Source organism: Mustelus asterias, unplaced genomic scaffold (genome assembly GCF_964213995.1).
Source record: "Mustelus asterias unplaced genomic scaffold, sMusAst1.hap1.1 HAP1_SCAFFOLD_435, whole genome shotgun sequence".
In the NCBI taxonomy this organism is placed as follows: Eukaryota; Metazoa; Chordata; class Chondrichthyes; order Carcharhiniformes; family Triakidae; genus Mustelus; species Mustelus asterias.
In genome coordinates, this window is record NW_027590390.1 from 157596 (window position 1) to 276151 (window position 118556).

The 118556-nt window shown below is 46.7% G+C and overlaps 2 protein-coding genes across 3 annotated transcripts; one reads left to right on the forward strand and one right to left on the reverse strand.

Moving 5' to 3' along the window:
* Positions 1-15338: 15338 nt before the first annotated feature.
* On the forward strand, positions 15339-27522 carry LOC144486734 (SWI/SNF-related matrix-associated actin-dependent regulator of chromatin subfamily A member 5-like). Its single transcript, XM_078204762.1, has 6 exons — positions 15339-15436; positions 20801-20911; positions 22060-22286; positions 24028-24149; positions 24421-24573; positions 27370-27522. Exons 1-6 carry the CDS (start codon positions 15339-15341, stop codon positions 27520-27522), a joined length of 864 nt encoding a protein of 287 aa, XP_078060888.1.
* Positions 27523-44401: 16879 nt separating this feature from the next.
* On the reverse strand, positions 44402-117842 carry LOC144486733 (NACHT, LRR and PYD domains-containing protein 3-like). Of its 2 annotated transcripts, XM_078204760.1 has the most exons (12): positions 117726-117842; positions 109397-109480; positions 94180-94346; positions 91825-91996; positions 91656-91721; positions 87879-89664; positions 83172-83258; positions 76577-76747; positions 66842-67012; positions 61567-61737; positions 56146-56313; positions 44402-46326 (listed from the first exon to the last, which is right to left on the reverse strand). In XM_078204760.1, the coding sequence occupies exons 2-12, from the start codon at positions 109446-109448 to the stop codon at positions 46239-46241; spliced, it is 3099 nt and encodes a 1032-aa protein (XP_078060886.1). In that variant the 5' UTR covers positions 109449-109480; positions 117726-117842; the 3' UTR covers positions 44402-46238. The 2 variants fall into 2 exon arrangements, with proteins under 2 accessions (XP_078060886.1, XP_078060887.1); XM_078204761.1 differs by lacking the exon at positions 66842-67012.
* Between the last annotated feature and the right edge of the window lie 714 nt (positions 117843-118556).

The following is a 118556-nucleotide window of genomic DNA, read 5'->3' on the forward strand; positions in this document are numbered from 1 at the left end:
AAGGTGACGTCACAGGTGGAGAAGGTGGTGAAGAAGGCATATGGCATGCTTGCCTTTATAGGACGGGGCATAGAGTATAAAAGTTGGGGTCTGATGTTGTAGATGTATAGAACGTTGGTTCGGCCGCATTTGGAATACTGCGTCCAGTTCTGGTTGCCACACTACCAGAAGGACGTGGAGGCTTTGGAGAGAGTACAGAGGAGGTTTACCAGGATGTTGCCTGGTATGGAGGGGCTTGTGTATGAGGAGAGATTGGGGAAACTGGGGTTGTTCTCCTTGGAAAGACGGAGGATGAGGGGAGACTTAATAGAGGTGTATAAAATTATGAAAGGCATAGATAGGGTGAACGGTGGGAAGCTTTTCCCCGGGTCGGTGGTGACGTTCACGAGGGGTCATAGGTTCAAGGTGAAGAGGGGGAGGTTTAACACAGATATCAGAAGGACATATTTCACACAGAGGGTCGTGGGGGCCTGGAATGTGTTGCCGGGCAAGGTGGTGGAGGCGGACACACTGGGAACGTTTAAGACTTATCTAGACAGCTATATGAACGGAGTGGGAATGGAGGGATACAAAAGAGTGGTCTAGTTTGGACCAGGGAGCGGCGCGGGCTAATTGTTCCTGGTTTCTAGTTTCAAGGCTTCATTCTATGATCATCTTGCTGGTGCCAGTACAGAGTGAGACTGCGGATAGTTGGGAACCTGTCTCGGGGGCAGGGAATTCATATGGTGTTCGTGGAAGTGGAAATGACTAGGGTTGGGAAGCATTTTCCGATCGGGGCCATTGTGATCTCCTGGACTCGTTTCGATCACCTCAGGGGGTCGGAGAGGAATTTCCCAGATTTCTTTTCCCCATATTGGCCCTGGGGTTTTTCACTCTGGGTTTTCGCCTCTCCCTGGAGATCACATGGTCTGGAATGGGGGGGTGGGGGTAAGTTAATAGGTTGTAATGAACAAAGCATCGTAGCTGTGAGGGACAGCTCGGTGGATAGGATATTGGTATGTAGATAGGCTGGAAAATTGGGCGGGGATCCTGGATTCAGGATTCAATCCTGGACCGGGGAGCGGCGCGGGCTTGGAGGGCCGAAGGGCCTGTTCCTGTGCTGTATTGTTCTTTGTTCTTTGAAATAACCATTTAGGAGTATTGACAGCAGAGAGACCTGGGCGTATATATCCACCGATCAATGAAAGTGGTAACACAGGTGGATAAGGTAGTCAAGAAGGCAGACGGCAAGCTCGCCTTCATCGGTCGGGCATTGAGTTTACAAATTGGCAGGTCATGCTGCAGCTGCACAGAAACTTAGTTCGGTCACATTTAAAATATTGATGTAGAATTCTGGTTGCCACACCACAGAAGGGTGTGGATGCTGTGGAGAGGGTACAGAAGAGGTTTACCTGAATGTTGGCTGCTCTGGATGGTATTAGCTATGAGGAGAGATTGGATGAACTCGGTTTGTTTTCACTGGAACAACGGAGGTTGAGGGGCGACCTGATAGAGGTTTACAAGATTATGAGTGGCATGGATAGAGTGGAGAGTCAGATGCCCTTTCTGAGGGTAGAGAAGGCAAGTACTAGAGGACATAGGTTTAAGGTGCATGGGGAAACGTTTAGAGGAGGTGTGCGAGACAAGCTTTTTACACAGAGGGTGGTGAATGTCTGGAATGCACTGCCCGGGCAGGTGATGGGAGCAGGTACGATAGCGGCATTTTAAGGGCATCTGGATGAATAGATGAATAGGATGGGAATGGAAGGATCCGGGCTCTGTAATTACATACGGCTTTAGTTTAGACAGGCATCATGATCGGCGCTGCTTGGTGGGCTGAAGGGTCTGTTCCTGTGCTGTACTGTTCATTGTTCTTTCTTTGTTCTTTGTGTTTGCGCGTGGGAGATCACAGAATCAAACAGAACCTTCCCTTCCTGACCTGCTCCTGCCCTGTTATCTCCTTCACATCCAAAGGGTGTCTCCAATAAAAAGCTTTTGTTTTTAAATCTGGGAAATCACAGAGAGACAACACTGTATCCACATCTTGTTCAGTGAGAAAATATCAAAATCACAGACCATTAACAGTTGTATTGAGACAGGACAAACACCAAAATATAGTCTGTTTGGAATGCTACAATATTGTTTCACTCAGCGCACTCCATGCCTTCACAGAATCCCAACAGTGCAGAAAGAGGCCATTCAGCCCATAGAGTCCACACCAACTACACTCCCACCCAGACCCTATTCCCAAAAACCCACACATTTCCCCTGCTAATCCCCCTGACACTAGGGTCAACTTAGCACGGCCAATCAACCTAACCTGCACATCTTTGGACTGTGGGATGAAGCCGCAGCAGCCAGAGGAACCCTTAATGCTGCAAAATGATGTTGCAATATCTATTCTTATCACCTTGACAACATTTCACTGGGCCAAAATTCTCAACAATTTCTAAATCTTTCCACAAAGCAATCTCTCAGTTTCAGCATGTGTTTCCTTGTTTGTTTCTCCCTGGTTTGTGTGGATTCTCTAATAGATTCCTCGTCCTTATCCTCCCCATGTGCAGTTGTCCACACCCCATGTCCCTGTCCTGCTCCCAAACGCAGCATCCCATTGCAATAAGGCAGGTGATACAGGAGCGTTTCAGTGAGTGCAGAAGGTGAGTTCTGATTCTGACCCAGCTGTGTGGGTTTGCTGGGTTAACCCCACCATCCAGTGACATTTTAAACAGCGCGTTTATTGTTAGAAATCTAAGTGTTAATCAGTCACTGTCTGTTTCGCTGCCACCATGTGTGTGCGTGTGTGTGTCTGTGTGTGTGTGTGTTTTTTCTATATGTGTGTGTCTGTGTGTGTGTGATTTCTGTATGTGTGTGTGTGCGTGTGTGTGTCTCTGTCCAAGTTTATATGTGTGAGGTTCTGTGTTCGCAGTGCCAATTTTCCAGAATGTCACTCCATGATGTAATTGGCCATGAATTCTCAAACTTCCTGTGGCCCATTGTAAATCCACAATCATTTTTCAAATTGGCGAATCTTTCTCTGTGTGTCTGTCTCCATTAGACACTTGGTCAATTTTTCCGTCTCTGTCTCTCCCACATTGCCACTCTCTCAATGCAGAGCTCCCGCTCTCTCACACACAGACTAAAATCTCTCTGATACACGCACCCTCTCACAAACACATTTTCTCACACTATCTCACACAGTCACACACTGAGTCCGGAAATCTTAAGCTCTCACACTCACAGACAGATACACATTCATACACACATGCATGCAGTCTCACAGTAACAAACTCTGACACACACTCATACATCTCACACTCAATTGCAGTTTAAAAGGGTGAGAGTGGATCTTATATCAATGATAAATTTCTAACAGGATTAGACAGGGTTGATTCCGAAAGAATGTTCCCGATGGTGGGGGATTCCAGAACTAGGGGTCAGAGTTCGAGGATAAGGGGTAAACCTTTCAGAACTGAGGTGAGGAGAAATTTCTTCACCCAGAGGGTGATGAATGTGTGGAATTCACGACCACCAACTCTCTGACACATACCCTCACGCATAGGCTCACTCGCACACGCTCACATACACAATCTCACTGAGAATCTCTCTCTCACACACACACACACACACACACACACACACACACAAGAGAACACGCAAACATACACACAATCAAAGAACAAAGAACAGTGCAGCACAGGAACAGGCCGGCGCTCCAAGCCTGCGCTGATCATGTTTACCTATCTAGACCAACCGCTTATATCCCTCTATTCCCCGCTTGTTCTTATGCCTCTCAAGATAAGTCTTAAATGTGTCTGAAGTAACTGCCTCACTTGGCAGTGCGTTCCAGGCCCCCACCACCCTCTGTGTAAAAAGCTTCCCCTGCAGATCCTAACTGAACATTTCCCCCCTTATCTTGAACTTATGTCCCCTTGTAATTGTCATTTCCGTCTTGGGAAAAAGCTTCCAACTCTTCACCTTATCTATACCCCTCATCATTTTATAAACTTCTATCCGGTGGCCCCTCAGCCTCCGCCTTTCCAGGGAGAACAATCCCAGTTTATTCAATCTCCCCTCATAGCTAATACCAGGCAACATCCTGGTAAACCTGTTCTGTACCCTTTCCAAAGCCTCCACATCCTTCTGGTAGTGCGGTGACCAGAATTGGACGCACTATTCCAAATGTGGCCAAACCAATGTTTTATATAACTAACATAATTTGCCACATGTTATACTCGTTGCCCTGCCTGATGAAGACAAGCATTCCACACGCTTTCTTCACAACCTTCTCCACCTGTGCTGCCACTTTTATAAATCTGTTGACCTGTCCTCCCAGATCGCTCTGTGTGTCTGTGCTCCTGACGGTTCTGCCATTTATTTTACAGCTCCCACCTGAATTAGATCGACCAAAATGCATCACCTCGCAGTTATCTGGATTAAATTCCATCTGCCATTTCTCTGCCCAATTTTCCAGCCTATCAATATCTTGTTGTATTTCCTGACAATCTTCATCACATGTAAACAGATCTGTGTGTGTGTGTACACTCTCACACGAATACACATTATCATATAGTCACTGACACACACACACACACACAGGAAACGCACACACATGATCTTTCACACATATGCTGACAGAAAAACAGAAAACCATGAACACAAATGCACACACTAACAGACACACAGAACATTCTGCATGCACGCACACACACACACATACACACACACCGACACACACACAGACACACACACAGACACACACACACACACACACACACAGACACACACACTCACACGCACACATAGACACACAGACACACACACTCACACACACACACACACTCACACACGCACACACTCACACACACTCACACGCACACACACACACACACTCACACGCGCACACACACACTCACACGCGCACACACACACTCACACACACGCACACACACTCACACACACACACTCACACGCACACACACTCACACACACACACTCACATGCGCACACACTCACACGCACACACACACTCACACGCACACACACTCACACACACACTCACACACACACACTCACACACACTCACACACACTCACACACACTCACACACACTCACACGCACACACACACACACACACTCACACACACTCACACGCACACACACACACTCACTCACACACACTCACACACACACACACACACTCACACGCGCACACACTCACACGCGCACACACACACTCACACGCACACACACACGCACACACACACACTCACACGCACACACACTCACACGCGCACACACTCACACGCACACACACTCACACACACACACACACACTCACACACTCACACACTCACATACACTCACACACACACACACACACTCACACTCACACGCACACACTCACACACACGCACACACTCACACACACTCACACACACGCACACACACACTCACACGCGCACACACTCACGCGCACACACACACTCACACACACACGCACAGACACACACTCACACGCACACACACACACACGCACACACATGCTTAGCTCTCCCATGATTATTTACGTCCTCCCTAATTTCAAGCACGAGGATGACCTCAGTGAACAGCCGGTCTCTGTAATAAGATGCCCAGTGTTATGAATAAAATTGATGCCCGGAGTAAACATCAAAACATAAGAACATAAGAACTATGAGCAGGAGTCGGCCATCTGGCCCCTCGAGCCTGCTCCGCCATTCAATAAGATCATGGCTGATCTTCTTGTGGACTCAGCTCCACTTACCCGCCCGCTCACCATAACCCTTAATTCCTTCACTGTTCAAAAATCTATCTATCCTAGCCTTAAAAACATTCAATGAGGGAGCCTCAACTGGGCAGGGAATTCCACAGATTCACAACACTTTGTGTGAAGAAGTTCCTCCTCAGCTCAGTCCTAACTCTGCTCCCCCTTATTTTGAGGACATTCCCTCTACAACAACAGACCAAGTGTCAATTCCTAATTTTAGGAGCTAACACACAGACATGTTCAAATCCCCATTCTCTGTCCACTCCACACTGTCAGACCCAGAAACAACATTGTGCCTGTTTGATGACAGTTATCTGATTAACTATTATAAACACTGCAACACAAATGATCCAAACTGACTGAGTGTTTCCTGATGACGGCCGCATGGAAGGTAGAAAATGAAGAGATTCGCCGCTGTCAGGAGGATAGAATCAGTCTGGTGAAATGGAGCAACAATCTCACCCACTCTCTCAATCTCTCACTCACTCTCTCAATCTCTCACCCACTCTCTCAATCTCTCACCCACTCTCTCAATCTCTCACTCACTCTCTCAATCTCTCACTCACTCTCTCAATCTCTCACCCACTCTCTCAATCTCTCACCCACTCTCTCAATCTCTCACCCACTCTCTCAATCTCTCACCCACTCTCTCAATCTCTCACCCACTTTCTCAATCTCTCACCCACTCTTTCAATCTCTCACCCACTCTCTCAATCTCTCACCCACTCTCTCAATCTCTCACTCACTCTCTCAATCTCTCACCCACTCTCTCAATCTCTCACCCACTCTCTCAATCTCTCACCCACTCTCTCAATCTCTCACCCACTCTCTCAATCTCTCACCCACTCTCTCAATCTCTCACCCACTCTCTCAATCTCTCACCCACTCTCTCAATCTCACACCCACTCTCTCAATCTCTCACCCACTCTCTCAATCTCTCACTCACTCTCTCAATCTCTCACTCACTCTCTCAATCTCTCACCCACTCTCTCAATCTCTCACTCACTCTCTCAATCTCTCACTCACTCTCTCAATCTCTCACCCACTCTCTCAATCTCTCACTCACTCTCTCAATCTCTCACTCACTCTCTCAATCTCTCACTCACTCTCTCAATCTCTCACTCAATCTCTCACTCACTCTCTCACTCACTCTCTCAATCTCTCACTCACTCTCTCAATCTCTCACCCACTCTCTCAATCTCACACTCACTCGCTCAATCTCTCACCCACTCTCTCAATCTCTCACTCACTCTCTCAATCTCTCACTCACTCTCTCAATCTCTCACCCACTCTCTCAATCTCTCACTCACTCTCTCAAAATCTCTCCCTCACACACTCTTCTTTCCCCTGTTGCTCATTTTGCAACAGAAAAACATTTCAATAAAACCTGAGCACCACACAAGCCCCTAAAATACTTGCAGCAGGTCCCTACAACACAGGGAGTGGAGAGAGAATGGGAATGTGTTCCTGATCTCACTGGGGATTGTATATTGATTCTGTCTCTCTTCCAAACTATCCTCAAGTATCTTAACACTTAATTACTTTCAATTCAATTAAAACTGACCAGCATATTCTCCCCGGTTCCATTCTGTTAACCTCCCCGCGACCTCCCCCGCGTTCAATAAACTCGGCGCATCTGTCAATCCCTCGCCCCAATTCTCACTCCGTCGCTGAGTTTCTCCATTCCTCACAACTCTTCATACTCAGTCATCACCAAACTCCCTCCCTCACCCTGTCCCTCCATCCTTCACTCCACACCTCACTATCACTCCCTCTCTCACCCCGTCTGTCCCTCCCTCACCCCGTCTCCCCATCCTTCACTCCACACGTCACTATCACTCCCTCTCACCCCGGCTGTCCCTCCCTCACCCCGTCCCTCCATCCCTCACTCCACATCTCACTATCTCTCCCTCCCACACCCCGTCCCTCCATCCCTCACTCCACATCTCACTATCTCTCCCTCCCTCACCCCGTCTGTCCCTCCCTCACCCCGTCCCTCCATCCTTCACTCCACATCTCACTTCCTCTCCCTCCATCACCCCGTCTGTCCCTCCCTCACCCCGTCCCTCCATCCTTCACTCCACATCTCACTATCTCTCCCTCCCTCACCCCGTCTGTCCCTCCCTCACCCCGTCCCTCCATCCTTCACTCCACATCTCACAATCTCTCCCTCCCTCACCCCGTCTGTCCCTCCTTCACCCCGTCCCTCCATCCTTCACTCCACATCTCACTATCTCTCCCTCCCTCAGCACGTCTCTCCCTCCTTCACCCCGTCCCTCCATCCTTCATTCCACATCTCACTATCTCTCCCTCCCTCACCCCGTCTGACCCTCCCTCACCCCGTCCCTCCATCCTTCACTCCACATCTCACTATCTCTCCCTCTCTCACCCCGTCCCGCCAACCTTCACTCCACATCTCACTATCTCTCCCTCCCTCACCCCGTCCCTCCATCCTTCACTCCACACCTCACTATCTCTCCCTCCCTCACCCCGGCTGTCCCTCCCTCACCCCGTCCCTCCATCCCTCACTCCACATCTCACTATTTCTCCCTCCCTCACCCCGTCCCTCCATCTCTCACTCCACATCTCACTATCTCTCCCTCCCTCACCCCGTCTGTCCCTCCCTCACCCCGTCCCCCCATCCTTCACTCCACATCTCACTTCCTCTCCCTCCTTCACCCCGTCTGTCCCTCCCTCACCCCGTCCCTCCATCCTTCACTCCACATCTCACTATCTCTCCCTCCCTCACCCCGTCTGTCCCTCCCTCACCCCGTCCCTCCATCCTTCACTCCACATCTCACTTTCTCTCCCTCCCTCACCCCGACCTCGTCTGTCCCTCCCTCACCCCGTCCCTCCATCCTTCACTCCACATCTCACTATCTCTCCCTCCCTCACCCCGTCTGTCCATCCCTCACCCCGTCCCTCCATCCTTCACTCCACATCTCACCTTCTCTCCCTCCCTCACCCCGTCCCTCCATCCTTCACTCCACATCTCACTATCCCTCCCTCCCTCACCCCCTCCCTCCATCCTTCACTCCACAGCTCACTATCTCTCCCTCCCTCACCCCGTCTGTCCCTCCTTCACCCCGTCCCTCCATCCTTCACTCCACATCTCACTATCTCTCCCTCCCTCACCCCGTCTGTCCCTCCCTCACCCCGTCCCTCCATCCTTCACTCCACATCTCACTATCTCTCCCTCCCTCACCCCGTCTGTCCCTCCTTCACCCCGTCCCTCCATCCTTCACTCCACATCTCACTATCTCTCCCTCCCTCACCCCGTCTCTCCCTCCTTCACCCCGTCCCTCCATCCTTCACTCCAAATCTCACTATCTCTCCCTCCCTCACCCCGTCTGTCCCTCCCTCACCCCGTCCCTCCATCCTTCACTCCACATCTCACTATCTCTCCCTCTCTCACCCCGTCCCGCCATCCTTCACTCCACATCTCACTATCTCTCCCTCCCTCACCCCGTCCCTCCATCCTTCACTCCACACCTCACTATCTCTCCCTCCCTCACCCCGTCTGTCCCTCCCTCACCCCGTCCCTCCATCCTTCACTCCACATCGCACTATCTTTCCCTCCCTCACCCCGTCTGTCCCTCCCTCACCCCGTCCCTCCATCCCTCACTCCACATCTCACTATCTCTCCCTCCCTCACCCCGTCTGTCCCTCCCTCACCCCGTCCCTCCATCCTTCACTCCACATCTCACTATCTCTCCCTCCCTCACCCCGTCTGTCCCTCCTTCACCCCGTCCCTCCATCCTTCACTCCACATCTCACTATCTCTCCCTCCCTCACCCCGTCTGTCCCTCCCTCACCCCGTCCCTCCATCCTTCACTCCACATCTCACTATCTCTCCCTCCCTCACCCCGTCCCTCCATCCTTCACTCCACATCTCACTATCTCTCCCTCCCTCACCCCGTCTGTCCCTCCTTCACCCCGTCCCTCCATCCTTCACTCCACATCTCACTATCTCTCCCTCCCTCACCCCGTCTGTCCCTCCCTCACCCCGTCCCTCCATCCTTCACTCCACATCTCACTATCTCTCCCTCCCTCACCCCGTCCCTCCATCCTTCACTCCACATCTCACTATCTCTCCCTCCCTCACCCCGTCTGTTCCTCCTTCACCCCGTCCCTCCATCCTTCACTCCACATCTCACTATCTCTCCCTCCCTCACCCCGTCTCTCCCTCCCTCACCCCGTCTCCCCATCCTTCACTCCACATCCCACTATCTCTCCCTCTCTCACTATCTCTCCCTCCCTCACCCAATCTTTCCCTCCTTCGCCCTGTCATTCCCTCCCACATCCTGTCTCTCGTCCCTCACCTGGTCCCTCTCTCCCTCATCCTTTCATTCTCCACCTAGAAAATAGAACATAGAACATTACAGCGCAGTACAGGCCCTTCGGCCCTCGATGTTCCGCCGACCTGTGAAACCAATCTAAAGCTCATCTAAACTGCACTGTTCCAAGATCACCCATATGTTTATCCAATGGCCATTTAAATGCCCTTAATGTTGACGAGTCCACTACTGCTGCAGGCAGGGCATTCCACGCCCTGACTGCTCTCTGAGTAAAGAACCTACCTCTAACATCTGTCCTATATCTCTCACCCCTCAATTTAAAGCTATGTCCCCTCGTGTTCGCCATCACCATCCGAGGAAAAAGGCTCTCACTATCCACCCTATCCTCTGGTCATCTTGTATGCCTCTATTAAGTCACCTCTTAACCTTCTTCTCTCTAACGAAAACAACCTCAAGTCCCTCAGCCTTTCCTCATAAGACCTTCCCACCATACCAGGCAACATCCTAGTAAATCTTCTCTGCACTTTTTCCAATGCTTCCAAATCCTTCCTATAATGCGGTGACCAGAACTGTACGCAATACTCCAAATGCGGCCTCACCAGAGTTTGTACAGCTGCAACATGATCTCCTGGCTCAGAAACTCAATCCCTCCACCAATAAAAGCTCACACTCCGTACGCCGTCTTAACAACCCTATCAACCTGGGTGCCAACTTTCAGGGATCTATGCACATGGACACCCAGATCCCTCTGTTCATCCACACTACCAAGTATCTTACCATTAGCCCCGTACTCTGTAATCCTGTTACTCCTTCCAAAGTGAATCACCTCACACTTTTCCGCATTGAACTCCATTTGCCACCTCAGCCCAGCTCTGCAGCTTATCTATGTCCCTCTGTAACCTGCAACAACCTTCCGCACTGTCCACATCTCCACTGACTTTAGTGTCATCCGCAAATTTACTGACCCATCATTCTACGCCCTCATCCAAGTCATTTATAAAAATGACAAACAGCAGTGGCCCCAAAACAGATCCTTGCGGTACACCACTAGTAACTGAACTCCAGGATGAATATTTCCCATCAACCACCACCCTCTGTCTTCTTACAGCTAGCCAATTCCTGATCCAAACCGGTAAATCACCCTCAATCCCATGCCTCCGTATCTTCTGCAATGGCTTACCGTGGGGAACCTTATCAAACGCTTTACTGAAATCCATTTACACCACATCAACTGCTTTACCCTCATCCACCTCTTTGGTCACCTTCTCAAAGAACTCAATAAGGTTTGTGTAATCTAACAATTAATCCAGTTCCCCTGGATTCCTGCTCTGTAACATGTCACTTCGTACTCCGACAATTAATCCAGTTCCCCTGGATTACTGCTCTGTAACATATCACTGTGTAATCTAACAATTACACCAGTTCCCTTGGATTCCTGCTCTGTAACATATCACTGTGTAATCTAACAATTAATCCAGTTCCCCTGGATTACTGCTCTGTAACATATCACTGTGTAATCTAACAATTACTCCAGTTCCCCTGGATTCCTGCTCTGTAACATATCACTGTGTAATCTAACAATTAATCCAGTTCCCCTGGATTCCTGCTCTGTAACATATCAATGTGTAATCCAACAATTAATCCAGTTCCCCTGGATTACTGCTCTGTAACATATCACTGTGTCATCCTACAATTAATCCAGTTCCCCTGGATTCCTGCTCTGTAACATATCACTGTGTAATCTAACAATTAATCCAGTTCCCCTGGATTCCTGCTCTGTAACATGTCACTGTGTAATCTAAGAATTAATCCAGTTCCCCTGGATTCCTGCTCTGTAACATATCACTGTGTAATCTAACAATTAATCCCGTTCCCCTGGATTCCTGCTCTGTAACATATCACTGTGTAATCTAACAATTAATCCAGTTCCCCTGGATTCCTGCTCTGTAACATATCACTGTGTAATCCAACAATTAATCCAGTTCCCCTGGATTCCTGCTCTGTAACATATCACTGTGAAATCCAACAATTAATCCAGTTCTCCTGGATTACTGCTCTGTAACATATCACTGTGTAATCCAACAATTAATCCAGTTCCCCTGGATTCCTGCTCTGTTACATATCACTGTGTAATCTAACAATTACTCCAGTTCCCCTGGATTCCTGCTCTGTCACATTTCACTGTGTAATCTAACAATTAATCCAGTTCCCCTGGATTCCTGCTCTGTAACATATCACTGTGTAATCTAACAATTAATCCAGTTCCCCTGGATTCCTGCTCTGTAACATATCACTGTGTAATCTAACAATTAATCCAGTTCCCCTGTATTCCTGCTCTGTAACATATCACTGTGTAATCTAACAATTAATCCAGTTCCCCTGGATTCCTGCTCTGTAACATATCACTGTGTAATCTAACACTAATCCAGTTCCCCTGGATTCCTGCTCTGTAACATATCACTGTCTAATCTAACAATTAATCCAGTTCCCCTGGATTCCTGCTCTGTAACATATCACTGTGTAATCTAACAATTAATCCAGTTCCCCTGGATTTCTGCTCTGTAACATATCACTGTGTAATCCAACAATTAATCCAGTTCCCCTTGATTCCTGCTCTGTAACATATCACTGTGTAATCTAACAATTAATCCAGTTCCCCTGGATTCCTGCTCTGTAACATATCACTGTGTAATCCAACAATTAATCCTGTTCCCCTGGATTTCTGTCTCCTCTCACATCCTGCTGCTATCCTCACTGTTTACCAAGTTTCAACTCCCAGCCTTTGATCCTCCACATCCTTATTGTTCATCTCATTCCAACAATCTGTCCATGTCCTCTCAGTTACCCCTCTCACTGTCTCCATCTCCTGGTGTCTCTGTCTAACTGCACCCAGTTACCCCCCTCACTGTCTCCATCTCCTGGTGTCTCTGTCTAACTGCACCCAGTTACTCCCCTCACTGTCTCCATCTCCTGGTGTCCCTGTCTAACTGCACCCAGTTACCCCCTCACTGTCTCCATCTCCTGGTGTCTCTGTCTAACTGCACTCAGTTACCCCCCTCACTGTCTCCATCTCCTGGTGTCTCTGTCTAACTGCACTCAGTTAGAATACTCACTGTCTCCATCTCCTGGTGTCTCTCTCTAACTGCACTCAGTTAGAATACTCACTGTCTCCATCTCCTGGTGTCTCTGTCTAACTGCACTCAGTTAGAATACTCACTGTCTCCATCTCCTGGTGTCTCTGTCTAACTGCACTCAGTTACCCCCCTCACTGTCTCCATCTCCTGGTGTCTCTGTCTGACTGCACTCAGTTAGAATACTCACTGTCTCCATCTCCTGGTGTCTCTGTCTAACTGCACTCAGTTAGAATACTCACTGTCTCCATCTCCTGGTGTCTCTGTCTAACTGCACTCAGTTACCCCCCTCACTGTCTCCATCTCCTGGTGTCTCTGCCTAACTGCACTCAGTTACCCCCCTCACTGTCTCCATCTCCTGGTGTCTCTGTCTAACTGCACTCAGTTACCCCCCTCACTGTCTCCATCTCCTGGTGTCTCTGTCTGACTGCACTCAGTTAGAATACTCACTGTCTCCATCTCCTGGTGTCTCTGTCTAACTGCACTCAGTTACCCCCCTCACTGTCTCCATCTCCTGGTGTCTCTGTCTGACTGCACTCAGTTAGAATACTCACTGTCTCCATCTCCTGGTGTCTCTGTCTAACTGCACTCAGTTACCCCCCTCACTGTCTCCATCTCCTGGTGTCTCTGTCTGACTGCACCCAGTTACCCCCTCACTGTCTCCATCTCCTGGTGTCTCTGTCTAACTGCACCCAGTTACCCCCCTCACTGTCTCCATCTCCTGGTGTCTCTGTCTAACTGCACCCAGTTACCCCCCTCACTGTCTCCATCTCCTGGTGTCTCTGTCTGACTGCACTCAGTTAGAATACTCACTGTCTCCATCTCCTGGTGTCTCTGTCTAACTGCACTCAGTTACCCCCCTCACTGTCTCCATCTCCTGGTGTCTCTGTCTAACTGCACTCAGTTACCCCCCTCACTGTCTCCATCTCCTGGTGTCTCTGTCTGACTGGACTCAGTTAGAATACTCACTGTCTCCATTGGAGAAATGACAGACACGAATAAACACCTAAAAGATCAGCGAACTTTTAACTGCAGTCTGAATCTACAGTTGTGCCAGCAGTATGATTCAAACTTGTACCCAGTTTGTCCAGTCATGTTTTTTAATCTGCTAAATTTACAGCTCTCTGAAATAGTGAGAGAATTTAAAACAACAAATGGATTATTGCTCACGGGTTCACCACTTCAGAACAACCTGCACGAACTCTGGGCTCTGCTCAACTTCCTCCTCCTGGATGTCTTCAATTCGTCTGCAGTAAGTAATGAGAAAAGCAGCTTGACAGTGACTGCACCGTTTGTCTAAGGTTCAATTACAGTGTTTCAACCTATTTATTTTCGGAAGGCATGAGAGAATGCTGCAAAGTTGTGTCTTTTTCATTTTTGAAGCTAGTGTCAGGGGAAGCTGTCCAACTTGCTGGAGGGTGTTGTGTGACACCATTGTTCCTTGCATTGGGAGCAGCCAGGGAGCTAAATGGCCGCAGTCTGTGTATTAATTTGTCCACCTGCCCACATTTTGTGAGCACTATATTCACCATATGTGTGCCGATGCAGAGTCCAATTGGTGATGTCTGCTCCTCGAACCCTTCAAACTGCTGTTGACCATTCCTGATGCTCAGTGTCACATCTGCCTTACACTGCGAAGCGGATTTAACATGCTTGATGTTTCCTTGAGCAAAACTGTCACCTTGTGTCACAATTCTAAACTTACATTAAAAGCTTGCTGGGGTGAGAGCTTACTTTATCCATATCTATCTCAATCCACAAATTAGCTATCAGAAGTATTTTAGTATTTCTTTTTTTTTTGTTAAAGTAAGAAAAGCTATGTTTCTAACTGAATGCCTAGCTGCCCATTCTTCCTGTGTGGGTGTCCTGTAGCTTGTTACAGAGATGGGAGTAGGTGGTCCAAGGGAAAAAATGATTTTTTTCCATGTTAAATTGCTCACATGCCGAACAGCTGAAACTGATTTGCAATTGTTATGAGCAGCTGGGCATGTGTTTTATGAAATCATTTGTGAACGATCTAATTTGGATGCTACCTTTTTAAATTGCCATTCTTGTTCTTCTAGTGATAAACAATGTAATAATTGAAACCATTGGATGAGGCGTTGATGGAAGTAACACAATATGCTAAAGCGTTTGGGCTTGGCATGACGAGAGCCGCTTGTTGTTCTTTGCAGGACTTTGATTCTTGGTTTGACACAAACAACTGCTTCGGGGACCAGAAGCTCATTGAGCGATTGCACATGGGAAGCTTCTTATCTTATCTGTATTCTGATGCTGGGACGTCATTAAAATGCAAAGTTATTTCGGGCCCATCGTCCTCAGAAATATTATTCACAAAGTTGTATATTTGTGTGATGAAGTGATGTGCCTTGAGAGTGTTTGGGGCTAATTTGAAGAAACAGCAAGGTTTCTTTTCTTCATTTACTGGGTGTGGATGTCGTTGACTAGACCAGCATTTATTGGCCATCCCAAGTTGCCCTTCAGAAGGTAGTGGTGAGCTGCCTTCTTGAACCACTGCAGTGCCTGAAGTTCCAGGTACATCCACAGTGCTGTTAGGGAAGGAGTTCCAGGTTTTTGGATCCAATGACGGTGAACAAGCAGCAATGTTTCCAAAGTCAGGATGAGGAGTGACTTGGAGGGAAACCTCCAGGTGGTGGTGTCCCCAGGTACCTGCTGTTCTTGTCCTTCTAGGTGGCAGTGGCTGAGAGTTTGGAAGGTGCAGCCTAAGGAACGCTGGTGAATTCCTGCAGTGCATCTTGTAGATGGTACACACGGCTGTCACTGTTCATCGGTGGTGGAGGGAGTGAATGTTTGTGGAAGGGGCAGCAATCAAGTGGGCTGCTTTGTCCTGGATGGTGTTGAACTTCATGACTGTTGTTGGAGCTGCACTCATCCAGGCAAATGGAGAGTATCCATCACACCCCTGACTTATGCTTTGTATCTGGTGGAGAAGCTTTGGGGAGTAAGGAGGCGAGTTACTCACGGCAGGATTCCTGGCCTTTGACTTGCCCTGGTAGATTTAGAACTGTTAATTCATTGATTAAAAATGTGATGGCAAAAACTGAGGGTCTATATTCTACTAACTGTTTATCCCGAGCAGTGTTAAATGTTGAGTTACTGCGTGTGAATGACAAATTAATTTGACTTTTATGAAGTGATAAAGAACATAAGAACATAAGAAATAGGAGCAGGAGTAGGCCATCTAGCCCCTCGAGCCTGCCCCACCATTCAATAAGATCATGGCTGATCTGAAGTGGATCAGTTCCACTTACCCACCTGATCCCCATAACCCCTAATTCCCTTACCGATCAGGAATCCATCTATCCGTGATTTAAACATATTCAACGAGGTAGCCTCCACCACTTCAGTGGGCAGAGAATTCCAGAGATTCACCACCCTCTGAGAGAAGAAGTTCCTCCTCAACTCTGTCCGAAACTGACCCCCCCTTTATTTTGAGACTGTGCCCTCTCGTTCGAGCTTCCTTTCGAAGTGGAAAGATTCTCTCCACCTCTACCCTATCCAGCCCCTTCATTATCTTATAGGTCTCTGTAACATACCCCCTCAGCCTTCTAAATTCCAACTAGTACAAACCCAATCTGCTCAGTCTCACCTCATAATCAACACCCCTCATCTTTGGTATCAACCTGCTGAACCTTCTCTGCACTCCCTCCAAGGCCAATATATCCTTCCGCAAATAAGGGGACCAATACTGCACACAGTATTCCAGCTGCGGCCTCACCAATGCCCTGTACAGATGCAGGAAGAGATCTCTGCTTTTATATTCTATCCCCTTGCGGTATAGGCCAACATCCCATTTGCCTTCTTGATCACCTGTTGCACCTGCAGACTGGGTTTTTGCGTCTCATGCACAAGGACCACCAGGTCCCTTTGCACAGTAGCATGTTGCAATTTTTTTCCATTTGGATAATAATCCAATTTGCTATTATTTCCTCCAAAGTGAATAACCTCGCATTTGTCAACATTATACTCCATCTGCCAGATCCTCGCCCACTAACTCAGCCTGTCCAAATCTCTCTGCAGACCTTCCAAGCCCTCCACACGATACACTTTTCCACTTATCTTTGTGTCGCCAGCAAACTTTGTTACCCTACACTCAGTCCAGTCCTCCAGATCGTCTATATAAATGGTAAATAGTTGAGGTCCCAGTACCGATCCCTGCGGTACGCCACTAGTTACCATCCGCCAACCAGAAAAGCACCCATTTATTCCGACTCTCTGCTTCCTGTCGGATAGCCAATCCCCAATCCACGCTAACACCCTATCCCCAACTCCGTGTGACCCAATCTTCTTCAGCAACCTTTTGTGAGGCACCTTATCAAACACCTTTTGGAAATCCAAGAACACCGCATCCACCGGTTCCCCTCCGTCAACCGCACCAGTCACATCTTCATAAAAATCCAACAAGTTCGTCAAGCACGACTTTCCCCTCATGAATCCATGCTGCGTCTGCTTAATCGAACCATTCTTATCCAGATGGCCTGCTATTTCTTCTTTAATGATGGATTCCAGCATTTTCTAGTTCCACCACTTCTTGCAGACATGACTTACCTGCGATCCACTGGAATTAAGTGGTGGCTCTATTCGTGTAACGAGAATGGTTTCCACCCAGTCCAGCTGCATCCCACTTAGAATGGATTAGAAATGTTAAAGGGCACAAAGCTCAATGAACATTTAACAGGTGTTCTTGCATTCAGTAAATAGTGCCTGAAGTAAACATGGCATTTAAGGTGCTGGAATAGGCAACTTAGAAATTGATGACACGAATAGATAATTATTGCCTTTCACTCGATGTAGGCAACTACCACAGGTGTTTTTAATTAGGGTGGGCATTTTAGCCAGATCTGAATAATTTGAATCACTTCAGATATTACATAATATGGTGAAGGGGGAGAGATTTCTTCCGCTTCATTTACTCTCAATTATTTTTTCTGTGGCCATATATTGAACTCCTCAGTTGACCTTGGTAACAAGGCCCATTCAGCATCCCCACGGGCTGTTCCAATTGCTGATCCCGACCTTGATAAGAGCATTTCAATTGATGCTGGATCTCGAGTAGAACTGCTTCCTGATCAGGAAGACTTGCTAAATTAAAGTGTTTTAATCACATTTTGGGAAGTGCAGGGTAAGGGAAATAGAATAATTTTTATTTGCTGAAATGTCTATCCACTATTTGAGAAGCTGAAATGGGTTGGGGGAGAGGAGGAATGGTAGGTTACAATTACTCGGATTTATCTCCTCTTCTGTTCACACTACAAGCTCCATTTCCTAACCATTCACTCCAAACCTCTGTCTGCTTCCTGTCTGTCTGAGGCTTCACCAAACTCTTTGCAATTGTGATATCCTAATTGAGCCTGAACTACATTTCCAACCCCATATTCTCAATATTACCAATACCACCACCATAATATCGCCCGCCCTTGTTCAAACCCTTAATTAGCACGAGGTTTTCCTAAACAGCCTCCCACCTTGCACCACGTGGAAGATTCGATTCATCAGAACTGCTGCTGACATGAACCAAGTTCTGTCCACTGCTCCATTTGTGCATCGCTGATGGTCAACCTTCAGCTGTTTAGCCCAAAGCACTGGAATTCTTTCCCTAAATCTCTCTGCCTCTCGAGCTCATCCTTATTTAAGACACTGCTTTAAAAACTCCTTGGTCACCTCTCAATGGTTTTTTGGGAGCTTGGTGTCAAATTTGTCTGATAATTGCCCCTGTGATGATCCTGTAGACATCTTCTTATCATAGAATCCCTACAGTGCAGAAGGAGGCCATTTGGCCCATCAAGTCTGCACCAACCCCACATATTTACCCCGCCAATCCCACTGACACCAAAGGTTTATTTAGCATAGCCAATCAACCTAACCGCACATCTTTGGAGTGTGGGAGGAAACCGGAGCAGACACGGGGAGAATGCGCAAACTCCACACAGAGAGTGACCCGAGGCCAGAATTGAACCTGGGTCCCTGGCGCTGTGAGACAGGAGTGCCAACCACTGTGCCACCATGCCACCTATGTTAAAGGTGTTGTAGAAATGTACATTGTTGAGGAATGAGGAAAGTGAATTGAAGGTTACTATCCCCTTAATCCCACTTAGTTACCGCACTAACCTACACATCTTGGGACACCTAAGGGGAAATTTAGCATGGCCAATCCACCTAACCTGCACATCAGACTGAGAGGGTAAACTGGAGCACCGAAAGGAAACCCACGCAGACACGGAGAGAACATGTAAACTCCCCAAAAACATTCACCCAAGGCCAGAATTGAAGCCGGGTCCCTGGTCTGTGAAGCAGTAGTGCTAACCACAGCCACCATACCGCCCTGATCTAGTATTGTGCAATGAGGCAGGGTTAATTGGTAATCTCGCAGTAAAAGATCAACAGGCAAATATTCATATCACAATTGAATTCCATATGAATGTCTGCAAGTGGCATATTTCCACAATCATAAACAAGAATCTTGTCCCTATCTAATTGGCTTTAAGTTTGAGAGGAGAGCCTGCTAAGGTTGATAGTGAACAGTGAAAATGTTGAATTCTTTCTTTAATTGTTTATCAATGAAATTGGGAAATAAAAACTCTGCAAGAAACATCCATCTGTGGCTTATTGAGAGCATTAACGATTGTGTTAGGTTAAGAGAAGAGGCTTATCATATGACAAGGAATAGTAACAAGCTTGAGGATTGGGAGTGTTTTAGAAACCAGCAAAAGGCCACAGAAGATTGATTAAAAATGGAACATGAGGGTAAACTAAAAGAGCTTTTACAAGTATATACAAAAGAAGGTCACCTAGTTACAGGAAGGATGTAAATAAGGTTGAAAGAGTGCAGAGAAGGTTCACAAGGATGTTGCCGGGACTTGAGAAGCTGAGTTACAGTGAGAGATTGAATAGGTTGGGACTTTATTCCCTGGAGCGTAGAAGATTGAGGGGAGATTTGATAGAGGTGTATAAGATTTTGATGGGTATAGATAGAGTGAATGCAAGCAGGCTTTTTCCACTGAGGCTAGGGGAGAAAAAAACCAGAGGGCATGGGTTAAGGGTGAAAGAAGAAAAGTTTAAAGGGAATATTAGGGGGGGCTTCTTCACGCAGAGGGTGGTGGGAGTGTGGAATGAGCTGCCGGATAAAGTGGTAAATGCCACTTTTAACATTTAAGAAAAACTTGGACGGGTTGATAGATGAGAGGGGTGTGGAGGGATATGGTCCAAGTGCAGGTCAGTGGGACTAGGCAAAAAATGGTTTGGCACAGACAAGAAGGGCCAAAAGGCCTGTTTCTGAGCTGTAATTTTCTATGGTTCTATGGTTACTGTATTTTCTCAGAAAGGGTTGAATTCCAAGGTCTGATCTGTTCTGTTGCAGAATAAAGCTGTTGACAATCTAATCTGAAGTTGTAGGTGTTTTCATCAAGTGAACATTCAGCCCACACCTGTAGATGTGCTTCAACCCATGGCTTGTTCAGCTGTTTTTGTTGAACCTGTGCTTCAGTCCACAGAGCTGTTCAGTGCAGCTTTTGTAACATTGCATTATTTTGCTTGACCTTCTTGGGCATCATCAGTGTGTAAAAAGCATGTATTCTCACCTGAATTAGGTATTGAGACCCTTCCTCCTCCCACATATTAAAGCTGAGGTAGAAAAGAGCCTGCCGCCAAAAAAGGAAGTCAAAATGTATGTGGGCCTGAGCAAAATGCAACGGGAATGGTGAGTGCACAACTTGTGAATCTTAATGTGTTGCATTGTGAAGTACGGCATCATCTTGCAACAACTCATTGAAATTGTGCTGCACTTCAATCAACAATTAGAGCATTTGTAGAACGAAGGGAATAGATTCACCAGTGTAAGCGAGTGTGATTTTACCCAATGCATCAATAATAGGCTGACTCCCTACTATTGACCATCTTGCTTCCGTCTGATCTGTAAGATTTTTGTGTTTGGAATTCTAACTTCCCTCAATCATTTCCATTATTTTTGCCCGAAACAGAAGATCATCATTGAATTCAGACTGGACGATTGCCATTCAAGTCTGATTATTACAGTGCTTTCAAACTACTTTGCTCTCAGCTTTGGGCTTTCTTCTTTCAAACCCCAATGCAGCCCATTATTGATACCCACCTGATCAGGTACTAGTGAGGTGTCCCCTCCAAACTTATTAACCATGTCTATCATGGTTGGTCAAGTAGAACGCTGCAAAGCCCTTCAAAATGAGACTGCACCCGATGTAACACAATGTCATTGCCTCACGGTGATGCCAGGATCGCTGCCATAAATATAAAATAGTCACTCATAAATCAAACAGGAATTTAGGAGAAGATTCAAAAAAGAAAGTGGCAGAGTGGTTAGTGTGGAACTCACTACCACAAGGAGAGGCATGACATTGATGCATTTTAGAGAAGTTTGTTAAACATAGAATGGAAAAAGAAATCGAAGGTGTGAGGAGACTCTTATCATGAACACTGATCTGGAATTGTTGATCTAAGTGGCCTGTTTCTGCGTTACAAATACTTAATCCCAGAGTACTTCATATTGCTCGCATCCAAATGACATGGAAAGGAATATTCCCATCCCTTCAAACCCTGGCCACCTGGGATGAATTGTGCTTTATATCAAAGAACAAAATGTTGAGTGTGTATTTGTCGTATGATATGGGTTTCTATATGTGAGGCTTAGATGGAGCACCCTGTTCCCTGGTAGGTGAGAGGGGTTGGAATGTGGATCCTAGACTTTGTCCGAGGCACCTAGAGAACAAAGCATTCATTTTAGGTTGTAATTGCTTTCTGTTGAGCTCCATTAAAAAAATGAATTTATCTCCAAGTTGGTGTGATGAGCTTTAATTCTGGCCTTGCTGACAGGTACACCAGGATATTAATGAAGGATATTGACATCCTGAACTCCTCAGGGAAAATGGACAAAATGCGTCTATTGAATAGACTGATGCAACTGCGCAAGTGCTGCAACCACCCCTATCTGTTTGACGGAGCTGAACCTGGCCCACCTTACACCACTGACACTCACCTGGTAGTTAACAGTGGCAAAATGGTGGTACTGGACAAACTGCTGCCGAAAGTGAAGGAGCAAGGTCAGCCGCAGGCCTGGTCAAGGCTTTTGTTTCCCTTTCTGTCTTTCAATCTTTCTATAGGAAGGAGACATGGAGTGATTTGATAGTTTCGTGGATACTTGAGTAGCTCGGACGGGGTGGGGTGTGGCCAACATAAGGCATAAGGCCCAAATTAACGATTGCCAGGCCGTAAAGGGAAATTAATTGAAAATATTCCAAAATGTGTTATAAATTAATATGCAATAAACTCTGGAATCAGCAATGGTTTTAGTTATAGTAGGACAGGCAAATAAGCTTACTGAGATATCCTTGAGGAGATAACCAAACTAAAACACAATGTAAATTAGGTTTTTAGAATATGTTCAACAAATCTGTGATTAGAGAGTAAATATAGTAATAAAGTTCACGCTTTGTGAAATAGATGACATTGTCTCAATGGATTAAGAATTAGCTTAATGTTAAAGTTCCTATTTTGGGAGGATGTAGGTTTGGATTCAGATTCGATTGGAAATTCAAAGAGCACGCCAGTCACTCGAACTCGAATCCATGACCAAATTAGTTGAGACTCTGGAGACCAGGAGGAATTGAACAAAAACTACTGTGTAGTCCGATCCATATATAAGGACATCTGGTGGAGTGGAAAATCAAACATCCTGGTGTATAGATTGGCTGTAAACAACCGCCTGCATGGTTATTTGTGCATTTCCGAGTCCGATGTCAGACTTTGTCATGCTCTGGAGCAGTACTGTACCTGTGCTGCAGACTGATCAAAAGTGGAACAGGATTTTTAATAAATGAAAGGGGTTTGTGATGTTTATCCTTCGTAAGCATGCAAGGATTTCCACGAAAATGTCTGCAAAAGAATTTGAAAATGATGACTGATGACTCCATGGCAGCACTTGACCTGTGCAGCAAGGTACAGCAGATTGCATGCTGTGATGTTTTGGGTTACAAATCAGCACAGGTTTTAATGAGTTAAAAACTGCTGAAAATACTCAACTAATCTGGTAGCATCAGCGAAGGGTCAACTCTGACTCTTCAGAACTCCCCTCTCCACAGATGCTGCCTGACCTGCTGAGTATTTCCAGAACTTTGCTTCCATCTATTTAGCTTTTATTTCACAAGTTTTAGTGACTGTTTAAAACAATAGTGTGTCTTGATCTGAAATCGCATCCTGTTTTAGTCATTCTGGCCTGCCACACGCCATCCACTGGGGCTGGGGGCTCCCAAAAACTGGCCGATTTACCATCAAATATTCTTCATGAAGAGAGTTGGATCACAGGCCTCTGTAATGCTTGATGCGCCCCATCCTCCTTCCGAAGGAATAGTTACAGGAGCCAAATATTTTGAAATTACGGGCTAACGTGTTTTAGCAGAAGGTGAATGGAATAATTACATGGTTTGGGATTGCAGCTATTTTTTGATTAGGGTTTAATTTTTGCTGCCCAATCTGCAGCACCGTCTCGAATCCACCTGGAATATAAAACCTTTGAAATCATCCCCATCAATCAAGGCAGCTGGGTCACATGGACAGTTCACATTGTATGAATTATAAAATTGGAGTTGGTTATGTGTGTTCATTTATGCCTCCTGTACTATAACTAGTTTACTCGATTACTCTGCATCCTGCATGTTACCACTGGAATTTGGTTTCCATTATCCACATCAGTAGATGTAGGTTTTTGAAGCATTTGCGTATCTGCGCTGTGTTCTTGGCTACCGATCAACCGATCACCCTGATGAATGATCTTCTTTTCCACAGGTTCTCCGGTGTTGATCTTCAGCCAAATGACCAGGGTGCTGGATATCTTGGAAGATTATTGTATGTGGAGAAACTACGAGGATTGTAGACTGGATGGACAGACACCGCATGAGGAGAGACAAGTATGTTTCTTGCCCTGTGCTTTCAAAACTGAGTTTGTTTGAGGAAAGTTCCAACCTCTTAAATTGATCTGAGGCTCTATTATCTAAGTAAGAATTCTAGACTTAAGGTTACAAAACTGACTCAAGGTTTTCAAACAAGAAATATGAATATTCAATTTGAATCTAGCATCTATTTGTATTTTTAAAAATGAAACTTTCCAACAATTAGTAAAAAGACTGGTCCCAATCGCTTGTTCAATTCTGGCTTAACTTTTCTCTCTCATCCCTCCAGGATTCTATTTCTGCTTTCAATAGTCCTGGGAGCTCAAAGTTTATCTTCATGTTAAGCACACGCGCTGGGGGTCTTGGTATAAATCTAGCCACGGCAGATGTAGTAATCCTATACGACTCAGACTTGAACCCTCAGGTAGACCTCCAAGCTGTGGTAAGTTACTGAGCGATTAGGTATTTGTGTTCTGAAAGCCACGTACTGTTGAAAAATAACTATTGTAGCTGGTTTTAACATCCAAGTGCACTGATCAAGCGACATTTGGTATTTTACTGCCACTGATACCCCCTCAAATCTTCCGTGTGTTGCTCCCATGGTTTCTTTAAAACTCCACTCGACTAAACTGGTGGAAATATTTCAGCAAAGGCCTTCAGTTTGCTTCTCTTTATTTGAATGGAGCGTGCGGTTGTTTTCAGAATTGGCGTGGGATGATTTCAGCTGACTGGGCATCTTGTTCCTCACCAATTAACTTCCAAATCCAATTGAGAGTTTGGAAATGAAATCCATTTTAAGTTTCAGTAATGCTGAGGTGTCACTGTCAGGAACTGCCTTCCGTGATTCAGTTTCACACAAAACAACTGATGCACGGATTTTAATAAGTGCTTCGTGATTGCCTCGTGCACCAAGGGCTTATGAATTCAAATCTCACTCATTTGCGAAGTTTGAATTAAAGTTTATAGTGAGCAGCAAAAGGGAGCAGTGCTCCCCAATTGTTCAGCTGCTTCACTAATATGCTTCAGGGAAGAGCATCTGTCAGTACTTGACTCCAATCCACAAACACAGTGGTGATTCTAATTCCCTCCAGTGTGAAGTGGCAAGTTTCTCAATTGCTTCATTGATCCACCAGCCAGTTACTGGATTGCAACCAATGCATCTGAGAAATAATTAAATAGGTCCAGGTGCTTCCTTTGTTTTCTCTGCCCTCAGTGGGCAGAGAATTCCAGAGATTCACCACCCTCTGAGAGAAGAAGTTCCTCCTCAACTCTGTCCTAAACTGACCCCCCTTTATTTTGAGGCTGTGCTGTCTAGTTCTAGATTCCTTTCCAAGTGGAAAGAATCTCTCCACCTCTACCCTATCCAGCCCCTTCATTATCTTATAGGTCTCTATAACATCCCCCCTCAGCCTTCTAAATTCCAACGAGTACAAACCCAATCTGTTCAGTCTCTCATCATAATCAACACCCCTCATCTTTGGTATCAACCTGGTGAACCTTCTCTGCACTCCCTCCAAGGCCAATATATCCTTCCACAATTAAGGGGACCAATACTGCACACAGTATTCCAGCTGCGGCCTCACCAATGTCCTGCACAGATGCAGCAAGACATCTCTGCTTTTATATTCCATCCCCGTTGCGATATAGGCCAACATCCCATTTGCCTTCTTGATCACCTGTTGCACCTGCAGACTGGGTTTTTGCGTCTCATGCACAAGGACCCCCAGGTCCCTTTGCAAAGTATCATGTTGCAATCTTTTTCCATTTGGATAATAATCCAATTTGCTATTATTTCCTCCAAAGTGAATAACCTTGCATTTGTCCACCTTCAGTCCCGTTAGTCTACCAAGCACTGACTCCCTGGTAACATTAATTGTATTGAGTACCTCTCCTCCTACCAACCCTCTATCGTTACTATTCGGTAAACTATTTGTGTCTTCCACCGTGAAGACCGACACAAAAAACTATTTAAAGTTTCAGCCATTTCCTCATTTCCCACTATTAAATCCCCCCTCTCGTCCTCCAAGGGTCCAACATTCACTCGAGCCACTCTATTCCTTTTTATATATTTGTAAATGCTTTTACTGTCTTTTTTTTTATATTTAGAGCTAGCCTAGCTTCATAACCTATCTTTCCTTTCTTTATTGCTTTCTTAGTCGTTCTTTGTTCTTTCTTAAAGTTTTCCCAGTATATTTCCTCAGTATATTTCGGTGCTTTGAGGTATTAACTTTAAATGGCAGCGTTGAACCTTTGGGGTCCCATGAGAAGTGTTAATCATTCCCAGCCTTCACTCCAGAATTTTATCTTGCATTCTTTTCTCTGACTGAGTTATGGCACGGATGTTAAAACTTTGTGTTGGGGATTGTGAATACATTGGATACTCCCTCACTAACCTGTTCTTTTTCAAATACCGCAGAACATTTTAAAATGAAACTTCAATATTTTCACAGGTAACTTCTCTAATCGTCAATGATTTTAAAATGAATTATCATTACAATACATTAGGACCTACCACCTGGAACTGTGCAATCTGGCATATGTATTCCTGACTTTTGATGAAATGTTCCTAAAAAATGAACATTAAACCCTCTGCAATCTTCCACAGTGTGTGAACAGCCAGTTAAAGTACGCTGTGCAACAAAGTGGGCTCAATAGTTTCCACTATCGCCCTTGTGTGTCTATTTATTAACATGTGAACCCGTCTCTTGCATTACTACAAGTTTAATGCCCTCCATACCAGGATTTTGCCTGGTATGGAGGGCATTAGCTATGAGGAAAGGTTAGAGAAACTTGGTTTGTTCTCACTGGAACGACGGAGGTTGAGAGCGACCTGATAGAAGTCTACAATATTATGAGGGGCATGGACAGAAGGGATAGTCAGAAGCTTTTTCCCAGGGTGGAAGAATCAATTATTAGGGGGCATAGGTTTAAGGTGTGAGGGACAAGGTTTAAAGGAGATGTATGAGGCAAGTTTTTTACACAGAGGGTGGTGGGTGCCTGGAACTCGCTGCCAGGGAAGGTAGTGGAAGCAGATATGGTCGTGAGTTTTAAGGGGCATCTAGACAAATCCATGAATAGGATGGGAATAGAGGGATATGATCCCCGGAAGGGTAGGGGGTTTTAGTTCAGTCGGGGCAGCATGGTCAGTGCAGGCTTGGAGGGGCCGAAGGGCCTGTTCCTGTGCTGTAATTTTCTTTGTTCTTTACAATTTCTTAACATCGAGACTGAATTCTTTCAGGAAGGTTCAGTCGATCAGAATCTCAATGAGCTGGGGAAAGATGAAATGCTGCAGATGATTCGTCACGGTGCTTCCCACGTCTTTGCTTCTAAAGAGAGTGACATTACAGACGAAGATATTGATGCTATATTAGAGAGGGGTGAAAAAAGGTAAAACTAACATCAGGAACGGGAGTGCCCCTTGCTCTGCGATTCCAATCCTGCAACTTCATGGCTCCCCTGTTCAATACTCTTCTTACAATGCTGCTGCAATATTTTCATCGATCAATAAGCCTCACTTAATCTGCATCTCAGAAAGTTCTGCAAACTGAGTATCAAAAGATAATTGCATTAAATGCATTGTACTGTCATGGTTTTGTTCAGTCTCTTTTACTTCATACCATTGTCATTGTGCCAAGAGGAGATGATTAAACAATTGGATTCAACCCTTAATTTCAGCTTTGGAATTGTTTGTGTTTCCAGCAAAATGTTTTTGTTTAAAGCCTTTATTGTGGGTTTTGACAAAACGATTGAAATGCGTTCATCTGTCTTGGTGAAGTTAGCGCCATTGACTCAATCTTGCTATGCTCATGTAAAGTGTTTAGCTGGCAGCTAATACCCAAGTACAAATGTATATTCTGAAATGGTTGTCATCGGCTTCACACATCAATATCTTTGGTGCTAAACAAATAATGTTGGTGTTTAAATACATTGCATCACTGGAACTAGTTTTCGATGCAATAGGAATTACACTATCTAAAAGCTAAACTAAAGTCCCATTATTTGAAATCTCCTTGGTTTTAAATACGATGCTATTGCAACTTCTGAAGGCCTGTGGAATATGAACAATTACTTGGAGTCATAGATGTTTACAGCATGGCAACAGGCCCTTCGGCCCAACTTGTCCATGCTGCCCTTTCTTTTTTAAAACCCCTAAGCTAATCCCAATTGCCCGCATTTGGCCCATATCCCTCTAAACCCATCGTACCCATGGAACTGTCTAGTATTTGTGCGGAACACAAGTCGAGACAAAACTTTGTCATAGAAGCATGGAAGGTAAGACAGGAGGAGTCCATTTGGCCCTTCGAGCCTGCTCCGCCATTCATTGTGATTATGGCTGATTGTCCAACTCCATAGCCTTAATCCTGCTTTCTCCCCATAACCTTTTTATCCCATTCGTCCCAAGTGCTAGATCGAGTCACCTCTTGAATGCATTCAATGTTTTGGCATCAACACCTTCCCGCGGTAATGAATTCCACAGGGCTCACCATGCTTTGGCTGAAGAAATGTCTCCTGGTTTCGTCCTAAATGGTCTACCCCAAATCCTCAGACTGTGACCCCTAGTTCTGACACTCCCACCATCAGGAACATCCTCCCTGCATCCGCCCTGTCTAGTCCTGTTCGAATTTTATAAGTCTCTATGAGATCCCCCCCTCATTCATCTGACCTCCAGTGAAAACAATCCTAACCTGGTCAATCTCTCCTCATACGTCAGTCCATTTTACCCACTGCACTAAGCTTTGATCTCAGTGAGAAGTCCCACAACACCAGGTTAAAGTCCAACAGGTTTATTTGGTATCACGAGCTTTCGGAGCGCTGCTCCTTCCTCAGGTGAGTCACCTGATTAAGGAGCATGATAGCCATGATGTGGAGATGCCGGCGTTGGACCGGGGCGGGAATGGTAAGAAGTCTCACAACGCCAGGTTAATATTAATCAGGTGATGAAGGAGCAGTGCTCCGAAAGCTCATGATTCCAAATAAACCTGTTGGACTTTAACCTGGTGCTGTGAGACTTCTTACTGGATAGTATAGTGTCATCTCTTAAAGAAATCAGTTGCCGTTTTAGTTGAATTTTGAAGTTGCCAAAGTGGAACAAGGTGTGTGGCCCCAGAAAGTTCAGTTCTAAAATATAACCTGCCACCGCACGGTGGCACAGTGGTTAGCACTGCTGCCTCACAGCGCCAGGGACCCAGGTTCGATTCCCGGCTTGGGTTACTGTCTATACGGAGTCTCCCTGTGTCTGTGTGAGTTTCCTCCAGGTGCTCTGGTTTCCTCCTACAGTCTGAAAGATGTGCTGGTTAGGGTGCATTGGCCGTGCTAAATTCTCCCTCAGTGTAACCCGAACAGGTGCCGGAGTGTGGCGACGAGGGGATTTTCACAGTAACTTCATTGCAGTGTTAATGTGAGCCTACTGATGATACTAATAAATAAACTTTAAAACTTGACAAAAAGTGAACGCTAACGTTTTACTCAAACTCTGATTAACTATTTTTTAAAACTGCTGATTAATTTTATTTCTTTCGAATGGGAGATCATGGCCAACTCTGAGGTAATGCATTTTCTTCCAGTCAGCTGCAACATTCTTGGCTCGAGGTTCGATGATTATCATAGAAACTCGACAGTGCAGAAGGAGGCCATTCAGCCCATCGAGTCTGCACTGACAGCAATCCCACCCCAGGCCCTATCCCCACAACCCCACACATTTACCCCGCTAATCCCTCTAACCTACACATCCCTGGACACTTTGGGCAATTTAGCATAGCCCATCAACCTGACCCCCACATCTTTGGAGTGTGGGAGGAAACCGGAGCACCCGGAGGAAACCCATGCAGACACGGGGAGAACGCGCAGACTCCACACAGACGGCCACCCAAACCGGGAATCAAACCCGGATCACTGGAGCTGTGAGGCAGCAGTGCTAACCACTGTGCCACCGTGCTGCTCCTATTGATTCAATTCCAAAGTCATACAAAAGGATAATATATAAGCAAGTTTTCTTTTCTTTTAAACTTATATGTACAAGAGGAGGGATGTTAGTACTTGGGAAATAAGCTGGGCAGTTGTTGCTGTGCCCAGAACTTCCTTTTCAACATTATAATAAGGCATATGTACAGCAAAGCTCTCTCCAATCTGCCTTAAATTAATATCATCCTTCCATTCTCATCCCATGTTCAGTGGCGTGATTAGTTTCCACTTTCAAAACATCTATTATTGTGGACTTCCCAAATAAGATTACAATTTGATGAATGCATTTAGAGACAGTATTCTTGGTGTCATGCCCATTGAAAGTTGATTGGAAACTCAATCAGTTAATTTAGGATTCTCAACGCCCATCAACGGTGATAGATTTTCATCCCATAATCTGGGCTTCAGAAATTAAAGGTCAATGTATTAACAAATGGGACCGCACAATCTCCTTTCCTCTCTAACTTCATCCATTCCCAAACCAGAGCAGTATCTGATCAGATAATGAAACCTTGAGCTGAAATATCAAAGAGCATTTTCAACAACTTACTTCTAGATGATGAAAAATTGAAGGTAGAAGTTCAGGACCATGAATATGGGTTCGAGGCTCTCCGATAACAAATTCTATTCCAGGACCATAACTCACAGCGCAGGGAGAGGCCATTCGTCCAATTGTAGCCATGCTAGCTCTTTGCTAAATCTAATTCCACTTCCCCTGCATTCTCCATTAAGCCTGCACCTTCCTCTGCTTCAAATATTTATCTCATTTTCCTTCAAAGAATGCAGCGATCTCTACCTGAACGGTTCTAGAACATAGAACATAGAACAGTACAGCACAGAACAGGCCCTTCGGCCCACGATGTTGTGCCGAGCTTTATCTGAAACCAAGATCAAGCTATCCCACTCCCTATCATCCTGGTGTGCTCCATGTGCCTATCCAATAACTGCTTAAATGTTCCTCAAGTGTCTGACTCCACTATCACTGCAGGCAGTCCATTCCACACCCCAACCACTCTCTGCGTAAAGAACCTACCTCTGATATCATAAGACCATAAGACCATAAGACATAGGAGCGGAAGTAAGGCCATTCGGCCCATCGAGTCCACTCCACCATTCAATCATGGTTGATTTCAACTCCATTTACCCGCTCTCTCCCCATAGCCCTTAATTCCTCGAGAAATCAAGAATTTATCAATTTCTGTCTTGAAGACGCTCAACGTCTCGGCCTCCACAGCCCTCTGTGGCAATGAATTCCACAGACCCACCACTCTCTGGCTGAAGAAATTTCTCCTCATCTCTGTTCTAAAGTGACTCCCTTTTATTCTAAGGCTGTGCCCCCGCGTCCTAGTCTCCCCTGTTAATGGAAACAACTTCCCTACGTCCATCCTATCTAAGCCGTTCATTATCTTGTAAGTTTCTATCAGATCTCCCCTCAACCTCCTAAACTCCAATGAATATAATCCCACGATCCTCAGACGTTCATCGTATGTCAGGCCTACCATTCCTGGGATCATCCGTGTGAATCTCCGCTGGACCCGCTCCAGTGCCAGTATGTCCTTCCTGAGGTGTGGGGCCCAAAATTGCTCACAGTACTCCAAATGGGGCCTAACCAGTGCTTTATAAAGCCTCAGAAGTACATCCCTGCTTTTGTATTCCAAGCCTCTTGAGATAAATGACAACATTACATTTGCTTTCTTAATTACGGACTCAACCTGCAAGTTTACCTTTAGAGAATCCTGGACTAGGACTCCCAAGTCCCTTTGCACTTTAGCATTATGAATTTTGTCACCGTTTAGAATATCCTTCCTGTATCTCCCACCATGAACCCTATAGTTATGCCCCTTTGTAATAGCTCCATCCACCCCAGGAAATAGTCTTTGAACGTTCACTCTATCTATCCCCTTCATCATTTTATAAACCTCTATTAAGTCTCCCCTCAGCCTACTCCGCTCCGGAGAGAAGAGCCCTAGCTCCCTCAACCTTTCCTCATAAGACCTACCCTGCAAACCAAGCAGCATCCTGGTAAATCTCCTCTGCACTCTTTCCAGCGCTTCTACATCCTTCTTATAGTGAGGTGACCAGAACTGCACACAATATTCCAAATGTGGTCTCACCAAGGTCCTGTACAGTTGCATCATAACCCCACGGCTCTTAAACTCCAACCCCCTGTTAATAAAAGCTAACACACTATAGGCCTTCTTCACAGCTCTATCCACTTGAGTGGCAACCTTTAGAGATCTGTGGATATGAACCCCAAGATCTCTCTGTTCCTCCACAGTCTTCAGAACCCTACCTTTGACCCTGTAATCCACATTTAAATTAGTCCTACCAAAAGGAATCACCTCACATTTATCAGGGTTAAACTCCATTTGCCATTTTTCAGCCCAGCTTTGCATCCTATCTATATCTCTTTGCAGCCTACAACAGCCCTCCACCTCATCCACTACTCCACCAATCTTGGTGTCATCAGCAAATTTACTGATCCACCCTTCAGCCCCCTCCTCTAAGTCATTAATATAAATCACAAAGAGCAGAGGACCAAGCACTGATCCCTGCGGCACTCCGCTAGCAACCTGCCTCCAATCCGAAAATTTTCCATCGACCATCACCCTCTGTCTTCGATCAGACAGCCAGTTACCTATCCAATCGGCCAACTTTCCCTCTATCCCACACCTCCTCACTTTCATCATAGGCCGACCATGGGGGACCTTATCAAACGCCTTACTAAAATCCATGTATATGACATCAACTGCCCTACCTTCATCAACACACTTAGTTACCTCCTCAAAAAATTCGATCAAATTTGTGAGGCACGACTTTCCCTTCATGAATCCGTGCTGACTATCCCGGATTAATCCGCATCTTTCTAAATGGTCGTAAATCCCATCTCTAAGGACCTTTTCCATGAATTTACCAACCACCGAAGTAAGACTAACCGGTCTATAATTACCAGGGTCATTTCTATTCCCTTTCTTAAACAGAGGAACAACATTCGCCATTCTCCAGTCCTCTGGCACCATCCCCGTGGACAGCGAGGACCCAAAGATCAAAGCCAAAGGCTCTGCAATCTCATCCCTTGCCTCCCAAAGAATCCTCGGATACATTTCATCAGGCCCAGGGGACTTATCGACCTTCAGTTTATTCAAAACTGCCAGGACATCCTCCCTCCGAACATCTATTTCCTCCAGCCTATTAGCCTGTAACACCTTCTCTTCCTCAAAAACATGGCCCCTCTCCTTGGTGAACACTGAAGAAAAGTATTCATTCATCACCTCGCCTATCTCTACTGACTCCATACACAAGTTCCCACTACTGTTCTTGACAGGCCCTAACCTCACCCTGGTCATTCTTTTATTCCTCACATAAGAGTAAAAAGCCTTGGGGTTTTCCTTGATCCGACCCGCCAAGGACTTCTCGTGTCCCCTCCTAGCTCTCCTAAGCCCCTTTTTCAGCTCATTCCTTGCTAACTTGTAACCCTTAATCCAGCCATCTGAACCTTGTTTCCTCATCCCTCCATAAGCTTCCCTCTTCCTTTTCACAAGACATTACAGCTCTTTCGTGAACCATGGTTCCCTCACTCGGCCATTTCCTCCCTGCCTGACAGGGACATACCTATCAAGGAAACCCAGTATTTGTTCCTTGAAAAAGTTCCACTTTTAATTAGTTCCTTTCTCTGACAGTTTCTGTTCCCAACAGGGTGCTGGGGAGAGGAGGGTTACTGAGTGACAGTCTCAGGGAGCTGGATTAACATCAGTACATAGGCAGTCAGTAACACAGGGTGCTGGGGGAGATAGGGGTTACTGAGTGACAGTGTGAGGGTGCTGGATTAACATCAGTACAGATACAGTCAGTAACACAGGGTGCTGGGGGAGAGGGGTTACTGAGTGACAGTGTGAGGGAGCTGGATTAACATCAGTACAGATACAGTCAGTAACACAGGGTGCTGGGGGAGAGGGGTTACTGAGTGACAGTGTGAGGGAGCTGGATTAACATCAGTACAGATACAGTCAGTAACACAGGGTGCTGGGGGAGAGGGGTTACTGAGTGACAGTGTGAGGGTGCTGGATTAACATCAGTACAGATACAGTCAGTAACACAGGGTGCTGGGGGAGAGGGGTTACTGAGTGACAGTGTGAGGGAGCTGGATTAACATCAGTACAGATACAGTCAGTAACACAGGGTGCAGGGGGAGAGAGGGGTTACTGAGTGACAGTGTGAAGGTGCTCGATTAACATCAGTACAGATACAGTAAGTATCACAGGGTGCTGGGGGAGAGGGGTTACTGAGTGACAGTGTGAGGGTGCTGGATTAACATCAGTACAGATACAGTCAGTAACACAGGGTGCTGGGGGAGAGGGGTTACTGAGTTACAGTGTGAGGGAGCTGGATTAACATCAGTACAGATACAGTCAGTAACACAGGGTGCTGGGGGAGAGGGGTTACTGAGTGACAGTGTGAGGGAGCTGGATTAACATCAGTACAGATACAGTCAGTAACACAGGGTGCAGGGGGAGAGAGGGGTTACTGAGTGACAGTGTGAAGGTGCTCGATTAACATCAGTACAGATACAGTATCACAGGGTGCTGGGGGAGAGGGGTTACTGAGTGACAGTGTGAGGGAGCTGGATTAACATCAGTACAGATACAGTCAGTAACACAGGGTGCTGGGGGAGAGGGGTTACTGAGTGACAGTGTGAGGGAGCTGGATTAACATCAGTACAGATACAGTCAGTAACACAGGGTGCTGGGGGAGAGGGGTTACTGAGTTACAGTGTGAGGGAGCTGGATTAACATCAGTACAGATACAGTCAGTAACACAGGGTGCTGAGGGAGAGGGGTTACTGAGTGACAGTGTGAGGGAGCTGGATTAACATCAGTACAGACACAGTCAGTAACACAGGGTGCTGGGGGAGAGGGGTTACTGAGTGACAGTGTGAGGGAGCTGGATTAACATCAGTACAGATACAGTCAGTAACACAGGGTGCTGGGGGGAGAGGGGTTACTGAGTGACAGTGTGAGGGAGCTGGATTAACATCAGTACAGACACAGTCAGTAACACAGGGTGCTGGGGGAGAGGCGTTACTGAATTACAGTGTGAGGGAGCTGGATTAACATCAGTACAGACACAGTCAGTAACACAGGGTGCTGGGGGGAGAGGGGTTACTGAGTGACAGTGTGAGGGAGCTGGATTAACATCAGTACAGACACAGTCAGTAACACAGGGTGCTGGGGGAGAGGGGTTACTGAGTTACAGTGTGAGGGAGCACTCATCTGCAGCTCCTCCAAAACCGTGTTAGGGAACTGGAGCTGGAGTTGGATGAATTTAGGATCATTAGGGACGCAGAGATGGCCATAGACAGAAGCGTTAGGAATACAGTTACTCCGAGGAATGAAAACAGATGGGTGACGGTGAGAGGGGCTGGGAGGAAGCAGTCCGTGCAGGGATCCCCGGTGGTCGTTCCCCTTAGCAACAAGTATTCCGCTTTGGATACGGTTGAGGGGGATGACATACCAGTGGTGAGCCGCAGTGAGAGGATCTCCAGCACTGTGTCCGTCTCTGTGGCTCGGGAAAAACAGCACCCGAGCTGTCTTCAGCAAAAACAAGTGTAGCTGCATGAGAAAGAACATCTTTTTTTTTAAACGCACCCCGGCTGGGATCTGGAAGTTGGAGCCTGTGGTTATTTCGTTTGTCATTTTGCTCTCATGAGCTGTATTTCCGTTATTCTTGCAAACCCAATAGTTCATCTGAGACTCTACAGTGGAGATTAACTCTTTCATATCTCACATAGATCTCTGAAGATGGGAGGACAGATAGAATCATAGAATTGTACATCTCAGAAGGAGGCCATTTGCCCAATAGTGTCTGCACCAGGTCTGGAAAGAGCTACCCAGCTAGTCCCATTCCCCAGCCCTATCTCTGTAACCCTCTCAATCCATCACTTTCAAACATGTATCCAGCTCTCTTTTGAAACCACCTGTGGAATTCGTCTCCACCCAATTCCCAGGCAGCCCATTGCAAATCCCAGCAACTCTCCGAGTAAAGAGGTTTCTCCTCATCTCACTCCCAGCTCTCTTGCTGACCATCTTGAAATTGTGACCCCCCTCGTCACTGACAAATCACAGAATGGGAACACAATATCCTTCTTCACCCTGTCAACATTGTTCATCATTCTGAACACCTCAATACGGTCACCTCTTAACCTTCTCTTCTCCAAGGAGAAGAAGCCCAATTTCTCCAATCTTTCCTTGTATCTAAAATTCCTCATTCTTGTGTCATTCTAGTGAATCTACTTTGCACTCTCTCTCTCTGTCTCGGGCTTTAACATCCTCCCTTAAATGAGGTGCCCAGAACTGACCACAATATTCCCCATGTGGTCTGACGAATCAATTGCACAGGTGTGGTGTCACTTCCTTGCTTTTATATTCTCTGCCTCTATTCATAAACCCCAGGATCCTATCAGCCTTCTTAACAACTGTTTCATCTTGCCTGGCTACCTTCAGAGAATGAAGCACTTGAGCCCCTCAAAGTTGTACCATTGTGGTTGGTTTGTCTCCCCATGTTTCTTCCACCAAAATCCATTCCCTCACATTTCACGGCATTGAAATTCACCTTCCAGGTGTCTGCCCATTTGGCCAACTGGTCCATGTCCCTCTGAAGTCAAAGAGTCATAGAGGTTTACAGCATGGAAACAGGCCCTTCGGCCCAACTTCTCCATGTCGTCCAGTTTTTAACCACTAAAGTCATCCCAATTGCCCGCATTTGTCCCATTTCCCTCCACACCCATCTTATCCATGGAACTGTCGAAACGCTTTTTAAAAGGCAAAATTGTATCTGCCTCTGGCAGCTCGTTCCAGACTCTCACCACCCTCTGTGTGAACAAAATGCACCCGTGGACCATTTTGTCTCTCTCCATTCTCAGTTCATACATTAACAGTCACAGTCAGAGCATCGAATCAGTGTAACTGTCTTGGTGTGGCAGCAGTTGGATGAACAAGTGAATCCATTCCCCCACACACACCGCAGCTTAATGAATCTCTCTATTGTGAACTCACTGGTGTCTCAGTAGGTTGGATACACCGCTCAGCATCTTCCTCACAATTCACTCTTCTCTCTACCTTAGCATCATCTGCAAATTTAGAGATTGGGCCCTCAACACCCAGCTCTCAGTTGTTTATATAAGTCAGAAAAAGCAAGGGACCCAACGCTGATCCCTGGGGAACACCACTTTCAACTCGTCTCCAGTCTGAGAAGTGCCGATCTCTACACACACTCTGTTTCCTATTTCTTGGTAAGGAGTCTAACAACACCAGGTTAAAGTCCAACAGGTTTATTTGGTCGCAAACGCCACGAGCTTTCGGAGCGCTGCTCCTTCGTCATGTGAGTGGGAGATCTGCTCATAAACAGCAAACCGGGCATATAAAGACACAAACTCAATTGACAGAATAATGAATAATGATTGGAATGCGAGTCTTTATAGCTAATTAAGTCTTAAAAGTACAGACAATGTGAGTGGAGAGAGCATTAGCACAGGTTAAAGAGATGTGTATTGTCTCCAGACAGGACAGCCAGTGAGACTTTGCAAGTCCAGGCAAGTTGTGGAAGTTACAGATAGTGTGACATGAACCCAAGATCCCGGTTGATGCCGTCCTCATGTGTGCAGATCCTGGTTATCAGTCTCTGCTCAGCGACTCTGCGCTGTCGTGTGTTGTGAAGGCCGCCTTTGAGAATGCTTACCTGAAGATCAGAGGCTGAATGCCCGTGACCGCTGAAGTGCTCCCCAACAGGAAGAGAACAGTCTTGCCTGGTGATTGTCGAGCGGTGTTCATTCATCTGTTGTCGTAGCGTCTGCATGGTCCTGTCACTTAGCCAACTTCTAATCCATGCTGCCAAGGATCCATCCATCCAAAGCATTTCTCATTGGCTCATTTGCATGTCAGTGGAGAGGTGAAAAAGACGTGTGGAACACTTCCCTTGATCAATGGTGCAATAGATTTCAAAAGCAGGGAAGCCATGTTGGAGTAGTATAGAACTTGTGTTAGGCCACAGCTAGAGAACTATGTGTAGTTTGGATCGCCACAGTATAGGAAGGGTGTGATTGCACTGGAGGGGGTGCAGAGAACATTCACCAGGATAGGTCTGAGCGTGAGTGTTACAGCTATGAAGAGAACTATCGACAGCACGGTGGCACAGTGGTTGGCACAGCTGCCTCACAGCACCAGGGACCCAGGTTCGATTCCCGGCTTGGGTCACTGTCTGTGTGGAGTCTCCCTGTTCTCCCCGTGTCTGCGTGGGTTTCCTCCGGGTGCTCCGGTTTCCTCTCACAGTCTGAAAGACGTGCTGGTTAGGTGCATTGACCATGCTAAATTCACCCTCCCTACCCGATTTTTACAGATGAACCATAGGAAGCATTCTTTCTGTTTTTATCACAGCTTGCTGTGGCTCCTGCTCTGCCCAAGACTGCAAGAAATTTAAAGGTCATGAATGTAGCCCAGTCCATCACGGAAACCAGCCTCCTGTCCATTGACTCTGTCTACGCTTTCCGCTGCCTCAGACAAGCAGCCAGCATAATCAAGGATCCCATGAACCCTGGACATTCTCTCTTCCACCTTCTTCCACCGGGAAATAAATACAAAAGTCTGAGTTCACATGCCAACCTACTCAAGAACATCTTCTTCCCTGCTGCTGTCAGACTTTTGAATGGACCGATCTCGCACTAAGTTGATCTTTCTCAACACCCCAGCTATGACTATACCATTATATTCTGCACTCTCTCCTTTCTTTCTCTATGAACGGTATGCTTTGCCTGTATACGATGCAAGAAACAATACTTTTCACTGTATGCTAATACATGTGACAATAATAAATCAAATCAAATCAAAACAGGTGCCAGAGTATGGCGACTCGGGGATTTTCGCATTAACTTCATTGCAGTGTTAATGCAAGCTTACCAATAAATAAAACTTCAAAACCAGAGGCTGGTTAGGCTTGGGTTGTTTTTGTTGGAGCAGAGAAGACTGAGGGGCGACCTGATGGAGGTGGACAAGATGATGAGATTGATGGACAGAGTGGATAAGGAGCTGCTGCTGCCCTGAGCTGAAGAGCATCACAAAGGGACATGGGTTCAAGGTGAGGGGCAGGAGGTTTAGGGGGGGAATGTGAGGATGAACATTTTACCCAGAGAGTGGTGACGGTCTGGAATGCGCTGCCTGGGACGGTGGGAGAGACGGGTTGTCCCACATCCTTTAAAAAGTAGCTGGATAAGCACTTGGCACATCATCACATTCAGGGCTATGGGCCAAGTGCTGCTAAACGAGGTGAGGTAGGTATGTTAAGTTTTTCTCATATATCGGTTCAGACTCGATGGGTTGAAGTGTCTCTTCTGCACTGAATGAATCTGTGATTTTGTGATGAAGAAATGATTTTAATGTAGTGACTGCTGGTATCCGGAATGTTCTGCCTGAGCCAGAGGTGGAAGAAGATTCCATCAAGAGGAAATTGAATGGGAAGCCAAAGGGAAAATATTGACAGGGTTACGGGGAGAGAGTGGAGGAATAGGAATAGTGAAACTGCTCTTGCAGCGTGTCCATCTGGCTTGATGGGCTGAGTGGCCTCCTGTGCTGTCCCCATTCTATGATTCACACACAAGTTAACTTCTCAGTGTCTATTGGGCCCCACTCATTCCTCCATTTTCAGTCACAGCATTTCAAGTAAAGTTTATTTATTAGTCACAAGTAGGCTGACATTCACACTGCAGTGAAGTTACTGTGAAAATCTCCGAGTCACCCGCCGCCTGTTCGGGGACACTGATGGGCAGTTTACTATGGCCAATCCACCTAACCTGCTGATCTTTGGAGTGTGAGCAGAAAGCGGAGCACCCGGAGGAAACCCACGCAGACACGGGGAGAACGTGCAGATTTCACACAGACAGTGACCCAAGCCTGGAATCGAACCCGTCTTCCTGGTGCTGTGAGGCAGCAGTGATAACCACTGTGCGAACGTGCCACCCCCATCTCGAGTTCAGATCCCAGTACTTTTTAGTTGGAGCAGTGAGGAGTAAAAAAAAGGAATGAGTGTGTGTGAGCGTCGGTGCGCTTATGTTTCTGTATTTGTGTGTGTCTGTGTGAGAGAGTTTCCAAGTGTGTGCATGTGTTTGTGTGTGTGTGTGTGTGTATTTCAACGTGTTTCTGTGTGTCTGTATTTGTGTGTGACTTTCTGTGTGCACGTGTGTGTGAATGTGTGTCTGTGGGTGAGTGAATGTATGTGACTGTGAGTGTGTGTGTGTGTGTTTATGAATTTGGGTGTCTCTGTGAATGAGTGTCTGTGGGTGAGTGAATGTATGTGACTGAGAGTGTGTGTGTGTGTGTTTATGAATTTGGGTGTCTCTGTGAATGAGTGTCTGTGTGTCCGTGAGTGTGCATCTGTGAATGTGTGTCTATGAATGTGTGCCTGTGAATGTGTGCGTGTGTCTGTGAATGTGTGTCTGTGAATGTGTCTGACTGTGTGTGTCTCTCTGTTGTGTGTGTGTGTCTACATGTGTTTGCGTCTCTGAGAGTGTGTCTATCTGTGAATGTGTGTCTGTGTCTCTGTTGTGTGTGTGTCTACATGTGTTTGCGTCTCTGAGAGTGTGTCTGTCTGTGAATGTGTGTCTGAGTGTGTGTCTGAGTGTCTCAGTGTATGTGAGTGTCTGTCTGTGTGTGTTTATGTCTCTGTGGGTGTGTGTGTCTGCATGAGTGGTGGAGCAGGCTCGATGGGTTGAATGGCCGACAACTACACATATTTGAGATTTTAATATATTGACACAGATGCATGCTATCACCACCCCCCCCCACCCCAACCGCCCCCCACCCCCACCCCCCCACACAGGCCTCGAATTCAGGCCTAGTCACACAGGCCTCGAATTCAGGCCTAGTCACACAGGCCTCGAATTCAGGCCTAGTCACACAGGCCTCGAATTCAGGCCTAGTCACACAGGCCTCGAATTCAGGCCTAGTCACACAGGCCTCGAATTCAGGCCTAGTCACACAGGCCTCGAATTGAGGCCAGGTCACACAGGCCTTGAATTGAGGCCAGGTCACACCGGCCATGAATTGAGGCCTTGTCACACAGGCCTCGAATTGAGGCCTAGTCACACAGGCCTTGAATTGAGGCCAGGTCACACAGGCCTTGAATTGAGGCCAGGGCACACAGGCCTTGAATTGAGGCCAGGGCACACCGGCCATGAATTGAGGTCTTGTCACACAGGCCTCGAATTGAGGCCTAGTCACACAGGCCTCGAATTGAGGCCTAGTCACACAGGCCTTGAATTGAGGCCTAGTCACACAGGCCTTGAATTGGTGCCTAGTCACACAGGCCTTGAATTGGTGCCTAGTCACACAGGCCTTGAATTCAGGACTAGTCACACAGACCTTAATTGAGGCTCAGTGAAACAGAACAATCCTTTCCATCCACAAATCCCAGTGCCCTGTCTCGCAACGCAAGTAGGACTCTGGGATGGAGAACAAGCCTTTCATCAGGCTCAGGAATGTGAATTTCAGCTCCCTCTCCCTCCCAAATGCTTCACAGTGAGAGAGGCAGACTGAGAATGTTACAAAGAGAAACTCAGTAAAAGTAGATTGAAGCGCTGCCCTGGGCTCTCACACAGCACCGTGACATTACTGAGAGTAAAACACAGGCACTGTCCAATTGGCCAATTAAACCGGGTCCCAATCGCAGCCTTTTTCATTCCAAGCCCCTGTGAGAACTCGATCAAACATCCTCTCTGCAGCTCTGCCTTACCCTGTTCCTCTCTATATCCCACCCTCCTTTCCCTCAATCTTTTATGTTTAAAATGTGGACACTGATACAGTGTTAGGAGTATGGGGCAGGGAGGAGGCACAGAGCATGAGTGCACAGCAAGATCCCACACACACACACAAACAGTCTGAACATGGCCAGATACAATGTGATATTTAAGTGAGGATTGAGGTGAAGTCAGTGGGAATGAGGGACCACACCTCTCCCTCTCTCCGCCCCTCTTCCTTCCACCCCTCCCCAGTTAAAATAAGGGGACATCACTCCAGGTTTGGTGCTGTTTGTACATTTGATATGAACAGGGAACCTTCCACTTCTAGCACAGTCACTCCTCTCTGTTTCTCTCTCTGATTCCCTCTCTCTTTTACCTCCACCATCTCTGCCCCTATCCACCCCCCTCTTCTCTCTCCTGCACTTGATGATCTATCTCTGTTCTCTCTCTCTCTGCCTGTTTACCTCCCCCTATCTCTGTACGTACCCATCGCCCTCCTCGCTCTCTCGCCTGCTCTGGATAATCTCCCTGTCTCTCTGATGATGAATCTGGATTGAAATGCTCTCTGAAAGGTTTCTGTCTGACCATTTTAAATCATGTCACCCTGTGACCACTGTTTGTGTTGATCACTGATTCACATTGAGAAATTAGGCTGGGGGCAGTGGTGGGAGATGGAAGCAATCACAGTCAGTTGTCAGTACACTGAATTTGGGGAGCGGAACCACGGTCTCCCAGCAGGATAGGCTGCAGGCAAAATACACACAGCAAGATCCCACAAGCAAACTGCTCTGTTACCGTCCCATCCCCCCGCCCCTCACCGTTACCCTCCATTTCCCATTTCTCTCCCTGATAACTCACAATCAAAGGAGAACGATGGGAGACAGAGAGAGCGAGAACAGGAAAACCCACAATCACATCCTGAATTAAATGAATTATTTTGTTTTTAACCATCGAGTTCTCCCACTTCAGCACTGACACTGTTCGGGAATGAAGCAAATACAAAAGGACATTCTGAGGGCCCTCTGAGATTAGGCCTTGAATTGAGGCCTAGTCACAGAGGCTGCATTAAACCTCGGGGACAGAGAACAGTTTTCTCCCCCCTCCCCCAGTGAATAAGGACAATCCTCTCCAGCCCCGAAACTGCTGCAGACACGACTGGAAGGAGTGAGAGGGAAAAGGGAGAGTGGGGATGAGGGTGGAGCCAGTGATCTCCAGACCCTGCCCCTTCCACCCCACCCCCCCCCCCATTAAAACAACAAATCACGTTGGGATTTTCCTCGACTTTATTACAAGGTGCAACACAGAAGCAAATAGGTGGAGCAACGGGGAAGGATTGCAGGAAAGTGTGAGTGAAAAAACGCCCTCGCCCTCTCTCCCCCTCCCTCCTCCTCCACCTCATTCTCTCCTCCTACTCTTGCCCTCTCTCGCTCCCCACATTTTAGAACCTTTGATCTCTCCCCCTTGCACAATCTGCCTCCCTCACACTTTCCCCTTTTCCACCCCCTCTCCCACTGATTCTCTTCCCCTCACCCTCTTCTCCTCACTCTTCCCCCACTCCCTCCCTCAATTCCTTCCCTTTCACTCTCTTCCCCCTCAGTCTCCGCCCTTTACTTTCCATCCCTTAGTCTCTCTCCCTTCACACTTCCCCACTCGCCCTCCCCTCTCTCTCCTCCTCACTCTCTCCCTTCCCCCTCAGTTTTTTCCATCACACTATTCCACCTCAGACCTTCCACTCTCTTCCCCTGTCTTTTCCGTCACACTATCCCGCCTCAGACACTCCCCTTCACTATCCGTCCCATCAGCCTCTCCCCTCAGTTGCTCTTCACTTACTCTCCCCCTCACTCTCTCCTCTGACTCTCTCCCCATCAGTTCCCTCCCCGTTCTCTCCCTCCTCTGACTCTCTCCCTCATTCTTCACCTTTCTCCCCCTCACTCCATCTCCGCTCACTTTCTCCCCTTCACTCTACCTCTCATTCTCTTCTCTCTCTCTCCTCCTCACTTTCATCCCCCACTCTCTCCCCCTCATTCCCTCCCCTCTATCTCTCCGCTTCACCCTTCCCCTCCCCCTGCGTCCCCTGCACTCCCCTCTCATTCTCTTATCCCTCATGCGCTATCTTCCCGTCACTCTCCCTCCCCTCCTCACAATCTCCCTCCCCCTCACTCTCCCCCTCACTTTTCACCTATTCTCTCCCTCATTCTATCTCCCATTGCGCTCTCCCCTCACACCATCTGCCCTCAACCTCACTCCCCCTTCACCTACTCTCCCCCTCACTCTTTCTGCTCACTCATTCTCTCATTGATTGTATTTAAGACAGAGATAGATATGTTCCTGATTGGTCAGGAGATCAAATGTTATGGGGGAACGGTGGGAGAATGGGTTTGGAAATTTATCAGCCGTGATTAAATGGTGGAGGAGACTCGATGATCAGAATAGCTGAATTCTGCTCCTGTATCTTATGGTCTTTTCAGTTTCACGCTCACTGTTAGCTACAGTATTTACACTCGTCCCCCGCTCTTTATTAGCTTGTGTACGTATTAGTTTCAGCATTCCAATGATTCACAATTAGCATTTAACTAATGAACCAATCAGCATTTAATTGTAAATAACTAGTTATACAGATGATAAAATTAGGAATATCCATTACAATTACAGAGCAGCAGCATTAACCCTTTCTCTTCCAAGACTGAATGACATAGATCATGTCACATACTGAGCAGTATTCAGTTAAAACTAGCACAGACCAGACAACACAATAAAGTTAGTTTAAATTGAAATAATAGATGATATGAATAGTTTGTTCTGAAGAAATGATACTAATTTGAAAGTGATTAATTCATAGTCTTTGAAGAATTTCCCCGGTTCAATGTGAAGCTTTTAATGGTATAGAATATCTACCCACTTTTCAGCGCCGGCATCTGCAACTGTAGATGGATGAAAAGCAACCATCTGACAAACACCAGGTAATATCTGTCATGGTAAAATAAACAGTTTGATAAATAATGTTAATATCTGACATCATACATCTGTCCTGAGATCGTTGGGATAATCCAAAATAAATCATACATTCAGAAATTAAATAAAGCTGAGGTGAGTGTGCAGGAACAGAGTGAAATTGTGAATTCTAGCTTTCTATGCTCTCGCTCTGCATCTGCTCAGTGAGATATAAGGAACAAGGAAAGAGGGAATCGCATTTCCGAGGCTCCGATCCTGTGCAATGCTGCGCCAGTGTTCCTTTGCTGCTTTCGTTCTAGGGATGTCTGTTTCAGAGGAAATGTTATCACTTGTTGCCCAACTTAAATGTTATTTGGTTACAGGGCGCTGCAATTTCATTAACCGCTGCAATGCATGGGTTTGTTGCTTGATAGTGGTTTGTGATGTGCGTTTCTGTGGGTTTATGGCTGCGTGTTGAGAGTATTTAAGAGAGATTCTGTGTTTCTCTCTGTGTCAGTACGTGGATAAGAGTGTACAATTGTCTGTGTTCGTGAGTGTGTGGGTGTCAGTTTGGGCCTGTGTGTCTGGAAATAGATGCAGATGTATTATCTTGGAAACAGGAATTACAGAGTGCAGCAGAGTTTACCCACTCCCATTCTGAATGGGATTAGTGTCTGATAACTGCACCAAATGTACATATTACAGTCTGAGATCATCCCCAACTACAATCTCCAGACAATATCTCCCATAGGGAATGAGGGAACAGAGTTCATGTACAGTGACTGGTGATAAAAGGGTTAATTCACCAGCCGGGGTTCCTGCTGCAAACTCCAATCCCTGTCAATATTGTTCAATATTCACGCTGCAGTAACCGGTTCCCAGATGCAGACATGGGACTTACTGAACTTGTCTGAGGCTCACAGAGAGCAGCGCCTGCAGTAGCTGGGTGCCACCAGCAGATGGTGGCATTGTGTCACTTTAATCACCAGATAGTGAAAGGGGTTCTGAGGAGAGGCTGGTGGAGCCTTTAATTCATTCACAGAGACAGAGAGGAAACTCTGACAAGATTGACCAATCTGCCCTCTGCTGGGTACTGTCAGAATCACACACACACTGTTCTCTCTCTGGAGAATGATCTCTGCTGCTCCATTTTGAAAGGAGGTTGAAGACTCTGTTGCTGAGAACACTGACAACACATTGCTGCTTAAACAATGGTTTGCAGCAATCTTTCCTTCAATGTGGAGACTAAAACTACAACAGTTTTCCAGCTGGGAAACCAGGTAAGCAGGGAAATCACTGCCAGGCTGGAGGGGCTGATGGAATAGGGAGGGAGAGGGGCAGGAATGAAGGGTTTGGAAGGAGCTGTCGAAGATTTTCACAATTCAGGATTTCACTGTAACCGGTGGAGCAGCAATGTTTATAGATTGAAATGTTCACAATGTCACTGTCAGTCTCGATCTGGATCCCTGCAGCGACTCCAGCTGTGTATTTCCATTTGGACTGAACTGATTATTGGACAGCCTGAAACAGTAAAGATGAAACAGGAAATAAACAGATTGAACAACAGAGTAAATAACAGGAGACTGGAGTTAATGGGACAAATCTTCTGGTCTCTGGATCGCCAGAGGCCAGACACACATCCGAAGATGAGCATCGGGAACCTGTGGATGTCCTGATGCACTGATCTACCTGGGAATTGTCCCAGAGGTATTAACTACTATTGGGGAACTCCCCTGCTGCAGTTAGAGTCAGATACTTGGGACAGATCCACAAAGTTTACCTGGATAGTTACTCAGGTAATGTTAGACAGCTCAACACCTGGGCTAATAGGGTGATCAGAACAATACACAGTATTCCAAGTGTGGCCTTGCCAATGTCTTGTACAACTTTAACAAGACGTCCCAACTCCTGTATTCAATGTTCTGACCGATGAAACCAAGCATGCTGAATGCCTTCTTCACCACTCTGTCCACGTGTGACTCCACTTTCGAGGAGCTATGAACATGTACCCCGAGATCTTTTTATTCTGTAACTCTCCCCGACGCCCTACCATTAACTGAGTAAGTCCTGCCCTGGTTCAATCTACCAAAATGCATCACCTCGCATTTGTCCAAATTAAACTCCATCTGCCATTCGTCAGCCCATTGGCCCAATTGATCAAGATCCCGCTGCAATTGGAGATAACCTTCCTCACTGTCACGATGTCACCAATCTTGATGTCATCTGCAAACTTACCAACCATGCCCCCTATATTCTGATCCTAATCATTCATATAAATGACAAATAACAGTGTACCCAGCACTGATCCCTGAGGCACAACGCTGGTCACAGGCCTCCAGTTTGAAAAACAACTCTCTACAACCACCCTCTGGCTTCTGCCAAGTAGCCAATTTTGTATCCATGTAGATACCTCACCCTGGATCCCGTGAGATTTAACTTTATGCAACAACCTACCATGCGGTACCTTGTCAAAGGCCTTGCTAAAGTCCATGTAGACAACATCAACTGCACTGCCCTCAATGAAATTTGAGAGACATGATTTTTCACTCACAAAGCCATGCTGACAGTCCCTAATCAGTCCTTGCATCTCTAAATGCCTGTAGATCCTGTCCCTCAAAATACCTTCCAACAACTTACCCACCACAGATGTGAGGCTCACTGGCCTGTGGTTCCCAGGCTTTTCCCTGCAGCCCTTTTTAAACAAAGGCACAACATTTGCCACGCTTCAATCTTCAGGCCGTGACTATAGATGATTCAAATTTACTCCCTCGCCTCCCACAACGTCCTGGGATATACCTCATCAGGTTCCACAGATTTATCTACCTTGATGCACTTTAAGACTTCCAGCACCTCCTTCTCTGTAATATGTACACTCCTCAAGACATCAATATTTATTTCCCCAAGTTCCCTAACATTCATGCTTTTCTCAACAGTAAATACTGATGTGAAATATTCATTTAGGATCTCACCCATCTCTTGTGGATCTGCACATAGATGACCTTGTTGATCTTTCAGAGCCCCTACTCTCCCCTTGTTACTCTTTTGCCCTTTATGTATTTGTAGAAGCTCTTTGGATTCTCCTTTGCCTTATCTGCCAAAACAATCTCATGTCCCCTTTTTGTCCTCCTGATTTCTCTGAACTCTACTCCTACACCCCCCATACTCTCCAAGAGATTCACTTGATCCCAGCTGCCTATGCATGTCATGTGCCTCTTTCTTCTTCTTGACCAGGGCCTCAATATCCCGAGTCATCCAGGGTTCCTGACTTCTGCCAGCCTTGCCCTTCACTCGAAGAGGAATGTGTTTACCCTGAACCCTGGTTAACACACTTTTGAAAGCATGCCACTTACCAGACGTCCCTCTTCCTTCCCACAGACTCCCCCAATTAACTTTTGAAAGTTCCTGCCTGATACCATCAAAATTGGCCTTGCCCCAATTTAGAATATTAACTTTTGGGACAGACCTATCATTCTCCATAGCTATCTTAAAACTAATAGAATTATGGTCACTGGTCCCAAAGTGATCCCTCACTCACACTTCTGTCACCTGCCCTTGCTTATTTCCCAAGAGGAGGTCAAGTTTTGCCCCCTCTCTAGTCGGGCCATCCACATACTGAATGAGAAATTCCTCCTGAATACACTCAACAAATTTTTCTCCATCCAACCCTCTAATACTATGGCTGTCCCAGTCAATGTTGGGAAAATTAAAATTTCCGACTATTACCGCCCTATTTTTCTTGGAGCTATCAGTCATCTCCTTACATATTTGTTCCTCAATTTCCCGCTGACTATTTGGGGGCCTATAGTACAACCCTATCAAAGTGATTTCCCCCTTCTTATTTCTCAGTTCTACCCATAGTTTGTTTGACTGGAGTGAGACTAGGGGAGAGAGTCTTAGCAGGAGTGCTGAGAGTAAGCAAAGAAGTGATTTAATTATTCATTTATGGGTATATTTCGCGGGCTTTTTTCAGGGTTTTGAATTGAGGAAGTGAGGTCAGCTGAAGGGGATTCTGGGAGGTTGAGTCTTAGTATAAAAGGCAGTTACCTGGGGCGTTCGCCGGGAGCATAAAAAGCCGGCTGCACTATACAGCGGGCAGCGTCGGGAGCGGGCAGTGGAGTGAGTGGGAAGCAGAGTGTGAACTATAAGGGCTTTGGCTCACAGGGCTTGAGTGAGTGGGAAGCAGAGTGTGAACTATAAGGGCTTTGGCTCACAGGGCTTGAGTGAGTGGGAAGCAGAGTGTGAACTATAAGGGCTTTGGCTCACAGGGCTTGAGTGAGTGGGAAGCAGAGTGTGAACTATAAGGGCTTTGGCTCACAGGGCTTGAGTGGGAAGCAGAGTGTGAACTATAAGGGCTTTGGCTCACAGGGCTTAGGCAGAAAGGGCGAGGCAAGGCTAGTTATTTTTTATCCAACCCTATAAAGAAAAGGGCAGGTATGAGTGATCGGCCAGTTCAGTGCTTCCGATGTGGGATGTGGGAGTTCCTGCAAACACCTAGCTTCCCAGAGGTTCACATATGTGCCAGGTGCGTGGAACTGCAGCTCTTGAGGGACTGTGTCATGGAACTGGAGCTGCAGATCGCTGACCTTAGTCTAGTCAGGGAAAATGGGAGAAAAATTGACAGGAGTTATAGGCAACTAGTTACACCGGGGCATCGGGAGGAAGACACGTGGGTCACAGTTAGGAGGAGTAAAGGGCAGAAGGGTAAAGTACCAGGGAGTACTCCAGTGGCGGTCTCTCAAAATAGGAAGGGCTTGGTGACAGGTGTGAGAGGGGAGGGGAGTGAACAGTTAGAAGAGGGGTCACCTGTGGTTGTCCCACTCCAAAACAGGTATATTGTTTTGGATAGTGTGGAGGAGTGTGCCTCTCCAGGGGTAAGACACAGTGACCAGGTCACTGGCACACAGTCAGGCTCTGTGGCCCGGAAAGGGAAGAGAGGGGTTAGGAGAGCGATAGTGGTGGGGGATGCATCAGTTAGAGGCACAGACAGGCGATTCTGTGGGTGCGAACGGGACTCCAGGATGGTAGTCTGCCTACCTGGAGCTGGGGTCACGGATGTCTCTGAGCGGAAAGGAGGCATATTAAAAGGGGAAGATAAAGAAACGGATGTCATTATACACATTGATGGAAATGACGTAGATAGGAAGAGTAGGGGGATCCTAAGAGAGCAATTCAGGGAGTTGGGAAATAGGTTAAAAAGTAGGGTCACTAGGGTGGCCATCTCTGGGCTGCTCCCAATGCCTTGTGCCAGTGAGGCTAAGAATAGGGAGTTGGTACAAATGAATGCCTGGCTAAAGGACTGGTCCAGGAGGGAGGGCTTCATTTTCATAGATCAATGGGAAGTTTTCAGGAGAGGATGGCACCTGTACAAGAGGGAGGGGTCACAACTAAGTTGGAAGGGCACAAATATCCTGGCTGGGAGCTTTGCTAGTGCAGTTCGGGGGGGGGGGGTTTAAACTAGTATGGCAGGGGGGTGGGGATCAAAATATTAGGTCTACAAGTGTGGAGGCTGGGGACGAGCTTGGGGCTGGGACAAGGCTGGCAAAGAAGAAGAGCACTCTGGGGGAGGACGACCTCACTGGGCCTGGAGGTCTGGAGTGCTTATACTTCAATGCAAGGAGCGTAGCAGGTAAGACAGACGAACTTGGGGCCTTAATGCGCACGAGGAATTTGGATGTGGTTGCGGTGACAGAGACTTGGTTGAAAGAGGGACAGGACTGGCAGCTGAATATTCCAGGGTACAAGTGTTTTAGGTGAGACAGAGGAGGGGCCAAAAGAGGTGGGGGAGTAGCGGTATTGGTTGGAGAGCATATTACAGCGGTGCAGAGGGAGGACAATTCAGAGGGGTCGTGTAACGAGTCACTCTGGGTGGAGCTTAGAAACAGGAAAGGCGCAGTCACTATGTTGGGGGTGTACTACAGGCCCCCCAACAGCCCAAGGGAAGTGGAAGAATGGATATGTCAGGAGATACTGGATAGGTGCAGGAAAAATAGGGTTGTTGTAGTGAGAGACTTTAATTTCCCTGGTATAGACTGGAAATCGCTGAGGGCAGGGTCTCTGGATGGGGAGGAATTTGTAAAATGTGTACAAGAGGGTTCGTTGGAACAATATGTAGACAGCCCGACTAGAGAGGGGGCTATACTGGACCTAGTACTGGGGAATGAGCCCGGTCAGGTCTTCAAAGTTTTGGTAGGGGAACATGTGGCAAATAGTGACCACAATTCTGTTAGCTTTAGGATAGTGATGGAAAAGGATGAGTGGTGTCCCAAGGGTAAGGTGTTGGATTGGGGGAAGGCTAACTTTAGTGGGATCAGGCAGAAATTGGCAGCTCTTGATTGGGAGAGGCTGTTTGAGGGTAAATCCACATCTGGTATGTGGCAGTCTTTTAAGGAACAGTTGTTGCGGCTACAGGACAAGCATGTGCCTGTAAAAAAGGATAGGAAGGGTAGGATTAGAGAACCGTGGATAACCAGGGAAATTGAGGGACTGGTCAAAAAGAAAAGAGAGGCGTATGTTAGGTCCAAGCAGCTAAAAACGGAGGGAGCTCTGGAGGAGTACAAAGAAAGTAGGAAAGTACTCAAACGGGGAATTAGAAGAGCAAAAAGGGGTCACGAAATGTTCTTGGCAGACAGGATTAAGGAGAATCCCAAGGCATTTTATTCATACGTTAGGAACAAAAGGGTTGTTAGGGAAAAAATCGGACCGCTCAGGGACAAAAGTGGGGACTTATGCTTGGAGCCCAAAGAAGTAGGGGAGATCCTAAATGAATACTTTGCGTCGGTATTCACAAAGGAGAGGGATGTGTTGACTGGGAGTGTCTCGGAGAGGAGTGTTGAACCGTTGGGGAAAATCTCCATTACAAAGGAGGAAGTGTTAGGTTTGTTAGAGAATATAAAGACTGACAAATCCCCAGGGCCTGATGGAATCTATCCAAGGCTGCTCAGGGAGACGAGAGGTGAAATCGTTGGGCCTCTGACGCAAATCTTTGTCTCGTCACTGGACACAGGTGAGGTGCCAGAGGATTGGAGGATAGCTAATGTGGTCCCGTTATTTAAGAAGGGTAGGAAGGATAACCCGGGTAATTATAGGCCGGTGAGCTTGACGTCCGTGGTGGGGAAGTTGTTGGAGAAGATTCTTAGAGATAGGATGTATGCGCATTTAGAAAGGAATAAACTCATTAACGATAGTCAGCATGGTTTTGTGAGAGGGAGGTCATGCCTCACTAACCTGGTGGTGTTTTTTGAAGAAGTGACCAGAATGGTTGACGAAGGAAGGGCCGTGGATGTGGTCTATATGGACTTTAGTAAAGCGTTTGACAAAGTCCCTCATGGTAGGCTAGTGAAAAAGGTTGGATCTCATGGGATAAAGGGGGAGGTGGCTAGATGGGTGGAGAACTGGCTTGGTCATAGAAGACAGAGGGTGGTAGTGGAAGGGTCTTTTTCCGGCTGGAGGCCTGTGACTAGTGGTGTTCCGCAGGGCTCTGTATTGGGACCTCTGCTGTTTGTGATTTATATAAATGATCTGGAAGAAGGAGTAACTGGGGTGATCAGTAAGTTTGCGGACGACACAAAACTGGCAGGACTTGCAGATAGTGAGGAACATTGTCACAGGCTACAGAAGGATATAGATAGGCTGGAAATTTGGGCAAAGAAATGGCAGATGGAGTTCAATCCTGATAAATGCGAAGTGATGCATTTTGGTGGGAATAATGTAGGGAGGAGCTACACGATAAATGGAAGAACCATAAAGGGTGTAGAGACGCAGAGGGACCTGGGTGTGCAAGTCCACAGATCTTTGAAGGTGGCGTCACAGGTGGAGAAGGTGGTGAAGAAGGCATATGGCATGCTCGCCTTTATAGGACGGGGCATAGAGTATAAAAGTTGGGGTCTGATGTTGCAGATGTATAGAACGTTGGTTTGGCCGCATTTGGAATACTGCGTCCAGTTCTGGTCGCCACACTACCAGAAGGACGTGGAGGCTTTGGAGAGAGTACAGAGGAGGTTTACCAGGATGTTGCCTGGTATGGAGGGGCTTGGTTATGAGGAGAGATTGGGGAAACTGGGGTTGTTCTCCTTGGAAAGACGGAGGATGAGGGGAGACTTAATAGAGGTGTATAAAATTATGAAAGGCATAGATAGGGTGAACGGTGGGAAGCTTTTCCCCGGGTCGGTGGTGACGTTCACGAGGGGTCATAGGTTCAAGGTGAAGGGGGGGGAGGTTTAACACAGATATCAGAAGGACATATTTTACACAGAGGGTCGTGGGGGCCTGGAATGTGTTGCCGGGCAAGGTGGTGGAGGCGGACACACTGGGAACGTTTAAGACTTATCTAGACAGCTATATGAACGGAGTGGGAATGGAGGGATACAAAAGAGTGGTCTAGTTTGGACCGGGGAGCGGCGCGGGCTAATTGTTCTTTGTTTCTCGTTTCAAGGCTTCATTCTATGATCATCTTGCTGGTGCCAGTACAGAGCGAGACTGCGGATAGTTGGGAACCTGTCTCGGGGGCAGGGAATTCAGATGGTGTTCGAAAAGCAGAAGTGGAAATGAATAGGGTTGGGAAGCATTTTCTGATCAGGGCCAGTGTGATCTCCTGGACTCGTTTCGATCGCCTCAGGGGGTCGGAGAGGAATTTCCCAGATTTTTTTTCCCCATATTGGCCCTGGGGTTTTCACCTCTCCCTGGAGATCACATGGTCTGGAATGGGGGGGGTGGGGGTGAGTAAATAGGTTGTGATGAACAAAGCATTGTAGCTGTGAGGGACAGCTCGGTGGATAGGGTATTAGGATGTAGATAGGCTGGAAAATTGGGCAGGGATCCTGGATTCAGGATTCAATCCTGGACCGGGGAGCGGCACGGGCTTGGAGGGCCGAAGGGCCTGTTCCTGTGCTGTTTTGTTCTTTGTTGTTGTTATATAGACTCAGTGGCCGAACCCTCGGATATATCCCCTCTCAGTACGGCCGTGATGCTTTCCCTAATCAAAAGTGCAACTCCCTCTCCTCTTACCTCCTGTTCTATCTTTCCTCGAGCATCTGTACCCTGGAACATTAACCTGCCAGTCCTGTCCCTCCCTTAGCCATGTTTCAGTAATTGCTATAATATCCCAGTCCCACGTACCCATCAATGCCCTGAGTTCATCTGCCTTGCCCGTCAGGCCTCTTGCATTGAAATAAATGCAGTTTAATCTGGACTTCCCTTGTTCTGCTTTGCTTCTGTCTGATGTGTCTGGTACTAGGATTACTGACACTGCCTTTACTAATTTACGTGCTCTCTTTAACTTCCGTGCTGTCCTCAAACTTCTCTTCTGTCTCCCTCCTGCTTTGGATCCCACCCCTCTGCCAAACTAGTTTAAACACTCCCGAGCTGCTCGAGCAAATCTCCCCGCCAGGATGTTAGTCCCCCTCCAGTTCAAATGTAACCCATCCCTCTTGAACAGATCAGCCCTTCCCCAGAAAAGATCCCAATGATCCAAAAATCTAAATCCCTCCCCCCTGCACCAGCTCTCAAGCCAGTCATTCATCTGCCTAATAATCCTATTCCTACTCTCACTAGCACTTGGTACAGAGAGTAGTCATGAAATTACTACCTTCGAGGTTCTACACGTTAGCCTACTGCCTAACTCTCTGTATTCACATTTCAGGACCTCATCCCTTTTCCTACCTATGTCGTTGGTACCAATATGTACAACGATCTCTGGCTGCTCACCCTCCCCCTTAAGAATGTCCTGCAATCGCTCAGAGACATCCTTGGCCCTGGCACCAGGGAGGCAACACACCATCCTGGAGTCTCGATTGCTGCCACAGAAACGCCTGTCTGTGCCTCTAACTAGCGAGTCCCCTATTACTACTGCTCGCTTGCTCTTTGCCCGACCCTGTCCCACAGCAGAACCAGCTGTGGTGTCACAGGCCTGGCTACTGCTGGTATCTCCCCCTGACAGGCTATCACTCCCGTACATCACCTCTACCTCCCCTCCAGCCCGACTACCTCCCACGAGCCCTTGAACAAATCTGACTAAACCTCCCAACTTGGCCTCATCCGTCCCAACCTCTCCTGACCTGACATAGAAACATGGAAGATAGGAGGAGGCCATTTGGCCCTTCGAACCTGCTCCACCATCCATCACAATCATGGCTGATCGTCCAACTCAAAAGCCTAATCCTGCTTTCTCCCCATAACCTTTGATCCTGTTCGCCCCCAAGTGCTATATGCAGCCGCCTCTTGAATACATTCTTGACTATATCTCTGACTGAAACTGATTATTCAAGAACCAACCCCAACCCACTACTCTCCAAAGCTATTAACCAATCCCAACCTCCGACCACGCAACCAAATCTAACTAGACACCCAACAACATGACCAACTCCCAGCCACCATCCAAACTGCTGATTAACCCTTCAACCCAACACAATACAACTCGACCACCCTCCCGACACCCAGAACTAATCCTTGAACCTCTCCCCAGCTCCCTGACTAACCATTCATCCAGCGACACACCAACCCATTCACTCCCACAATCAACTAACACTTATGGAGCTCCCCAGGGTCACTGTGCTGTAAATAAGGTGTGCTCGCTCGACCGCGACTCCACTCTGCTCTGATGGAGCTCCCCAGGGTCACTGTGCTGTAAATAAGGTGTGCTCGCTCTACCGCGACTCCACTCTGCTCTGATGGAGATCGCCGGGGTCACTGCTGTAAATAGGGTGCGTGCTCTCTCTTCCCCGACTCTGCTCTGCTGTGATGGAGCTCCCCGGGGTCACTGTGCTGTAAATAGGGTGCGTGCTCTCTCTTCCCCGACTCTGCTCTGCTGTGATGGAGCTCCCCGGGGTCACTGTGCTGTAAATAGGGTGCGTGCTCTCTCTTCCAGGATTGTGCTCTGATGGAGCTCCTTGGAGTCACTGTGCTGTAAATAGGGTGAGTGCTCTCTATTCCTTGACTCTACTCTGCTCTGATGGAGCTCCCTGGGGTAATTGTTCTGAAAATAGGGTGTGCGCTCTATCTTCCCTGACTCTGCTCTGGTGGAGCTCCCCGAGGTCACTGTGCTGTAAATAGGGTGTGCGCTCTCTCTTCCTCGACTCTACTCTGCTCTGATGGAGCTCCCAGGGTCGCAGTGCTGTAAATAGGGTGTGTGCTCTCTCTTCCCCGACTCGTCTGCTCTGATGGAGCTCCCAGGGTCGCAGTGCTGAAGATTCTGGGAGAAATATGCAGCAGTTTCAGGTTGGGAGAATTTTTAAACATACCGGCAATCTGCTTACCATTGCTGCTGCTTGGAAGATTCAGGCCCATTTATATTTTAAATCCATTTATATTTTAATTGTTACACTAAAAATTAACACAAACACTCACCAGATCCCCTCCAGACTCCTGCAGGTCAGTATGAGGCGGCGGAGAGCAGGGACAGATTCATCTGTGAAGGAGTTTAATTCCAGGTGCAGAATCCTCAGTGACTGTTTTGTACAGAGAGCAGAGGCGAGATCCTCAGCACAAGAATCTGTGAGAGCGTTATGTCTGAGACTGGAGACCAGAGAGAGAAATAACAGGAATCAGGCTCAATCCCCAGTGTTTTAAATAATACTGTTAATAACAATAATAATGTATTGTATCAGACATTCCAAAAACACAACCTGCATTTCTGTAGAATGAGGAAATACTCAATGCTGAAAATGAAATATAAATAAACTGGAAATGCTCAGCAGGTTAGCTAAATACATGTGAAGAGAGAAACAGAGGTAAAGTTTGAGCTTCCATTGGAACTGGGAACGGGCAGTGAATTGACAGGTTTGAAGTGACAGCGGTGGGTGGCTGGGGAAGAAACAAAGAAAGGACAAACTGGAATTACAGGAGTGATTAAATGATAAAAGTGATGATGGGACAGGACCGTAATCACAGGATCCCCATGTCCTTACTCGGAGTGGCTCAGGAGGGACATGGGATGGTCAGTGGTTTGGGAATGCAGTTTGTGGTGAGGTTGAAGATAATGGCTGTGATTGTACCAGAAGCTCTGAAGTCGCAACATGGGGATTGGAAATGGGTGGTGTGTCCGTGTGGGCAGGATAGGCAGACTTATGAAGGAGATATTGTCAGAGGTGGACAATTAAGAGCTGGCAGGCAGGGGGAGCTGCCCACTGAGGCAGCCTGGGCAGGGGGCAGTCCCGGTTCAGGCAATGCTGGCATCATCTCCAAAGTCAGCCAGCAGGACTTTCAAACAGCAGCTCTGGTGGGAGCAGCGAGGGAGCTCTGCTTATTGAATGAAGGACTGAAATGTCAGAAAGCAGAGCAAGGCTTGCCCCCCCCCTCCCTGGAGGGGCTCCTCCCGGCTGCTCAGGCTCAGAGGGAGGTCCTGTTCCCTCAGGATGGAGGGAGATTATCCCATCGGTACAAGCCAGTCTGGATGGAGATTGCTGGGAGGTGAGCAGGTTTCAGACACGTGGTTACAGAGTGGAAAAGGATCAATGTCCTGATGTGTTCTGCCACGGTGAGTGCAGCACAGCCTGATATGTGAATAAGGATGAGAGTGAAATTGTAGAAAGAACATCTCGACCCAGACACTGGCAATGCAAAGGACTTGCAGAATCTCACTGGCTGTCCTGTCTGGAGACAATACACATCTCTGTAACCTGTGCTTAATGCTGCCTTCTCTCACATTATCTGTCTCTTGAAGACCTGGTTGGCTGTAGGGATTCGCATTCTAATCAGTATTCTGTAACTTGATTTTGTGTCTCTGTGTCCTGGTTGAGAGCAGATTTCCACTCCATCTGACGAAGGAGCAGCGCTCGGAAAGCTAATGGTATTGGCTACCAAATAAACCTGTTGGACTTTAACCTGGTGTTAAAACTCTTACAATGCAAAGGCAGCAGCATTGACTGTCAGAGACATGTCCGTTAGGCTGGCATCAGCATAGGCTCGAGCAGGGCTGACCAACATATTCACTGGGCAAACACACATCAATGATTTTCTCACTCAAGGGGCTGATGAGTAAATTTCAGAATGATAAAGTTTGGCACAGCAGAAATTTCAATTAAAAACTAAACTGAGATATGAAAAGAAACAACTTGCTGAGCACAATAATGAGTAATAAATAAAGATGATTATTAGAGTTTAATCCTCATCAATCACAAATTGTTTCTCTCCCACATTTGATGCAGATTGGCTCAAAATCCTATCAGCAGCAAACATGGGAAAGAAATGGGATGTGATTGGAGGAGCAGCTCCATGCAGATTCTTCCATTCAAACTGAACTGTGTGACTGAGATTCTGGAAACTCGCTCCGGGGGCCGCATTGAGGGGCTTCGAGGGTCACATTCGCCCCTTGGTCCACACGTTGGACAACCCTGGGCTACTGCGTGTGTTTGATGAGTGAGTAATAATTTATGTGTTTGGAAAGAGAGCAAACATCATCAGGGAACGAGTGAAGAAGAGTGGAGACATCCAGGTCTTGCCATCCTTACACCAATGGAAGATGAAGTGCTGGATCAGGAAGGCCTGGGGGCAGAGTGGGTAATTACTGCTGGTGAGATGGGTTGAGTGGGTGGCCTAATGAATGGGCACAGGAGAGCGTCTGGTGAGGACAAAACATACAGCTCGTTTATCCTTCACTGGTCACAGAGAGCAGTCTGAAGGACGTATTGGGATAGGAACAAAATACCTCGGAGCAGCAGAAGGTCATTCAGCCCCTCAAGCATACTCCATCACGGCTGATCTAATTATAGTCTCAACTCTTTTCCCCGTAACCCTTGATTCGCTTCTCAATCCAAAATCATTCTTAACTCAGCCTTGAATATATTCAATGATTCTGCCGCCACTAGTCTCCAGGGAAGAGAATTCCACTGACCAGCCACCATCTAAAAAAATAAATTTCTCCTCATCTCAGTCTTAAGGGACTGACAATTACATTTTAAAATCTGTCCCCTTGTTCTGGTCTCTCGGACAAGAAGAAACAGCCTCTCAGCAACCACCCTGTCTCATCCCCTCAATGCGATCACCTTTTAATCTTCTGAACATTCATAGATATTGCTCCAATCTGCTCAAATTTCCCTCGTAAAATAAACCTCTCCATCCCAGGAATCAGCCAAGTGAACTTTCTCTGAACTGGTTCCAATACAATTCTATCCTTTTTTAAGTAAAGAGCTCAACACTGGACACATTACTCCAGTTGTGGAGCCTCCCTGAGCCTCTCCACATCCCCTTGAAACATCTTTGCATCCTCCTCACAATTCAGATTTTCACCTCGTTTTCCATTATTCACAAATTTGGAAATATTATATTTGATCCCCACACCCATGTCATTCATGTAGATTCTCAATAGCTGAAAGCCAAACGCTGATCCCTGCCGTACTCCACTAGTTAGAGGCTGTGAACCCAAAAGTAACCCATTTATTCCAACTCCTTGTTTCTGTCCATTGATCAGTTCTCAATCCATGCTGGTATATTCCACCCAATCCCACGTGCTCCTATTTTATTTAATAACCTCTTGTGTGTGAATCATGCAACTATAGAATCCCTAGTGTAGGAATCGTCATTCGGCCCATCGAGACACACTGACAGAGTAACTTACCAAGGTCCGCTCCCCATAAACTCACACATTTACTCGGGCTAATCTACCTAACCTACATATCTTGGGACACGAAGGGCAATTTTACCATGGCCAATCCATCTACCATGCATCTCTTTGGAGTGTGGGAGGAAACTGGAGCACCCAGAGGAAACACACACAGACACGGGGAGAATGTAGAAACTCCACACAGTCACCCAAGGCTGGAATTGAACCCGGGCCCCTGGCTGGGATGCAACAATGTTAACCACTGTGTCACCGTGCCAGCCTTTCATGAATCCATGTTGGCCCTGTCTAATCCTGCCATTAATTTCGAAGTGTTCTGTTATCTCTTCCTTTATTATAGATTACTATAGGATTTCCATACCATCAATGTCAGACTAGATCTGCAGTTGCCCGGTTTCCCGTAACCCCCCATATTTACGCCGCTAATCCATCTAACCTACACATCTTGGACACTAATGGGCAATTTAGCATGGCCAATCCACCTAACCTACACAGTTTGTTTGGACTATGGGAGGAAACAGGCGCAGCCGAAGGAAACCCACACAGACACGGGGAGAACGTGAAAACTCCACAGACAGTCGTCCAAAGCTGGAATGAATCCGGGTCCCTGACGCTGTGAGGCAGCAGTGCCAACCCCAGTGCCATGTCTTCACTTAATCTAATACAGTCCTTGAATTAGCAACGGTTGGAACACTTCTGCTGCTCTTCTCCAAATGAAAGGAATCTATTATTGTTGGAAACGCCACACATTTGCACATCATGTCTAAAACAGCTTGTTGTGTGATTGGCACTGGAACGTGCTTCTCCAAGAAATTGCTTGAATACATTCTGTGAACGAATCTTCTATTCAACTTTTGACAATCTGAGCGATTTATACAGTAAATGGAAGAAACCACAGGAGCATTGACCTACAGAGGGATCTGTCTGTACAAGTCTACAGGTCCCTGAAAGTGGCAACACAGGTGGATGAGGTGGTCAAGAATGCAGACAGCATGCTTGTCTTCATCGACCGGGGCATCGAGTATAAAAGTTGTCAAGTTATGTTACAGCTGTATGAAACTTCAGTTGGCCACATTTGAATATTGCTTGCAGTTCCGTTCGCGACACTCCCAGAATGATGTGGATGCTTTGGAGAGGGTGCAAGGAAGGTTTACCAGAATGTTGCCTGGTCAAGGACGGTTAGGTTATGAGGAGTCGATGTATAAACACAGATTGTTTCACTACAAAAAGGGAGGCTGAGGGGTGACCTGATGGAGGTATCCACAATTATGAGAAGCACCAATATGGTGGATAGTCAGAGACTTTTATCCAGGGTGGAATGGTCAACTACAAGAGGGTACAGGTTGAAGGTGAGAGGAGCAAAGTTTGGAGGGAGGTGTGTGGGTTAGGTTTTCACCCAGAGGGTGGTGGGTGCCTGGAAGGCACTGCCAATGGAGGTGGCAGAAGCAGGCACGTTTGCAATGTCCAAGGTGCATCTTGGTAGACACATGAACAAGAGACAAACAGAGGAATAGAAAACGCAAATTGGCAGTAAGTTCTGGGTCTGAATAAACGTTAGGAGGCGCCACAGGCTTGGTGGGTTGAAGGGCCTGTTACTGTGCTGTGCGGTTCTTTGTTCTTCTTTGTATATGTAGATTAAAGTCACCCGTGGTTATTGCAATATGTTTTTACAAGGCCCCGTTATTTTTCCTGTGTATTGTGTCGGAGATTGTGACTGTTGTTAGGAGCCTATAAATGATTCCCACAAGTGAACTTTTAACTTTGTTAAATCTTATCTCTATCCAAACTGATTCTGCATCTTGAACTAAGTTCAGCTCTCGCTGCTGTACTGACATCTGTTACTAACAGCGAGACTCCACCACCATGTCCTGTCCTCCATTTACTGTCATCTATTCACTCTCCCCCTTTTCACAGATCAATGGATGCTGTGCCCGGGGAGAGCTGTGCACATCTGAGGAGGAGGAGAGGACCTCAGAGGGTGAACCATAACATTATTCCCCCACTCCCTCAACATAAGGATCTGTGGGACTAACATCCCATTGCTCAGGGATCAGAGAGAAGCAACAGGAGTCAGAGGAAAAGCAGTTTTCCTTCTTCATAACTGACGCCAATAGTAATGGGCAGTGTTTTTTGTACAAATACCAGTGGTGAAATTATATTGTTGAATATTCAGTTATTATAAACACAATCTCACACAGTCTGCTACTTACTGCAGTTGCTGTATTTTACAGTCCGGATTCCTCAGAGCCACAGACAGCAGTTTCACTCCTGAATCTCCCAGTTTATTGTCACCCAGATTCAGATCTATCAGTGAGCGGTTTGTACTGAGAGCAGAGGCCAGGTCCTCGGCACAAGAATCTGAGAGATCGTTACCATAGAGACTGGAGATCAGAGAAAGAAAAATAACAGAAATCAGGGTAAATCCACAGTGTATTTAAGAATAAGATCATTAACAATAATAATGTACAGCGTGGGACATTCAAGAAACACAACTTCAGTTGATACAGAAAGCAAAATTATATTGATGCTGTAAATCTGAAATATGAATAAAATATGTGGAAAATCTCAGCAGGACAGGCAGCATCTGTGAAGATAGAAACAGATTTAGTTTCAGTTCAATTAGCTAAAATTAAAACTTGGGAGTAGCAGTGAATTAAACTGTTTTAAGTGACAGGGAGCTGGGGATGGGTGGGTGACAAGGAAAGAACAAAATGGATGTGCCGGAGTGATTAAATGACAAAAAGGATGATGGTGAAAGGGAAGAGCACAGGATTCCCATGTCCTTCCCCTGAGTCACAGGGAGGGACACGGGATGGTCAGTGGCTCAGGAATGGAGTGTGTGGTGGGGTTGAAGATGAAGAGAGAGAAACATTTTTCACGATGCCAGTGGCACGGGTCTGGAATGTACAGTCTGGAAGTGTGGTGGAGACAGGCTGATTCGAGGTATAACAGAGGACAGTCGATGAACAATCGAATGAAACAATGTGCAAAGATACGAGGAGAAGGCAGTCGAATGAGACAATTCCTAATCCTAGTTTGGTGAGCCGGTGCAGACACATTTTGCCTCGTGGTGCTCCGCAATAATTCTGTGAAGATAATGGTTGGAAATGTATCGAGATTTTAACTGGAAGCTGGTGATGTTGCAGTGTAAACAGGGTTAGGTAATTTAGCCAGTGTCCACAAAGGGCCATTGGTATCTCTCTCAGATAGAATCAGAGAATTGTTACAGAGCAGAAGGAGACCTTTTGGCCCATGCTCTCTGCACTGACTCTCTGAATGAGCAATTTACTCTGTCATTCCCCCAAATTCTCCCCGTAACCCTGCACAATCTTCCTTTTCAGATCATAATCCAATTCACTTTGGAAATTTTCAACTGAACGTGTCTCCACCACACTCCCAGACAGTGAACTCCAGCCCTTAACCACTCGCTGCAGGGGAAGTCCCGGTTCAGGCAATGCTGGCACGGGCAGCACTTTGATAGGCAGCAGCTCTGGAGAGACCAGTGAGGAAGACCTGGTTAAGAACACAGGGCTGGAATGGGAGGAGAAAGGTTAAACTCAATTCAATGATGCACTTGGCAACACTTGGTACTCTTCCCCAAGGCTACCTGAGTTTGGAGCAAATTTCTGTTCTCTCAGGACTGGACAGTATCTGCCACATCAATCCAAGTATATCGGGGTGGAGATTACTGGAGACCTGAGTAGGCTTGGGTAATATGGTTGCAGTGAGGCAAAAGGATGAATAACTTGCCAAGTTCTGACAAGGTGGTGAAGCATCTTATAGCATATAATCTGAGGCATATGGGGTCAAATGAGAATGAAAGTCAAATGGTAGAAAGGCCATCCCCACACAGACACAGGCAATGCCCAGAAAGCAGCATCGACTGTCAGAGACATGTCAGCCTCTCTCTGCAGAGTTCTAATTAATCAGATAACTCTAGCACTGAGAGAATGGGATGGTCAGAGGCAAGAGGCTATCCTTGCGTAGACATGATGGTGAGTCGGGTTCTCACCAGCATAGGCCTGTGTTTTTGATGGGAGAGTAACAATGGAACTTTATGTGCCTGTAGAAGAGAGCACGAAACGTCAGGGAATGAAGTAAAAATGCTGACAGCGTCCAGATCTTGTAATCCTTACACGTAGAATTAGCAGCGCTGGAGCTGGGAGAACAGCAGATAGTGTGGGAAATCGCTGATTGTGATACTGGTTGTGGAGCTGAGAGTGTGCGGTCGAATGGATGGACACAGGAGACTCTCTGGTGCCTGCAACACAGAGCTTGTGTGCCCATCACCGGTCACATGGAACCGGCTGAAGGACGTGTTGGAATGTACATTTTGTTACAAACTATGTCTTGAAGAAATATACTGAACATTGAAGGATATTGAATTCGATGATCAGCCATGAACAAAATGAATGGTGGAGCAGGCTCGAAGGGCCGAATGGCCAACTCCTGCTTCTAGTTTCTATTTTAATCATGTCTCTCTGCAGGTTATGTTGTCGGCACCGTGCTATCTGTAGCCGGTTTCCTTTATTGTTACTGAAGCAGTATAATTGACATCATGTTGATTTTAATCTGAACTAATGCAGTGTTCTGTTGTTTCAGTGTTTTCCATGGGATGGCAGAGGAGAGCTCGATTGCGAGTGATTGACAGGTTATGTCATGTGACTGAGGGACAGCTATTTTTCACAGAACATTCTAGCTTTAATTCTGCTTTCAGAGGCTGCTTGAGGTTAAGACAAACGGCAGTGCTGTTTCCCTCTCTGAAGTTGGAGTTTTTGCTGTTTAAGTGTTGCTGTGTTGGAAGCTGTCAGAGACTGGGGTTACCTCTCTGCGGTTGGGCTGCTCGGAGCGACATCCTTCTCTGAAAACAATTGTCTGTTGGCTCTCCGGAAGTGGTTAAAAAGCTGGAAATCGGCAACACGTGAGCTTACTTGTTTTTGTGCTAACTAATGTTGGAGAAGGGTGTATGTCTGTGGGTATTGCTTTATATTGGAACAACAGAGATAGCTAGCTGTTAAGAGTTATACTGTGTCATGTTTAAGTCTTGCAATTGGTAAAGGTTATGCTAATTCTTGTTGTTATATTCTAACTGCATTCTTAAATAAACTGTGTTTGATAAAAGCATCCTAGTGGGTCACTTGATTCATACCTGGAGTGAAACACCTCATGCTCATCAATGCCAAAATCAAATGTAAAACCAAGGATCAAGGCTAACTTCACAAAACACCTTGGAGTTTCTGGTCTGCATCTTAACAATTGCCTCCATTCACTCTTTACTCTTCCTCACAAATCAAGGGCTGTGTGACTGGGTGATGTGTGTCCCCCTGTAAGCATGTGAACGGGTCCTCAGAGTCACCGTCACATTATTCCCCTCCACCCAGGGCACAGAAATCAATGTGATTGACATTCCACTGCATTGGGATCAGAGAGAGAGAAATCACAGGAATCAGTGAAAATTCAGGTTCTGGTTCATAACTTCCAACCCCTGGGCCTTTACAGAGTTTTTCAGCACAGAAAGAGGCCCTTCGGCCCATCGTGTCTGTGTCAGCCATCAAGCAGCAATCTATTCTAATCCATTTCCAGCACTTGCTCCATAGCCTTGTCTGCTGCGGCATTTCAAGTGCTTGTCTGAATGCTTCTTAAATGTTGCGAGTGTTCCTGACTCCACCACCCTTTCAGACAGTGAGATCCAGATTCCCACCACCCTCTGGGTGAAAAAACTTTTCCACAGAACAATCGGCCCATCGACTCTACACTGACTGTCCGAAAAAGCCAGGCCCACACAACTGCTTATCACTGGACATTTATCATGGCAAATCCACTGAAACTACATATCTTTGGACACGAAATGATAATTTAGCATGGTCGATCCACCTAACCTACACATCTTTGGACTGTGGGAGGAAACCAGAGTACCTGACGGAAACACGCACACACGGGGGGAACATGCAAGCTCCACACAGGCAGTCACCCGAGGCCAGAATTAAACCAAGGTCCCTGACGTTGTGAGGCAGCAATGCTAACCACTGTGTCATCTTCAATTCTCCTCTGAAAATCCTCCCCAATGCCTTAAATCTATGCCCCTGGTTATTGTCTCCTAAAACAAAGGGGAAAGGTTTATTTCTATAATTTGATCGAACGCCACATGGTCGTCCCCCAGACTTCCCTGTCTGAAAAAAATAACAGGAGCATTGACATACAGATGGATCTGTGCGTACTTGTCCACTGATCCCTGAAAGTGGTAACACAGGTGGATAACTTGGTCAACAAGGCATGCAGCATGCTTGCTTCATTGGCCAGGGCATCAAGTATAAAAGTTGGCAAGTTATGTTACAGCTGTATTAAACTTTAGTTAGGCCCAACATGGAATATTGCGTGCAGTGCTGATCGCCAGACAAGCAGAAGGATGTGGCTGCTTTGGAAAAGGTGCAAAGAAGGTTTACAAGGATGTTGCCTGGTCTGGTTAAGGTATGAAGAGAAGTTGAATAAACTCGGAGATTGTTTTCACTGGAAAGACGGAGGCTGAGGGGCGACCTGATAGAGGCAGATATATGGTTGATAGTTGGGAGTCTTTTCCCCAGGGTGGAAAGATCAAGTGTAAGACAGGACAGTTTGAAGACAAGAGGGGGAAAGTTTAGAGGAGACGTGCGGGGAACATTTTCACAGAGAGAGTGGTGGGTGCCTCGAATGCACAGCCAGTGAAGTTGACGGAAGCAGGCACGTTCCCAATGTTCAAGGTTTATCTTGATAGAAACATGAACGGGAGATGAACAGAGGAATAGAAACTGCATATGAGCAATAAGTACGGGGTCTGAATAAGAATGAGGAGTCGCTGCAGGCTTGGTGGGCCGAAGGGCCTGTTACTGTGCTGCATGGCTCTTTGTTCTTCTTTGTACATGAATGTTAAAATCACCCGTGATTATTGCAGTATGTTTTTACAAGACCCCATTAATATTCCTGTGTACTGTGTCGAAGATTCTGAATATTGTTAGGAGCCTATAAATGATTCCCACAAGTGATCTTTGAACTTTGTTAATTCTTATCTCTACCCAAGCGGATTCTGCATCTTGATCATTGCAACTAAATTCACCTCTCTCTACTTACTGTCATCTGTTACTAACAGCGAAACTCCACCACCATGTCCTGTCCTCCATTTACTGTCATCTATTCACTCTCCCCCCTTTCACTAATCAATGGATGCTGTGTCCGGGGAGAGCTGTGCACATCTGAGGAGGAGGACAACCTCAGAGGGTGAACCATAACATTATTCCCCCACTCTCTCAACATAAGGATTTGTGGGACTAACATCCCATTGCTCAGAGATCAGAGAGAGAAGCAACAGGAGTCAGAGGAAAAGCAGTTTTCCTTATTCATAACTGACGCCAATAGTAATGGGCAGTGTTTTTTATACAAATACCAGTGGTGAAATTATATTGTTGAATATTCAGTTATTATAAACACAATCTCACACAGTCTGCTACTTACTTCAGTTTCTGTATTTTACATTCCGGATTCCTCAGAGCCGCAGACAGCAGTTTCACTCCGGAATCTCCCAGTTTATTCAAACTTAGATTCAGATCTATCAGTGAGCGGTTTGTACTGAGAGCAGAGGCCAGGTCCTCGGCACAAGAATCTGTGAGACTATTAACATTCAGACTGGAGATCAGAGAGAGAAAAATAACAGGAATCAGGGTAAATCCACAGTGTTTTTAAGAATAAGATCATTAACAATAATAATGTACAGCGCGGGACACTCAAGAAACACAACTTCAGTTGATACAGAAGGCAAAATTCTATTGATGCTCTAAATCTGAAATATGAAAAAAATATGTTGCAGACTCTCATCAGGTCAGGCAGCATCTGTGAAGATAGAAACAGGTTTAGTTTCAGTTCAATTCGCGAAACTTAGAAATTGGAAATAGCGGCGAATTAAATTGTTGTAAGTGACGGGAGCTGGGGATGGGCGGGTGACAAGGAAAGAACAAAATGGAAGTGCCGGAGTGATTAAATGACAAAAAGGATGATGGTGAAAGGGAAGAGCACAGGATTCTCATGTCCTTACCCTGAGTCACAGGGAGGGACATGGGATGGTCAGTGGCTCAGGAATGGAGTGTGTGGTGGGGTTGAAGATGATGAGAGAGAACGTTTTTCACACTGCCAGTGGTTCGGGTCTGGAATTCACAGCCGGGAAGTGTGGTGGAGGCCGGCTGCATCGAAGCAGTCAAAAAGGAATGAGATGATTATTTAAATATAAAGAATGAGCTAGGATACGAGAAAAACGCTGGAGAATGACACAAATTCCTAATGCTAATTTGGTGAGCTGGTGCAGACACGATGGGCCAAATGGCCTCATTGTGCACCGTAAGAATTCTGTGAAGACAATAGTTGGAAATGTATCGATATTTCAACTGGAAGTTGGTGATGTTGCCGTGTGGACAGTGTTAGTAGCCATAGTCCTCAATAAAATGTTAATACTGATAGGCAAAGGAATCTGGGTGTACAGGTCCACAGATCACTGAAAGTGGCAACGCAAGTGGAGAAGGTAGTCAAGAAAGCATACGGCATGCTTGCCTTCATCGGCCGGGGTATTGAGTTTAAAAATTGGCAAATCATGTTGCAGCTTTATAGAACCTTCGTTCGGCCGCACTTAGAATATAGTGTTCAATTCTGGTCGCCACTCTACCAGAAAGATGTGGAGGCTTTGGAGAGGGTTTACCCCTTTTACAGAAAAGATTTACCTGGATGTTGCCCTGTTATGGAGGGCATTAGCTCTGAGGCGAGGTTGGAGAAACTTGGTTTGTTCTCACTGGAGCGACGGAGGTTAAGGGGAGACCTGATATAGGTCTACAAGATTATGAGAGGCATGAACAGAGTGGATAGTCAGAAGCTTTTTCACAGGGTGGAAGCGTCAATTGCTGGGGGGCACAGGTTTAAGGTGCGAGGGGCAACGTTTAAAGGAGATGTGCAAGGCAGATTTTTTTACACAGAGTAGTGGGCGCCTGGAACACGTTGTCGGGGGAGGTAGTAGAAGCGGATATGGTGGTGACGTTTCAGGGGCGTCTTGACAAGTACATGAATAGGATGGGAATAGAGGGATATGGTCCCCGGAAGGGTACGGTGTATTAGTTAAGTCGGGCAGCATGGTCGGTGCAGTCTTGGAGGGCCGAAGAGCCTGTTCCTGTGCTGTAATTTTCTTTGTTCTTTGTATTTCTCTCCAATAGAGAGACACAATTTGTTACATGTAGCTTCAGGGATACAACTTAATAAACGTGCGGCAATGGGAGGAGATGGGATTCCATGAACCCCACAGCCGGTAAGAGGACCAAACCCTCAAATTTAGCATCATTCTACATCACACTCTAAACACCAAACCAAATGAACGAACCAACTCCACGTATAACCAAACAGGCACATTAATATCTGACAGGTTCGGGGAATCCGTCCACTCAGGCAGCACAGGCAGAATCACTGAATTGTTACAGAGCAGAAGGAGGCCATTCGGCCCATTGTGTCTGCACTGACTCTCCGAATGAGCAACTCACTAAGTGTCATTCCCCCACCTTCCCCCAAAACCCTGTGCATTCCAGAGCTTAACCACTGGCTGCAGGGGAAGGCCCCATTCAGGCAAGGCTGGCACCAGATTAAAAGGCAGCCAGCAGCACTTTTAAAGGCTCTGAAGGGAGCAGTGAGGGAGCCCTGGTGAATGAACAAAGAGCTGAAATGGCAGAAGACAGATTAAACCCAATTCGCTGACACTACCCTGGAAATTCTCAAGGCTATTTCGGTTTGGTGGGAGGTTCTGTTCCCTCAGGAGTGGAGGTGTCCTGTAACATCAACCCAAGCAAGGCTGGATAGAAACTGCCAAGGGCCCGAGCAGGCAGCACGTGGCTGCAGTGAGACAAAAGGATCAATAACCTGATATGTTCTGACAAGGAGAGTGTTAAACTTACAGGCTGATATGTGAATAAGGATGAAGGAGAAATTGTTGAAAGAACATCTCCGCCCAGACACTGGCAATGTCCAGACAGCAGCATCAATCTTCAGGAACATGTCAGCCTCTGTGAAGGGTTCCGGTCAGTCAGAGATGACTGCTACACTGCCGACACTGAGTGACCATCCTGGTAGTCCCATGATGGGCAGTCTGACAGCACCATAGGCTATGTGTGTGTCTTTGATGGGTGAGTAACAATGGAAATTTATGTGCTTGTGGAAGAGGGCACTCAGCGTCAGAGAAGGAGCCAAGAGTGACAGTGTCTGGATTGTGTCATCCTTATGCCAATGGAAGATGAAGTGCTGGAGCTGGGAGACCTGGAGGCTGGGTGGGCAATCGCTGATGGTGAGATGGGTTGTGGATTCAGAGAGAGAGTGAGTGAGTGAATGGATGGGCACAGGAGAGACTCTGCTGTTGAGTCCATAACTTGGAGCTTGTGTGTTCATCATTGGTCACATGGAGCTCTGGGTTAGGAACAGTCAGAAGTTTAACAGCACCAGGTTAAAGTCCAACAGGTTTATTTGGTAGCAAATGCCACTAGCTTTCGGAGCGCTGCCCCTTCGTCAGGTGGAGTGTAGAAATGCTCACAAACAGGGCGTACAGAGACACAAACTCAATTTACAGAAAAATGATTGGAATGCAGTCTTTACAGATAATCAAGTCTTAAAGGTACAAACAGTGTGAATGGAGGAAGCATTAAGCACAGGTTAAACAGATGTGTATCGTCTCCAGACAGGACAGCCAGTGAGATTCTGCAAGCCCAGACAAGCTGTGGGAGTTACAAATAGTGTGACATGAACCCAAGATCCCGGTTGAGGCCGTCCTCATCTGTGCGGAACTTGGCTATAAGAACATAAGAAATAGCAGGAGTTGGCCATCTTGTCCCTCGAGCCTGCCCCGCCATTCAATAAGATCATGGCTGATCTGATAGTGGTTTAGTTCCACTTACCCGCCCGCTCTCCATAACCCTTAATTTCCTTATTGATCAGAAATCTATCTCCCTGTGACTTAAACATATTTAACGAGGTAGCCTCCACTGCTTCAATGGGCAGAGAATTCCAGAGATTCATTACGCTCCAAGAGAAGAGGTTCCTCCTCAAGTATGTCCTAAACTGACTCCCTCTTATTTTGAGGCTGTGTCCTCTAGTTCTTGTTTCCTTTCTAAGTGGAAAGAATCTCTCTGCCCCTACCCTGTCCAGCCCCTTCATTATCTTATATGTCTCTATAAGATCTCCCTTCAGCCTTCTAAACTCCAACGAGTACAGGCCCAATCTACTCAATTCTCCTCATAAGCCAACCCCCTCATCTCCAGTATCAACCTGGTGAACCTTCTCTGTACTCCCTCCAAGGCCAATACATCCTTCCGCAAATAAGGGGACCAAAACTGTACACAGTACTCTAGGTGCGGCCTCACCAGTACCTTGTACAGTTGCAGCAAGACCTCCCTGCTTTTATACTCCATCCCTTCGCGATAAAGGCCAACATTCCATTTGCCTTCTTGATCACCTGCTGCACCTGCAGACTGAGTTTTTGCGATTCATGCACAAGGTTCTGTTCTCTCAGTTTCTGCTCAACGACTCTGCGCTGTTGTGTCTTGTGAAGGCCGCCTTGGAGAACACTTACGCGAATATCAGAGGCCGAATACCCGTGACCGCTGAAGTGCTCCCCAACAGGAAGAGAACAGTCTTGCCTGGTGATTGTCGAGCGGTGTTCATTCATCCGTTGTCGCAGCGTCTGCATAGTTTCCCCAATGTGCCATGCTTCGGGACATTGGTGAAACCAAAGGGGAAACTTTAAACTCAGACTTTAACCTGGTGCTGTTAAACCTCTTACTGTGTTTACCCCAGTCCAACGCCGGCATCTCCACATTAGGACCAGTCTGCAGGACATGCTGAAATGTGCATTACCCTCTAACATTCTTCACTCTCTCACACAAAACAACAGCTGCGGTGAGCGGGAGACGGGCGTGTAGCTCTGAGGATGAGGAGGGTACTTCAGAAGATGGACTGTCATATTATTCCCCATGACCTCCACCAGAGCAGATACTGTCTCACGCGATTAGCAAAGGGGTTACAATCTGGCAGCACAGGAGAGCACACACAAACCCGAGCAGCTGATGGAGGCAGGACTAGCTGAGTTCACTCACACTCTCGAGGGGACAGGTCATTGTCAGCTTCAGGTAGATTAAATGTGACTGGAGTCTTTAACAATGCAGCAGATACTGGAGCTGCAGCCTAAGGTATTTTAACATCCGGTGGAGTTTCCAAAGGCTGTGTGTATCCATACACAAAGGATGGAGGAGTCAATCCAGGCGAGCAGTGTTACCATGTCTCAGGTATGAGCACAAATAGCATCATCCACAGAGAGATTGGTGACCTTCGTGGAGAGTCACATCCAGCCTATCACCCACAGGAAATACACATGAACCTGCATGTTCTCACCATCTCCATGAGCTCTGTGGAACACGGGCTGTGGGAGGGGTGGGAAAATGTGGCTGGAGTCACTGTCAGGCCCTCCCCAGCTGAGCAGGGAGGGTCCAGTTTGCCCTGGATGGATAGAGGAGCGGCTGCCTGCAGCATTTGGGAGCTCCTCTCAGGATGCCCCTGGTGTGGTCAGTGGGTCCTCTTCTGCTCTGACTGTGACACCAGCACCTCACAAAGCTATGATGACAGAGACAACTCCAGCATCTGTGCAGAGGACCCACAGTTGGCCGGATCCTTCCAGGATCCAGGAAATCCGAGGACAAAGGCCACGGTCATCGAAATTCTCACAGGAGAGGTGAAGATCCTGCCTGCAGCTCGGCGGAAAGTGCCGGGATGGGGGTGGTTGTCATGGTGGGGTTGCTTCCTTGGGCTTCACAGGGTTATACTTTGTTGTTACTGGTCACTTTGTTACGTATGTATTTTCAGTAAATTCAGAGATGGAGCACTACCAGAAAAATCCTTCACCATATTACTGGGTCAATACAATTCCAATGCCTTTGTTGCATGTAGTGACGGCTCCAGGGAAATTCTAAAACATTCACAGAAACAGCAACAGTGCTGGAGATGGTGAAGATTTATTACACTGAATGGCTGTGTGAGAGACTCATGCAAAACATGTCTGTATCACTGAATCTCGATCCTCCCTGACACATATCCCATGGTCCCTGGCGTGTGGTCCATGGGGTTCCTCATCATGAAGCATCTGGTCAACATTGTATTGCATCACACTTTCTTCAAAGCTTCTCCACACTAGATTCTAGATCCAGGTTGTATGGAACACAGCACAACACCTGGACATTTGAGACCCTTGCTGGGTATATTGAAGGGCTCCATCAGATCCATCTTTAGAAATCTTATGGCCTGCTCAATGGTCACTCAAGTTGCCCTGCAGCAGCTGTGTGTCTCTCATCTGTAACTATGTTTGGGCACAATTACCCATCCCTTCAGTGGGTAGCACTGGTCTTTCTTAAATCTTTCATGGGATGATGGTGTCATAGGCAATGCCAACACTTGTTCCCATCCACAATTGTCCTTGAGAAGGGGATGGTGAACTATCTTGTTAAATTCTGAACACCCTCTGGTACAATGCCGCTAGGAAGGGACATTCAGGATTATGATCCCACATCAGTGATGGAAAAGCAATATATTCCAAGTCAGGTTGGTGTCTGGCTTGGGAGGGAATCTGAAGGTGGTTGGTGTTCCATTCTTCTGATATTCTTGCCCATCGAGGTGATAGAAAAGTCTTCCTATTTTCTATCACCTCACCAGCATAGGCTTGTGTCTTTGATGGGAGAGTAACAATGGAACTTTATCTGCCTGTAGAAGACAGCACGAAACATCAGGAAATGAACTACAAATGGTGCCATCCTTACACTGAGAAGCAGCTGCACTGGAGCTGGGAGATCAACAGGCAGGGTGGGAAATCGCTGATTGTGATACTGGTTGTGGAGCTGAGAGCGAGCGATTGAATGGATGAGCACAGGAGACCCTCTGGGACATGCAACACAGAGAGCTTGTGTGCCCATCACTGGTCACATGGAACGGGCTGAAGAACATGTTGGAATGTACATTTTGTTACAAACTGTGTCTTGAAGAAATATCCTGAATATTGAAGGATATTGAATATGATCAGCCATGAACAAAATGAATGGTGGAGCAGGCTCGAAGGGCCGAATCCTGCTTCTAGTTTCTATTTTAATCATGTTTCTCTGCAGGTTATGCTGTCGGCACCGTGCTGTCTGTAGCCAGTTTCCTTTATTGTTACTGAAGCAGTATAATTGACATCATGTTGATTTTAATCTGAACTAATGCAGTGTTCTGTTGTTTCAGTGTTTTCCCTGGGATGGCAGAGGAGAGCTCGATTGCGAGTGATTGACAGGTTATGTCATGTGACTGAAGGACAGTTATTTTTCACAGAACATTCTAGTTTTAATTCTGCTTTCAGAAGCTGCTTGAAGTTAAGACAAACAGCAGTGCTGTTTCCCTCTCTGAAGTTGGAGTTTTTGCTGTTTACGTGTTGCTGTGTTGGAAGCTGTCAGAGACTGGGGTTACCTCTCTGCGGTTGGGCTGTTCGGAGGCGACATCCTTCTCTGAAAACAATTGTCTGTTGGCTCTCCGGAAGTGGTAAAAAGATGGAAATCGGCAACACGTGAGCTTACTTGTTTTTTGTGCTAACTAATGTTGGAGAAGGGTGTATGTCTGTGGGTATTGCTTTATATTGGAACAACAGAGATAGCTAGCTGTTAAGAGTTATACTGTGTCATGTCTAAGTCTTGCAATTGGTAAAGGTTATGCTAATTCTTGTTGTTATATTCTAACTGCATTCTTAAATAAACTGTGTTTGATAAAAACATCCAAGTGCGTCACTTGATTCATACCTGGAGTGAAACACCTCATGCTCATCAATGCCAAAATCAAATGTAAAATCAAGGGTCCAGGCTAACTTCACAAAACACCTTGGAGTTTCTGGTCTGCATCTTAACAATTGCCTCCATTCACTCTTTACTCTTCCTCACAAATCAAGGGCTGTGTGACTGGGTGACGTGTGCCCCCTGTAAGCATGTGAACGGGTCCTCCGAGTCACCGTCACATTATTCCCCTCCACCCAGGGCACAGAAATCAATGTGATTGACATTCTATTGCATTGGGATCACAGAGAGAGAAATCACAGGAATCAGTGAAAATTCAGGTTCTGGTTCATAACTTCCAACCCCTGGGCCTTTACAGAGTTTTTCAGCACAGAAAGAGGCCCTTCGGCCCATCGTGTCTGTGTCAGCCATCAAGCAGCAATCTATTCTAATCCATTTCCAGCACTTGCTCCATGGCCTTGTCTGCTGCGGCATTTCAAGCGCTTGTCTGAATGCTTCTTAAATGTTGCGAGTGTTCCTGACTCCACCACCCTTTCAGACAGTGAGATCCAGATTCCCACCACCCTCTGGGTGAAAAAACTTTTCCACAGAACCATAGAATCCCCACTGTGCAGAAGGTGCCCAATCGCGCCATCGACTCTGCACTGACTGTCCGAAAAAGCCAGGCCCACACAACTGCTCATCACTGGACATTTATCATGGCAAATCCACTGAAACTACATATCTTTGGACATGAAATGATAATTTCGCATGGTCGATCCACCTAACCTACACATCTTTGGACTGTGGGAGGAAACCAGAGTACCTGACGGAAACACGCACACATGGGGGGAACATGCAAGCTCCACACAGGCAGTCACCCGAGTCAAGAATTAAACAAAGGTCCCTGACGTTGTGAGGCAGCAATGCTAACCACTGTGCCATCTTCAATTCTCCTCTGAAACTCCTGTCCAATGCCTTAAATCTATGCCTCTGGTTATTGTCTCCTAAAACAAAGGGGAAAGGTTTATTTCTATAATTTGATACAACTCCACATGGTCGTCCCCCAGCCTTCCCTATCTGAAAAAAATAACAGGAGCATTGACATACAGATGGATCTGTGCGTACTTGTCCACTGATCCCTGAAAGTGGTAACACAGGTGGATAACATGGTCAACAAGGCATGCAGCATGCTTGCTTCATTGGCCAGGGCATCAAGTATAAAAGTTGGCAAGTTATGTTACAGCTGTATTAAACTTTAGGTAGGCCCAACATGGAATATTGCGTGCAGTGCTGATCGCCAGACAAGCAGAAGCATGTGGCTGCTTTGGAGAAGGTGTAAAGAAGGTTTACAAGGATGTTGCCTGGTCTGGTTAAGGTATGAAGAGAAGTTGAATAAACTCGGATTGTTTTCACTGGAAAGACGGAGGCTGAGGGGCAACCTGATAGAGGCAGATATATGGTTGATAGTTGGAGTCTTTTCCCCAGGGTGGAAAAATCAACTACAAGACGGGACAGTTTGAAGGCAAGAGGGGGAAAGTTTAGAGGAGACGTGTGGGGAAAGTTTTCACAGAGAGAGTGGTGGGTGCCTCGAATGCACAGCCAGTGAAGTTGACGGAAGCAGGCACGTGCCCAATGTTCAAGGTTTATCTTGATAGAAACATGAACTGGAGATGAACAGAGGAATAGAAACTGCGTATGAGCAATAAGTACTGGGTCTGAATAAGAATTAGGAGTCGCCGCAGGCTTGGTGGGCCGAAGGGCCTGTTACTGTGCTGCATGGCTCTTTGTTCTTCTTTGTACATGAATGTTAAAATCACCCGTGATTATTGCAGAATGTTTTTTACAAGACCCCATTAATATTCCTGTGTACTGTGTCGAAGATTCTGAATATTGTTAGGGGCCTAGAAATGATTCCCACAAGTGATCTTTTAACTTTGTTACTTCTTATCTCTACCCAAGCTGATTCTGCTTCTTGATCATTTGAATCAAGTTCACCTCTCGCTACTGTACTGACATCTGGTACGAACAGTGAGACTCCACCACCATGTTCTGTCCTCCATTTACTGTCATCTATTCACTCTCCCCCTTTTCACAAATCAATGGATGCTGTGTCTGGGGAGAGCTGTGCACATCTGAGGAGGAGGAGAGAACCTCAGAGGGTGAACCGTAACATTATTCCCCCACTCCCTCGACATAAGGATTTGTGGGACTGACATCCCATTGCTCAGGGATCAGAGAGAGAAGCAACAGGAGTCAGAGGAAAAGCGGTTTTCCTCATTCATAACTGACGCCAGTAGTAATGGGCAGTGTTTTTTATACAAATACCAGTGGTGAAATTATATTGTTGAATATTCAATTATGATAAACACAATTTCACACACAGTCTGCTACTTACTGCAGTTTCTGTATTTTACAGTCCGGATTCCTCAGAGCCACAGACAGCAGTTTCACTCCGGAATCTCCCAGTTTATTGTAACCCAGATTCAGATCTATCAGTGAGCGGTTTGTACTGAGAGCAGAGGCCAGGTCCTTGGCACAAGAATCTGTGAGATCATTCTCATGGAGACTGGAGATCAGAGAGAGAAAAATAACAGGAATCAGGGTAAATCCACAGTGTTTGTAAGAATAAGATCATTAACAATAATAATGTATAGCGCGGGACATTCAAGAAACACAAATTCAGTTGATACAGAAGGCAAAATTCTATTGATGCTCTAAATCTGAAATATGAATAAAATGTGGAAAATCTCACAGAACAAGCAGCATCTGTGAAGATAGAAACAGTTTTAGTTTCAGTTCAATTCGCGAAACTTAGAAATTGGAAGTAGCAGTGAATTAAATTATTTTAAGTGACGGGTGCTGGGGATGGGCGGGTGACAAGGAAAGAACAAAATGGAAGTGCCGGAGTGATTAAATGACAAAAAGGATGATGGTGAAAGGGAAGAGCACAGGATTCCCATGTCCTTATCCTGAGTCACAGGGAGGGACATGGGATGGTCAGTGGCTCAGGAATGGAGTGTGTGGTGGGGTTGATGATGATGAGAGAGAAACCCTTTTTCACACTGCCAGTGGTTCGGGTCTGGAATTCACAGCCGGGAAGTCTAGTGGAGGTCGGCTGCATCGAAGCAGTCAAAAAGGAATTAGACGATTATTTGAATATAAACAATGAGCTGGGATACGAGGAAAAGGCTGGAGAATGACACAAATTCCGAATGCTAATTTGGTGAGCTGGTGCAGACACGATGGGCCAAATGGCCTCATTGTGCACCGTAAGAATTCTGTGGAGATAATGGTTGTAAATGTACGGATATCTCAGCTGGAAGTTCGTGATGTTGCAGTGTGGACAGTGTTAGTCGCCATAGCTCTCAATGAAATATTAATATTTCTCTCCAATAGAGAGAGACAATTAGTTACATGTAGCTTCAGGGACACAACTTAGTAAACGTAAGGCAATGGGAGGAGGTGGGACTCCATGAATCCCACAGCCGGTACGAAGACCAAACACTCAACATTAGCGTCATTCTACATCACACTCGAGACATGAACCAACTGAACTAACCAACTCCACACTATTGCCAGAACGGGCACATAAATATCTGACAGGTTCGGGGAATCCGTCCACTCAGGCAGCACAGGCAGAATCACTGAATTGTTACAGAGCAGAAGGAGGCCATTCGGCCAACAGTGTCTGCACTGACTCTCCGATTGAGAAAAGCACGAAGTGTCATTCCCCCACCTTCCCCCCAAAACCCTGTGCATTCCAGAGCTTAACCACTGACTGCAGGGGAAGGCCCCATTCAGGCAATGCTGGCACCAGATTTAAAGGCAGCCAGCAGCACTTTTAAAGGCTCTGAAAGGAGCAGTGAGGGAGTCCTGGTTAATGAACAAAGGCCTGAAATGGCAGAAGGCAGATTAAACTCAATTCGCTGACACTTCCCTGGAAATCTCAAGGATATATCTGTTTGGAGGGAGGTTTTGCTCCCTCAGGGCTGGAGGACGAGACCTGTCACATCAACCGAAACAAGGCTGGATAGAAACTGCCGAGGGCCAGGGCAGGCAGCACGTGGCTGCAGTGAGGCAAAAGGATCAATAACCTGATATGTTCTGACAAGGTGAGTGTTAAACTTACAGGCTGATATGTGAATAAGGATGAAAGAGAAATTGTGGAAAGAACATCTCCACCCAGACACTGGCAATGTCCAACCAGCAGCATCAGTCTTCAGGAACATGTCAGCCTCTCTGTGAAGGGGTCCGGTCAGTCAGCGATGACTGCTGCACTGCCGACACCGAGTGACCATCCTGGTGGTTCCATGATGGGCAGTCTGGCAGCACCATAGGCTTGTGTGTGTCTTTGTTGGGTGAGTAACAATGGAAATTTATGTGCTTGTAGAAGAGGGCACACAGCGTCAGAGAAGGAGCCAAGAGTGACAGTGTCTGGATTGTGTCATCCTTATGCCAATGGAAGATGCAGTGCTGGAGCTGGGAGACCTGGAGGCTGGGTGGGCAATCGCTGATGGGGAGATGGGTTGTGGATCCAGAGAGACTGAGTGAGTGAATGGATGGGCACAGGAGAGGCTCTGCTGCTGAGTCCAAAACCTGGTGCTTGTGTGTCTTCCATTGATCACATGGAGCTCTGGGTTAGGGACAGTCTGCAGGACATGTTGGAATGTGCATTACCCTCTAACATTCTTCACTCTCACACAAATCCACAGCTGCTGCGAGAGGGAGACAAGCGTCCACCTCAGAAGAAGAGGAGGGGTTCACAGAGGGTGCTCTGTCACATTATTCCCCATAACCTCCACCAGAGCAGATACTGTCTCACACAATTAGCAAAGGGGTTACAATCTGGCAGCACAGGACAGCACACACAAACCCGAGCAGCTGATGGAGGCAGGAATAGCTGAGTTCGCTCTCACTCTCGAGAGGACAGGTCATTGTCAGCTTCAGGAAGATGAAATGTGACTGGAGTCTTTAACAAGGTGGCAGATACTGGAGCTGCAGTGTAAGGTATTTTAACATCCAGTGGAGTTTCCAAAGGCTGCGTGTATCCATACACAAAGGATGGAGGAGTCAATCCAGGCCAGCAGTGTTACCATGTCTCAGGTATGAGGACAAATAGCATCCTCCACAGAGAGATTGGTGACCTTCATGGAGAGTCACATCCAGCCGATCACCCACAGGAAATACACATGAACCTGCATGTTTTCACCACCTCCATGAGCACTGTGGAACACGGGCTGCGGGAGGGGTGGGAAAATGTGCCTGGAGTAACTGTCAGGCCCTCCCCAGCTAAGCAGGGAGGGTCCAGTTTGCCCTGGATGGATAGAGGAGCGGCTGCTTGCAGCATTTGGTAGCTCCTCTCAGGATGCCCCTGGTGTGGGCAGTGGGTCCTCTTCTGCTCCGACTGTGACACAAGCATCTTACGAAGCTATGATGACAGAGACAACTCCAGCATCTGTGCAGAGGACCCGCAGTCGGCCGGATTCTTCTAGGACTCAGGAAATCCGAGGACAAAGGCCACGGTCATCGAAATTCTGAGAGGAGAGAGGCAAGATGCTGCCTGCAGCTCAGCGGAAAGTGCAGGGATGGGGGTGGTTGTCATGGTGGGGTTGCTTCCTTGGGTTTCACAGGGTTATACTTTGTTGTTACTGGTCACTTTGTTATGTATGTATTTTCAGTAAATTCAGAGATGGAGCACCACTAAAAAAATCCCTCACCATATTACTGGGTCTTTAACAGTTCACTGGGAATGTGAGATGGGAAATACAGCACTGAATGAGGTCAGTACAATTCCAATACCTTTGTTTCATGTAGTGACGGCTCCAGGGAAATTATAAAACATTCACAGAAACAGCAACAGGGCTGGAGATGGTGAAGATTTATTACACTGAATGGCTGTGTGAGTTCAGGTTCATGGAAAACATGTCTGCATTACTGAATCTCCATCCTCCCTGACACATATCCAATGTCCCTGGCCTGTGGTCCATGGGGTTCCTCATCATGAAGCATCTGGTCAACATTGTATTGCATCACACTTTCTTCAAAGCTTCTCCACTCTAGATCCAGGTTGTATGGAACACAGCACAACACCAGGACATTTGAGACCCTCGCTGAGTATATTGAATAGTTCCACCAGATCTATCTTTAGAATTCCTCTGGCCTGTGCAATGGTCCCACTATTCTCTCTTCTGTGACTGAGTTTGGGTTACACACAGGCACAATTACCGATCCCTACAGTGGGTAGCGCTTGTTTTTATTAATTCTTTCAAGGGATGATGGTATCACTGGCAATGCCAACACTTGCAGCCCATCCCCAATTGCCTTTGAGAAGGAGGTGGTGAGCCATCTTCTTAAATTCTGCAGAGCATCTGGTACAAAACCGCTAGGAGGAGACATCCGGGATTATGATCCCGCATCAGTGATGGAAAAGCAATATATTCCAAGTCAGAATGGTGTGGGGTTTGGAAAGAAATCTGAAGCTGGTTGGTGTTCCATCCTTTTCATATCCTTGGCCATCTCGGTGATGGATAATGCCTGTTTGGATGATGCTGGCTCAGGAACCTTGGTGAGCTGCTACATTCCACCTTGTATGTGGTAAAATACTGCCACTGTGCGTCAGTGGTAGAGACAGTCAATGTTTAGTTTGGTGAATGGCCAGCTGATCCAGTGGGCTCCTTTTCCATGGATGAGCTTCTTCAGTGTTTTTGAAGCTGCAGTCAATCCAGCAAGATGAGCGGATTCCATCACACTGCTGACTTGTGCCTTGGAGATGGTGGGCAAAAATCTGGGAGACAGGGGGCGAGATTCTCATTTCCGAATTCCCAGGCTGTGATCTACCCTTGGAGCCATAGTGTTTACAGTTCAGTGACTGTTCAATGGTCCTAGTGCGCCCCCACCACTCAGGATGTTGATGGTCGAGGATTCAGCGATGGTGCTGCCATTCAATGTAAAGGGAATATGGTTAGATTCCCGTCTGTTGGAGATGATCCTTGCCTGGCATTTGTGTCATGAAACATTACTTGCCATTTTTCAGGTTAAGCCTGAACGTTCTTCAGACCTTAAGACGCTAGCTCTGTTGAAAAGTCATCCAGACTCGAAGGCTTAGCTGTTCTCTCTCCACAGAAGCGGTCAGACATGCTGAGCCTTTCCAGCATTTTCTGTTTTGTTCAGGTCTTGCTGTTTATGGACATGGACTGCTTCAGTCTCTGAGGAATTGTGAACAGTACTGAGCACTGTGCAATCATTAGTGAGCATCCTCATTTCTGACATTATAATGGAAGGCAGGACATTGATAAAGCAATTGAAGGTGGTTGGGCTTTGGACATCACCCTCAGGAACTCCTGCAGTGATGTTCATGAGGCACTGGAAGGATGACACTTTTCTGACGTTCAAGAGCAGACTGATGGAGCAACAATTCATCAGATTGGATTTGCCCTGCTTTTTTCCACATTGTCCGGTAGATCCAGTGTTGTAGCTGTACTGGAACAGCTTGGCCAGGGGAATGGCTAGTTATGGAGCACAATTCTTCAGTACCATTGCTGGGGTACAGCCAGGCTGACAGATTTTGCAGTATGCAGCGCCTTCAGTCATTTCTTTACCTCACATGCAGTGAATCAAATTGTCATCTGTAATGTTGGGGACCTCAGGAGGAGGCTGAGATTAATCATTCTACTCAGCACTTCTGGCTGAAGATGACACTGATGCTCTGGCCTCCCTCATCAGTAATGATGGAATTCTTGTGGCATGTTTATTGAATCATAGAATTCCCACAGTGTAGGAGGAGTACCTTTGGCCCATCGAGGCTTCACCAATTCTTTGAAAGAATATCATATCCAGGCCTATCTCTGGAACTCCACATATATGGCCCACTCATCCCCGTAGCCTACACACCCTGAGACACCTCGGGACAACTTAGTATAGCCAAGCAACCGAACCTGCACATCTTTGGACTGTGGGAGAAAATTGGAGTACCCAGAGGAAACCCACACAGACACTGGGAGAACGTGCAAACTCTACACATAAAGTCACCCAAGGCCGGAATTGAACCCTGGTCCCTGGCGCTGTGAGGCAGCAGTGCTGACCACTGTGCCACTGTGTCGCCTAATGTAACCGGCATGTCCAACATTTGTGGCATGTCCAGCACTTTTTATGACCGTATATGGCAAGAGAGCAGATCTCGGATTGATCCATTGGTTTTGGTGTGATTCAGCTCGGTCTATCATATGGTCCGCTCTGTTGTCTGGTGGCCGTGTGCTGGAGCTTTACCAGGTTCACATCTCATTTTTAGGTAAACCCAAGTCTCATTTGGTAGTATATGCAAAGAAAATGAGTCGTTATAACACAGTACTGGTTACTGGGGAAAGCCACTGTCAGCTTCCTATAAATGAAAGGTACAGTCCTATGCATTCTATTTTAAGATGCTCCTTAAGCGCCGTTGAACATAAATTTGAGAGTGGATCCCTCGGGATAAAACTCATCAGAATTCCATGTAATTTGTAATCTGCCTTACCAATATACAGCAGTTTTCTACGTTTGATCAAACTGAGAAGCCGACAGACATAAACATCTATAATCTGAATGATAAATTAAACTAAACTGAACACATGACCAGCCATATCTGATAATTCTATAAACATTTAATTGATTTGTCCATCTTTTTTATTCTCATGAATGGTTTTGAAAATAATTCTAAATGATTAGTTAATTCTTTCACTCCTGAATCTCGCAGGTTATTGTAACTCAGGTTCAGACACATCACTGACTGGTTTGTACTGAGAGCAGAGGTGAGAATATCGGAGGCTGTTACTCTCCAAACTGGAGATCAGAGAGAGAAAGATTACAGGAATCAGAGTAAATCTGTGGTGTTTAACACGAATACTGACAGGAATGACGTGGAATGGTTATTAATGTCACTATTACTGACACCGATAATAATTTACAGTGTCAGACATCCACTGATTATTAACACAATCTCACAGTCTGATACTTACTGCAGTTTCTGTATTTTACATTCTGGATTCCTCAGAGGCGCAGACAGTAGTTTAACTCCTGAATCTCCCACTTTATTGCCATCCAGACTAAATAGAGGAAGTGAAAAACACATTAAATTCAGATTAATGTTCAGCAGAAAAATAGCTGGATCTATTTTTGTGTCAGAAACTTAGCATGAGTGGTGAACTGATTCAAGTTATGATATTATATCTCATCCAAGTTGATCTTTCTCTACACCCCAGCTGTGACTGTAACACTGCATTCTGGACTCTTTCTTTTCCTTCCCTATGTACGTTATGCTTTGGCACTAATAAATGTGACAATATTAAATCAAACATCAAACCCTTTCTGTTGAATGGAAAAGGCAATAGTCAGCATTGAAACAATTCAACAATTCACTCTCACTGGTTTGCCTACTGGGGGAAACCAGTTTTACACCTCTCAAAATGTATATTTTGTTTAATTGTCCATGGGATATGGGTGTTGCTGGCTAGACCAGCATTTATTTCCCACTGCTAATGGCCCCTAGAGGAGGTGATGCCCACATCCTGTGAACAAGCAAGTCATTTTTAAACATGTCCCACATTCTGGTCTCATTTCCTGATCATCAGAATTACCCTCCTGAATCTCACTGACCCTGCTAAGTTTCCAAAAATTCAAATCATTTCTGCTGTTACATAAATCCAGAATTTTATGAGAATTGTACATTTTACTGAGGGTTAAATGATAAAGCTGTGAGAGTGGATCGCTCGGGAATCCCTGTGCTTCTTAACTACTGACATTGTAACATCTGTATAATATCTCAGGGTGAGTTAAAGTGTGAAACTGTGCTAACTGTTGCTTTAAGATCCATCCCCGAGATTTGATACAACAAGGAAAGATTATTCTCCCATTAGAAAGTTGAAATATTTCTGTTTGATTAGTTTATAGGGGAGGGGTGTCTCCCACTACATTCCACAGTAAACAGGCTCTACATTTTCTGCAGGTCTGGCTCGTGTTCTATCTCCGGGAATTACCATGAGTTCCTACTTCCCAGTAGATCCTCACATAGGAAAAGGATTATCCGAAAATCCTGTTTCATATCACTGACAGTTTGACTGGAGATTTTCCAGCAGCAGGTTTCCTCATTCAGGAAATTCTGGTTTCCTCGGCTCAGATGCAAGCTCTGCAGTCCTGCCACATTTAGTTGTGAATGATGGTGGACGATGAAACAACAGAAGGAGGCGGCTCCACAAATATCCCATCCTCATGATGGAGGAGACTAGCACATCAGTGCAAAAGATATGGCTCAATTATTAGTAACTAACTTCAGTGGCTGAACCATCCAGAGGGCCACAACATCACAGATATCAGCTCATTCCATTCACTCCACATGATGTCAAGAAATAGTTAAAGATAATGGATACTGCAAAGACCACAGATCTTGACAATATTCCAGTAACTGTACTGAAGATTACTGCTCCAGAAGTTGCTCTGTTCCTCGCCAAGCTGTTCCAGTGAAGCTACAACACTGATGTTTACCCAAAATAGTGGGAAATTGTCCAGATCTGACCGTACACAAAAAGGAAAGAACAAATCCAATCTGTCCATTTACCACCCCATCAGTCTACTCTCGATCATCAGCACAGTAATGGAAGGCTAACGAGACTAACAAGTGACACTTAATTAGCAATGACCTGCTATCTGACTTGAAGCTTGTGCTTACTCAGGGTCACTCAGCCCCCTACCTCATTACAGCCTTGATGCAAACACGGACAACAGAGCTGAACTCAGGATGAGAGGGGAGAGTGTCTGCCCTTGACATCAAGGCAGCATATGGCTACATGTAGCAAAAAGGAGCCAGAGAAAAACTGAAGTCAATGGAAATGAGAGAAAAAAAAACTATCTGCTGTCTGGAGCAATACCAGCACAAAGGAAGATAGTTATGGTTGTTGGACCATCTACAAGATGCAGTGCAACAACTCACCATGGCTCGTTGCTCAGCACTGTCCAGTCTTGTGATTTCTATCCCTGAAAGGACAAGGGCAGCAGATGAATAGAAACATCATCACCCGGAAGTTCCCTTCCAAGATACACACCATCCTGACTTGGAAACATATCACCGTTCCTTCACAGTGACTGGGTCAAAATCCTGGGACTCTCTTTCTCACAGCACTGTGGGTGCACCTACACCACATGAGTCCCTAAATGCAATTCCAGAGATATAATAGTGAGCATAGTTGCTTTCCAAGCAGTTGATACGGGTTTAATTCCCAGCTATCTCAGTTTATTGGAGTGGGTGAAGAGAGGGTCATCTCATCTCCAGGAAATCACAGCAGGAATTTCTCAGGGGAATGTCCTCGGCCCAATCATCTTCAGCTGCTTCATCAATTACATTTCCTCCATCATCAGGTCAGAAGTGGAGATGTTTGCTGATGTCTGCACAACGTTCAGCACCATTCTCGGCTCTGCAAGACAGTGATGCAGGAGCTGTCCATATTTAGCCAGGCTTGAACAATATTCAAGGAAGGCTGACAAGTGCCAGGCGATGACCATCTCCACCAAGAATGAATACAATCATCTCCCTTCACATTCAATGGGATTATCATCATCTGAATCCTGACTATCAGCACATTGGATGCTACCATTGGCCAGGAACAGACTTGACATATCAATACTCTGGATTTTAGAGACAATTAAAGGCCAGGAACTCTGCACAGAGTAACTCATCTCCTGACTTCCAAATACATTTCCACCATCTACAAGACACGTCAGGAATTTGATTGAATACCATCCACTTGTCTGCATGAGTGCAGCTCAAGATTCAGAAAGCTCGCCACCATCCATGATAACTCTGCTTGTTGACTGGTTCTCCACCCATCACCTTCAACATTCATTCCATCCACCAGAGGTACAGTGCTAGCAGTGTGTACCATCTACAAGATGCAACAACTCCCAATGGCTAATTACACAGCACCGTCCAAACTTGTGATTACTATCTTTGGAAGGATAAGGACAGCAGATGAATGGAAACATCACCACCTGGAAGTTTCCTTCAAAAATGCACACCATCCTGACTTGGAAGTATCTCGCCATTCCTTCACAGTGACTGGGTCAAAGTCCTGGGACTCTCTTTCTCACAGCATGGTGGGTGCACCTACAGCACAGGAGTACCTAAATTCAATGATGGTGATATAATAGTGAGCATAGTTGCTTTCCAAGCAGTTGATACGGGTTCAATTCCCAGCTATCTCAGTTTGTTGGAGTGGATGAAGAGAAGGCCAGGAGATAGGAACCACAACCTAAAAGAGTGGGTTAATTCATTTTCGTCAAATCTGTGGCTCCAGCCTGGAGCAGTAGTGTTAAACTTAGCCGAGGGTCGGAGGGGAGTTGATCATTCAGCTACTCTGAGCCGGCCCACGTTTCGTTCAAAAAGGAAATGGTAAATCTAATAGTGACACAGAGGAAAACTAAATTCATTGGTTGGTAAAAAAAATTGCCGTTTGCGACTGGATTTATATTATGGTGAATTGGAAGATGCAACAGAAAGGGTCAGTGGTGGTTCTGCTGTTGATGTGGTGGACATGGATATTCCAGAGTCATCTGATGCAATCTGAGTCATATGAGCAAGCAATATAAAATAATCGGTAGAATTGTTAACGGATTGCAGGAGCAGAGGGACTGGATGTAGATGTACATCGATCATTGCCGTTAGCAGGGCAAGTGTAGGTAGCAGTTAATAAAGAGTACAGCATCTTGGCTTTACTGTTATGTCATAGTTTATGCTTGTGGGCATTAGACAATAATTCATGAGTTTAAGTTTAATTTGTGTTTCTGTGCTTGTGAGCTCAGAAAGGGCCAAAACTTTAATTTCACTTCATGTTAAACAAAGCTGCCTGCAGGTTTTTGGTTTCACTTTAAACTGTCCCTGCATTTTAATTTAACGTTTACGATGTTGTAAGAGTGAGAGGTTAAAGAAATGGTTGCTTCTATTTAGAGGCCCACAATGAATGATAGAAGCACCAAGTTTCAGTTACAACCAGTTAATCCAGGAAGCAAGACGGAGTTCACAGAGGCTGCCAGTAGAGGCAGCGCAATGCAGGGATTCAGAAAGGAACCCGAACTGATGATGTCACCAGTGATCACGTGACTTATAAAGGGACATTGTCCCAATATAACACACACCTACTGTAATACATAACAGAGGTAGAGCGCAGTAAAATAATCCTGATAATAATTAAACACACACTGTAAGCTGTACCGAACAAGAGAAACTAATTTCTGAATAGCATCGTACAGAATCAGATGGTTTCTGTTGGGCGGGGGAAAGATCCTTTTTCAGATTTTGGAGGGAGGCTTTTGCAGCTCTAATCATTTAAAATTCATCCCAACAATGTTTTTATTCATTCAAGGAATGTGGGCATCGCTGGTTATGCCAACATTTATTGCCAATGCCTATTTGCCCACAAAAATCTGCCTTCTTGTAATGATGTAGTTTTATCAGAGAATCTAGATTTATTACAGGTTCAGAAGGAGGCCAATCGGCCCATCATATCTGCATCTGCTCTCAAATGAGCATTATTACTTTGCGCCATTCTCCCACACTTTGTGACCATTGGACATTGTTCTCATAAAACAGAGGCATGTTCATTCAAGGACGTCAAGAGAGAAACAAAGGAAATGGCTTCTCAACAATGAAAATATCCGCTCTGAGACCAAACAGTTACCTCAACTCCTGACATTTGTGTAGAACGGGTCCCAGCCGCCGGAGCTCTTCACACTGAATGTAGCATCGCCGTAGATCGAGGTGTTTAATTGTATCACAGAGTCCAATGACATGAGACAGGACCGCACAGTCAATCGGGGTCAGTCGCAATCCGCTAAATGAAAGTGTTTCCACCGATCCCACTGTGTTCCGAGCCAGTGCTTTATTCTGAGACTCAAACAGGTAGTGGAATGTGTTCAGGAGCTTCCTCTTCCCAGTTTCAGTCTGTGTGTCTCCAATCTGCCCTTCAACCTTCTCCTTCACCCAGTCAATCACTCGGCAGGTTGTTTGATGAAGAAATGGACCCAGAAACTTCTCCAGGGGTCGAGCTGACTGTGGGGAGGAGAGACCAGCAACAAAACGGAGAAATATCTCAAATCGCCCATCTTTCTCGCTGTGGGCTTTACGGAGGAGTTTCCCGATATCCCTGGGATCTGGAGTCAGGAATTGTGTGAGTGCAGCTACAAACTCCTGGATGGTGAGGTGTGGGAATGTATAAACCACACTCTGGGCAGAATCATCTCTCTCCAAAAGTTCCATCAGGAACCCAGACAGGAACTGGGAAGGTTGTAGATTGTACTCAATCAAATCTGCATCTCTAAACACAATCTTCTTCTCGGAGACTCCTGTGTAGGCCATCTCACCAAGCTTCAGTAACACATCACGACGGTTTTCAATCTCTCGGCCATGGTTTTTCAGAATGTTGTAAATATAGTAGGAATATAGTTGGGTGATGGTCTTGGGAACTTGCTGCCGTTTCCTGTCTCTTTGTATAAAGAAGGGACCCAGTGACAGAGCGAGGATCCAGCAGTAGGAAGGGTTGTAACACATGGTGTACAGGATCTCGTTCTCCTCCACGTGTTTGAAAACAGCTGTTGCCACCGCCTGATCTCCAAAAAACTTGTTGAAATATTCCTTCCGTTCATCACCAACAAATCCCAGGATTTCAGCCCAGACACTGATCTCAGCCTTTTCCAATAAATGTAATGCAGTGGGGCGGCTGGTCACTAACACTGAACATCCTGGGAGCAGCTTGTGCTGTATTAAACTGTACACAATGTCAGACACTTCACACCAGCATTCAGGATCTGTGCACATGTACTGAGGTTCTGTATTTCTCCGATTGTCGGCAAAATCAATACTGTCCTTGAATTCATCCAAACCATCGAATATAAACAGCAATCCCTCTGGGTTCTTCCAGAGCTCTCCCAGAATATTTCCAAAGTAAGGATACTGATCCAATATCAGATTCTTCAGGTTTATTCTACAGTTAATAGTGTTCAAATCCCGGAATTTAAAACTGAAAACAAATTGATAGTGTGGGTATATTTTCCCAGTGGCCCAGTCATAAACAATCTTTTGTACCATTGTTGTTTTTCCAATTCCCGGGACTCCGCTCACTGCTGCTGAATTCCCAGATTTGGATTCAGAATGGGATTGGTGGAATAATCTCCTAATTTTCTGCAGCAAACTGCCCGTCTGGGAAAAGCTGCTCTGAAACAATTGATCAGTTCGGATTTTTTCCAGTTCTTTCCGGAGATGTTTCTCTCTCCATTCTTCATGGTCTCGGCCCCTTGCCAGCAGTTCATGTTCGACAAGTGTCCGATCTCGAACAGTAGAAATAACCGTTAGCTCAGCGTATCGATCAACCAGCTGGAAAATCTTAACCTTCTCCTTTATGAGGATAGTGTTCACTCTCAGTGTTTCAGTTTGTACCCGGAGTGTCTCCTTGTGTTTCTGTTGAACATCTTCAATCAGAACAGAGAGAAAATGTTTATTATTGTTATTGGCGTTAATAAGTAAATTCTCAAGACCACTTTGCTGAAAATAGATTTAATTCATTAAAAGTTAATGGAAATCTCATTTGAAATTGAACAAAAGCCGAGAAAATTTTCATATCCTCACTTGATTCTATATTTACTGAATGCAGATTTCTTTGCAGGTAATATTTTCTCTCTAATGGTGAATACTATCCAAACTGCCGTGTATTGTAGACAGTACAAACCCCCACGTAATCCTGATTGTACAACAATGGAGATTCGAGTCGTTCAACGTTTGAATCCTTCAGTGATGTTTCTGCAGCAGAGTTCTGGATATTGCTGGAGTTGGGGCACATATTGCTCAGCAGCTGAATGCGATCATAGCAGATTTTTACTATTTTTACCTGTGGTGCTGTGCACACTCGGAGGGAGAAAACTGTATGCCACATGCGACCGTATGGAAATGCATCTCCATCTCGGCACACAGCCAGGTGGGCACAGCGCCTCAGGACACAGCCAGGTGGGCACAGCGCCTCAGGACACAGCCAGGTGGGCACAGCGCCTCAGGACACAGCCAGGTGGGCACAGCGCCTCAGGACACAGCCAGGTGGGCACAGCGCCTCAGGACACAGCCAGGTGGGCACAGCGCCTCAGGACACAGCCAGGTGGGCACAGCGCCTCAGGACACAGCCAGGTGGGCACAGCGCCTCAGGACACAGCCAGGTGGGCACAGCGCCTCAGGACACAGCCAGGTGGGCACAGCGCCTCAGGACACAGCCAGGTGGGCACAGCGCCTCAGGACACAGCCAGGTGGGCACAGCGCCTCAGGACACAGCCAGGTGGGCACAGCGCCTCAGGACACAGCCAGGTGGGCACAGCGCCTCAGGACACAGCCAGGTGGGCACAGCGCCTCAGGACACAGCGCCTCAGGACACAGCCAGGTGGGCACAGCGCCTCAGGACACAGCCAGGTGGGCACAGCGCCTCAGGACACAGCCAGGTGGGCACAGCGTGTGCAGATCCTGCCAAGTGTCTACAACGTATCGGGATTCTGCCAGGTGTCTACAGCATTTCAGTGTATCAGGCTCTGCCCAGGTATGTGCAGGATTTCTCAGTGAACCAGGATCCTAGAAACCCTACAGTGCAGAAGGAGGCCATTCGGCCCATCGAGTCTGCACCGACCACAATCCCACCCAGGCCCCACCCCCACACATTTTACCCACTAATCCCTCTAACCTACACATCTCAGGACACTAAGGGACAATTTTTAACCTGGCCAATCAACCTAACCCGCACATCTTTGGACTGTGGGAGGAAACCGGAGCACCCGGAGGAAACCCACGCAGACGCGAGGAGAATGTGCAAACTCCACACAGACAGTGACCCGAGCCGGGAATCGAACCCGGGACCCTGGAGCTGTGAAGCAGCAGTGCTAACCACTGTGCTACCGTGCCGCCCCACTGTGCTACCGTGCCGCCCCAGGTGTGTACAGAGTTTCTCAGTGAATCAGGATCCTTCCAGGTGTGTACAGAGTTTCTCAGTGAATCAGGATCCTTCCAGGTGTGTACAGAGTTTCTCAGTGAATCAGGATCCTTCCAGGTGAGTACAGGGTTTCTCAGTGAATCAGGATCCTGCCAAGTGAGTACAGGGTTTCTCAGTGAATCAGGATCCTGCCAGGTGAGTACAGTGTTTAAAACTGTATCAGGGCCCTGCCAAGCATGTATGCGGTTTTGTGAATTTAAGGAAGTGAAGCAATATCCCTATAATTACAAGAAATGTCAGAAGTCACATGGATTGAATCTTACATCGATGCTGAATTCACAAGAATTGATGATTTCCAAACAAGTTTTAGTCCTGCTTCTCGACCCTATGAATTTCTGTATCTCTAATTCTGATAACCTCGAGGCAAAGATGTATTTTCAAATACCCAGCTTCTCACAAGTCAAATGAATTGTCTGAAATCCCCATTCCCTCCCTTACCTTTCAGGTGGCTGGGTATTTCTGATAATTCCTCTCCAACTTTCATATAATTAATTGGATCAGAACCTGTTGAAAAGAATTAACTTCCATGAAATCAGGTCTGTGTAATATTGTAGTAACGTTTGCAGTGTTTGGGTCTGAAACTGAATTCAGTGTGATTTTACCATACCAAGTTCCCGTATTTCTCTCAGTATTGTGCCCAATTTCCGTAAACTGTGGTGCATTTTCACAAAGGATTCCCACATCATCCTTCGAGCCCGAGATCCTTTCTCCATAACCAGATTGAGGAGAAGTTTGGAACTGCCCGCTCTGTTTCCGTTCTGCACGAGCTCACTGACTTTCTGTGAAGAATAATAATGAATATATTGATGAGAGGTGTGAAAGGTAAACACTGGGAAAGGGAAGGAAAGGACTTGCTCAGGGATGGGATTTCCCAGATGTTTTGAGGACAGGAAGCAGCGACTTCTTGAGGTGAAATGTCATTCTGAAAATTGATGAGTATTCTCCACACATCTCGATTCCATCATTCCTTCAAATGAATGTGAATAAACTAAATTTAATGGCTGGAATACCGCTCTCAGTTTGGCACACAAGTAATCCCGTGCTGTAGCTGTCTCAGGAATTACCACAGATGAATCAAAACATTGTTGATTTATCAATCACCAAAATCAACCAACGATAACAATTCAATCATTTTCACATAATTAACTGAAATATCTCAATCCATTATTTTGCATGTTTACAGTTAGTGTGAAATGTCACTAACCATGTTCACAAAGTTTTAACATTCATCACCAGTTTACATTCAGAGTTTACAACACACAAAAAGAGGAGAAATCGGACCATGAACCTAATACAAAGCAGGGTGTACAGAAATGTCTTCAGGAGGTGAGGAAAGTCGAGAGGCAGAAGGGACAGTAAGACATCTGCAGTCTCAGCCGTGAGTGGTGGTCTGAATGAGGTAGTGCACATAGAAGGCTGCACGAACCTCAAAGGGAAGCTTGAAACAGCTGCCAAAATGTTTTTTTAAATTTTTCTATTCTGCAAAGATTTTCTGAAAAAGTAGCTCAGGCCAATTGTGATGGTGCTGCATTAAGGTTAACAAATGATTCAAATAAGGGAAAGAATACACTTAATAGAACTGTTAAACATCCCCTGAAGATCTTTGCTTGAATGAACTCAGAGCAAAATCCCCTTTTGGTGACAACAGTCCTTATAGATGTGATTCATAACATTCCAGTAACTTTATCACACAATGTCCTCTGGCTTTAGGGTGTTCTTCAGCAGTTTAAAGATACACTACAGAGTAGATGTGCTCAAGATGCTGATGTTTCCCTGGGGAGGAGTGCCATCCAAACCCAGAGCACAGGGTCAGAGTTCCACTCAGTTACGGATTATTTCGGACCCTCCATTATAGGAAAATAAAAGCAATTAGAAAACTGTCCTGAGAATATATCTGGATGTTACTGAAGATGAATGGATTGATGTTATAACAGAGATTTGAGAATTTCGGACTCATTAGACGAGAGTTGTGAAGATTAAAGGGCAAATCAATTGTGGCCTTACGCTGAAGTACATGTTCACGGATTGTTTCCAACATTCAGTCAGAGGTCACACATTTACAGTCTTATGGGTCAGACTGGATATTTTTTTAGTGTAAAGTGGTTAAAATATGTTGTGATGTAGAAGTTAATTTTATTTTGTTGATATATTGGATAATAAATTAATAGCAAAGGAGAGCAAGAAGCAGGACTGGTCCAACTGGATGGGATATTAACTAACAGATAGTAAGTATCAGGTTCAGGTTAGAATAAGTGATTGCTGGAGGAGAAAGTAAACCCAGGATCAACCTTGGAATGGTGGCAAAATGGCAGAGGAAGGCATTTGATGGCATTCCAGATGGTGGCCTCAAAATCGATTCTCGGGGAAGGCCTCTTTATTGGACACTATTTGGTGCACAGATGGGCCTATCCTTTGGGGCAATAGATATGCCAAGGCATCGGTGCTGCCTGCCCTCAAAGAAACCCGATCTTTCTGGGGTCTGGTTTCTCTCTGGCCCCCAGACCTAACTTGTCTGAATTTCAGGGCTCATGGCCATTGATCTGCACTCACCCTCCAGATGCAGCTTATGGCGTTGCTGCTGAGGTACCGGCTGTCTGACTGGGCTGACAGGTTTGTGTAGAAGCTGCCACCTTTAATAAGGACAGCAGGTTCCTGGATCCCCACCACCTGCTGAAGCAAGGTTCCTGTCAGTGGGATCATGTCACTTCCAAAATAATTCTGGCCTTTTTATGGCTCCAAAAGTTCTAAAACACTGGGGTTTGTCTCATTCCAAACATGGGACTGCTGTAGACCTATTGATTGGTATGATTAGTCAACAATTCAATTTTCAGTGCATCATGCAAACGACAACATGTAGGAAGATGGAGTAGACAGACTGAGGTATTTATTCCACATTATTTCTTTGTTTCTATTCTGTAGGTTCTGTGATGTGTGAAGAGATGGAATTCAATCTACATCTTACCTGATATTCTTGTCCACTGAAATGGTCCTCGCCAATTAACATGAGAGCCAAACCTTCCACCCCTTCTTCAATCGCCTGTTCCAGTCTATCCCGGAAAAATTTAGTTAATTGAAGCAACAGGTAATCGTCGCAATTTGTGAAGAACTCAGTGAGTGTAGAGTTTGGATCTGTGAAAGCAAAGAAATACCAACACATTATCAATTTTCTACCCAGACGGTCACATTCCTCTCATTCCGAACAACCGAATCCTCCTGTGAACCAGGTTGTTAAAGCTGTGTTTATTTGCTTTGCTACAACACCTGGGGGAACACGTCCTGCACATGCTCAGATGTGGTATCAGAGCCTGTGACATCATAGTGAGTGACATCCCTGGGAGATCCTGTATCAAACACTTTAATTCCAAGTTAATCTGGAGAATCCCAATGCAGACACTGTCCCAGCTCAATGCTGCATTAAGAACTGGTAATTGGTAAACATATGAAAAACTAACAGTTTCATTGGAATTTCCAAGTGGTTTCCTGACAGCCGCTTCCCCCACTCGCCTTTGCACTTCCCCCACCATCCTTACCATTTCCCCACTTCATTCAAACTTTTCCTCACATCTCTCTGCCACTCTCCATGCAGGTCCTCGCTGCTGGGTCACTTCCATAGAGGGGAAGAGAGGAGAATGGCAGAACCAGAAACAATGTGTGGAAAGGCAGATACAACACATGTGCTACTTTCCATTAATCTGTATAATCAATTCATTAAAAATGTACAATTTGTCACACAACCTAGCTTCAGTTTATTGGCTTCAGATAGATTTCGATTTTGATGTAACACGGGAATTTTTTGTCTTAGCATTGCTGCCTCACAGCGCCAGGGACCCAGGTTCAATTCGGGCCTCAAGTAACTGTCTGTGTGGCGTTTGCATGTCCTCCCCGTGTCTGTGTGGGTTTCCTCCGGGTGCTCCGGTTCCCTCCCACAGTCCGATAGATTTGCAGGTTAGATGGATTGGACATGATCATTTACCCCATGGTGTCCAAATATGTGTAGGTTAGGTGGATTAGCCATGTTAAACGTGCAAGGTTATGAGCACAGGGTGGTGGAGTGGGCCTGGGAAAGATGCTCTTTGAGAGTCGGTGCAGACTCGATGGGGTGAATGGCCTCCTTCTGCACTCTGGGGATTCAATGGTTTCTATTGTTGTTTAATTTCAGTGTTCCTGAAATTTCTTGCTTTCCTGAAAAGGTCAAGAGGGCTCTTTTAATCCAATCCATTTGAAAACTAGCTGCCCCCGAGTTAACAGATCCAACTATCCAGGACAAGTGGGAAAAATATGGGAACACTATCATCTCCAATTAAGTGACAGAGCTTCCAAATAGTGATATATATCATCGTTTCTTTTGTGCTACAGGGCCACAGTCATGTGGTAAATTAGTACTCATTAGTTTCTATTCCAATTGGATGGTTAATGCTGCTTATCGTCTCAAACCTGGATATTTCTCATTGTCCAGTCACATCAGCTGATACCCTTCACACTGTTCTATCCACCTTATCGGTAAATGAGTTGTTGATGGTAGATTCAGACCATGGCGGCCGTCCCCTCCCTTCCCCCGACCTCACTTCAATAATGTGGAGATGCCAGCATTGGACTGGAGTAAACACAGTGAGAAGTCTCACAACACCAAGTTAAAGTCCAACAGGTTTATTTGGTAGCAAAATCCACTAACTTTCAGAGCGCTGCCCCTTCGTCAGGTGAGTGGGAGTTCTGTTCACAAACAGGGCACAAAGCCACAAACTCAATTTACAAAATAATGGTTGGAATGCGAGTCTTTACAGGAAATCAAGTCTTAAAGGTACAGACAATGTGAGTAGAGAGAGCATTAAGCACAGGTTAAAGAGATGTGTATTGTCTCCAGACAGGACAGTTAGTGAGATTTTGCAAGCCCAGGCAAGTCATGGGGGTTACAGATAGTGTGACATGAACCCAAGATCCCGGTTGAGGCCGTCCTCATGTGTGCGGAACTTGGCCTCACGAAGATACAAAAGGAAACCACACCCGGCCGTCCCATCGTATCGGGCAATGGGACCCTGTGCGAGAACCTCTCCGGCTATGTCGAGGGCATCCTGAAACCCATTGTACAAAGAACCCCCAGCTTTTGTCACGACACGACGGACTTCCTACAGAAACTCAGCACACATGGAGCAGTTGAACCAGGAGCACTCCTGATCACAATGGATGTCTCAGCACTCGACACCAGCATCGCCCACGACGATGGCATTGCTGCAACTGCCTCTGTACTCAACGCTGACAACTGCCAGTCTCCAGATTTTACAACTCATCCGCTTCATCCACTTCATTCAGTGGGGAATTATGCTTCGAGCCCAAATAAGTAGGGGAGGTCCTAAATGAATACTTTGCGTCGGTATTCACAAAGGAGAGGGATGTGTTGACTGGGAGTGTCTCGGAGGGGAGTGTTGACCCGTTATAGAAAATCTCCATTACAAGGGAGGAAGTGTTAGGTTTTTTAGGGAATATACAGACTGACAAATCCCCAGGGCTTGATGGAATCTATCCCAGGCTGCTCAGGGAGACGAGAGATGAAATCGCTGGGCCTCTGACGCAAATCTTTGTCTCATCACTGGACACAGGTGAGGTCCCAGAGGATTGGAGGATAGCTAATGTGGTCCCGTTATTTAAGAAGGGTAGGAAGGATAACCCGGATAATTATAGGACGGGGAGCTTGACGTCCGTGGTCGGGAAGTTGTTGGAGAGGATTCTTAGAGATAGGATGTATGCGCATTTAGAAAGGAATAAACTCATTAACGATAGTCAGCATGGTTTTGTGAGAGGGAGGTCATGCCTCACTAACCTGGTGGAGTTTTTTGAAGAAGTGACGAGAATGGTTGACGAGGGAAGGGCCGTGGATGTCGTCCATATGGACTTTAGCAAAGCGTTTGACAAAGTCCCTCATGGTAGGCTGGTGAAAAAGGTTGGATCTCATGGGATAAAGGGGGAGGTGGCTAGATGGGTGGAGAACTGGCTTGGTCACAGAAGACAGAGGGTGGTAGTGGAAGGGTCTTTTTCCGGCTGGATGCCTGTGACTAGTGGTGTTCCACAGGGCTCTGTATTGGGACCTCTGCTGTTTGTGATTTATATAAATGGTCATGGAAGAAGGTGTAACTGGGATGATCAGTAAGTTTGCGGACGACACGGAAATGGCTGGACTTTCAGATAGTGAGGAGCATTGTCAGAGGCTACAGAAGGATATAGATAGGCTGAAAATTTGGGCAAAGAAATGGCAGATGGAGTTCAATCCAGATAAATGCGAAGTGATGCATTTTGGCAGAACTAATGTAAGGGGGAGCGAAACGATAAATGGCAGAACCAGAAAGGGTGTAGATACGCAGAGGGACCTGGGTGTGCAAGTCCACAGATCCTTGAAAGTGACGTCACAGGTGGAGACAGTAGTGAATAAGGCATATGGCATGCTTGCCTTTATAGGACGGGGCATAGAGTATAAAAGTTGGGGTCTGATGTTGCAGTTGTATAGAACGTTGGTTCGGCCGCATTTGGAATACTGCGCCCAGTTCTGGTCGCCACACTACCAGAAGGACGTGGAGGCTTTGGAGAGAATACAGAGGAGGTTTACCAGGATGTTGCCTGGTATGGAGGGGCTTAGATATGAGGAGAGATTGGGTAAACTGGGGTTGTTCTCACTGTAAAGACGGAGGATGAGGGGTGACCTAATAGAGGTGTATAAAATTATGAAAGGCATAGATAGGGTGAACGGTGGGAAGCTTTTCCCCAGGTTGGTGGTGACGTTCACGAGGAGTCATAGGTTCAAGGTGAGGGACGGGGGGGGGGCGCGCGGCGGAGGTTTAACACGGATATCAGAAGGACGTATTTTACACAGAGGGTGGTGGGGGCCTGGAATGCGCTGCCGGGCAAGGTGGTGGAGGCGGAAACACTGGGAACGTTTAAGACTTATCTAGATAGCCACATGAACGGAATGGGAATGGAGGGATACAAAAGAATGGTCTAGTTTGGACCAGGGAGCAGCACGGGCTTGGAGGGCTGAAGGGCCTGTTCCTGTGCTGTGTTTTTCTTTTCTTTGTTCCTGGACCACAATGTCTTCACCTTCAACAACCAGTTCTTCATCCAGACACACGGAACAGCCATGGGGACCAAATTCGCACCTCAATATGCCAACATCTTCATGCACAGGTTCGAACAAGACTTCTTCACCACACAGGACCTTCAACCGATGGTATACACTAGATATATCGATGACATTTTCTTCCTTTGGAGTCATGGTGAACAATCATTGAAACAACTCTATGACGACATCAACAAGTTCCATCCCAACATCAGATTCACCATGGACTACTCTCCGGAATCAGTTGCATTCTTGGACACACACATCTCCATCAAGGACGGCCACCTCAGCACTTCACTGTACCCGCAAGCGCACGGATAACCTCACGATGCTCCACTTCTCCAGCTTCCACCGTAAACACATTAAAGAATCCATCCCCTATGGACAAGCCCTCCATATACACAGGATTTGCTCGGATGGAGGAGGATCGCAACAGACGCCTCCAGATGCTGAAATATGCCCTCATAAGAACAGGATATGGCGCTCGACTTATCGATCAACAGTTCCGACGCGCCACAGCACCGACCTCCTCAGAAGTCAAACACGGGACACGGTGGACAGAGTACCCTTCGTCGTCCAGTACTTCCCTGGAGCGGAAAAGCTACGACATCTTCTCCGGAGCCTTCAACATGTCATTGATGAAGACGAACATCTCGCCAAGGCCATCCCCACACCCCCACTTCTTGCCTTCAAACAACTGCACAAACTCAAACAGACCATTGTCTGCAGCAAACTACCCAGCCTTCAGGAGAACAGTGACAACACCACACAACCCTGCCACAGCAACCTCTGCAAGACGTGCCGGATCATCGACACGGATGCCATCATCTTACGTGAGAACACCATCCACCAGGTACATGGTACATACTCTTGCAACTCGGACAACGCTGTCTACCTGATGTGCTGCAGGAAAGGATGTCCCGAGGCATGGCACATGGGGGAGACCATGCAGACGCTACGACAGCGGATAAATGAACACCGGTCGACAATCACCAGGCAAGAGTGTTCTCTTCCTGTTGGGGAGCACTTCAGTGGTCACGGGCATTCGGCCTCTGATCTTCGGGTAAGCGCTCTCCAAGGCGGCCTTCACGACAACGCAGAGTCGCTGAGCAGAGACTGATAGCCAAGTTCCGCACACGAGGACGGCCTCAACCGGGATCTTGGGTTCATGTCACACTACCTGTAACCCCCACGACTTGCCTGGGCTTGCAAAATCTCACTAACTGTCCTGTCTGGAGATAATACACATCTCTTTAACCTGTGCTTAACGCTCTCTCCACTCACACTGTCTGTACGTTTGAGACTTGATTACCTGTAAAGACTCACATTCCAACCATTATTTTGTAAATTGAGTTTGTGTCTTTGTGCCCTGTTTGTGATCAGAACTCCCACTCACCTGACGAAGGAGTAGCAAGCGCTCTGAAAGCTGGTGGATTTTGCTACCAAATAAACCTGTTGGACTTTAACCTGGTGTTGTGAGACTTCTCACTGTGCTCACTTCAATAACCCATGAACATTGGCCAGAATTTTACGTTGAGCAGGTGGGGACGTGCCTGACTCAGACGTGTGTGAAATCATGGGAGAAGACATTGGGCACGTGTTTCAACATGATTGCTCATGCAATATTCCAGTGGCAGACACACCTCTGACTCTCGCCACAAATCAACCTGTCAATTTAGCCCATTAAGGGGCCAATTAAATGCAGTTTTCCATGGCTCATCTGCCTTTACATTTACTGGGCAAGCTGATTGGCCAGGCAGCCTTTAGGTTTTGGCTATAACCTGGGTCTCAGGCGGGATGAACTGTTCGAGCTGAAATAAAATGAACAGGAGTTATAGGCAACTAGCCACACCGGGGCATCGGGAGGAAGACACGTGGGTCACAGTTAGGAGGAGTAAAGGGCAGAAGGGTAAAGTACCAGAGAGTACTCCAGTGGCGGTCTCTCAAAATAGGAAGGGCTTGGTGACAGGTGTGAGAGGGGAGGGGAGTGAACAGTTAGAAGAGGGGTCACCTGTGGTTGTCCCACTCCAAAACAGGTATATTGTTTTGGATAGTGTGGAGGAGTGTGCCTCTCCAGTGGTAAGACACAGTGACCAGGTCACTGGCACACAGTCAGGCTCTGTGGCCCGGAAAGGGAAGAGAGGGGTTAGGAGAGCGATAGTGGTGGGGGATGCATCAGTTGGAGGCACAGACAGGCGATTCTGTGGATGGGAACGGGACTCCAGGATGGTAGTCTGCCTACCTGGTGCTGGGGTCACGGATGTCTCTGAGCGGATAGGAGGCATATTAAAAGGGGAAGATAAAGAAACGGATGTCATTATACACATTGGTGGAAATGACGTAGATAGGAAGAGTAGGGGGATCCTAAGAGAGCAATTCAGGGAGTTGGGAAATAGGTTAAAAAGTAGGGTCACTAGGGTGGCCATCTCTGGGCTGCTCCCAATGCCTCGTGCCAGTGAGGCTAAGAATAGGGAGTTGGTACAAATGAATGCCTGGCTAAAGGACTGGTCCAGGAGGGAGGGCTTCATTTTCATAGATCAATGGGAAGTTTTCAGGAGAGGATGGCACCTGTACAAGAGGGAGGGGTCACAACTAAGTTGGAAGGGCACAAATATCCTGGCTGGGAGCTTTGCTAGTGCAGTTCGGGGGGGGGGGTTTAAACTAGTATGGCAGGGGGGTGGGGATCAAAATATTAGGTCTACAAGTGTGGAGGCTGGGGACGAGCTTGGGGCTGGGACAAGGCTGGCAAAGAAGAAGAGCACTCTGGGGGAGGACGACCTCACTGGGCCTGGAGGTCTGGAGTGCTTATACTTCAATGCAAGGAGCGTAGCAGGTAAGACAGACGAACTTGGGGCCTTAATGCGCACGAGGAATTTGGATGTGGTTGCGGTGACAGAGACTTGGTTGAAAGAGGGACAGGACTGGCAGCTGAATATTCCAGGGTACAAGTGTTTTAGGTGAGACAGAGGAGGGGCCAAAAGAGGTGGGGGAGTAGCGGTATTAGTTGGAGAGCATATTACAGCGGTGCAGAGGGAGGACAATTCAGAGGGGTCGTGTAACGAGTCACTCTGGGTGGAGCTTAGAAACAGGAAAGGCGCAGTCACTATGTTGGGGGTGTACTACAGGCCCCCCAACAGCCCAAGGGAAGTGGAAGAATGGATATGTCAGGAGATACTGGATAGGTGCAGGAAAAATAGGTTTGTTGGAGTGGGAGACTTCAATTTCCCTGGTATAGACTGGAAATCGCTGAGGGCAGGGACTCTGGATGGGGAGGAATTTGTAAAATGTGTACAGGAGGGTTCGTTGGAACAATATGTAGACAGCCCGACTAGAGAGGGGGCTATACTGGACCTGGTACTGGGGAATGAGCCCGGTCAGGTCTTCAAAGTTTTGGTAGGGGAACATGTGGCAAATAGTGACCACAATTCTGTTAGCTTTAGGATAGTGATGGAAAAGGATGAGTGGTGTCCCAAGGGTAAGGTGTTGGATTGGGGGAAGGCTAACTTTAGTGGGATCAGGCAGAAATTGGCAGCTCTTGATTGGGAGAGGCTGTTTGAGGGTAAATCCACATCTGGTATAAGAACATAAGAACATAAGAAATAGGAGCAGGAGTAGGCCATCTAGCCCCTCGAGCCTGCCCCGCCATTCAATAAGATCATGGCTGATCTGACGTGGATCAGTACCACTTACCCGCCTGATCCCCATAACCCTTAATTCCCTTACCGATCAGGAATCCATCCATCCGCGCTTTAAACATATTCAGCGAGGTAGCCTCCACCACCTCAGTGGGCAGAGAATTCCAGAGATTCACCACCCTCTGGGAGAAGAAGTTCCTCCTCAACTCTGTCTTAAACCGACCCCCCTTTATTTTGAGGCTGTGTCCTCTAGTTTTAACTTCCTTACTAAGTGGAAAGAATCTCTCCGCCTCCACCCTATCCAGCCCCCGCATTATCTTATAAGTCTCCATAAGATCCCCCCTCATCCTTCTAAACTCCAACGAGTACAAACCCAATCTCCTCAGCCTCTCCTCATAATCCAAACCCCTCATCTCCGGTATCAACCTGGTGAACCTTCTCTGCACTCCCTCCAATGCCAATATATCCTTCCTCATATAAGGGGACCAATACTGCACACAGTATTCCAGCTGCGGCCTCACCAATGCCCTGTACAGGTGCATCAAGACATCCCTGCTTTTGTATTCTCTGCCCTTCGCAATATAGGCCAACATCCCATTTGCCTTCTTGATCACCTGTTGTACCTGCAGACTGGGCTTTTGCGTCTCATGCACAAGGACCCCCAGGTCCCTTTGCACGGTAGCATGTTTTAATTTGTTTCCATTGAGATAGTAATCCCATTTGTTATTATTTCCTCCAAAGTGTATAACCTCGCATTTATCAACGTTATACTCCATTTGCCATATCCTCGCCCACTCACTCAGCCTGTCCAAATCTCTCTGCAGATCTTCTCCGTCCTCCACACGATTCACTTTTCCACTTATCTTTGTGTCGTCTGCAAACTTCGTTACCCTTCACTCCATCCCCTCCTCCAGATCATCTATATAAATGGTAAACAGTTGCGGCCCGAGTACCGATCCCTGCGGCACGCCACTAGTTACCTTCCTCCAACCAGAAAAACACCCATTTATTCCGACTCTTTTGCTTCCTGTCGGATAGCCAGTCCCCAATCCACTTTAACACACTACCCCCAACTCCGTGTGCCCTAATCTTCTTCAGCAGTCTTTTATGGGGCACCTTATCAAACGCCTTTTGGAAATCCAAAAACACCGCATCCACCGGTTCTCCTCCATCAACCGCCCTAGTCACATCTTCATAAAAATCCAACATGTTCGTCAAGCACGACTTTCCCCTCATGAATCCATGCTGCGTCTGATTGATCGAACCATTTCTATCCAGATGCCCTGCTATCTCTTCTTTAATAATGGATTCCAGCATTTTCCCTCCTACAGACGTTAAGCTGACCGGCCTATAGTTACCCGCCTTTTGTCTCCTTCCTTTTTTAAACAGCGGCGTAACATTAGCCGTTTTCCAATCAAACGGCACTACCCCAGAATGCAACGAGTTTTGATAAATAATCACTAACGCATCCACTATTACCTCTGACATTTCTTTCAATACCCTGGGATGCATTCCATCCGGACCCGGGGACTTGTCCACCTTCAGTCTCATTAGTCTACCCAGCACTGCCTCTCTGGTAACATTAATTGTATTAAGTATTTCTCCTGCTGCCAACCCTCTATCGTTAATATTTGGCAAACTATTTGTGTCCTCCACCGTGAAGACCGACACAAAAAACTTATTTAAAGACTCAGCCATATCCTCATTTCCCACTATTAACTCCCCCCTCTCGTCCTCCAAGGGTCCAACATTCACTCTAGCCACTCTATTCCTTTTTATATATTTATAAAAACTTTTACTATCATTTTTTATATTAATTGCTAGCCTAGCTTCATAGTCTATCCTTCCTTTCTTTATCGCTTTCTTAGTCTCTCTTTGTTGTTTCTTAAATTTTTCCCAATCACTTGTTTCTCCACTATTTTTGGCCACTCTGGACGCAGCTGTTTTTATTTTAATACTCTCCTTTATTTCCTTCGTTATCCACGGCTGGTTCTCCCTTTTCTTACAATCCTTGTTTTTTGCTGGAATATATTTTTGCTGAGAACTGAAAAGGATCTCCTTAAAAATCCTCCACTGTTCCTCAGCTATCCTACCTGCCAGCCTGCTCTCCCAGTCTACCTGAGCCAATTCATCCCTCATCCTATCATATTTCCCTCTGTTCAAACAGAGGACACTGGTTTGGGACCAAACTTTCTCCTCTTCCATCTGAATCAGAAATTCGACCATATTGTGGTCACTAGACCCAAGAGGGTCCTTCACAATAAGATCCTTAATTCTACCTACCTCGTTACACAATACCAGATCCAAAATAGCTCGTTCCCTCGTCGGTTCCGTAACATGCTGTTCAAGGAAACTATCCCGACAGCATTCTAAGAACTCTTTCTCCATTCCACCCTTACCGACTTGAGTCTGCCAGTCAATGTGCATGTTGAAGTCCCCCATGATTATTGCCGTTCCGTTTTTACACGCATCCCTTATCTGCTTGTTTATAGGCCTCCCTACCTCAACATTATTATTTGGGGGCCTATATACCACACCTACTAGTGTCTTTCTCCCTCTACTATTCCTCATCTCTACCCATAATGATTCCACGTTTTGTTCCTCAGAGCCTATGTCATCCCTCAGTACTACCCTGATATTATCTCTTATTAATAGCGCGACCCCACCACCTTTTCCTTCCTGTCTATTCTTCCTAAACGCCTGATACCCCTGGATATTCATCTCCCAGTCCTGGTCACCTTTCAGCCACGTTTCTGTAATGTATGTGGCAGTCTTTTAAGGAACAGTTGTTAGGGCTACAGGACAAGCATGTGCCTGTAAAAAAGAAGGATAGGAAGGGTAGGATTAGAGAACCGTGGATAACCAGGGAAATTGAGGGACTGGTCAAAAAGAAAAGAGAGGCGTATGTTAGGTCCAAGCAGCTAAAAACGGAGGGAGCTCTGGAGGAGTACAAAGAAAGTAGGAAAGTACTCAAACGGGGAATTAGAAGAGCAAAAAGGGGTCACGAAATGTTCTTGGCAGACAGGATTAAGGAGAATCCCAAGGCATTTTATTCATACGTTAGGAACAAAAGGGTTGTTAGGGAAAAAATCGGTCCTCTCAGGGACAAAAGTGGGGACTTATGCTTGGAGCCCAAAGAAGTAGGGGAGATCCTAAATGAATACTTTGCATCGGTATTCACAAAGGAGAGGGATGTGTTGACTGGGAGTGTCTCGGAGGGGAGTGTTGAACCGTTGGAGAAAATCTCCATTACAAAAGGAGGAAGTGTTAGGTTTGTTAGAGAATATAAAGACTGACAAATCCCCAGGGCCTGATGGAATCTATCCAAGGCTGCTCAGGGGGACGAGAGGTGAAATCGTTGGGCCTCTGACGCAAATCTTTGTCTCGTCACTGGACACAGGTGAGGTGCCAGAGGATTGGAGGATAGCTAATGTGGTCCCGTTATTTAAGAAGGGTAGGAAGGATAACCCGGGTAATTATAGGCCGGTGAGCTTGACGTCCGTGGTGGGGAAGTTGTTGGAGAAGATTCTTAGAGATAGGATGTATGCGCATTTAGAAAGGAATAAACTCATTAACGATAGTCAGCATGGTTTTGTGAGAGGGAGGTCATGCCTCACTAACTTGGTGGTGTTTTTTGTAGAAGTGACCAGAATGGTTGACGAAGGAAGGGCCGTGGATGTTGTCTATATGGACTTTAGTAAAGCGTTTGACAAAGTCCCTCATGGTAGGCTAGTGAAAAAGGTTGGATCTCATGGGATAAAGGGGGAGGTGGCTAGATGGGTGGAGAACTGGCTTGGTCATAGAAGACAGAGGGTGGTAGTGGAAGGGTCTTTTTCCGGCTGGAGGCCTGTGACTAGTGGTGTTCCGCAGGGCTCTGTATTGGGACCTCTGCTGTTTGTGATTTATATAAATGATCTGGAAGGAGTAACTGGGGTGATCAGTAAGTTTGCGGACGACACAAAACTGGCAGGACTTGCAGATAGTGAGGAACATTGTCACAGGCTACAGAAGGATATAGATAGGCTGGAAATTTGGGCAAAGAAATGGCAGATGGAGTTCAATCCTGATAAATGCGAAGTGATGCATTTTGGTGGGAATAATGTAGGGAGGAGCTACACGATAAATGGAAGAACCATAAAGGGTGTAGAGACGCATAGGGACCTGGGTGTGCAAGTCCACAGATCTTTGAAGGTGACGTCACAGGTGGAGGTGGTGGTGAAGAAGGCATATGGCATGCTTGCCTTTATAGGACGGGGCATAGAGTATAAAAGTTGGGGTCTGATGTTGCAGATGTATAGAACGTTGGTTCGGCCGCATTTGGAATACTGCGTCCAGTTCTGGTCGCCACACTACCAGAAGGACGTGGAGGCTTTGGAGAGAGTACAGAGGAGGTTTACCAGGATGTTGCCTGGTATGGAGGGGCTTGGTTATGAGAAGAGATTGGGGAAACTGGGGTTGTTCTCGTTGGAAAGACGGAGGATGAGGGGAGACTTAATAGAGGTGTATAAAATTATGAAAGGCATAGATAGGGTGAACGGTGGGAAGCTTTTCCCCGGGTCGGTGGTGACGTTCACGAGGGGTCATAGGTTCAAGGTGAAGGGGGGGAGGTTTAACACAGATATCAGAAGGACATATTTTACACAGAGGGTCGTGGGGGCCTGGAATGTGTTGCCAGGCAAGGTGGTGGAGGCGGACACACTGGGAACGTTTAAGACTTATCCAGACAGCTATATGAACGGAGTGGGAATGGAGGGATACAAAAGAGTGGTCTAGTTTGGACCAGGGAGCGGCGCGGGCTAATTGTTCTTTGTTTCTCGTTTCAAGGCTTCATTCTATGATCATCTTGCTGGTGCCAGTACAGAGCGAGACTGCGGATAGTTGGGAACCTGTCTCGGGGGCAGGGAATTCAGATGGTGTTCGTAAAGCAGAAGTGGAAATGAATAGGGTTGGGAAGTATTTTCTGATCGTGGCCAGTGTGATCTCCTGGACTCGTTTCGATCGCCTCAGGGGGTCGGAGAGGAATTTCCCAAATTTTTTTTTTCCCATATTGGCCCTGGGGTTTTCACTCTGGGTTTTCGCCTCTCCCTGGAGATCACATGGTCTGGAATGGGGGGGTGGGGGTGAGTTAATAGGTTGTGATGAACAAAGCATTGTAGCTGTGAGGGACAGCTCGGTGGATAGGATATTAGGATGTAGATAGGCTGGAAAATTGGGCGGGGATCCTGGATTCAGGATTCAATCCTGGACCGGGGAGCGGCGCGGGCTTGGAGGGCCGAAGGGCCTGTTCCTGTGCTGTATTGTTCTTTGTTTGTTCTTTGAACAAAACGTGGCTGGGGATAGAGAGAGGTCTGAGTTTGATTGTGCTGCCTACTCATGGGCATAGATTTGACAATAAAATTTATTTTTCACGGGTCAGCAGCTTTCAAGTAAACTGCGAGGACAGGGAAACATGAATAGGGATTGCAGGGTGGCTGGTCCCAAGAAGAAGAAAAAATGTTCTTTGGAAACCAGGGAATAGAACAAAGGAAAGTTCCAGGAAGATTGTAGTCTCAAAAGAAAGAATCATAGAATTCCTACAGTGTAGGAGGTCATTCACCCCTGCATATCCTTCGGGGAAAATTTAGCATGGCCAGTGCACCTAACATGCACATCTTTGGAGTGAGAGAGGAACCGGAGTATCCGGAGGAAACCCATGCAGACTGGGGAGATTGTGCAGACTCCACACAGACACCCAAGGCTGGAATCGATTCCTGGGTCCCTGACACTGTGATGCAGCAGTGCCAACTACTGTGCCACCGAACAGTGGGAATCTGAACAAGGTCATGTTCAGTGTTGTTAAAGAAAGGAGCAGTGAAAGTCCCAAGAGGTACAGACAACTGCAAGAAGCCGATTTTAAATTCATTTTACAGGAAGCCAGACCTCGGATATAATCAGAAGTTGGTGACAACTTATTGAGGCCGATAGGATTCAATAAGCTATCACCAACTTCTGATTACATTGTGTTCTGTTGACATGGCTACGTGCCATAGCGAGTTTGTGGCAAGTGAAGCTTGAATCTATGTGGTGATCCAGGGCAGATGGATGCAATAAAGAGAGGCTGAAATCCTGGCAGTGTATTCTTGATGAAGACATTCAATAGAATCATCAATTGGAGAAGATTCCAAAGCGTGCACTTCAACAGCAAAGATTGCATCACTCATATGGAAAACAGAGTCCAAATGAAGCAATGGCCTAGTTTTATTATTGCTAGACTATTCATCCAGAAACTCAGCTAATGTTTCGGGGACCGGGTTCGAATCCCGCCATGGCAGCTTGCGAAATTTGAATTTTAAAAAAAATCTGGAATTAAGAATCTACCGATGACCATGGAAACAGTGTTGATGGTCAGCATTGTTGATGCTTCGCTGATGTCCTTTAGGGAAGGAAGTCTGCTGTCCTTACATGGTCTGGCCTACATGTGACTCCAGAGCGACAGCTCTGTGGTTGACTCTCAATTGCCCTCTGAAATGTCTTAGCAACTCACTAAGGGCAACTAGGAATGAACAATAAATGCTGGCCAGCCAGCAACGCCCAAGTCTCATGAATGATTAAAAAAAAGTTGGCTCAGTGAGATCAGCATTGAGAATGAAGGATTGATAAAAGAAAATTCACAGAGGGTGCTTGGGAGACATCTGTCACATGGCCACAGAGAGTAGTGTATCTGCCCACAGTTTGCCTACTGATTTACATGTACTGTTTACTCATCGAGAACATCAAAGCGTTAAATAGATTTCAGAACATGTTACCTTGTAAATTTTTATATACCTAGAAAGCAGTTTATTACAGTTTCTCTTTCCTTGTTTAATAAATATTTTATTATTTTGTTGAAACTTCATCAGTGAGATCAGACAGTGTGTAACCCGGGAGGATGGAGTCAGTGAGATCAGACAGTGTGTAACCCAGGGAGGATGGAGTCAGTGGCTCAGTTCAGTAGTTGCCATCCAAAGTAAACATCCAAACACTACATAAATAATAAAAGTTAGGATCAATTAAGCCAGGTTCGATCCTGAGATTTGACTTGTCCAGTGGTATCAGCTGGAATCTTAACTCACTGTTTAAACCGTGCTGCAGTTTGTTGGGGTGTATTTTACCGTCACACATGGCAGGAGAATCAGAGCGGGGGAGGGGCAGATCATGGAAAGGTCCGTTGATCTCGAGTGGGATTTTCCGGTTTCGTCCCTGTCTAGATTCACCTTATAGCCCCCAGCTATCTATTGGACAGTACCAGAGCTCATGAGCTCCCTACATCTGTGACTGGGATGAACCTCTAGATGGTCACTCAATTCCTCTTCCTGCTCAGACCCTGTTCTCTTTTAACTTTGTATTTGAACCATTGATTCTTGCTCAAAATCTGGAACTTTGTCCTGTAAGAAATTACGATTTTAATTATTTTCTGAACCTACCCGCATCCATTTTCACTCTTGTTGAAGATGTTGGATCTGATCCTTCAGCCATGGTGGTGTTAGACGATCCCGTATTCTGACACCCTGCAACAAATACAATTTTCCATGTAAAATTCCACCGAGAAACACCTCATAACAGCCATACATTTTACATGTAATATTTCAGGAAATTTATTTGTGACGTGGAGTCACTGCTAATTCTGTTCAATTCTTGAAATATAAAGAGAAGGTGCTGGAAAATCCCAGCAGGTCTGGCAGCATCTGAATGAAAGAAAACAGAGTAAACATGTTGAGTCCACGATGGCTCTTGGTTCGAACCCCAATGTTATCTCTGTTTCTCTCTCCACGATGCTGCCACAGCGACTGAGTTTTTCCAGCATTTTCTGTTTTTGTTCCAGATCTCCAGTAGTTCATTTTTACTCGACCTGTGTATTCTGATTTGAAACGCGTCCAGGCAAGCCCAGGCAATCTGCAAATGTTCTTTTTCCTTTGGGCTTGGCTTTCTTTCAGCAGCATCACAGGTAGAGACCGCTGACATTCCCTGTCAGTCCTCAATAACCTGTTATTAATAATTATAGTTTAAATTATGCTCAGTTCCAGACAAGATGCTGAGTTGTTTGAGCTCAATATAGGCAGTTCCCAATACCAGCTATCTATAGGACAATTCCAGTACTCAGGAACTCCCTCACCTGTGACGCTGATGTCTCTCCAGATGGTCACTCACTTCCCTCTTTCTACCAAGCCACTAGAAATATTTACCTCACAAAATGCAGCATCTCTCCTGGAACCAAACATAGTTTTACTTCCAATTATTAATAAGTAGTTTCAGTTTCCTCAGGACTTCTTTGTCTGGTAAACTAACAGTCCAGGCTCAATTCCCTATCAAATCTATCCATTGTGTCATCTGGAGAAGAGCTTTTTGCTTCATTCAGACACTCGCACGTGCAAAGACCTCTGTGCGTCGGATAGATTCTAATTATCAGATTAGCAAAGTATCTGTTGCGCAATTAATAACCGGTCTCAGTTTCCAAAGGACCTCTGTTTGGTAAACTCACAGTGCGGGTGCAATTCCCTCTCTATCAAATCTATCCATTGTGTCATCTGGAGAAGAGCTCATTGATTATAACTGACACTGCACGCTTCCAGGTGCAAAGATCGGTGTCTATCTGACACCTGCACCAGTCTGCCATGAGGGACCCTGTCAAAGGATCATTAAGATCATTGAAAGAATGTGTCCGCTTTGCTATGGGTACGATTGTGCAAAGTCCGACTGTGATTTACTTCAAGGTGAAAGTGAATGGAAAATTTGGGTTTGAGGGTATAAAGCTACAGGAGGATGGAGTCAGTGAGATCAGACAGTGTGTAACCCGGGGAGAATGGAGTCAGTGAGATCAGACAGTGTGTAATCCGGGGAGGATGGAGTCAGTGAGATCAGACAGTGTGTAACCCGGGGAGGATGGAGTCAGTGAGGTCAGACAGTGTGTAATCCGGGGAGAATGGAGTCAGTGAGATCAGACAGTGTGTAATCCGGGGAGAATGGAGTCAGTGAGATCAGACAGTGTGTAACCCGGGGAGAATGGAGTCAGTGAGATCAGACAGTGTGTAACCCGGGGAGGATGGAGTCAGTGAGATCAGACAGTGTGTAACCCGGGGAGGATGGAGTCAGTGAGGTCAGGCAGTGTGTAACCCGGGGAGGATGGAGTCAGTGAGGTCAGGCAGTGTGTAACCCGGGGAGGATGGAGTCAGTGAGGTCAGGCAGTGTGTAACCCGGGGAGGATGGAGTCAGTGAGATCAGACAGTGTGCAATCCGGGGAGGATGGAGTCAGTGAGATCAGACAGTGTGTAACCCGGGGAGGATGGAGTCAGTGAGATCAGGCAATGTGTAACCCGGGGAGGATGGAGTCAGTGAGATCAGACAGTGTGTAATCCGGGGAGAATGGAGTCAGTGAGATCAGACAGTGTGTAACCCGGGGAGGATGGAGTCAGTGAGGTCAGGCAGTGTGTAACCCGGGGAGGATGGAGTCAGTGAGGTCAGGCAGTGTGTAACCCGGGGAGGATGGAGTCAGTGAGGTCAGGCAGTGTGTCACCCGGGGAGGATGGAGTCAGTGAGATCAGACAGTGTGCAATCCGGGGAGGATGGAGTCAGTGAGATCAGACAGTGTGTAACCCGGGGAGGATGGAGTCAGTGAGATCAGGCAATGTGTAACCCGGGGAGGATGGAGTCAGTGAGATCAGACAGTGTGTAATCCGGGGAGAATGGAGTCAGTGAGATCAGGCAGTGTGTAACCCGGGGAGGATGGAGTCAGTGAGATCAGGCAGTGTGTAACCCGGGGAGGATGGAGTCAGTGAGATCAGGCAGTGTGTAACCCAGGGAGGATGGAGTCAGTGAGATCAGATAAAAGTTATAAGGAGAGGCTGAATAGACTGGGACTTTTTTCTCTGGAGGCTGAGGGGTGACCTTATAGAGGTCTATAAAATAATGAGGGGAATAGACAAGGTAGATAGTCAATATCTTTCCCCAAGGGTAGGGGAGTATAAAATTAGAGGGCATAAGTTTAAGGTGAGAGATACAAAAGTGTCCAGAGGGGCAATTTTTTCAGAGGGTGGAGAGTGTCTGGAACAAGCTGCCAGAGGTAGTGGTGGAAGCGGGTACAATTTTATCTTTTAAAAAGCATTTAGATAGTTACATGGGAACAATGGGTGTAGAGGGATATGGGCCAAATGCGGGCAATTGGGATTAGCTTAGGAGTTTAAAACAAAAAGTGCGGCATGGACAAGTTGGGCCGAAGGGCCTGTTTCCACGCTGTAAACCTCTATGACTATGGGAATAGATAACATAGAAGCAGGGAAGTTGGTTCCACCGGTAGGTGAAACTAGAACGAGGTGGCATGGCCTGAAAATAAGGGGTGCAGATTTAGGACTGAGTTGAGGAGGAACTTCTTCACACAAAGCATTGTGAATCTGTGGAATTCCCTGCCCGGTGAAGCAGTTGAGGCTGCCTTATTGAATGTTTTTAAGGCAAGGATAGATAAATTTGGAGGCCATTTGGTCCATCCAGTCTGCACCGACCACAATCCCACCCAGACCCTATCCCCGTGTTTACCCTGCTAATCCCCCTGACACCGAGGAGCAACTTAGCATGGCCAATGCACCTATCCTGCTCATCTCTGGAGAGTCGGAGGAAATCCCCGCAGACACGGGGAGAATGTGCAGACTCCACACAGACAGTGAACCAAGGCCGGCAAAGTCAGCGAGGTGAAAGTTGTGCAGTAGAAGCCCAGACAGGGCAAAGGGGTGGGGAGGGGATTTCCATGAGACACAAACATTGTGGGTTCCAGTTCTTCTCTCTCTCTCTATAGAGTTTGGGATTTGGGGCTGCTGTGGCAATACACGTGTTGCACTGTGAATGTGCACATATCCTCGTATTCAATCAAGCTCTCAGTTTCCTTGCATTTGTTGATTTACAGCCGCACAAAACAATTTAGTTTCATGTGCTGCAAATGCTCATACAGGGCCCAGACTGAAATAACAGAGATCCGTTGCTGTGTTTACTCAGACAAGCGCTTGATTGCAGTAATTTAGATGGTGCAGCAGTGTTTACACAGACACGGCCTAGATTGTAATAACAGATCTTTCTATGAAACATTGAATCATCCAATTGCTGCAGTGCAGGAGGAGGCCATTTGGTCCATCCATGTCTGTACCGCCCACAATCCCCCCCAGACCCTATCCCCGTGTTTACCCTGCTAATCCCCCTGACACTGAGCAGCAACTGAGCCTGGCCAGTGCCCCTGATGTTTGGAGAGAACATAGAACATAGAACATAGAAAGCCACAGCACAAACAGGCCCTTCGGCCCACAGGTTGCGCCGATCACATCCCCACCTCTAGGCCTATCTATAGCCCTCAATCCCATTAAATCCCATGTACTCATCCAGAAGTCTCTTAAAAGACCCCAACGAGTTTGCCTCCACCACCACCGACGTCAGCCGATTCCACTCACCCACCACCCTCTGAGTGAAAAATTTACCCCTGACATCTCCTCTGTACCTACCCCCCAGCACCTTAAACCTGTGTCCTCTCGTAGCAACCATTTCAGCCCTTGGAAATAGCCTCTGAGAGTCTACCCTATCCAGACCTCTCAACATCTTGTAAACCTCTATCAGGTCACCTCTCATCCTTCGTCTCTCCAGGGAGAAGAGACCAAGCTCCCTCAACCTATCCTCATAAGGCATGCCCCCCAATCCAGGCAACATCCTTGTAAATCTCCTCTGCACCCTTTCAATGGCTTCAACATCTTTCCTGTAATGAGGTGACCAGAACTGCGCGCAGTACTCCAAGTGGGGTCTAACCAGGGTCCTATAAAGCTGCAGCATTATCTCCCGACTCCTAAACTCAATCCCTCGATTAATGAAGGCCAGTACGCCGTACGCCTTCTTGACCGCATCCTCCACCTGCGAGGCCGATTTAAGAGTCCTATGGACCCGGACCCCAAGGTCCTTCTGATCCTCTACACTGCTAAGAATGGTACCCTTCATATTATATTGCTGCTTCATCCCATTGGATCTGCCAAAATGGATCACCACACACTTATCCGGGTTGAAGTCCATCTGCCACTTCTCCGCCCAGTCTTGCATTCTATCTATGTCTCGCTGCAACTTCTGACATCCCTCCAAACTATCCACAACACCACCTACCTTGGTGTCGTCAGCAAACTTACCAACCCATCCCTCCACTTCCTCATCCAGGTCATTTATGAAAATGACAAACAGCAAGGGTCCCAGAACAGATCCCTGGGGCACTCCACTGGTCACTGACCGCCATGCAGAGAAAGACCCCTCCACAGCCACTCTCTGCCTTCTGCAGGCAAGCCAGTTCTGGATCCACAAGGCAACAGCCCCTTGGATCCCATGCCCTCTCACTTTCTCAAGAAGTCTTGCATGGGGGACCTTATCGAACGCCTTGCTGAAGTCCATATAGACCACATCCACCGCTCTTCCTTCGTCAATGTGTTTGGTCACATTTTCAAAGAACTCAACCAGGCTCGTAAGGCACGACCTGCCCTTGACAAAGCCGTGCTGACTACTTTTGATCATACTAAACTTCTCTAGATGATCATAAATCCTGTCTCTCAGGATCCTCTCCATCAACTTACCAACCACTGAGGTTAGACTCACCGGTCGGTAATTTCCCGGGCTGTCCCTGTTCCCTTTCTTGAATATAGGGACCACATCTGCAATCCTCCAATCCTCCGGAACCTCTCCCGTCTCCATCGACGATGCAAAGATCATCGCCAAAGGCTCCGCAATCTGCTCCCTCGCCTCCCACAGTAACCTGGGGTACATCCCATCCGGTCCCGGCGACTTACCAACCTTGATGCCATTCAATAGTTCCAACACATCCTCTTTCTTTATGTCCACATGCTCGATCCTTTCTGTCCACCGCAAACCAGCAGTACAACCACCCAGATCCCTTTCCACCGTGAATACCGAGGTAAAGTATTCATTAAGCAGCTCCGCCATTTCTAACGGTTCCGCACAAACTTTTCCCCCTTCACCTTTTAAGGGTCCTATGCCTTCACATCTCATCCTTTTACTCTTGACATATTTGTAGAAAGCCTTGGGGTTCTCCTTAATCTTACCCGCCAAGGCCTTCTCATGACCCCTTCTCGCTCTCCTAATTTCCTTCTTAAGCTCCTTCCTACATCCCGTATACTCCTCTAAATCCTTAACACCTCCTAGCTCTCTGAACCTTCTGTACGCCTCTCTTTTCTTATTCACCAGGTTCATCACAACCTTCGTGCACCACGGTTCCCGTACCCTACCAACACCCCCCTGTCTCATCGAAACGTTGTCATGCAGAGCTCCAGACAAACATTCCTTGAAAATCCTCCACTTTCCTTCGGTACTTTTCCCCAAGAATGCCTCCTTCCAATTTACCCGTCTAATTTCCTCCCTGATGACACTGTATTTCCCTTTACTCCAGAGAAACACTTTCCTAGCCTGCCTGATCCTATCTCTTTCCAATGCTATCGTGAAGGAGATAGAATTATGATCGCTATCCCCAAGATGCTCACCCACCGAAAGATCCTCCACCTGTCCAGGTTCATTAGCCAGCACCAGATCAAGTACAGCCTCTCCTCTAGTAGGCTTATCCACATACTGTGTCAGGAAACTCTCCTGGACACACCTAACAAACTCCTCTCCATCCAAACCCCTAGCCCTAGGGATATTCCAATCTATGTTTGGGAAATTAAAATCTCCCATCACGACAACTCTGTTATTCCTACATCTCTCCAGGATCTGTTTCCCCATCTGCTCCTCAACATCTCTGTTACTATTGGGCGGCCTATAGAAAACACCCAGCAACGTTACCAACCCCTTCCTGTTCCTAACCTCCACCCACAGAGACTCCGTCGTCAATCCCTCCACGGCGTCCACCTTCTCTACAGCCGTGACACTATCCCTGATCAACAGTGCCACTCCCCCCCCTCTCTTGCCTCCCTCCCTGTCCTTCCTGAAACATCTAAAACCCGGCACCTGAAGCACCCAGTCCTGTCCCTGAGACATCCAAGTCTCCGTAATGGCCACCACATCACAATTCGAAGCAGCAATCCACGCTCTAAGCTCATCCACTTTATTCACTACACTCCTGGCATTAAAATAGACACATCTCAGACCTTCAGCCTGAGCACTTCCCTTCTCCATCACTCGTCTAACCTCCCTCTTACCCTGTTTACATTCCTTATCTATTTGCGAGCTAACCTCCTCGCTCTCAGTCCCCTCATTTCGATTCCCTCCCCCCAACCTTTCTAGTTTAAAGTCTCTCCAGTAGCCTTAGCCAACCTTCCCGCCAGGATATTGGTCCCCCTGGGATTCAAGTGCCACCCGTCTTTTTTAAACAGGTCACACCTGCCCCAAAAGAGGTCCCAATGATCCAAGTACCCAAATCCTTGTCCCTTGCTCCAGTCCCTCAGCCACGCATTCATTCTCCACCGATTCCTGTTCTCACTCTCCCGCGGCACAGGCAGCAATCCCAAGATTACTACCTTTGCATTCCTCTTTCTCAGCTGTCTACCTAACTCCCTATATTCTCTTTTCATGACCCCTTCCCTCTTCCTACCTATGTCAGCAGTACCTATATGCATCACGACCTTCGGCTCCTCTCCCTCCCCCTTCAGGATTTCTGGGACTCGACCAGAGACATCCCGGACCCCTGCACCAGGGAGGCAAACCACCATCCGAGAGTCCCGTCTTTGTCCGCAAAAACGCCTATCTGACCCCCTCACCGTAGAGTCCCCAATTAGCACTACCCTCCTTTCCTTACCCTTTTGCACTACTGGGCCAGGCTCAGCTCCAGAGACACTGCCACCGCTGCTTCCCCCAGGTGGGCTGTCCACCCCAGTAGTACTCAGACAGGAGTACTTATTATTAAGGGGCACATCCACCGGGGTGCTCACCATCAACTGAGTTTTCTCCTTCCTCACTGTTACCCAGTTACCCTCCTCCCGTGGTCCCGGTGTGACCACCTGCCGATAGCTCCTGTCAATGACCTCCTCACTATCCCTAACCCGGCGAAGAGTGTGAGGAAAGGGCCGCAGACACGGGGAGAATGTGCAGACTCCACACAGACAGTGAGCCAAGGCCGGGAATTGAAGCCGGCTCCCTGGCGCTGTGAGACCGCAGCACCAACCACTGAGCCACCGCGCCGCCCACAATGTAACTGACCGTCCCCGCTCTGTTAATATGATACAAAGACAGGCTGTATTTACACAGGAAACCGACATTTTAATCCTCAAGCTGAATGTTGTTGAAGTTCAAACTTTTTCTGGGCCGTTAATTCCTCCCCGTGATTCACAAACCCGGAAATACCCGGATACGCAGCAACAAACGGCAGTGCGCCTGCGCGCAGTAAGAAGCGGGCCGCACCCGCCCGGAGTGAAGTTCGCGCAGGCGCACTCGGGGCGGCGGCGGCTGGTTTCCGGCTCGCGGATTGGTCAGCTCCTGTCACGTGCTGTGAGCGGGCAGTGACTTCAGACCGCCCCCCTCCAACCTCGCGCAGAAACCGTTCACGGCCGCGCCACGTGACCGCGAGCCGCTCTCAGAGTGGGCGGGACCGCACTGCACCCTCATTCTCCATTGGAGCATTCTGCTGTCCGTCAAATAAACACAGCCAATAGGAAGCCGCTCCAGCAGAATGATTGGCAGCCAGTGCGGGCGCACTCGGGCAGCTTGTGATGAAGCAGCGACTCGCTGCCACTGGGGACAACCCCAGTCAGCGAGAGTCGGCGCCGCTGAAGTGGAGACTTTTTCTCTTATTTAATTCCTTACCGTTATTCAAAAATTCGGTGTGAACGCCGCTGGGAAAGGCCCGCACACGCAGTGAGAAACGGCGCGGCGCCTGAACTCCGCACTCGAGACGGCGGCGGCTGTTTGTCCGCTCGCCTATTGGCCAGATCCAGATCACGTGCTGTGCGTCGGCAGTGGCGTCAGAACGCCCCCTCCAGCCGCGCGCGGAAACCGTTTAACGGCCGCTTCCAGCCACGTCACTGAGTGGGCGGCACCTCATTGCGTCATCATTCGGATTTACATACAGCATGGAAACAGGCCCTTCAGCCCAACTTGTCCAGGCTGCCCCTGTTTTTAAACCCCGAAACTCGTCCCAATTGCCCACATTTGGCCCATATCCCTCTATATCCATCTAACTAAATGCTTTTTAAAAGACAAAATTGTCCCCACCTCTACTACTCCCTCTGGCAGCTCGTTCCAGACACTCACCACCCTCTGTGTGAAATAATTGCCCCTCTCACCTTCAACCTCTGCCCTCTAAGGTTCAGACTCCCCGACCTTTGGGAAAATACATGAACTATCCAGCTGATCTGTGCCCTCATTATTTTATAGACCTCGATAAGATCACCCCTCAGCCTCCTACGCTCCAAAGAAAAATGTCCCAGTCTATCCAACTCCTCCTTATAACTCAATCCATCAAGTCCCGGTAGCATCCAAGTAAATCTTTTCTGCACCTTTCTAGTTTAATAATATCCTTTCTATAATAGGGTGACCAGAACTGTACACAGTATTCCAAGTGGGGTCTTACCAATGTCTTGTATAACTTCAACAAGACGTCCCAACTCCTGTATTCAATGTTCTGACCAATGAAAC

Bases quoted from the DNA above. Each gene is read 5' to 3' on its own strand.
- LOC144486734 (XM_078204762.1), top strand. From the start codon at position 15,339: ATGACGAGAGCCGCTTGTTGTTCTTTGCAGGACTTTGATTCTTGGTTT. The intron at 20,912-22,059 runs GTGAGTGCACAA...CCTTGCTGACAG, and splicing joins AGCAAAATGCAACGGGAATG to GTACACCAGGATATTAATGA. The intron at 22,287-24,027 runs GTCAGCCGCAGG...TCTTTTCCACAG, and splicing joins GCCGAAAGTGAAGGAGCAAG to GTTCTCCGGTGTTGATCTTC.
- LOC144486733 (XM_078204760.1), bottom strand. From the start codon at position 109,448: ATGGCTGAAGGATCAGATCCAACATCTTCAACAAGAGTGAAAATGGAT. The intron at 91,997-94,179 runs GTAAGATGTAGA...TATTCTTCACAG, and splicing joins TCAGTGGACAAGAATATCAG to AAAGTCAGTGAGCTCGTGCA. The intron at 83,259-87,878 runs GTAACTGTTTGG...TCCTCTATTTAG, and splicing joins CACAAATGTCAGGAGTTGAG to TCTGGATGGCAATAAAGTGG.